Genomic DNA, 123,327 nt, shown 5'->3' with positions numbered 1-123,327 from the left:
GAAGCAGAGGCTCAGAGATAGTCCAAAGTCACCCAGTGAGCAGGTGTGGAGAAAACCTCGGGCAGTGCCTTCTCCACTGGACCTTGTATTGTCCATCCACAGCTTAGACCCAGCCCTGGCAGAGTTCCACCAAGTTGCTGAAAAGGGGAGCAGCTTGCTCAGCTCACTGGTGCCTTGGGGGAGACCCCAGTCTCCTGACACCCCAGTGCCCCAGTGAAGAAAGGAGGGTTCCGATTTTTGCCCCCACTGCTGAGTGACCACTGGGAAGCATAATGAGCACCATGAAGATTGGGCAATAGAGTGGTGGAGTGGTTATGGAGGTGACAGCTAGCAGCCATGGCTATGGCAACTTCTGATGGGTGACATTGCAGTGGGGTGCTGATGGTGTAAGATGAACATCAGGACCTGCAGCCACCCCACCACCACCAGAGGTAGACAGCTGTTCCCCATTTCTACCTGTATGCTGGATGCAGTAGGATTACCGTTTATTAAATGAACACATGGGAGAGGGACTGGTTTGGGGTCACAGGTAACAAGGCCACTTGGGATGGAATGAATTGTGGCATCTCAGGGGACCTCCTGATGTTCTAACAGGGGTAGTCCCAGGCACTAAGGTGAAGCCACATAGAAGGACAAAAATATATGGGGGAATGTGGAGTTTGGGGGAGGGACACAAGGAAGGGAGATCAGCAGGGTAGGAAGGGAGAAAGCCTGAAGGGACCTGGGAAGCAGATCCCTGTGGAATCACACTGGGTTCCTGGTGGGCTGGCCCTGTGTCCTTTCATATAAGGCTTCCCAAAGGAAAGTGGCACCAACAGCCTTGGCCCAGCAAGAAAGGCCTGGATTGCTCCAACCTCTTCCTGAATGTGACTATAAGGTTACACACAGACACACAGACACACACACACACACACACACACACACACACACACTCTCTCACACACACACACCCCAACAACAAGCTTCCCCACATGTGACTCCAAGCTCCCACATGTGTGACTCCAAGGTTCCACACATGTGAATGATGCTGCAATAAACATGAGTGCAAAAGTCTTTTTTATATCTTGCCTTCCATTAGTTGAAAGCATTTTAGAATGTCTCCCCCAGTGTGAATTTTCAAACGCTTTTTTTATATTGTTCATTAGAAGAATACAAACAGTATGGGAAAGACACAGACAGTAATTCTAACAGACACAGAATTAGGAGGAATGCGTTCACATTCGTTGAAAGCACTTTGAGGATGGGGCATCTTTCCCTTAGTATGAACAGATTCTGCATTTTTGCCACTTATTCCAAATTGCTTATTATTAGACAAAAAGCAGTGTTGCAAGAAAACTTGTAAAAGGAGTTCCAAATGCCTTAGTGATACGTTGAGAAGGTGGCACTGCCTTCCATTCGTAGATAGCATTGCTTTTTTTCCCCTTTATTGTTGTGCTGTCTGGGGGTACATTGTGGCATCTGCAAACATCCTTACAGTGTATCAATTATATCACACTTGAATTCACCCCTTCCACTGCGACTCTTTATCCCCTTCTCCCCGATTCATGGAAGAGTTTCAACAAGTATCATTTTTCCATTTACATGCCTGTGTACACATTTTTGCACCATATTCACTCTCCTACCCCCTTTCCCCACCACCTGCCCACTCTCACTGGTGCCAGCTCTCCTCCCTGGGCAGGACCTGTTCTGCCCTACTGGTCTCTGACTTTGCAGAAGAGTAAAGAGAAAAAAAAACCAACAACATGACATTTGGTAGTTTGAAACAGAGAGTTTCCTTGTGATATTGCAATGTATATATGTATTACAACCCCAATTGGTTCATCTCCTCTATTTTTCTTCATTCAACCCTAGTCCCTGTCTTATGGTGTTTTCATCTGATTTAAGAATTCTATATTCATTCTTCTATAGAGACTATATCACCCATATTCAAGTGCTTAGTTTCCTTCTTTTACCCTACCCTTCCTATGTGTGACTTCCCCTTAGCATGTCCAGTGTTTCAGCATATTGCTGAAACAATATTACATCTATATTATATTACATTATATCTATATTTCACATATGTTAGAGAACATGTGACTTTTGGCCTTCTGAGTCTGGCTAACTTCACTTAGATGCTGTTCTTCAGTTCCATCCGTTTACCCTCAATTGACAAAATTTCATTCTTGTTTGTGGCTGAGTAAAATTCCGTTGTGTGTAAGTACATTTCCTTAATCCATTCGTCAGTAGTGTTACATCTTGGCTGTTTCCATAGCTTAGCTATTGTGAATAGTGCTGCAATAAACATGGGTGTGCAAGTGTCTTTTTTTTAAGCTCACTCACATTTCTTTGGGTGTATTCCTGGGAGTGGTATTGCTGGGTTGTATGGAAAATCAATTTTTAGTTTCTTAAAGAGCCTCCATATTATTTTCCATAGTAGTTTTTCTATTTTGCGTTCTTACCAGCAGTGTATGAGGGTTCCTTTTTCCCCATATCCTCGCCATCATTTGTTGTTTTTTGTGTTCTTGATGGTAGCAATTCTAACAGGAGTGAGGTGGAATCTTAATGTGGTTTTTTTAAGAATAAATTTATTTATTTTCCATATCAAAGGAAGATCACAACTAATACAATGTTAGGTCAGGGAAATAATTATGCACCCCATGACTTCACTTTTCCTTCCTGAGACAGTGTTTAGTAAACAGTAGCCAATGTGAAGAAAACACTCAAATCGATAAAAGTGACCACTGTGACTTTTTTTTCTTACTGCTGTAGTCAAATATCAGACATGGTAGACTTAATCCTAACATGCCTTTGTCTACCACACATTCAGTTCTCTAACACACTTTGTCATGAAACTTTACCATCTTAAATCAGCTGTAAACTCCAAATAAATTGTGCTTGAGTATCTTGATTTTAACCTACAAGCTGCTGACCTTTCTTATCTATTCACCTCTGACCCTAAACCACTGAGAGCACTGCTTCACTTTATGGAAAAAATAGTACAATATCTTGGCTGGAATATGCCTACTGCCTCTTAACTTTTCAATTTACAAACCTTTCCTTGACATCCAGAGGTGCATAACCTACAGGCTGGTTTTGAGGTGATTTCTTAATGATATCTGACTTTATTGTATTATCTGAAGTATCACTTAGTTTTAAATTTTTTTTTAATTCATTTATTCACATGTGCATACATTGTTTTGGCCATTTCTCTCCCTTGCCCCCACCCCCTTCAACTCCCGCCCACCGCCTCGCTTCCAGGCAGAACCTGTTCTGCCCTTTTCTCCAATTTTGTTGAAGAGAACACATAAGCAATAATAAGAAAGACAAAGCATTTTTGCTAGTTGAGATAAGGATAGCTATACAGAGAGATTCCTAGCATTGCTTCCATGTGCAAGTGTGTTACAACCCGAATTATTTCATCTCTACCTGACTCTTTCACTAGTTCCTTATCCCTTAACCATATTGACCTCTGTCGCCTTAAGGTATCTGTATTAGTTCCTCTGCAGTTAGGACATCAAACACTTTCAAGTTTTGGGTTTTCTACCTGTCCCCATACGTCTCATATGTGTTCTCCCCTTGTCATGTGACCCATGTCCAACCACTTTGCTGTATTTGCCCTAGATCTAAAGTCTGCATATGAGGGATAACATATGATTTTTGGTCTTCCGAACCTCACTCAGAATGATGTTCTCCGGTTCCATCCATTTACTTGAGAATATTATTTCATTCTTCATGGTTGAGTAAAATTCCATTGTGTGTAAATACAACATTTTCTTAATCCAGTCGTCAGTAGTGGGGCATCTTGGCTGTTTCCATAGCTTGGCTATTGTAAATAGTGATGAAATGAACATGGGTGTGCAGGTGCCTCTGGAGTATCCTGAGTCCCATTCCTTTGGGTATATTCCCAGGAGTGGGATTGCTGGATCATATGGCAAATCTATGTTTAGATTTCTAAGAAGACTCCATATTGTTTTGCAGAGCGGTTGCACCAGCTTGCATTCCCACAGGCAGTGTAAGAGGGTTCCTTTTTCCCCACATCCTCACCAACACCTATTGTTCGTGGTGTTTTTGATGATGGTTATTCTAACAGGGCTGAGGTGGAATCTTAGTGTGGTTTTGATTTGCATTCCTTTATGGCTAGAGATGGTGAGCATTTTTTTCATGTGTTTTTTTTTGCCATTTGAATATCTTCTTTTGACAAGGTTCTGTTTAGTTCACTTGCCCATTTCTTTATGGGTTCATTGATTTTAGGATAGTTTAGTTTCTTAAATTCCCTGTATATTCTGGTTATCAGTCCTTTGTCTGATGTATAGCTGGCAAATATTTTCTCCCACTCTTTGAGTGGTCTCTTCAGTTTGCAGACCATGTCTTCTGTTGTGCAGAAGCTTTTTAATTTTATGTAGTACCATTTGTCCATCCTTTATCTTAGATGCTGTGCTGCTGGGGTTCTATTGAGGAAGTCCTTGTCTATACCTATTACTTCCAGGGTGTTTCCTGCTTTTTCCTGTACTAACATCAGAGTTTTGGTTCTAATATTAAGGTCCTTGACCATTTTGAGTTGATACAAGCATAGGGTGATAAATATGGATCTAGTTTCACCTTTTTGCAGATGGATAACCACTTTTCCCAACAACATTTGTTGAAGAAGCTGTCTTTTCTACATCGTATATTCTTGGTGCCTGTGTCAAAAATAAGGTGAGCATAGATGTGTGGATTCATATCCGGATCCTCTATTCTGTTCCACTGGTCTTCATGTCTGTTTTTGTGCCCATAACATGCTGTTTTTATTGCTATTGCTTTGTAATATAGTATGAAGTCTGGTATTGTGATACCTCCAGCATTGCTCTTTTTCCTGAGTATTGCCTTGACTATTTATGGTCTCTTTTGTTTCCAAATGAATTTTAGGGTAGATTTTTTAATCTCTGTGATGAAAGTCATTGAGATTTTGATGGGAATTGCATTAAACATGTAGATTACTTTTGGTAGTATAGCCATTTTTACTATGTTGATTCTAACAATCCATGACCTTGGGAGATCTTTGACCTTCTGTAGTCTTCCTGGACTGCTTTCTTCAGAGATTTGTAGTTCTCCTTGTAGACGTCATTCACATCCTTTGTTATGTTTACTCCTAGGTATTTGATTTTTTTGAGGCTATTGTAAATGGATTTGTTTTCATATATTCTTTCTCAGTTTTTTCATTATTGGTGTATAGGACAGCTAATGATTTTTGTAAGTTGATTTTGTATCCTGCCACCTTGCTGTAGCTGTTTATGGTGTTTAGCAGTTTTTGGGTAAAGTTTTTTGGGTGCTTAAGATATAGGATCATATCATCTGCAAATAGGTATATTTTGACAGTTCCTTTATCTATTTGTATTCCTTTTATTTCTTCTTCTTGCCTAATTGCTCTGGCTAGGAATTCCAGTATTATGTTGAATGGTTGTGGGTATAGTGGGCACCCTTGTCTCATTCCTGATTTTAAGGGAAATGGTTTCAGTTTTTCACCATTAAGTATGATGTTGGCTATAGGTTTGTCATATATATCCTTTACAATGTTGAGGTACATTCCTTATATTCCTGGTTTTTTTAGAGCTTTTATCATGAAGTGGTGTTGGATCTTGTTGAAGGCTTTTTCTGCATGTGTTGAGATGATCAGATGATTTTTGTCTTTGTTGTATTACATTTATAGATTTGTGTATGTTGAACCACTTCTGCATCCCTGGGATGAAGCCAATTTGGTTGTGGCGAATGATCTTTCTGATGTGTTGTTGGATTCAGTTTGCCATTATTTTATTGAGGATTTTTGTATTGATGTTCATTAAGGAGATGGATCTATAGTTCTCCTTTTTGGAGGCGTCTTTGTCTGCTTTTGGGTTGAGAGTAATACTGGCTTCATAAAATGAGTTAGGCAGTGTTACTTCCCTTTCTATTTCATGGAACAGTTTAAGGTGGGTTGGTATTCGTTCTTCCTCAAAGGTCTGATAGAATTCAGCAAAGAATCCATCAGGTCCTGGACTTTTCTTTTTTGGGAGACTGTATTTCTGCTTCGATTTTATTTTGTGTCATAGATGTATTCAGGTAATTAATGTCCATTTGGTTCAATTTTGGATGATCATAAGTATCTAGAAATCTATCCATTTCTTGAAGATTTTCAAATTTATTAAAATATGGGTTCTTAAAGTAGTTGCTGATGATTTCCTTGATGTTTTTTGTTATCTCATCTTTTGCATTTCTGATTTTACTGACTTGGGTTTTTTCTCTCCTCATTTTTCACAGGTTTGCCAGGGGTCTGTCAATCTTATTTAATTTTTTCAAAGAACCAACATTTTAAAAAATATTTTTATTATTCATATGTGCATACAAGGCTTGGGTCATTTCTTCCCCTTGCCCCCACCCCCTCCCTTACCACCCAGTCCGCCCTCTCCCTCTCCCCCCCACCCCCTCAATACCCAGCATAAACTATTTTGCCCTTATTTCTAATTTTGTTGAAGAGAGAGTATAAGCAATAATAGGAAGGAACAAGTGATCCTGGTTGAGATAAGATAGCTATACAGGGAGTCGACTCACATTAATTTCCTGTACTTGTGTGTTGCCTTCTATGTTAATTCTTTTTGATCTAACCTTTTCTCTAGTTCCTGGTCCCCTTTTCCTATTGGCCTCAGTTGCTTTTAAAGTATCTGCTTTAGTTTCTCTGCGTTAAGGGCAACAAATGCTAGCTAATACTTTATGTGTCTTACCTATCCAAGAAATTTACAATTCCTTGGTGAACATTCTTATTAAAGATTTTTTTATAAATTATATTTATTTATATTAGAATATACCTTAACTTTGAGTTTCCTTTATTGTGTTAACTTATTAAATATATGTTCTCCTTGTATTCGTTCTCTTGTTTCTTTGTCTTTAGGTTGCTTTTCCTTTTCTAGATTGTGATAGGGGCTTGTTATATACAATGTCTGTCATTGCTAATTGGATGCCTGAGTATTTATTCTAATTAATAATTATTCCATTAATAATATTCTCATATTTTTATAATATTTCTTTAAATTGATCTTTAAACTGTGGTACATGTAAACAAGTATTTGCTAATGTATAAGCATGAAGATAGTGGCATTGTTTTATAGTGTACTATTTCTGAGCAGAGTGAACCTACATTAAACCCTGTGGTCATAAAGAATTAAAAATGCAAATTAATTGCATCTGCACTGTTGTCAATCTCAATATATTTAAAAGTGAACTTGAAATCATGCAAGTATGTTGCTCAAGTAAGCTACATATGAACCATAAAGGAAATGAAAACCTTGTTGGAGAAGTGTTTCTAGCACGTAGTATTTAACATAAATCTGGACATTGTGGATGTAATATGATAACTGTGGCATCCTGAAATGTTCCCTATTCATTTGTATCTCTATTCTACATCATTCCATCCAACTTTCTCTGAGTTTCTGACAGATGGAACCATTTTCAGATTTTGTGATTATTACAAGAATTCATAGCATAAAAATCTAGTTGATATTTCTCCCACTCATTTAACATAATATTAGTGTGCATGTATCTCTGTACAAATTTATGACACTTTTCCAGTAGGTCTTTGTGTATTCATTGTAGACCTATTATGCTGGTTTGAGTTCATGTCATTATGAGCCATATATCTTTTTACATGTGGAATGTTGGTTTGTTTTCCTTGAAGGGGTTGGGGTACAAACTGAGGGTTTTGTACTTGCAAAGCAAGCACTCGCCACTTGGTCACAGCTCCAGTCCATTTTCATCTGGTTGTTTTTGCTATGGGGTCTCACACACTGTATGCTTGGGTTGGCTTTCAACTGTAATCCTATGATCTCAGCTTTCAAGAAGATAGGTGTATATGTGTGATCTACCAGGAACCAAGCCTGCCCTCTGAAGCTTTCAAAGAATTTCTTACAATATAGATAAACCTATCTCTTAAATCAAACAAAAATTTTCTGAATATTTGGTCTTTGTCAAGAATTTTGACAAGCCCTCAGAAAATAAACATGTGCAAGAACCATGTATTCACTGTGAGGTACAATTAGGGAGACATTTTTCTGTAACATTTCTCCCAAATTCCATGATAGAGATCAAACGTATTCAGAGTGGAGAGGTGCAAGGTGTTTTCTTGAGAAGGTAATGCATACAATTAATATAGCAATGAATCAAATATGCAAATCATGGTATATGGGCTGTGTTGTTTCAAAGGTCAATGTGATCCCTTGTGTCATTTCATTTGCCAATGGATGTAGGAAGTCCTTTCTTATGCAGTACACTTGCAGAGCTTTTCCCTCTGGAAGGAATATTGGAAACTATTTAGGATGGGTGTGAGTTTCTCCATAAGTCACAGACTTACCTGTCCCATTAGAAATCTCATTCTCAAGGCAAGGGATGCAATCAAAACAACAGGGAGCCTTTCCCTCCTGAGGGGATTTCCTGAATCCAGGACCACAACTCTCACTGCAAACAGAGTGAGGATTCTGAGGAAAATCAGATAGGTATTGGTGGTTGCTCAGACATTTCCATAGTATTTCAATAATTATAGTGTTTTACTGAATTGGATCATTAAGAAATATTGTCTCTACACAAGTCCTACAAATTGATTGCACATTATTAAATTCTGGCCATGATATGACACAATGGCTTATGTGTTAAAGGCTTGGTCACCAGCCCTGGTGCTTTCTAGAAAGCATGGATACTTTAAGCACTGATTGTAGTGGGAGGAAATTTGGTCATTAGAAGTACACAGTTAAAGGTGATATTGGTACCCCAGGGACAATCCCTGTCTGTTTTGTTCCTCTGTTGCCATGAGGTGTGTACTTGCTATGCTACCTGCTCCAACCATGATGCTGTGCCTTGCCAAAGACCTTAAAGGACCAGGCCAAGTTCAAGAATGAAACTTTCAAAACTGTTTGCTGAATAAACTGTTCTTCCTTAGATGATGATTTTCCCATGCATTTTGTCACAGTGAATGACAGCTGAGTTACAGCTATCGTGTGTATTTTAGGATTGCAAAATACGAACACAGAAACATGTTGGTAAACAAATGTGTTCCTTTCTCACCCATGATTGAATTAATAAGAAAAATCTCTAAGTTGTAAGTTATTAAATGAACATTGCTGGATCATGAATCAACATCAGGAATATTAAGTCTGAACAAGTATTGCTTACTGATGTGTGAAATTCAAAGCTTTATGATTTGATCCAACCCACCTCTAAAGTTCCCAAGTTTCACTCTATCAGATCCTCATTTAGAGATAATTGTTGACCACATAGACCATATAGGGAAAACTTTCCTACTTTCACCTTATGTCTAAGACCTTCTGGAAAATTCCAAAAGTTGAAAATGTCATACTCTGCCTCCAATTTCCTTTTCTCATCCAAAATCACTTGGTCTCCAGCACGGTTGTTAAACTGAATATTCTTCAGAAAGGGGTGCAGCTAAAAGAGATGCATCATCCTAAGATGAAGTGGATTCCATGGCTAAGACAGAAAATCTCAACTTGGAAAACCTCCTTATTGGCTTAATCCTGCTTCTTGACACAAGTACAACAATGACGTAGTACAAAGGAAAAGCTAGAGAACCAAAATATCATGATATCAAATTCTGGTCACAGATCAGAGGATCAAAATGACAGTTTCAACAGAAAACACCAATGTCACACTTAACTATAATGAGTGAATCTGGGAATTAGATAATTTTTAACTTCCTAGAAAAACCTAACAGGTATTTTCTCAATGAATATAGAGACTCAAATTGCAAATGGGTTCATTAACACCTAAACTGAAATTAAATCAAATCACTAATATAAAATACCTACTATTGTCTCTAGCAGGTCTTCAGTTCTCAAAGACTTCATTCTTTATTTCTTCTTATTTAAAAACTGTATGTGAGATACTGGCTTTATCATATTGAAAACATTTTCCATGTAGATTATTGAAGCCATTAAAAACAGAAAACATTGATGAGGAATTAAAACACATTTTTTGACATGTGGCACCCTGGTATTCAAGAACACATCTACCCAGGTCTAGGTATCTCCTATAAAGTGAAAACTGTATATTTTTTAATGTGCTGTCTGAGAAAGTATCATAAAATACTTAGTTTGTCTATGAAATCAGTTCACAAAGTGACGTTCCTGATGTCATGTACCTTCCAATGAAAAAGCCATTAACTGAGAAGGGAAAAATACCATCCACTTTCTTTTTCCCATTGTTTGCATTTGGATTTGATGAAGTAGCATCTCATGAAGGGTGTGGGTCACAGCACACACAGCATTGTAAATATTGTAACTCTCCTCACTCATGGCTGTTTCAAAAAAATTCCCAGGCAACCAGTCCAAGGAGGCATTGTGAGGACAGTTCTTTGAAGTTCCACACTGAGACTCAAAAAATGAGCAATTTAAAAACACTAAAAATAGACTAGCCAGGTAAAAGTCTTCTGGATATTTGGAAGTGTTAGCAGACTGGATGAAATTTCTGAAACCAGAAATGTCTCCGTGGTGGTGTGAAAAAATAAGATGTCCATGGATTGAGTCTAAAATGAGATATCTATTACTTCTTTTTACATAGCATTGAGAATTCATGACCCTAACTTTGCCTAACATTAAAGTCTCCCCTAAATTATACATTAAACCTTCCAGGAAATCACTGTCACCACAAATAATGATCACATTTGCTGATGATTTTATAATCTGGTGATGTTTTCACCAGGCATTTGGAAAAAAGGACACTATGGTGACTGGGATCATTTCCACAAAGGCTACACATATTCTGCACTTGTCCATCTCTTCTCTCATGTCTTAGAGAACCTGAAAACCTCTGTGGTCTTCTGAAATGAAGAGCCCCACCCAGGTCCATCTGAAATGAAGCATCAAGGAGACCATCCCAAGCACAAGAGATATTTCTTTGGGAGCCATCTGATAGAGAGATGTGAACTTGTCATGGTTACTCAGGATAGGATCAAACGGCCCAAAGGTAAGCCAAAGGGAGAAGGAAATTGGAAGCCACATGAAGAAGAGGACAGTCTAGAAGTACAATCTGAGGCCTGGTACATACTAAGCATGAAGAAAAGAGGTAGAAAGTAAGGCTTGGTCATTACACTTTATGAGAACTCTCTAGAACACCATAAGTCAGTTTCAGAAATCTAAGAAAGCCTCGTATCTGCTCCAATTTCTCCCATTTCGGCATTCCATACAAAAGGGAACATGGTGCTCCATAAATCTTTGACATTAAGAATGGAGAACTTCATAAAAACAAGTCTCATCCTTTTGTTCCTCCTGACACCTGTCACTTGCAGCAAAGAAGCCATGGTTTCATCTATCCCCATCCCACTCACATCCTTACCTCCAGAAATTTGTAGAGCTCCAGCAGTGTCCCAATCTGGGAAGATATTACTCATGAAGATCCTGTAAGTGCTGCTACAGACTTGCTCTCTCTTCTACAGGTGTAATTAGGAATAACTTTGTCACTTTCAGAAAGCCAAAGGAAGGAATTTGTCAATGTATTCCATTCAGTGTGTAGGACATTATAGATATCAAATCCCAGAGATATGTTCTGTAGAAGAAGGGGGTTCTTGTTGATCTCCTCAATGGCAAAATCCATGGCTAGTACAAACTGGTAGTTCTTTAAGGAAAGCCTGCATAGAAACCATTGTATTCTCCATTAGGAATAATAAGTACGTGATATGTTCAAATCCAAAGCAATGACTTCATTGCATTGATCTGTGTGTCTCTAAAGTTAATATGTCACATTATCAGTGCCTATTTGTATCCATTAAGAATATGGGTTCTTATTTTGGTTTAGGTGAGGTCATGAAAAATAATCTCCCACATATGAGATTTAAGTCCTTATATGGACAGGGAAAGAAAGGGAGAGGGCAAGGGGGAGAGAAAAAGGAAGGGGTGGAGACAGAGAGGTTTAGAGTAGGGGGAAAGGGAAGGGAAGAATGAGAAGACTGTAGAGGGACAAGAGAGGGGAGGAGGAGAAGGAGGGGGAAGGAAAGGTGAGGGGGAAGGGAGAAGGTAGGGGAGATAGCTTTGCCATCTCACTGCAAATTTTTGGTGCAAGTTATGCTTGGTTTTTCCTGTGCCACATGTGTGAAAATGTATATTTGTTGTTAAATGAACCCAGGATGTTACGTGACTATATGAAGTCACAATTTCTTAACAACTACCTCCTCCCTAGGAATACAAATTTTCTTTTTGCTTGCCTAACCACTATCTGAGGTCCTGTGACCATGAGACTTGAACATGGTCCATAATAACCTCAGCCCAGGTGACTAGTGTCTTCTTTACCACCACTTTTCCAAACTCAATCCCATAACATGGCCTAAGACAATGCTTATAGTGGGTAAGTCTGGATAGTAAGATTATAATTTTTATTCTTGAACTTGTTGCCAGTGTATTGACTTCAAATACTGGGTGATATAAATCACACTGCCCTCCAGTTCAGAGCTTCTAGAATACCTGTACTGCATTTGAAAGATATGTAGTGCCAGTATCTTGAACATTTGCTCGTCCATTCCACATCATCTGTGACTGGTGGCAGCAGTTTTGTGTATAAGTCCTCTTCAGCAATAGGAAGTTAATAGAAGAGTGAGCCTTGGTCTTAACTCAGGATTGTGTTTGTCTTGGTGAGTAAAGGATTTTGATGTACCATAGCCTGATCACTTTGGGGACCATAGGAATGACAGGAAAACTTGAAACTGCTCCAACCACAGTAGTTAGTTTTGGGAACCAACAGCATCACACAGTTTGTCTCCTTAGACTAGTGACTATGGATGAGGTATCTGGGCCTACTCTGTCCCCAGGGAGAGATTCAGATGTGTATAGTTCTCTCTCTTTGCACTCTGTTATATGGGTTTTCATTTCAAACACAGCAACAGATTATGTGTGACAAGTTTGATTTTGCTTTGTGTCTATTAATGATATAGTAGTAATATACCAGCAAATCACTCCCTACAAACCTTTCAGGGAAACAGTGTAAATGACAACAGACTCAGACAAAAAAAAATACCATATTCTTAGAATTTCTGGAAACAGGCCCAAATGAATCCAAAAAAGGAAGGAAGACTGAAGTAAATAAATACGTGATACTCAAAAGACCAAATGACATCCTATGTCAAAAAGTATCATGAACCTTTCAGGAAATTGTGACCTCACCTCGTTCTCCAAATGAGATAACAGTAGGGGATCAGGAACTATTGGGAAGGGGAGAAAACTGAGAGAATTAAAAGAGCTGTTTTAAGGAAACAAAGAGAAATGTTTCATTACTCTATGAAAAACTTAATAAAAACAAAGAAAGAATTAAAAAATATCAAACAGAATTTCTTGAGTTTTTAAATACTTTCAGCAAAATTAAAAAATATGACAGAAATGAAGAATAGCAAGACAGATCAACAAAAGAAAGACAAATGTTCTTATAGACAGGCTGTTTAAAATACACAATTGAAGAATAATAATGAAGAAGTTGACAATGGCTTATGGCTTCTTTGAAAAAGTATAAAAGACCAAATATTGGTACTATTGGAATTTAAGAAGCAGTTGAGAGAGCCAAAAATGTAGGAAGCTTATTCAATGAATAATAATATTAAAACTCCCCAACATAGAGAAAGACACAAATATCTAGGTACAGGAGGATCAAAATTAAGCATTCCCAGGTAAGCAAAACCAAGTTTCCCTGAAGCCATAGTATACTGAAACTCTCAACAGGTGAAAGATAAAGAGAAGATTCTCAAGCCTTAAAAAGATTAGTAACAAATAAATATAAGTTTAACCCTGCTGGCCTAAGATGGGAGTTCTCAGCAATATACATACAGTCAAGGAGGGCTGTTTCAGGTTCACAGAGAAGAAGAAGGAGGAGGAAGAGGAGAAGGAGAAGAAGAAGAAGTATAAGAAGAACAGCAAAAACAAAAACCTGTAACACAAAAATGATCTCCTATCAAAAAGAATTAACCTAGAAGGTAACGCACACGCACGGGAAATTAATGTGAGTCAACTCCCTGTATAGCTATCCTTATCTCAACCAGCAAAAACCCTTTTTTATCTTTTATTATTCATTTGTGCATACAAAGCTTGGTTCATTTCTCCCCCCTGCTCCAACCCCCTCCCTTACTACCCACTCCGCCCTCTCCCTCTCCCTCCCACCCCCTCAATACCCAGCAGAAACTATTTTGCCCTTATTTCTAATTTTGTTGTAGAGAGAGTATAAGCAATAATAGGAAGGAACAAGGGTTTTTGCTGGTTGAGATAAGGATAGCTATACAGGGCATTGACTCACATTGATTTCCTGTGCATGGGTGTTATCTTCTAGGTTAATTCTTTTTGATCTAACCTTTTCTCTAGTACCTGTTCCCCTTTTCCTATTGGCCTCAGTTGCTTTTAAGGTATCTGCTTTAGTTTCTCTGCATTCAGGGCAACAAATGCTAGCTAATTTTTTAGGTGTCTTACCTATCCTCACCCCTCCCTTGTGTGCTCTCGCTTTTATCATGTGCTCAAAGTCCAATTCCCTTGTTGTGTTTGCCCTTGATCTAATGTCCACATATGAGGGAGAACATACCATTTTGGGTCTTTTGGGCCAGGCTAACCTCACTCAGAATGATGTTCTCCAATTCCATCCATTTACCAGCGAATGATAACATTTCCTTCTTCTTCATGGCTGCATAAAATTCCATTGTGTATAAACGCCACATTTTCTTGATGTATTTGTCAGTAGTGGGGCATCTTGGTTGTTTCCATAACTTGGCTATTGTGAATAGAGCTGCAATAAACATGGGTGTGCAGGTGCCTCTGGAGTAACCTGCATCACAGTCTTTTGGGTATATCCCCAAGAGTGGTATTGCTGGATCAAATGGTAGATCGATGTCCAGCTTTTTAAGTAGCCTCCAAATTTTTTTCCACAGTGGTTGTACTAGTCTACATCCCCACCAACAGTGTAAGAGGGTTCCTTTTTCCCTGCATCCTCGCCAACACCTGTTGTTGATGGTGTTGCTGATGATGGCTATTCTAACAGGGGTGAGGTGGAATCTTAGTGTGGTTTTAATTTGCATTTCCTTTATTGCTAGAGATGGTGAGCATTGTTTCATGTGTTTTTTGGCCATTTGAATTTCTTCTTTTGAGAAAGTTCTGTTTAGTTCATGTGCCCATTTCTTATTGGTTCATTAGTTTTGGGGGAATTTAGTTTTTTAAGTTCCCTATATATTCTGGTTATCAGTCCTTTGTCTGATGTATAGTTGGCAAATATTTTCTCCCACTCTGTGGGTGTTCTCTTCAGTTTAGAGACCATTTCTTTCGAAGAACAGAAGCTTTTTAGCTTTATGAGGTCCCATTTATCTATGCTCTCTCTTAGTTGCTGTGCTGCTGGGGTTTCGTTGAGAAAGTTCTTACCTATACCTACTAACTCCAGAGTATTTCCTACACTTTCCTGTATAAACGTAAAAGTTTGGGGTCTGATATTAAGATCCTTGATCCATTTTGAGTTAATATTGGTATAGGGTGATATACATGGATCTAGTTTCAGTTTTTTACAGACTGCTAACCAGTTTTCCCAGCAGTTTTTGTTGAAGAGGCTGCTATTTCTCCATCGTATATTTTTAGCTCCTTTGTCAAATACAAGTTGGTTATAGTTGTGTGGCTTCATATCTGGGTCCTTTATTCTGCTCCACTGGTCTTCATGTCTGTTTTTGTGCCAGTACCATGCTGTTTTTATTGTTATTGCTTTGTAATATAGTTTGAAGTCAGGTATTGTGATACCTCCTGCATTGTTCTTTTGATTGAGTATTGCCTTGGATATTTGTGGCCTCTTTTGTTTCCATATAAATTTAAAAGTAGATTTTTCGATCTCTTTAATGAATGTCATTGGAATTTTGATGGGAATTACATTAAACATGTAGATTACTTTTGGGAGTATCGACATTTTTACTATGTTGATTCTACCAATCCATGAGCATGGGAGATCTCTCCACTTTCTATAGTCATCCTCAATCTCTTTCTTCAGAAGTGTATAATTTTTCTTGTAGAGGTCTTTCACATCTTTTGTTAGGTTTACACCTAGGTATTTGATTTTTTTGAGGCTATTGTAAATAGAATTGTTTTCATACATTCTTTTTGCATTTGCTCATTGTTAGTGTATAGAAATGCTAATGATTTTTCTATGTTGATTTTATATCCTGCTACCTTGCTATATCTATTGATGATGTCTAGAAGCTTCTGAGTAGAGTTTTTTGGGCCTTTAAGGTATAGGATCATGTCATCTGCAAATAGGAATATTTTGACAGTTTCTTTACCTATTTGTATTCCTTTTATTCCTTCTTCTTGCCTAATTGCTCTGGCTAGGAATTCCAGTACTATGTTGAATAGGAGTTGAGATAGTGGGCATCCTTGTCTGGTTCCTGATTTTAGAGGGAATGGTTTCAGTTTTTCTCCATTAAGTATAATGCTGGCTGTAGGTTTGTCATATATAGCTTTTATAATGTTGAGGAACTTTCCTTCTATTCCTAGTTTTCTTAGAGCTTTTATCATGAAATGATGTTGGATGTTATCAAAGGATTTTTGTGCATGGATTGAGATGATCAAGTGGTTTTTGTCTTTGCTTCTGTTAATGTGGTTTGTTACATTTATTGATTTTTTTATGCTGAACCACCACTGCATCCCTGGGATGAAGCCTACTTGGTCATGGTGAATAATCTTTTGGATGTGTTGCTGAATTCGGTTTGCCATTATTTTGTTGAGGATTTTTGCATCAATGTTCATTAAGGAGATTGGCCTATAGCTCTCCTTTTTGGAGGTGTCTTTGCCTAGTTTTGGGATAAGTGTAATACTGGCTTCATAAAATGTGTTTGGCTATTTTCCTTCACTTTCTATTTAGTGGAACAGTTTAAGGAGGGTTCGTATCAGTTCTTCTTTAAAGGTCTGATAGAATTCAGCAGAGAATCCATCAGGTCCTGGACTTTTCTTTTTGGGGAGCCTCTTGATTGCTGCTTCAATTTCATTTTGTGTTATAGGTCTATTCAGGTGATTAATTTCCTCTTGGTTCAGTTTTGGATGATCCTAAGTATCTAGAAATCTACCCATTTCTTTTAGATTTTCAAATTTATTTGAATATAGATTCTCAAAGTAGTCTCTGATGATTTCCTGGACTTCCCTTCCATGGGGTTTGTTGTTATCTCCCCTTTTGCATTCCTAATTCTACTAATTTGGGTTTTTTCTCTCCTCATTTTAGTCAGATTCAGCAAAAACCGTTGTTCCTTCCTATTATTGCTTATACTCTCTGTTCAACAAAATTAGAGATAAGGGCAAAATAGTTTCTGCTGGGTATCGAGGGGGTGGGGGGAAGGGGAGGCAGAGTGGGTGGTAAGAGAGGGGTGTGGGCAGGGGGCAGAAATAGCCTAAGCATTGTATGCATATATGAACAATAAATAAAAAATTTAATGAAGATTCTTACAATAATTGGTTTAATCTGAAAATTTCCTTTAATAAAACCTCATAATGTTTATAAAACAACAACAACAAAAAAAAAACCCAAAGAGCTCTCCTTTAGCCATGAAGGAAGAATAAAGATTTCCCTAGAGAAATAAATGTGACAGAATGTTCACACAAGACATGCTCTGCAAGAAATAACATGGGGAAATTTTCACATGGAAATATATATATATAGTGTATTGTGTATAAACACAAGTAAATATGCTTATATATATTCATCCATATACAAATCTAAAGAGGGTTTTTATTAAGACTTTCTGATACATTTATATGTATATTTATTGTGTTTAACCCTTGTATTTCTTATGAGTATCCAGTCTCTTTTTTTTTATTTCTATGTTTGTATCCTGATTATGTTAGTTTGTTTTCATTTAAAAGTACTCCAAAGAGCTTGCTTTTATCATCTGATATTTTCATAATGCCCATCTTGGTCACTAATTGAAATACTTCTGTAGACCAACAAAAGATAATGAACACAGAGTCAAAACATACACCACCAACAATTCTCTTAACTACAGAAAGGGACTATAAAAGAGGATGTAAAGGGGTCTGCATTAAACTGGGGAACAAATTATAACCTGGCTATAGGGAGATGGGATCAAACAGAATTAGTGGGGATGTGGATGGAATGTATTTTCTTATTTAGAGACACAGACTGAATGAATGGATACAAGACCCACTTTCCATATCAAAAAGATAGAAGAAACTATTTTGAAAGTTTTGAGTACAAGGAATGGGTATTGTGTTCACAATACTTCAACAGCACAACATAGCATAATGAGGCAAATGGCAGCAAAGAAACTGAATGTCGAGTTTTGTCAATGATAAATGCTCTTACAGATTCAAGGGACAAATGAAGTGAAAATATCAGTTTCACATAGGTGTGAAAACGTCAGTAACATGGATGAGAAATTCAGCAAAGACAGATCCTGACAAAAGAATGAAACTGAAATGTTGGAGAAGAAAAGCTCAATATAAAACAGCTGGAAGCATCATCAATCTAAAACCAACTCCCAGAGACTAATGACTCAATGAAGAAATGGGCAAGTGACCTGAGGTGAAATTTTTTTTAAAAAAAGAAACAGAAATGGCCAAAAACAGATGAAGAAGATCCCACTGTCCCTGGCTATAAAGGAAATGCAAATCAAACCACATTATGAATTCACCTCACTCCTCTTAGAATGGCTATCATCAAGAATGCAAAACAACAACTGTTGGTGAGGATGGGCATGTGAAGAGGAATTGTAAACTGTTCCTTGGTTGTACTAAATTAGTACAACCATGTGGAAAGCAGTGTGGAGGTAACTCAATAAACTAATAGAAGAACTGTCATAAGAACCTGCAATAGCACTCTTGGGCATAGACTCAGATAACTGTATATCAGGATACAATAAACACACTTGCACACCATTGTTTAATTCAGTATTATTCACAATGGCCAAGCTAAGGACACAGCTCCAATTCTCTACAGCTGATGAAAACTTTAAGAAAATGTGATATTTATACACCATGGATATTTTTCAGTAATACAGAACAATAAAACATTTTCATTTGCAGGTAAAAGGATGGAACTGGAGACCATGAAGTTATGCAATGTAAGCCATGTTCAGAAAGACACAAGTCACATATTTTCTCTAACCTGTGGAAGGTAGGTCCAAATACAAATACTGGCAAGCAGTATGTATATTCAATCTACACATAGCATCATTCAAATGTGGGATGGTTGGAAGACACTAGGGAAGAGGGAAAGGGAAGAGAATGATAGGGAGTGAATAATATTGAAATATTTTCCATCTGTGTAGGAAAAAGACACAATAAAACGCACTCTGAACACTGCTGAACAATGAAGTGTGATTGATAAAAGACAAGGAAAAGTAATAAAGGGGGTTAAACGGAGTCAATTATGACATATTTAGAGGCAGAATACCAAGGCAAGGCCCCCTGTACAATCAAAAGACCCTTAGACAGTGAAGGTCAGGAATGTAAACATGTTGTTAAGGGAAGGGTAACAGTGGGAGGTGGAGGGAAAGATGAAAAAAGTAATGGAGGTTGAAGATGGCTGTTGTGTATTCTGTACATGTATGAATATGGAAGAATGAAACCTGATGAAGTCAATTTAACAAGGGGGACAGGAGAGAGAAAGAAGGGAGCGGATGAACCAAACTGGGGAACAGTGCACCCATATATGGAAATGTCACATTGAAACCCCACATACAGCTCTTAAATAATAGTAAAATATAAAAAAAGAAATAGGTTGAATTTCAAACAAAATTATGATTTTATTATATTCATATACCCATAAATAAAAAAAAATTGTCATGCTCACTAGCCAAGATTGCAGAAGATACTCACAGGAATCCCACTCACAAATGAAGAAGAAATGGCCAAAATCAATAGAGTCAGGGAAAGACTAAATCCCATGAGAAGAATATACAATGAAATGAGAATGAAGGAAGAATCACACAGGGTGAATTTCATAAAGTACAAAACTCCAAGCAGTGTAAGTGGGCAAGGAAATAGACATGAAGTAGTGAAGTGGACTGTAAAATAAATTATACATTTATACATTATATATTTATACAGTATAAATAATCAAATAAAAAAGAAGTACCTTTACAAGACAAATAAGATTCATAATCCCTTATTCATACTTATCCTCCCCATAAAACAGAGAGAAGAATCTAGTAAATAAAGTGAAAGGTGAAAAAGTAGATATTAGAATTTTGGATACCACCAAAATCTAGAGGATCAATAGGGGATATTTTGAAAAGTGTATTAAAATAAATTGGAAAATTTGACCAAATGGATAAATTTCTAGGCATGTAAGACCAAACTAATAGAAAGAATAGGATCTAAAAAACCCAAATGGATTTATATTGTGCAAAGATAGAAAGCATTAACATGACTTCCCAACAAAATAGCACACAGGACTGGATTAATTTACTGCTAAATTCTCCCAAAACTTAAGACAAGAAATAACACCAATGCTTCTGAAACTCTAGTGCAAATTAAAAGGGAAAGAATGAATCCTGAATACATCCTACCTCCAGTATTAGCCTGATAACAAAAGGAGAAAAAGACAAACAAAAAAGGAAATAATACAAAAATATCCTTGAAAGATAAACACAAAAATTGTCAAAAAATTACAAATAGTAATCAACAAAAGTTCAAGAAGCAAAACTAGCAAAGCTACATCAAAACTGCCTTGAAACTATAGGACATAGTCACAGTGACAAAAACAGCATGCAGTAGAATGAAGACCATAATTTACATAACACCAGAATTTAATATCCTTCTGGAATTTCTTAGTTTATTTTATATACAATAAAGAGGTAGAGAAAGAATGAAAAGTAAGAATCAGGTGGCACTATTTTGCAGAAGATGAGCGTGTTCACCTGGAAATTCAAATGAATACATGAAGAAGTCACACAATCAATGTAGTGGTACCATACCCAAACAAAGAGAAAATGTGCAATTGCCAATTACTCAAAGAAGAAACAATCACATAAAGCATGAGGGGGAAATAGGTATACTGTGGCAATAGACATAAATACAATATAACTGGCTCCTCAGACCAACTGGAAAAACTTACCCAGGAACAACAAACAGTTTTTTTTTTTAAATTATAGATTTCAATGGATATGAACAACTTCTACTAATGGAACTTGTTCAAAGGAAAAGTTGCTCAAAGTTGTGAAATTGTCCATCTACATAAGTGATTCATAGATTCATGGTAATGTCTTCAAAATTAATGCTATTCCAAAAACCTACCACAAATGCTTTTGTAAGTTTCATCTTAAAATGTCTTGGAATTTTTGAAGATAAGTAATGTTTAGTGTAACATAAATTGTATGAAATATTTATATGTACTGAAACATAACATGGTACCCATTAAATATGTATAGTTTACTTTTAATGCATCAATTACACAATAACATCAAGAAAATATGTAAAAGATGAAAAATCTGACATTATTCAAAGTAGTAGCAAAACAGTCACAAAAAGTTCACAAAATTCACTGAAATCCTGGCAGCCCAAGCAATCTTGAACAAAAGATGAACCCTGAGAATGCACTACCAGATTCCATGAAGAAAAATTATTGGGATAAAACTGCATGACAGCCAGGCGGCAGTGGCTCAGGCCTGTGATCCTAGCTACTCAGGAGACAGAAATCACTAGCACACAGTTTGAATCCAGCTCTGGCAAACAGTTCATGAGACCCTATCTCGAAAAAACACAGCACACAAAATAAAGGGCCAGTGGAGTCACTGAAACTTTAGGCCCTGAGCTCAAATAATAGTATGACAAAAAACAAACAAACTCAACAGGTTATTTGCATAATTGCAGACACACATAGCAATGGAAGATTGAAATGCACTCAATTACCCCATGCATTTCCAATCAACTGGTTCACAAGTATGTGGCAAAAACATATCTTGAATAAACAGAATTTTATTTAATCAGTGCTGTGGGGAAAACTAAATACTTAAAACTTGACCCCCATCTCTCACCCAATGCAAAAAAACACAAAATTGAATCCTCATACTTCAACACCATAAAGTCAGAAACCCTTAGAAAAGAATATGAGAAAACCTTTCAAGACAAGGGAATAGGCAATAAAGTTCAGGAAAAAAATAAAAACATGGAAATCCAAAGAAAATTAAACAAAAAGGATCTTATTAAATAGAGAAGTTACTTCAGAGCAAAGGAAATAATCATACCGAGAAGAGACAATCTACAGAATGAGGAATCCTTTTCTATAAACTTTCATCTAAAAGGTAACTCATATCCAGAATATATCACAAACTCGGTTAGTATCCCCCAAACAATTCATTTTAAAGGCAATGATCAGTTCAAATTATCTGTAAAGAAGACATATATTTGTGCAAGAATTTAGTACAGACTAATTCAGCTTGATCTCAGGGAATTCAAAATCACTACCACGGTGAGATTCAAATTCTCCTCTTTTAGAATAGCTAATAGCGCCAGTATAACAAGGTATAAAGTTATATTTGCCAATATATTGTGTTTAGACTTGACTACAACCTCCCTCCCCCACACAAAACACCATAGCAGTAGTCCATGTATCAATGCAACACCTTCATAGAATAAAATATCCCTTACTCTATTCAACTAGTAACACACATAACATTTCTCTTCTCTAAATTTAAGAGATTCAGACTAGACTCCTAGAAAACAGATTTCAAATATTTCTAATTTTAAAGTAGCTAAGGACTAGTATAAGCAAAACGAACCAGAGCCAAGTGTGTGACAAAGGCATCAGTAACAATATTCAAATATGAGTAAGCCTGGGAAAAAATTAGATACTAACAAAGATAAGCAGACAAACATCTAGGCACGTAATAAGAGCAATGTTTTGATACCTTCCACAGCAGGGAAGAAACTCAAATTCCTATCCCATCATCCCTGCTCCCAAATGTGTACAGATACCTAAGGTAACACTCACTACAACAGCACCTGAAAAGAGATGCAAGGAATCACTGCTTCCAACCATGTTTTCACTGCTAATAGGGCTGTAAATACATTGCTAGAATTCCATGGAATTCTGTCTTCACAATTTATTAGTTAGACCTTCTGCTGCAGACCAGGCATTTGTTCATAGCAAAAACCTGAGCACAGATATGTATCTAAGTGAAGCAGTAATACATTGGAGGGGAAAAATCTCACAGGGCTTATCATTTATTTCTGGCTACGCTTGCATTTCCAGATTTGACACGGCATCCCAGGAACAAGCATCTTATTTGAAACAGTAACTGAATGTCTACAGTCATAAGTGTTTTCATGACCATGGGCACAAATACAGAACTTCTCAGTAGAGACGTTATTAGATACATTTGTGAGTAAAGAAATCTTATCACAGTGTTGATCAACAAGAAAGGGAACTCTGTTCTAGTGTCTCAGTACAGAACACATGCAATTGACTTGGATTGCATTTCTAAGGATCATCTCTTGGTGCTAGCTTTCAGCCCAGGCTGGAGGAGTCCCAGTGATGGTGGAGCAAATGCATAGAATTCAGCCTTGTTACAGAAAAGAGAAAAAGAAAAAAAGAATATATTTGCTCCTGTTGAAAGAAAAGTACACCATAACCACAAAATAAGTTAGGGATGTTTCTGGGAAGGTAAGGTAAGAAGGGCCATGTTAGGGTTATTATCAGCAATGCTCTATGCATTCACAGATCACTTGGGCAGTATTCTTTCAGAAATCAAATGGAAGAATGTAACAAAAACCATAACTTAATTTGTAGAAAGTCTTGGCATGGCTGGATCACTGTTTGTATTATTTTGACAAAAGAATAAAGCAGGAAAAACCATGCAATCAGTACATCTCCATCTTTGTATACACTGGGTTTAGGGCTGGGAAAGCAGTCTGGATCACTAAATGAACTGAGATGAAGGGAAAGCTGGAGGGAAAGGAAAAAAAATCAAGGGGAACATGTCTAGAAATGTACAATTCTGGGTGGAGGCTGAGCCAACAGTTTCAGGCAGGTACATATGGTTGCTATGTACCTCTGTATATATGTTTTTATGTCAACTGGAATGTCCATTCTAATTTTCAAAATTCTTTCAGCCCAGTGTTTTCCATTCCCATGGAGGAATCTGGAGCAATTTCTGTCGTGGTCTCTGCATCTGAGGTCCTGCATCTATGAGATAAACACGAGCTGGAAAATAAGTTTGAGTATCGTCCGTTCCACCCCAGGTGCTATGGTTTCATCCAAGCCCACAGATGGTAAGACCCCAGGGATGAATTAAACTTTCTTAGAGTTGTTCTGAAGTATGTGTCTAAGAACAATTTTCAGGAAAGCTATTTGGGATGTGGAAAATGAATTACATCATTGGATGCTATGTAAGTTGGTAGGCAAATTGGTAATAGAGGGCTCAGCCCAGTCAGGGCTTAACCAAAGCCAATGGGGCATCACTTCCTCCAATTCAAGTACACAGGAGAGACAGCTGCACACACCCAAGCTTCATACATTCCCCTAATATTCCTTGTATTACTTAGGCAGGTCTCCACATACCTATTGCATTTTAGGGACATTCACAGATACATGTGTTTCACAATAATCAACCAATAATCAAGTTGACAATTGAAATTACAAATCAGTCATGCAAGGTAGATTCAGAAATCAAGTTGTGTATTTGCATTCTGAGCTATGACTTTCTTCACTATTGATGTCTTCTTTTATCTATGCTGAATTAATCATCTTCTGTTGTTCTGAAGAAAGTGACAATTCTACCCAGGATCAAGCAGAGAGGAAATGGAGCCACTCAATTGATGCTAGTATGCCAAAATTATAAACAATCTTCAGGATTATTGTGATCATCTCCCAGACATAGCATCTTTTAAAAGAATTTTATGCTTGCTCATTTGACTTTTGCTTACAATCAAAATCTACCTAGTCATGTATTTCTCAATAAACAAGCCAATGAGTGACTTTCTCTGTCCGTTACACTTTCAGTCCCTGAGTGTATGTTTATGAATATAGTCTCATGTCATAGCTCTCAGTTGTAATGAGACCAACACTTTCAGGAATAAATTATACACAAATTGCAATATATGATGGAAAGAAAAACTGTTTTTACCATAAAATATAATAACATATTGTACCTATTCTGGTCAAGATCTGTGGGATGGGGAAGTTTCCTTGGAATAGAAAATATGAGCTAACAACTTGAGAAGAATAAAGCAATTGATTGAACTCTGTGTAATGAATGTCGTGATAAAGATCTTGGTGTGCACAGAAAATGAAAATAAGATAAATCATTCTAACGTACAATGGACGTAAAGTGAGACTTAAAAGAATGATGAGACATAAGTTCTCTTAGTTCCCTATAGGATCAGTTACTTTTATGCACAGGGTAATAGGGAATGACAGAAATCTTTACCAAGAGATTGGTATGTTCCAATTTATATTTCAGAAAGAGTAGTTTGCCACTCATATTTAGAATGGATGTGAGATATGCAACAGTATTATTCTAGAACTCACAAAAGATGTTGATGGAGACATTCTGGAGAGACATTATGGTGGTTTGAGCTAAGTACAGAGATGCAGTCATGATGAATTCATAAGAATTTGGTTTAAGCAATTAAAGTCTGGGATGACATTTTCAGAGATGTGTCATGTATGATACTCCAATGACTGTAGTTTAAAATCAAACTGTTAGGTGTGTAGGTAATTACTAGAGGACTGACTGAAGAATTCCATTTTGAATTATAAAGAAATGATGAGAAGAGGCAAACACTAGTTACTATGATTTGGTCATTACAAAATGCATGCCTGTATCACACTAGCCCACTCATTTTAGAAAACCAGTGTTACACTCATTCTAATACCCAATAAAAATGTGACTAAAAAGGGAATTACAGACCAACATCTTTAATGAATACAGATGCAAAGATTCTCAGCAAAATACTAATGAAGAGAATGCAGCAACACATCACAAAGATACAGACCATGACCAAATGGGTTTAATTTGGATACAAGAATTGTTCAACATATGTAAATCTCTATATAAGATATAGCATATAAACAGAAGCAAGGACAATGCCCACATGACCTTATCCACAGATGTATTAAAAGGCTTTGGCTATCATCAGCAACACCACCAACAACAGGTGTTGGTGAGGATGCAGGGAAAAAGGAACCCTCTTACACTGTTGGTGGGGATGTAGACTAGTACAACCACTCTGGAAAAAAATTTGGAGGCTACTTAAAAAGCTAGACATCGATCTACCATTTGATCCAGCAGTACCACTCTTGGGGATATACCCAAAAGACTGTGCCACAGGTTACTCCAGAGGCACCTGCACACCCATGTTTATTGTGGCACTATTCACAATAGCCAAGTTATGGAAACAGCCAAGATGCCCCACCACTGATGAATGGATTAAGAAAATGTGGTATCTATACACAATGGAATTTTATGCAGCCATGAAGAAGAATGAAATGTTATCATTCACTGCTAAATGGATGGAATTGGAGAACATCTTTCTGAGTGAGGTTAGCCTGGCCCAAAAGACCCAAAATGGTATGTTCTCCCTCATATGTGGACATTAGATCAAGGGCAAACACAACAAGGGGATTGAACTTTGAGCACATGATAAAAGCGAGAGCACACAAGGGAGGGGTGAGGATAGGTAAGACACCTAAAAAATTAGCTAGCATTTGTTGCCCTTAACGCAGAGAAACTAAGGCAGATACCTTAAAAGCAACTGAGGCCAATAGGAAAAGGGGAACAGGTACTAGAGAAAAGGTTAGATCAAAAAGAATTAACCTAGAAGATAACACCCATGCACAGGAAATCAATGTGAGTCAATGCCCTGTATAGCTATCCTTATCTCAACCAGCAAAAACCCTTGTTCCTTCCTGTTGTTGCTTATACTCTCTCTACAACAAAATTAGAAATAAGGGCAAAATAGTTTCTGCTGGGTATTGAGGGGGTGGGAGGGAGAGGGCGGAGTGGGTAGTAAGGGAGGGGGTGGGGGCAGGGGGAGAAATGAACCAAGTCTTGTATGCACATATGAATAATAAGAGAAAAAGAAAAAAATAAATAAAAGGCTTTGGCAAAATTCAACATCTTTTCATCATAAAATCTCTGAAGAAACTAGGAGTGAAAGGAATATTTCCCAACATAATAAGGACTATACATGACAAACATATAGCTGACATTTTACTAAATGAAGAAAAACTGAAACCATTCTTGCTAAAGTCAAGATTGAGACAGGGATTCTCACTTTCTCCACTCCTATTCAATACAGTTTTGGAATTCCTCACCAGAACAATAAGACAACAGCAAGAAATAAAAGGGATTCAAATAGGGAAAGTAGAATTCAAGTTATCCCTATTTGCAGATGACATGATACTCTCCCTAAAGATCCTCAAAATTCTACCCAAAATATTTGAAATCCTAAACTTTTTTGGCAAAGTGGCAAGATGTAAAATTAACATACAGAAATCAGTAGTCTTTCTATACACTGACAATAAACACACAGAGAAACAAAATCAGGTCAAACATCCCATTTACAATAGCCTCAAAACCAATAAACTACACTGGATAAATTTAACAAAGGAAATTAAAAATGACTATAGTTCAACATAAAACTATGAGGTTGTGTGGGTAACTAATAGAAGGCTGACCAAAGAATCCAATTGTGAAGAAGAAAGAAATGAAAAGATGCAAAAACTAATTACTCTGATTGGTCATTAAACATTGAATGCTTGTATCACTTTTTTGTACCATCTGAATATGCACAATCCTTGAGAGTCAATACAGAGACAAATACAAATTCAAGAAAGGAAAATTGTAATCACATGCAATGACAAGTCTTCCTAGAAGAACTGTCCAAAACAATCAGGCTTCAGGTGTGGGACCAGATGGTAGACTAGAACCATCTTTTGTTTTTACTGTCTGAATGACAAGAATCAGATAACTAAGGGCAGGCTTTAATCTGAATAGAGAAAGGAATAACAAACACTGGGCATCAGAAAAGAGAAATTGGGGAGATGGAAACCACAAAGAAACAGAAAGGAGAAGAAAAAAGCAATGCAGTGCCATGCAGTGCAACCACAGCCTCAGGTGGGGATGGAAGATGAAGATGCATTCACAAGGGAAGTCAAACTGCTACACTTCCCACAAGTCTAGACCCCAAGGTAGCATTTGGCAATTCTACCCGCCCTTTAAGTCAGAACCCTAGTGTAGCATTTGGTGAGACTATGATCGTCCAGGGTGAAGCCTTGGCAACGAAGTACATTTATCACTTCCCTTGTCTTGGAGGACTATGGAAAGATGTCCTCTGGAGAGGGACCTATTGAGATTGAGCTACAGTGGAGGCATAAAATCAAGGAGGAATCAATGCTCAGTGAGTTTTGGGAATCCCTGACATCATGTTTAGGTGGGCGATGGTCATGGGTATTGGGCATTGAGAGTGAGAGGGTCTGGTGTGAACCACTGGAGAAGGTACAGTACCAGAGAGCTTTGTGAACAAAAAACATGGTGGTTAGACATTTTTCCACCTCTAGAAAGGTGTGAATCCCATAACGTGAGGTTCAGGGTGGAAACAATTCACTGAGTATGCTTTGGCTGACTTAATCATGTCATTCATGATGGGCATTTTGGATCTGTGTTCCTTCTAGGTGGAACAGAAAGCCTCAAGCCTATGTGCCCCAAACCACATCATACCCATGGCCTCCAAACGGAAGTGAATTTCTGGGCAGGGAATGAAAGTTCACAGAGTCTTTCTGGAAATCAATGCAGTCCCACGTTTGTTGCGAGGTGGTGCTGAAAGCCCCAAATTCTTCCCAATCACATGATTTCCACATCCTCCTTACCCTGTATGAAGATGAACTCCTGGATATGAATGGAAGCACAAGTACAAGTACATTTGCTTGACTCCTCAGGTATACGTCTGCATGTAGACCACTCAGTATTCTATAAAATTCTATGACTCAGTTGGTGGACATTCTTTGGTTTAGTGACTTTTTGACCTGGATCACAAATTGGGAACCTTGTGAAGCAAGTAACATCCTATTCAACTGTGAGCTTATAATTCTTCCTGAGGCTAACAGTGGCTCCAAGTACACAAAGAGGGGAAACTGCTCTACTGAAATCAGTCCATAAGCAGACAAAGTGCCCTTTTACTTGAGACGCCATGTGGTTTAGCTCAATCTGACTCCTGTCAGGCCCAGTGCTCTGAGCACTTGGGCAAATGCTTGGCTACTGAGCCATGCCATAGCCCAGTGTTGAGAAATACAACCTCAATCTTGCCACTACACTCTCCTGCCTGAACACTGAGAATAGTTCAACTGAAGACTACAGGTGATGAAAATTTTCAAACAATTGGTTGTTCTCTCATTCAAACTCTAATGCAGAAACTTAGGAAATATGAGAAATAAATAGACCACTTGACTTATCTTAAACTGAGTATCTACAAAGTAACAAACACTACCAATAGTGAAGAAGAGGAAATCTGAGTCAAAGAATGTTTTTAATTTAATTTTTAACTTTTCCATTTTTCTGGGTGTATATACATTGTGGCATTTATAAATGTTCTTATAACATATCAAACATATCATACTTGAATTCACATTGTGGTTTATCCACCCTTCCTGGAATAGATTCAACAAGTATCTTTTTTCCATTTACATACATGTATACAAAATATTTGCAACATATCCACCATCCCATGTGCTTTCCCTAATCACTCCCTCTTCCCACTAGTACCAAACTGCCAGGTAGGTCATGTTCCACCTTCCTGTTCTTCAACTTTGTAAATGACATTTATGTTTGGAAAGGCAGCTACACAGGGAGTTTCCTTGTGACTTTCCACATATATATATATTAAAACCTGAATTTGTTCATGTCCTCTGTTTTTCTTATTTCAACTTTAGCCACCTTCTTATGGTAGCTTCAACAAGCTTAGAAATTCTATACTCATTCTTTTTTGTTTTTTTTTTTGGTGGCTCTGGGGTTTTAACTCAGGGCCTCACACTTCCTAGGCAGATGCTCTACCACTTGAGCCACTCTGCAACTTATAGTCATTCTTTTACAGAGAGTACATCAACCATATTCACCTTCTGAATTTCCATCTTTTATCCTCCCTTCACCTGCACAAAGAAGAGTGAAGATGAAGAAATTTCAGACAAGGAATTTATCAAATGATTATAAGAATGATCAATGAAGTGAAAGAGGGCATGAATAAATGCACAAAAAATAACATGACAAAGCAAATAAAGACTGATCAGAAATAAAGAATTCAATGAAGACCATAAAAGATAAATTCTAGTAAAGTCACAGAAATACTGATAGAAATCAAATTACAATTCTCTGAATAAAAGGCCATGAAGAGGGGAATTCCAAGATGGCGGCTAGAGGTAGGAAGCAGAAAGCGACCCTCCTATAGTGAAATCTTGGAGAGACTCTGGAGACAAACTTTGCAGGCATAATCACCGAGAAAAGGCATAACTTTGACTCCTCCACATCTCCAGCCGGTGCAGAGAATCTCCACTTCATGTTAAACGGAGAACCGAGGAGGGCCCCCGGGGCCGCAGTGGCCGGCGCCCATACGGCTTGGGAAGACGCGGACCAGGTGAGCTTCACGGTACCACGGTAGCCCCACAGACAAGCCTGGGCCAGAGCAGCATAGCCCCCTGGACAGACTGACCTCCACCCGGGAAAAAAAGAGAAACTGAGTACTAAGCAATAAGAACAGTTAAGACACGCTGGAAAGAGGGTGGGGCGCCCTGAGTGCTGAAGATTGGGGCAAGGGACTCCTTCCCGGGACTGTAAATAAACAAGCCGGGTGGGCCGGAGAGGCTCTAGTGGGAGCAGGGCGCGCCCAGCAACCAGGAGCAGGGAAGCTTGTGAGAGGAGGGAAGACCCACTTCCCACGTGAACTGTAAATAAACACGCAGGCCTGACAACGCGGGGCAGTGGCACCTTTCCCAGTGCTTGGAAAGGGGAAAGCCTGTAGCAGAGGCCCCCCGCACAGGAGAACTCTGAGCAAACAAAGCCTGTGGGACCAGGTGAGTGCTAGCTCACCCCAGAGATCTGCATAAATAACGCCGCAAGCTACAGGCTGAGAGCAGCAGGAAGGCGAGCCACAGTTGCAGATACCACTCTCAGAACTGCCTCCAGACGCTTTTTTTTCTTTTTCTCCCTATCTTTGATGAGAGAACAACCGAATTACACCTGCAAGCTGAAAAACTTACTGAAACTGTATTGCATTTGAACTGGGGACACTTGGTGGGGCTTTTTTTTTTTCTTCTGTATGTGTGTGAGTGTAGTTTTGTTCTACTTTATGCATCCCCTTTGATGAGACAACTACAGAACAACATCTGAGGCACCAACTCCAGGACTGGAGATTGAGACGGACATCCAAATTATTAAGACTGAAATTGCATTGCATATAAACTTGGAAGTTTTTTGGTTTTTTTTTTTTTAATATTCTATTTTCCATTTTATTTTAATTCATTTTTATAAATAGATATTACTTTCATATACTTATTTTTTATTTTTTTTATCTTTGATTTTCAATCCTCTCTCTGTCTCTCTATTGTCTGTTCAGCTTACTGTCGATTAGAACACTAACACTCCCTGTTTATACCTTTGAAACTCTCTTGTCTGATACCTTGTTCTGCTTTCTCCCTCTTGTCTGTATATTTGTTTTCCCCTTTTCTTTAACTTCTTGCTTTCCATCTCAGCTCACTCTTCCATTCTCAATATTACCATTGTTATTATTTCAAGCTAGAAAATACTTAATTACACACAGTACAGGGACAATAACAACACCAAGGACAATGATGGGAAGACAGAAAAAACAAGGAAACCAGTTTCCCCACAGCAAAAAATTAGTACAGGAACCAGGGGGGAATGAAGAGAACAGAAACTCAGATCCAGACTCCAACAAAATGAAGATAAACTATGCCAAAGGACCCAATGAAGCACACAAGAATAATTTAAAAGAAGACATACTACAAGTACTCAATGAGAATTTTATAGAGATGATACTGGATAGGGTCAACCAAAATATACAGGAGACACTCAAGAAATACCAGGACAATAAAAATAGAGAATTTGAAAAAGCAAAAGAAGAAATAAAGGAAACCATAGAAGCACTGTATAAACACCAAAGTGAAAGAGAGAACACAATGAATAAATGGATAAATGAACTCAGGACAAAAATAGACAACAATAAAGAAGAAAACAGCCAGGATATGGAAAACCTCAGAAAAAAGAACGAAACAGAACTGCAAAACAAAACGGAAGGCCAATCCAGCAGAATAGAAAAAACAGAAGACAGAATCTCAGAACTTGAAGATGAAATGGTAATTAAAGGAAAAACTGAAGAACTATTAATTAAACAACTCAAGACCTGTGAAAAGAAAATGCAAGAACTCACTGACTCCATCAAAAGACCAAACTTGAGAATCATGGGCATCGAAGAAGGAGAAGAGGTGCAAGCGAAGGGAATGCGTAATATATTCAACAAAATAATAACGGAAAATTTCCCAAATCTAGAGAAAGATGTTCCCATACACATGCAAGAGGCCTCCAGGACACCAAACAGACCAGATCAAAATAGAACTACTCCACGACATATCATCATTAAAACAACAAGTTCAGAAACTAAGGAAAGAATATTGAAGGCTGTAAGAGAGAAAAAACAAGTAACATACAAAGGTAAACCCATCAAAATCACAGCAGACTTCTCAACAGAAACATTAAAAGCAAGAAGAGCGTGGGGTGAGATCTTCCAGGCACTGAATGAAAATAACTTCAAGCCCAGGATACTCTACCCAGCAAAGCTATCATTCAAAATAGATGGAGCAATAAAAGTCTTCCATGATAAGCAGAAACTAAAACAATATGTGACCACAAAGCCACCATTACAAAAGATTCTGCAAGGGATCCTGCACACAGAAAGTGACACCCAACTTAACCATGAAAAGCCAGGCAGCACCAAACCACAGGACAAGAAAAAGCAAGACAGTAGAGAGTAACATCAAGTTAGGTACACACAATCAAACCTTCAAACAACTAAGATAACTAAATGGCAGGAATCACCACATACCTATCAGTACTAACACTTAATGTTAATGGACTTAATTCACCCATCAAAAGACACCGTTTGACAAAATGGACTAAAAAAGAAGATCCAACAATTTGTGGCTTACAGGAGACTCATCTCACCAACAGAAATAAGCATATGCTTAGGATGAAAGGCTGGAAGAAGATTTACCAAGCCAATGGCCCCCGAAAACAAGCAGGAGTAGCAATACTTATCTCTGACAAAGTAGACTTCAAACCTACATTGATCAAACGAGATAAAGAAGGACATTCCATACTAATAAAAGGGGAAATAGACCAAAAGGAAATAATAATCATCAATCTTTACGCACCCAATGTCAACGTACCCAATTTCATCAAACATACTCTGAAAGACCTAAAAGCATATATAAACGCCAACACAGTGGTTGTGGGAGACTTTAACACTCCATTATCATCAATAGATAGGTCATCCAAACAAAAACTCAATAAAGAAATCCAAGATCTAAAATATGCAATAGATCAAGTGGACCTAGTAGATGTCTACAGAACATTTCATCCAACCTCTACACAATATACATTCTTCTCAGCAGCCCATGGAACCTTCTCCAAAATAGATCATATCCTAGGGCACAAAGCAAGCCTCAGCAAATATAAGAAAATAGAAATAATATCATGCATACTATCTGACCACAATGCAGTAAAAGTAGAACTCAACAAGAAAAGTAAAGACAAAAAACATGCAAACAGCTGGAAACTAAATAACTCATTACTTAATGAAGAATGGATCATTGATGCAATAAAAGAGGAAATGAAAAAGTTCCTAGAAGTCAATGAAAATGAAAATACAACCTACAGGAACCTATGGGACACAGCTAAGGCAGTCTTGAGAGGAAAGTTTATAGCCATGAGTGCATATATTAAAAAGATTGAAAGATCCCAAATCAATGACCTAATGATACATCTCAAACTCCTAGAAAAACAAGAACAAGCAAATCCCAAAACAAATACAAGGAGAGAAATAATAAAAATAAGAGCTGAAATCAACGAAATAGAAACCAAAAAAACCATACAAAGAATTAATGAATCAAAAAGTTGGTTCTTTGAAAAAATAAACAAGATCGACAGACCCCTGGCAAACCTGACTAAAATGAGGAGAAAAAAACCCAAATTAGTAGAATTAGGAATGCAAATGGGAGATAACAACAAACACCATGGAAGTCCAGGAAATCATCAGAGACTACTTTGAGAACCTATATTCAAATAAATTTGAAAATCTAAAAGAAATGGACAGATTTCTAGATACATATGATCATCCAAAACTGAACCAAGAGGAAATTAATCACCTGAATAGACCTATAACACAAAATGAAATTGAAGCAGCAATCAAGAGGCTCCCCAAAAAGAAAAGTCCAGGACCTGATGGATTCTCTGCTGAATTCTATCAGACCTTTAAAGAAGAACTGATACCAACCCTCCTTAAACTGTTCCACGAAATAGAAAGGGAAGGAAAACTGCCAAACACATTTTATGAAGCCATTATTACACTGATCCCAAAACCAGGCAAAGACACCTCCAAAAAGGAGAACTATAGGCCAATCTCCTTAATGAACATTGATGCAAAAATCCTCAATAAAATAATGGCAAATCGAATTCAGCAACACATCAAAAAGATTATTCACCACAACCAGGTAGGCTTCATCCCAGGGATGCAGGGGTGGTTCAACATACGAAAATCAATAAACGTAATAAACCACATTAACAGAAGCAAAGACAAAAACCACTTGATCATCTCAATAGATGCAGAAAAATCCTTTGATAAGATCCAACATCATTTCATGATAAAAGCTAAAAGAAAAGTAGGAATAGAAGGAAAGTTCCTCAACATTATAAAAGCTATATATGACAAACCTACAGCCAGCATTATACTTAATGGAGAAAAATTAAAACCATTCCCTCTAAAATCAGGAACCACACAAGGATGCCCACTATCTCCACTCCTATTCAACATAGTACTGGAATTCCTAGCCAGAGCAATTAGGCAAGAAGAAGGAATAAAAGGAATACAAATAGGTAAAGAAACTGTCAAAATATCCCTATTTGCAGACGACATGATCCTATACCTTAAAGACCCAAAAAACTCTACTCAGAAGCTTCTAGACATCATCAATACCTATAGCAAGGTAGCAGGATATAAAATCAACATAGAAAAATCATTAGCATTTCTATACACTAACAATGAGCAAATGCAAAAAGAATGTATGAAAACAATTCCATTTACAATAGCCTCAAACAAAATCAAATACCTAGGTTTAAACCTAACAAAAGATGTGAAAGACCTCTACAAGGAAAACTATACACTTCTGAAGAAAGAGATTGAGGAAGACTATAGAAAGTGGAGAGATCTCCCATGCTCATGGATTGGTAGAATCAACATAGTAAAAATGTCGATACTCCCAAAAGTAATCTACATGTCTAATTCAATTCCCATCAAAATCCCAATGACATTCATCAAAGAGATTGAAAAATCTACTGTTAAATTTATATGGAAATACATAAATTTTTATTGAGTATAGCCAAGGCAATACTAATAAAAAGAACAATGCTGGAAGTATCACAATACCAGACTTCAAACTGTATTACAAAGCAATAACAATAAAAACAATAAAAACAGCATACCTGTCATATGAAGACCAGTGGAACAGAATAGAAGATGGAAGTTATGGCCAGGGGTACGGTCTGCAGGGAACCAATATTCCTGGCAGAGCCCTCATTTCCTGCTGGAAAAATTTTTTTGGTCTGAGTATAAAAACTAACCCTAGTACTCATCAATTACTGAGTGTTTGAGGAGTTGAGGCATGCCAAAGGAGCTTTGGCAAAGGAGCTTTCCTCACATTGTTGCATCTAACCTTAGCAGGTAGGGTCATTATCACCTCTGGCAGCAGGGACAGCATCTCAGAGGGATGTAAATAACATGCCAAAGTTCCTGGATCATGGAGGCCAGAGCAGGATTTGAATACATGTCTCTCGGTAGCAGAGGTTGTGATCTCTGGCCTTGCCAATTTCTTTCCCTCCTCATGAAGAATCAGGAAGGAGGACATGAGGCCAGGATAGCTCCTGAGGCAGCAGGACTGTGGGGAGGCTGGGCCAAATGGAAGAATGGGCCCACCCTGCACAATGGACACGTGCACTTGCCCACTTCCTAGGGGTGAGAGGTCAGCTCTCGGAGGCAAGGGAGAGCCTAGATAAGCCACTGACTGTCATGAACTTGGGGAACATGAAATCGGGTCATTGGGGGTGGGGCTGTAGGAGCTATTGAACCTAAATTGCATCACTCACCCCACCACCTAGTCTTGCTGAAGGACCCCCAATAACATCATCTGGCCCTCCTGCCCTTGAGCAAGAAGGAGGGAGCATTTGATATTTAAAAATATTTCATAAAACAAAGTAAATCCACAGACCCATTACAAAATGGAGAAAGGGAAGCTGCTCATGGCACAGGCCTACAGGGAGTGAGGCCCCCACCCTTCACAGCTAGGGTCCTGGTAGGCTTTCTCACAGATGCTGGGTCAAATAGCCCTGAGCAGGTGTTCAGACTGATGTCAGTGAGGTCTCTCAGGCCCCTGATCTCCTGCGACCTTCCAGGCCGTGGTGCTCCTCTCTTGCTGGGCCAGGTTTCAGATACTAGAGACAGCAGGAACTAAAGAATAATAGGTGCAGGCCATCAACACCCATGGAGGGGGAATTCTCCCCACATGAAGGAGTGTCCATCAGCAGTGATCTTGGTTCTCATCTGAGGCTGTGCCTGGTCCTTCTGGACCACTCAGGTGGGTCAAACCTCCTGATGGCTTGTCTTCGGCCATTGTCTGTCTCAGTGGGGGGTTGCCAGAGGCCCATGATGTCATGCATTTGTCAATAAAGGTACTCTTCCCACTGGAGTCTTTGTTGGCTGGTAGGTATGTGTGTGGGTGTGTCATGTAACATTGATCAGGTGTAGAGACCACATAGAAAATTTCAGCCATCTTGAGAATGACCACGGGACTTCTGAGGCAGGGAAGCCTATCTCTGTTCTTGGTAGCCCCACAAAACACCTAGGATAAAAAGGGAACTCCCCAGAGACTTTCCTCCCATACAGGGTTTCTTCATCCAAACAGGACCAGGCTCCCTGCTCTGCATGAAAGTAAGCAAGGTTGGGGAAGTCCCTGGGCTGTGGTTAGAGAGACTCAAATCCTGTCCCATGCTCCTATCCATGACTGGGTTACCAGCAAGACCATATAATATAATGAAAAGCCCAAGTGGACCCAGCTAAACACATCGTAGCTCCTGAATCAGTCTTTTAAAAAATTTTTATTCATATGTGCATACAATGTTTGGGTTATTTCTCCACCCTTCTCACCACCCCCTCATTACTCTCCCACCCCTTCCATTAACCCCCAAACCCTTGCTGCAAGGCAGAAACTATTTTGCCCCTATCTCTAATTTTGTTGAAGAGAGAGTTTAAGCAGTAATAGGAAGGACCAAGTGTTTTTGCTAGTTGACTTGCATTGCTTTCCTGTACATGTGTGTTACCTTCTAAGTTAATTGTTCTCAAACTAACCTGTTCTCTAGTTCCTGGTCCCCTTCTCCTATTGGCCTCAATCACTTTAAAGTATCTGCATTAGTTTCTCTGCATTGAGGGCAACAAATGCTACCTAGCTTTTTGGGTGTCTTAACTATCCTCACACCTCCCTTTTGTGCACTCGCTTTATCATGTGATCAAAGTCCAATCCCCTTATTATGTTTGCCCTTGATCTAATGTCTGCATATGAGGGAGAACATGAAATTTTTGGTCTTTTGGGCCAGGCTAACTTCACTCGCAATGATGTTCTCCAATTCCATCCATTTACCTGTGAAGGAAAACATTTTGTTCTTCTTCATGGTTGCATACAATTCCATTGTGTATAAACGCCACATTTTCTTGATGTATTTGTCAGTAGTGGGGCATCTTGGTTGTTTCCATAACTTGGCTATTGTGAATGGAGCTGCAATAAACATGTGTGTGCAGGTGCCTCTGGAGTAACCTGCGTCACATTCTTTTGGGTATATCCCCAAGAGTGGTATTGCTGGATTATATGGTAGATCTACGTTTAGATTTTTAAGAACCTGCCAAATTATTTTCCAGCGTGGTTGTACTAGTTTACATTACCACCAGCATTGTAAGAGGGTTCCTTTTTCCCTGCATCCTTGCAAACACCTGTTATTAGTGGTATTGCTAATGCTGGCTATTCTAACAAGGGTGAGGTGGAACCTTAGTGTGGTTTTAATTTGCAATTCCTTTATGGCTAGAGATGGTGAGCATTTTTTCGTGTGTTTTTTTGGCCATTTGAATTTCTTTTTTTGAGAAAGTTCTGTTTAGTCCACTGACCCATTACTTTATTGGTTCATGAATTTTTGGAGAATTTAGTTTTTAGTTTCCTTATATATTCTGGTTATCACTCCTCTGTCTGATTTGTAGCAGGCAAATATTTTCTCCCACTCTGTGGGTGTTCTCTTCAGTTTAGAGACCACTTCTTTTGTTGAGCTGAAGCTTTTTGGTTTTATGAAGTCCCATTTATCTATGCTCTCTCTTAGTTGCTCTGCTGCTTGGGTTCCATTGAGAAAGTCCTTGCTTATACTTATTAATTACAAAGTATTTCCTACTTTTTTCTGTATCAACTTTAGAGTTTGGGGTCTGATATTAAGATTCTTGATCCATTTTGAGTTAATATTGTTGTAGGGTGATAAACATGGATCTAGTTTCAGTTGTTTGCAGACTGTTAACCAGTTTTCCCAGCAGTTTTTGATGAAGAGGCTGTCTTTTCTCCATCGTATATTTTTAGCACCTTTGTCAAAGACAAGTTGGTTATAGTTGTGTGACTTCATATCCAGGTCCTCTATTCTGTTCCACTGGTCTTCATATTGGTTTTTGTGACAGATATGATTTTTATTGTTATTGCTGTGTAATACAGTTTGAAGTTGGGTATTGTGAAACTTCCAGCATTGTTCTTTTTACTAGTATTGCCTTGGCTATACTCAATAAAAAATTTATGTATTTCCATATAAATTTAACCATAGATTTTTCAATCTCTTTGATGAATGTCATTGGGATTTTGATAGGAATTGAATTAGACACGTAGATTACTTTCGGGAGTATAGATATTTTTACTACGTTGATTCTACCAATCCATGAGCATGGGAGATTTCAGCACTATCTATAGTCTTCCTCAATCTCTTTTTTCAGAAGTTTATAGTTTTCCTTGTTGAGGTCGTTCACATCCTTTGTTAGGTTTACACCTAGGTATTTGATATTTTTTGAGGCTATTGTAAATGGAATTGTTTTCATACATTCTTTCTCAGTTTTTACATTATTAGTGTACAGAAATGCTAATGAGTTTTCTATGTTGATTTTATATCCTGCTACTGTGCTATAGCTGTTGATGGTGTCTAGGAGCTTTTGAGTAGAGTTTTTTGGGTCTTAAAGGTATAGGATCATATTGTCTGCAAATAGGGATATTTTGACAGTTTCTTTACCTATTTGTATTCCTTTTATTCCTTCTTCTTGCCTAATTGCTCTGGCTAGGAATTCCAGTACCATGTTGAATAGGAGTGGAGATAGTAGGCATCCTTGTCTCATTCCTGATTTTAGAAGGAATGGTTTCATTTGTTCACTGTTAAGTATAATGCTGGCTGTAGGTTTGTCATATATAGCTTTTATAATGTTGAGGAACTTTCCTTCTATTCCTACTTTTCTTTTAGCTTTTATCATGAAATGATGTTGGATCTTATCAAAGGCTTTTTGTGCATCTATTGAGATGATCAAGTGGTTTTTGTCTTTGCTTCTGTTAATGTGGTTTATTATGTTTATTGATTTTCATATGTTGAGCTACCCCTGCATTCCTGGAATGAAGCCTACTTGGTCAAGGTGAATGATATTTTTGATGTGTTGTTGAATTCGGTTTGTCATTATTTTATTGAGGATTTTTGCTTCAATGTTCGTTAAGGAGATTGGACTATAGTTCTCCTTTTTGGAGGTGTCTTTGCCTGGTTTGGGGATAAGTGTAATACTGGCTTCATAAAATGTGTTAGGCAGTTTTCCTTCCCTTTCTATTTAGTGGAACAGTTTAAGGAGGGTTGGTATCAGTTCTTCTTTAAAGATCTGATAGAATTCAGCAGAGAATCCATCAGGTCTTCGACTTTTCTTTTTCAGGAGACTCTTGATTGTAGTTTCAATTTCATTTTGTGTTATAGATCTATTCAGGTTATTAATGTCTTCTTGGTTCAGTTTTGGATGATCAGAAATATCTAGAAATCTGTCCATTTCTTTAAGATTTTTGAATTTATTTGAATATAGCTTCTCAAAGTAGTCTCTGATGATTTCCTGGACTTCCATGGTGTTTGTTGTTAACTCCCCTTTTGCATTCCTGATTTTACTAATTTGGGTTTTTTCTCCACTCCTTTTGACCAGGATTGCCAGTGGTCTCTCAATCTTTTTTATTTTTTCAAATAATGAACTTTTTGTTTTATTAATTCTTTGTATGGTTTTTTTGGTTTCTATTTCATTGATTTCAGCTCTTCTTTTTATTATTTATGTCCTTCTATTTGCTTTGGAATTTGCTTGTTCTTGTTTTTCTAGGAGTTTGAGATGTATCATTAGGTCATTGATTTGGGATCTTTCAGTCTTTTTAATATATGCACTCATGGCTAAAATCTTTTCTCTCAGGACTGCCTTTGCTGTGTCTCATAGGTTCTGTTGTGTTGTATTTTCATTTTCATTGACTTCCAGGAACTTTTAAATTTCCTCTTTTATTTCATCAATGACCCATTGTTTATTAAGCAATGGGTTATTCAGTTTCCAGCTGTTTGCATGTTTTTTGTCTTTATTTTTGTTGTTGAGTTCTAGTTTTAAATTGCACTGTGATCAGATAGAATGCATGGTATAATTTCTGTTTACTTATATTTTCTGAGGCTTGCTTTGTGCCCTAGGATATGATCTATTTTGGAGAAGGTTCTGTGGGCTGCTGAGAAGAATGTATATTGTGTAGAAGTTGGATGAATTGTTCTGTAGACATCAACTTGGTCCATTTGGTCTATGGTATATTTTAGTTCTTGGATTTCTTTAGTGATTTTTTTGTTTTGATGACCTATCCACTGATGATAATGGGGTATTAATGTCTCCCACGAATTAATATATGCTTTTAGGTCCTTCAGTGTATGTTTGATGAAATTGGGTGCATTGACATTGGGTACATATAGGTTGAGGATTGTTATTTCCTTTTGGTCTATTTCCCCTTTTATTAGTATGGAATGTCCTTCTTTATCTTGTTTGATCAATGTAGGTTTGAAGTCTACTTTGTGAGAGATGAGTATTGCTACTCCTGCCTGTTTTGGGGGGCAACTGGCTTGGTAAATCTTCTTCCAGTCTTTCATCCTAAGCCTATGCTTATTTCTGTTGGTGAGATGGGTCTCCTGTAAGCAACAAATTGTTGGGTCTTCCTTTTTAATCCAGTTGGTCAAACAGTGCCTTTTGATGGGGTAACTAAGTCCATTAACATTAAGTGTTAATACTGAGAGGTATGTGGTGATTCCTGTCATTTAGTTGCCTTAGTTGTTTAAAGGTTTGATTGTGTGTACCTAAGTTGAATTTACTCTCTACTTTCTCACTTTTTCTTTTCCCATTTTTGGTGCTGACTGCCCATTCATGGTTCTGTTGGGTTTCACTTTCTGTGTGCAGAATCCCTTGAAGAATATTTTATAGTGGTGGCCTTGTGGTCACAAATTGTTTTAGTTTCTGCTTCTCATGGAAGACTTTTATTGCTCCATCTATTTTGAATGATTGTTTTGCTGGGTAGAGTATCTTAGGGTTGAAGTTATTTTCATTCAGTGCCCAGAAAACCTCACCCCAAGCTCTTCTTGCTTTTAAATTTTCTGTTGAGAAGTCTCCTCCGATTTTGATAGGTTTACCTTTGAATGTTATTTGTTTTTTTCTCTCTTACAGCCTTCAATATTCTTTCTCGAGTCTCTGCACTTGTTGTTTTAATGATAATATGATGTGGGGTGCTCTATTTTGGTCAGGTCTGTTTGATGTTTTGGAGGCCTCTTGCACCTGTATGGGCATAGATTTCTCTAGATTTGGGAAATTTTCTGTTATTATTTTGTTGAATATATTACTCATTCCCTTTGCTTGCACCTCTTCTTCTTCTTTAATGTCCATGATTCTCAGGTTTGGTCTTTTGATGGAGACAGTAAGTTCTTGCATTTTCTTTTCACAGGTCTTGAGTTGTTTAACTAATAGTTTTTTGGTTTTCCTTTAATTACCATATCATCTTTAGTTTCTGAGATTCTGTCTTTTGCTTGTTCTCTTCTGCTGGATTGGCCTTCCATTTGGTTTTGCATTTGTGTTTCATTCTTTTTTCTGAGGTTTTCCATATCCTGAGTCCCATCCTCTCTAATATTGTCTATTTTCGTCCGGAGTTCATTTATCTCTTTATTTATTGTGTTCTGTGTTTCACCTTGGTGTTTATAGAACCACTGTATAAACACAGTGATTCTATAGTTTCTTTTATTTGTTTTTGGGCTTTCTCAAATTCTCTATTTTTGTTGTCTGGAATTTCTTGAGTGTCTCTTGTACATTTTGGTTGAACATATCCAGTATCATCTCTATAAAATTTTCATTGATTACTTGCAGGATTTCTTCTTTGAGGTTGTTCCTTTTGGCTTCATTGGGTTCTTTGGCATAGTTTATCTGCATTTTATTGGTGTCTTGATCTGGGTATCTGCTTTCTTCTTTTCCCTCTGGTTCCTGTACTAATTTATTCCTGGGGGAGTGGGGAATTAGTTTCCCCCTTTTTCCATCTTCCCATCATTGTCCTTGCTATTGTTAATGTCCCTATATCGTGTGTAATTAAGTATTTTCTAGCTTGTAATAATAACAATGGTGATATCTCAAATGGGAGGGTAAGAGGAGAGGGAAAGCAAAGGATGTAAAGATAAAGGCAAAAACAAACAAACAAACAACAAACCAATGCCAACGAAATAAACAGGGAGAGATAGTGTACTAATCAACATGAAGCTAAACAGGCAGTAGAGACACAGAGAGAGGATTTAAAAAAATCCCCAAATATAAGTGCAATAGAGTTTCAGTCTTAATAATTTTGTTGTTAGTCCCTCAGCCTACAATCCTAGAGATGGTGTCTCAGAAGTAGTTCTGTTGTTATCTCATCAAAGGGTGAAAAACAAAAAACAAAAAACAAAACAAAAAAAAACCCAAACCTAACCAAAACAAAATATCCCAAGTTCAAGTGCAATACAGTTTCAGTTAGACCTTCAGCATGCAGTTCTAGTTCAGTCTTTGCCTCATCAAAGGAAGACAGAAAAAAAAAAAAGAAAAAGGGTCTGCAGGTAGTTCTGTGAATGTCTATCTGAGGCTTCGGCTCACCTGCTCGCTACTGTCAGCCAGATGTTTCTTGAAACTTTATTGATTGCCAGTCTCAGGAATGAGCTTATCACTCACCTAGTCCCACAGGCTTTGTTTATTTAGATTTCTCTTACGTGCAACAGCCACTGTTACAAAGTTTCCCCTCTCCAAGCACACTGGCGTAGTTGGTGCTACACCTGCATTCTCTGGCCCGCTTGTTTATTTACAGTTCTGTGAGGGATTGCCCCTGCCCCCATCTTCAGTGCTCAGGGCTCCCCACCCTCCTTGCTATGTGTCCCTCTTGGTGTTGTTATTGTTTATTCAGTTTGGTTTTTGTCTCATTTTTCCCTGGGTCTGGGTCAGTCTGTCCAGGGGGTTATGCTGACCTGGCCCAGGGTTGTTTGTGGGAGTACTGTGTGCCACTTATCTCACCTAGTGGTCAGCTTCTCTCGAGCCAGTAGGAGCTGGCATCTGGTGGTGCAGGAGCCTCCTGGTTTCTCCATTTAATGTGGAGTGGGGATGCTATGGACAGGTGGGGGAATTGGAGTTTTGCCTCTTCTTGGTTGTTTATCCCGCAAAGTGTTTCTCCAGCATCTCTCCAAGATTTTACTTTAAGAAGCACAATTTCTGCTTCCTCCCTCTAGTCATCATCTTGGAATCTCTATCCTGAATGAGTCTTGAATTGGTAGGAAGAAAGTTCATGCTTTGTGCCCCAGTTTTCGCTGAGTTCCAGGCCTCGGCCTGCAGCTCAAGTCCAGTAGAGAATGCGGATGTTAGTTTTACCATGGTGGGAAGGAGATTGTATATAGCACCTTTTGTCCATAGACCCTAACTAGGAAAAGGAAGGAGAGGAAGTTGAGGAGGAGGATGAGGAAGAAGACAAGGTAGGGGAGGAAGGGGGGCATGGAAGAGGAGAAGAAGAGGAGAAAATGAGGAGACACAGACAAAGGAGGGAGGAAGTGAGATTTCTCCTGCTTGTATTTGCTGACGAATATGTCACTCCATCCCTAAACAAGTTCCTGTCCCCAGAACCTGTCTGGCATGAAGCTCTCCTCTAGGCATATGCTTCTGAGACTGGTTGGCATGATTCAGTCAGCACTGGGGAGACCTTGGGTGGGGCATGTGCCTGAGTCAAATCATGTCAGGGACAGCAAGGCAACTATCCCTGGCAGGCAATTCTCATTCATTCAGACAAAAGCATAGTCTGTCCCTTATTTCTTTTCCCAGAGCAGGAGTTAAGAAAGAATTTTCCCTCCCTCTCTCTATCCCTTCCTTTGTCTCCCTCTCCCCTTCCTTCCCTCTATTTCTCTTCTCTCCTCTCACCCATGCACCCTCCCTTCTTCCTTCATTTATTTATGAGCACCTTCATTGAGCTCAATAGATTCACGGGAAAACTTAAAAACAAATCTGGCAAGAATCTCTGGTCACATGGAGCTGAAAGTTCCATAGCAGACATCAGAACAGGAAAAGTGTCCCAGAGGTATTAAAGCCATGTATGCAAGACTGTCATATGTGCTGGGTAGGAACAGCAGGGGAGTGTGTGCTGGGGTACCAGACCTCAATGGGACCATGGGCAGGGTTCACCAGGCATGGGGTTTTGTGCACCCCATAGGAAATTCTGGGCACATCCTCTGAACTACAGACACTGGCCTGGGGCTCTGGAGTCACTTTCTGTGGGTCTTTGCTGCCATGATTACTTTGATCTTATGGTTCTTTATGGTTCTTCAGGGAGTCAAAGGTGAGAATTGCCATTCAGTGTTTAGTACTGAGAAGAAGAATGCACAGTGCTCATTCTAGGCCTATACGTACATATTTAAGATGTGAGTAACACTTTTCTAAGTGTAACTTTGTATCTAGGTATAGAATGTAGCACGTTGTTCCATTTTAAGAACAAACTCTGAGTATAGTAGATCTTGATTGTACCTTCAAGCATTTTCTTTTTAGAAGCACATATTTCTTGAGCACACTGTGCACAAACGTGCCATAACTGAAAGTCCTACAGAACTCTTGTATCAAAAGGAGCCTTGTTAACAAAGTATAAAATGTGGCACAATGTCCCATTATAAGGTGGCACTCTGTTCTTGACAGATCTCAAATGTAACTTCTAGCATTTTACTCTTAAAAGAGGTTATATTTTATTGTTCACTGCAGGCATATATGCTGTCATTCAAAGAACTATGTAAATGATTTTCTAAATGCACCTTACGTAATAGGTTTAGAATGTGGCAAAATTTTCCATTCTAATAAAGAACTCTGCCACTGATGCATCTTCCAAGGGACATGGAGGTTTTGCTATCTTGGAGTAATGAATCATGTGTCCTCATGTTTGGCCTATAGTCATAATAATGGAAGGCTATTCTAAAAGCAGCTCAGTAACAAAGTTTATAATATTGGAGAATGTTCCACTCTGTGAATGAACTCTGTATGCTAGGTCTTGATTGTAACTACAAGTGTTTTCCTTTTAGAAACACATATAACTTACAGCTCATTACATTTAGTATGTAATAGAAAGGACTATGTAACTGCTACTGTGAAAGCAGTTGGTAAATAAGATTTAACGTTCAATTCTAAGAAACATGCTATGGTGGATAGACATTGATTGTACTTTCACACATTTTCCTTTAATTTTCACATATTTCTTATAGTCCCTTTTACACATATGCACTCTTATTGAAAGGAATACGTAACTGCCGCTCTAAAAGAAGCTTAGTAACAGAGTTTAAAGGTGTCACAATCTTCCATTATTAGAGGAGCTCTCTCCTAAGTTTATGACTGCACCTTCCAACATGTCCCTTTTAGAAGGACACCTTCCTTGTTGTTCAGCTATAGGCCTGTATGGTGGAATTGAAGGTAGTGTGTAGTGCTCTTTTGAAAGCAGTATAGTAGAATGGTGTAGAATGTACCTCACATAATTATAAAAGGAACTCTGTAACTGATGTGGTAAATCCAGGTTAGAAAAAAGGTTTATACAAATAAGTGGCACACAGTGCTCCTTCAGCCATTCCTGGGATAAACCAGCATAGCCCCCTGAAGGACTGACACCCACCAGGCAAAAATAAAACCAAGAAACAACTGAATCATAAACAAGGAACTGAAAAGGACACACAGTGGAGGGGGAGAGGTGTTCTGAGTGCACTGGAGAAGGGGGAATGAGCAAGGAGTTGCTCTCTATGTGAACTTTTAGTAAACAAAGTCTGCAATAGTATTCAGCAGGCAAGCCCCTCCACCAGAGAAGGGAGGAGAAGGCAAGGAGATGCTTTCCATGAGAACTGTCAGTAAATAAAACCTGCAAAAGTAGATGGCTGACAGTAGGCAGTAGGTGAGCCACTGCCTGAAATAGGGCAGATAGCGGTTCACAAAGCTGTCTCCTGACCCAACCACCTGGTGAGACAATAGAGTTACTGCTTAAATACCAACACCTGAACTGAATGCTGAAGGAGTAACACCAGAAATACCAAGACTGAAACTTCACTGTTCCTGAACATGGGATTTTTTTTACTTTTCCTTTTTTCTCTTTCTAAGTGCTTGCTTACTTCACTGTTGCTTAGTACACCATCTCTCCCTGTTGATTTCTTTGATTCTCTACTTTTTTCCTTTTCTTTCTTTTTCTTCTTTCTCTTTCTATCTTGATCTCCTTACTTTAATATTGTAAGCTAGATAATACTAAATTACACACACACAAGGACAGAAAGAATACGAAGGGGAATGATGGGAAGATGAAAAAGGGATGGATACCCAGTTTCAGACTCCACAAGAACACCCTGAAAGAAGAAATCCTGCAAGAAAACACTGAGAATTTTATGGAGATGTTACCAGACAATGTGAACCAAAATGTACAGGAGGCACTCAAGAAATTCCAAGACAAAAATAATAAACACTATGAGAAGACACAAAAACAAATAAGTGAACTCATAGGAGCCCTAAATAAATACCAAAGTGAAACAGAGAACACCATAAGTAGAGAGATAAGTGAATTAAGGATGAAAATAGACAATATTAAACAGGATATGACCTATGATATGAAAAACCTCAGAAAAAAATGAAAAAGAAATACAAGACACAATGGAAGGCAACTCCAGCAGACTAGAACAAGGAGAAGACAGAATCTCAGAACATGAAGATGAAATGGAAATTAAAGGAAAAACTGAAGAACTATTACAAAAACAACTCAAAACCTGTGAAAGAAATATGCAAGACTCACTCACTCCATCAAAACATCAAACCTGAGAATCATGGGCATTGAAGAAGGTGAAGAAGTGCAAGCAAAAGGAATTTGTAAAATATTCAACAAAGTAATAACAGAAAATTTCCCAAATCTAGAGAAAAGTATGCCCATTCAGGTACAAGAAGCCTCCAGGACACCAAAGAGACTTGACCCAAAAATAACTACCCCATGACATTTATCATTAAAACAACAAGCACAGAGAATAGAGAATGAATATTGCAGTCTGTAAGAGAAAAAAATAACATATAAAGGTAAACCCATCAAAATCGCAGCAGATTTCTCATCAGAAATATTAAAAGCAAGAAGATCATACAGTGAGGCATTCTGGGCACTGAAAGAAAACACCTTCAACCTTAGGATACTCTAGCCAGCAAAACTATCATTAAAATAGGTGGAGCAATAAAAAACTTCCATGATAAGCAGAAGCTAAAACAATATATGACCACAAAGCCACCACTACAAAATATTCTTAAAGAATACTGCACAGAAAATATGAAAGCATACAAAACCATAAAAGAACAGGCAGTACCAAATGAGAGAAGAAGAAAAATCAAGAAAGTAGAGAATAACATTGATACAGCTGCACACAATCCAACCCTTAAACAACAAAAACAACTAAATGACAGGAATCACCACATACCTATCAATACTAACACCGAATGTTAATGGACTTAATTCCCCCATTAAGACACCATTTCACAAACTGGATAAAAAAGGAAGATCCAACAATCTGTTACTTACAGAAGACCCATGTCATCAACAGAAACAAGCATTGGCTTAGGGTGAAAGGCTGGAAGAAGCTTTACCAAGCCAATGCCCATCCTCCCCAAAACAGGCAGGAGTAGCAATGCTTACCTTGGGCAAAGTAGACTTCAAACCTACATTTGTCAAAAGAGATAAAGAAGGACATCCTATACTAATAAAATGGGAAAAACCAAAAGGAAGTAATAAATATCAACCTATATGCACTCAATGTCAGTGCACCCAATTTCATCATACACACTGTGAAGGACCTAACAAAATATATAAACTCCAACACAGTGGTAGTGGAGACTTTAATACCCATGGTCACCAATACATAGGTCATCCAAACAAAAAATCAATAAAGAAATTCTAGAACTAAATTACACCATAGATAAAATGGACCTAGCCAATGTCTACAGAATATTTCATCCAACTTCTGCACAATATACATTCTTCTCAGCAGCTTTGGGAACTTTCTCCAAAATTGATCATATCTTAGGGCACAAAACAAACCTCAGCAAATAAAAGGAAAATGAAAAAATCCCATGCATTCTATCTCATCATAATGCATTATAACTAGAACTCAACAACAAAAACAACAGTAAAAACATGCAAACAGTTGGAAGCTGAACAACACATTTCTCTATGATCAATAGGTCATTGATGAAATAAAAGAGGCAATTAAAAGGTTCCTGAAAGTTAATGAAAATGAAAACATGGCCTTCCAGAACCTATGGGACACAGCAAAGGCAGTCCTAAGAGGAAAGTTTATAGTCACAAGTGCATATATTAAAAGGACAGAAAGATCTCAAATCAATGACCTAATGTTACATCTCAATCTCCTAGAAAAACAAGAATATACAAAACCCAAAAAAACAGAAGGAGAGAAATAATAAACTTAAGAGCTGAAATAAATGAAATAGAAACAAACAAACAAACAAGTACACAGACTCAATGAAACAAAAAGTTTATTCTCTGATTAAATAAACAAGATTGACAGACCCCTGGCAAACCTGACTAAAATGAGGAGAGAAAAAACCCAAATCAGTAAAATCAGGAATGCAAAAGGGGAGATAACAACAAACACCACGGAAATCCAGGAAATCATCAGAAAACACTTTGAGAACCTACATTCTAATAAATTTTAAAATCTTAAAGAAATGGAAAGATTTCTAGATACTTATGATCATCCAAACTTGAACCAAGAGGACATTAATCACCTAAATAGGTCTATAGCACAAAATGAAATTGAAGCAGCAATAAAGAGTATCCCAAAAAAGAAAAGTCCAGGAACTGATGGAGTCACTGCTGAATTCTTTCAGTCCTTTAAAGAAGAACTAATACCAATCCTCTTTAAACTGTTCCCCAAAATAGAATGGGAAAGAAAACTGCCTAACTCATTCTATGAGACCAGTGTGACACTCATCCCAAAACCAGACAAAGACACGTCCAAAAAGGATAACTATAAGCCAATCTCCTTAATGAATATCAACACAACAATCATCAATAAAATAATGGCAAACCGAATTCAACAACACATCAGAAAGAGCATTCACCATGACCAAGACGGCTTTATCCCAGGAATGCAGGGGTGGATCAACATATTCAAATCTGTAACTGTAATACAGCACATTAATACAAGCAAAGACAAAAACCACTTGATCATCTCAATACATGCAGAAAAATCCTTCGACAAGATCCAACACCACTTCATGATAAATGCTCAAGAGAACTTGGAACAGACGGAAAGTACTTCAACATTGTAAAGGCTATATATGACAAACCTATAGTCAACATTATACTTAATGGTGAAAAACTGAAACCATTTCCCATAAAATCAGGAACAAGGCAAGGGTGCCCACTATCCCCACTCCTATTCAACATAGTTCTGGAATCCCTAGCCAGATCAATGAGGCAAGAAGAAGAAATAAAAGGAATACAAATAGGTAAAGGAACTGTCAAAATATCCCTCTTTGCAGACAATATGATCTTATTCCTTAAAGACGTAAAAAACTCTACCCAAAAATTCCTAGACACCATAAACAGCTACAGCAAGGTGGCAGGATACAAAATCAACTTACAGAAATCATTAGCTGTCCTATACACCAATAATGAACAAACTGAGAGAAAATACATGGAAACAATTCCATTTATAACAGCCTCAAAAAAAATCATACACCTAGGAGTAAACTTAACAAAGGATGTGAATAACCCCTACAAGGAGAACTACAACTCCCTGAAGAAAGAGATCAAGGAAGACTACAGAAAGTGGAGAGATCTCCCATGCTCATGGATTGTTAGAATCAACATAGTAAAAATGGCTATACTCCCAAAAGTAATCTACATGTTTAATTCAATTCCCATCAAAATCCCAATGACATTCCTCACAGAGATTGAGAAATCTACCCTAAAAGTCATTTGGAAACACGAGAGACCACAAATAGCCAAGGCAATACTCAATAAAAGAGCAATGCTGGAGGTATCACAATACCAGACTTCATAGTATATTACAAAGCAATAGCAATAAAAACAGCATGGTATTGGCACAAAAACAGACATGAAGACCAGTGGAACAGAATAGTTGACCTGGATATGAGTCCACACACCTATGCCCATCTTAATTTTGACAAAGGTGCTAAAATGACACAATGGAGAAACGACTGCCTCTTCAACAAATGTTGTTGGGAAAAGTGGTTATCTGTCTGCAAAAAACTGCAGCTAGATCCATGTTTATCACTCTGTACTTATATCAACTCAAAATGGATCAAGGACTTAATATCAGACTCAAATTTCTAAAGTTGATACAGGAAAAAGCAGGAAACACTCTGGAACTAATAAGTATAGGTCCTCAATAGGACCCCAGTAGCTCAGCAATTAAGAGAAAGAATGGACAAATGGGACTTCATAAAATTAAAAAGCTTCTGCACAACAGAAGACATGGTCTCTAAACTGAAGAGACCACCCACAGAGTGGGAGAAAATATTTTCCAGCTATACATCAGACAAAGGACTGATAACCAGAGTATACAGGGAACACAAGAAACTAAACTCTCCCAAAATTAATGAACCAATAAAGAAATGAGCAAGTGAACTAAACAGAACTTTATCAAAAGAAGAAATTCAAATGGCAAAAAAACACATGAAAAAATGCTCACCATCTCTAGGTATAAAGGAAACGCAAATCAAAACCACACTAACATTCCACCTACCCCTGTTAGAATAGTCATCATGAAAAACACCACTAATAACAGGTGTTAGTGAGGACATGGGGTATAATGGACCCTCATCCACTGCTGGTGGGAATGCAAACGAGTGTAACCACTCTCAAAAAAACATTTGGAGGCTTCTTAAATATCTAAACATAGATCTGCCATATGAACCAGCAATCCGACTCTGGGGATATACCCAGAGGAATGTGACACAGTTTACTCCAGAGGCACCTGCACACCCATGTTTATTGCAGTGCTATTCACAGTAGCCAAGTTTTGGAAACAGCCAAGATGCCCCACTACAGACAAACAGATTAAGAAAATGTGGTATTTATACACAATGGAATTTTACTCAGTCATGAAGAAAAATGAAATATTATCATTTGCAGGTAAATGGATGGAACTGGAGAACATCATTCTGAGTGAGGTTAGCCAGGCTCAGAAGACCAAAAATTGTGTATTCTTCTTCACATGCTGACTTTAGATCTAGGGCAAATACAGCAATGTGGTCGGACTTGGGTCACATGGTAAGGGGAGAGCACTACAGGAAGTATTGGAATAGCTAAAAATCCCAAAACATGATAGTATTTGATGTTCCCACTGAAGAGATACTAATACAGAAATCTTAAAGTGACAGAGGTCATTAAGAGAAGGGGATCAGTAACCAATGTAAAGATCTGTTAGAGATGAATCAACTTGGGATTTAACACATTTGTACATGGAATCAACACTCATAATCTCTCTGTATAGCTATCCTTCTCTCAACTAGCAAAAACGTTTTACCTTTCTTATTATTGCTTACACTTTCTCTTCAACAAAATTAGAGATCAGGGCAGAACAGATTCTGCCTGGAAGCGAGTGGCAGGGGGAGAGTAAGGAGGTGGGAGTAGTGGGGAGAAATGGCCCAAACAATGTATGCACATATGAATAAATGAGTGAGAAAAAAGAAAAAAGTTTAGAATTTGCCACAATTTCCCACTCTGAGAAACAACTTTTCGATTGATAGATGTTAAATATAAGATTCTAGCATTTTCCTTTTAGAAGAACAAATCCTTTATTGTTCAGTACAGGTTTCTATGCTGTTATTCAAAGAACTATGCAACTATTTTTCTTGAGCCATCCAATAACAATATTTGAATGTGGCAGAACACTCCATGTTATGGAAGAACTCTGTGGTTGATATTTCTTGATTGCAACTTGAATCATTTTTGTTTTAGAGGCAGAGCGTGCCTGTCTTTCCAGATATTCGAAGAAGCGCAGATGGGTAGACTGAGGTTCAGGCAGCTCAGCGATAAAGCCAATGTAAAATTCAAAGTGTATGGCACCGGAGGGGCAAACACCAGGCCTGGTGTTCAACTGCCAATGCTGCAAAAACAAACCAATAAACCAATGAAATATACTCAGAGAATGCAAAGCAGAGTGATCTACATATGGAACATCATACATTTAAGAAATTAGTCATCGTAAATATACATAGTATGTACTCTCTTTTTCACAAACATTACAGCAACAGAGTATTTGTGACAAACTTGATTTAACGTTACTGTATTACTGAAACAGCAAAAGCATACAGCAATGAACTCCCTGCAAATCTTTCCAGGCCTCCATCTAGTGATAAAATAGTGGAAGTAAGTATAGGCTCAGACAAAATATACAAAATGCTTAGAGTTTCTGGAAACACAGGCACAAGGAAAGCCAGCAATGGAAGACTGGAGTAAATACCTAAAACATGAAAGTATTATGAACTTTCAGGAAACTAGCACCTCACCTAGAAATCCAAACAAGGTGCCTATAACTGACCAGGAAGTATTTGGAAGGGTAGAAAATTCAGAGTTAAAACAATTGTTTTAAGCAAAAACAATGAACTGGAAGAAAGCACAGTAATTTTTCAGTACCATACAGAGAAATACAAAGAATAAATTTAAAAGATCAACAATAATTGTGAACTGAAAAATACACGCAGCAAAATTGTATGAGCTCACTGATCATTTCTTGTCATTTCTTTATAGTTCAAAATTGAATTCTTTGGTCAGCACACCAAATAGTTTGATGTTAAACTACAGTCATTGGACAATCATTCTTGACATGTCTCTGAAAATGTCATCGTAGACTTTAATTGTTTACACCAGATTCTTATGAATTCATCATGACTGCATCTCTGTACTTAGCTCAAACCAACATCATGTCTCTACAGAATGTCTCCATCAACATCTTTTGTGAAATCTGTAAAAATACTGTTGTTATTTCTCGCGTCCATTCTAAATATGAATGGTAAACTACTTTTTCTGAAATTTAATTGGAATAGATCAATTTTCTGATAAAGCTTTCTGTCATTCCCTATTATTCTGTGCATAACAGTAACTGTTCCTATAGGAGTTCAAAAAACTAAGTCTCATCCTTCTTTCAAGTCTCATTTCACTTCCACTGTACTTCAGACTGACTTATCTTATTTTCATTTTCGATGCACACCAAGACCTTTATCACCACATTCATTACACAAAGTTCAATCAATTGCTTTACTCTTCTCAACATATTAGCTCACTGTCATATTTTCTATTCAGGGGAAACTCGCACTGTCCTACAGATCTTGATCAGAATAGGTTCAATATGTTATTATATTTTAGGGCCACACTACTTTCTCTTTCCATGATATTTTGCAAATTGAAATAATAGTTCGTGTATAATTTCTTACTGAAAGTGTCGGTCTCATTTCAACTGAGAGTCATGACATGAGACTATATTCACAAACATACACTCAGGGACTGAAAGTGTAATTGAGACAAAAAGTCACTCTTTGGCTTGTTGTTTGTTGAGCAAATACATGACTAAGTGCATTTTGATTGCAAGCAAAAGTCAAAATAGCAAGCATCAAATTCTTGATAAGATGCTATGTCTGGGAGATGATCACAATAATCCTAAAGATTGTTTATAATTTTGGCATACTAGAATCAATTGGGTGGCTCCATTTCCTCTACGCTTGATCCTGGGTAGGATTGTCACTTTCTTCAGAACAACAGAAGATGATTAACTCAGCATAGACAAATGAAGACGTCAGGAGTGAAGAAAGTCATAGCTCAGAATGCATATTTACAACTTGATTTTTGCATCTACCTTGTGCTATTGATTTGGAATTTACTATGTCAACCTGATTATTGGTGGATTATTGTGAAACACATGTGTCTGTGGATGTCTCTGCACATGTAATAGGTATGTGGAGACCTGCCTAAGTAATACAAGGAATATTAGGGGAATGCATGAACCTTGGGTGTGTGAAACTGTCTCTCCTCTGTACTTGAATTGGAGGATGTGATGCCCCGTTGACTTTCGTTAAGCCCTGACTGGGCAGAAACATTTATTACTGATTCACCTTGCACCTTCCATGGCATCCAATGATGTAATTCATTTTCCACATCTCAAATAGCTTTTCTGCACATCTTTTTTAGATGCATACTTCAGAACAACTCTAAGAAAGGTTAATTCATCCCTGGGGCCTTACCATCTGTGGGCTTGGATGAAATTGTAGCACCTGGGTTGGAAAGGAGGATCCTCAGACGTATTTTCCAACTCATGTTTATCTCAAGGATGCAGGAGCTCAGATGCAGAGACCAAGGCACAGATATTTCCAGATTCCTCCATGGGAATGGAAGACACTGGGCTGAAAGAAATTGAGGAATTAGAATGGACTTTCCAGGTGACATAAACACGTATATACAGAGGCACATAGAAAACAAATATACCTGCCTGACACTGTAGTCTAAGCCTCTACTCAGAATTGTACATTTCTAGACATGGTCCCCTTGATTTTTCTTTTCCTTCTCCTCCAGCTTCCCCTCCATCTCAGTTCATTTACTAATCGAGACTGCTTTCCTGACTTTAAATCCAGTATATACAAAGATGGAGATGTAGTGATTGCAGGGTTTTTCCCACTTTATTCTTTTGTCAAAGATGACAGAAACAATGATCCTGTCTTGAAAGGAGTTTCTGCAAAGTAAGTAATGACTTTATGTTACATTTTCGTATTTGATTTCTGGATGAATACTGCCCAAGTGATTTGTGAATGCATAGAGCAATGTTGATAATAACCCCTACATGGCCCTTCCTCCCCTACCTTCCAGAAACATCCCTAATTTATTTTGTGGTTTATGGTGTACTTTTCTTTCAACAGGAACAAATATATTCTTTTTTTTCTTTTTCTTTTTCCCTAATAAGGCTGAAATCTATGCATTTGCTTCACCATCTCTGGGACTCCTTCAGCCTGGGCTGAAAGCTACCTCAAGAGATCATCGTTAGAAAAGGAATCCAAGTCAATTGCATGTGTTCTGTAGTGAGAGACTAGAACAAGTTCCCTTTCTTGTAGCTCATGGTGTGATAAGATTTCTTTATTCACAAATGTATCTAGTAATGTCCCTACAGAGAAGTTCTGTACTTGTGCCCATGGTCATGAAAACTCTTATGACTATAGACATCCAGTTACTGTTTCAAATATGATGTGTGTCATGCTGGGATTCTGTGTCAAATCTGGAAATGCAAGCATAGCCAGAAATAAATGATAAACCCTGTGAGGTTTTTCCCCTCCAATTTATTACTGCTTCACATAGACACAAATCTGTGCTCAGGTTTTGGATATGAACAAATGACAGGTCTGCAGCTGAAGGTCTAATTAATAAATTGTTAAGGCAGAATTCCATGGAATTCTAGTAATGTATTTACAGCCCTATTAGCAGTGAAAACTTGATTGGAAGCAGTGATTCCTTGCACCAGTTTTCAAGTGCTGTTGTAGTGAGTGTTACCTGTGGTATCTACACACATTTGGGAACAGGGATGATGGGGCAGGAATTTGAGTTCCTTCCCTGCTGTGGAAGGTATCAGAACATCGCTCTTATTGCGTACCTAGATGTTAGTCTGCTTATCTTTGTTAGTATTCAAATTTTTGCCAGGCATACTTTTTCTCCCACAATTTTATAAATCATATTTGAATATAGTTACATCACACATTTGATGTTTTGCTTGTAGTAGTCCTCTGCTATTTTAAAATTAGAAAAATTTGAAATCTGTATCCTAGGAATCTGGTGTGATTCTCCTAGACTTAGAGAAGAGAAATGTTAAGTGTGTTACTAGTTGAGTAGACTAAGGAATATCTTATTCCATGAAGGTGTTGCATTGATACATGGACTACTACAATTGTGCTTTTGCTGTGGGGGTGGGAGGTAGTAGTCAAGTTATATTGGGTATTATAACTTTATAACTTTTTGTATGGTAGCTTGTAGCTCTTCTAACTGAGGGGAATTTGTATCTCATCGTGGTAATGATTTTAAATTCCCTGAGAGCAAGCTAAATTAGTCTGCACTAAATTCCTTGCACAAATATATGTCTTCTTTACAGATAATTCGAACTGTTCATTGCCTTTAAAATGAACTATTTGGGGGATTCTAACCAAGTTCATGACATACTCTCGATATGAGTTTCCTTTTAAATGAAAGATTGCGGAAAATGATTCCTCATTCTGTAGGTGTCTCTTCTCTCTGTGATTTTTTCCTTTGTTCTGAAGTAACTTCTCCACTTAATATGATCCTTTTTAATTTTCTTTGGATTTATGTGTTTTAAATTTTTTCCTGACATTTGTTGTCTAATCCCTTGTCTTGAAAGGTTTCCTTATTTTTTTTCTAATGGTTTCTTACTTTATGGTGTTGAACTATAGGGATTCAATTTTGTGTGTATTTTTGTATTAGGTGAGGAATGGGGTCCAGTTTCAAGTATTTAGTTTTCCCCACAGCACTGATTAAGTATACTGTCATTTCTTCAAGTATGTGTCATTTTGCCACATATTTGTGAACCAGTTGATTGTAAATGCATGGGATAGTTGAGGCATTTCAATCTTCCATTGGTGTGTGTGTTTGCAATTATGCAAATAACCTGGTGTTTTTCCATACTATTACTTGAACACAGGGCCTACAGTTTCAGTGACTCCACAGCTCTTTCTTTTGTTTATGTGTTTTTTCAAGATAGGGTCTCATGAACTGCTTTGCAGAGCTGAGTCAAATTGAGTACTAATGATTTCGGCCTCCTGAGTAGCTAGGAACACAGGCCTGAGGCACTGCCGCCTGGCTGTCATGCAGTTTTATCCCAATAATTTTACATTAATTCATGGAATCTGGTAGTGCATTCTCAGGGTTCATCTTTTGTTCAAGATTGCTTGGGCTGCCAGGAATTCAGTGAATTTTGTGAAATTTTTGTGATTGTTTTCCTACTACTTTGAATAATGTCAGATTTTTCACCTTTTACATATTTTCGTGATGATATTGTATAACTGATGCATAAAAAGTAAATTATACATATTTAACGGGTAACCTGTTATGTTTCAGTACATATAAATATTTCATATAATTTATGTTAGATTAAACATTATTTATCTTCAAAAAATTCCAACACTTCTTTAAGATGAAACTTACAAAAGCATTTGTGGTAAGTTTTTGTAATATCATTAGTTTTGAAGACATTACCATGAATCTATAAATCACTTATGTAGATGGACATTTTCACATCTTTGAGCAACTTTTCCTTTGAACAAGTTTCATTAATAAAACTTGTTCATAAACATTGAAATCTATAATTTTTAAAAAATAATTTGCTGTTCCTGGGTAAGGTTTTCTAGTTGGTTAGGAGCCAGTTATATTGTACTTATGTCTATTGCTACAGTATTCCTACTTCATTCTCAGGCTTTATGTGATTGCTTCTTCTTTGAGTAATTGGCAATTGCATATTTTCTCTTTGTTTGGCTATGGTACCTCTGTATTAATTGTGAAACCTCTACATATATTCATTTGAATTTCCAGGTGAACACACTCATTTTCTGAAAAATAATCTGACCTACTTCTTACTTTTCATTCTTTCTTTACTACTAGTTTATTGTATGTACAATAGACTAAGAAATTCTAGAAGGATATTAAATTCTGGTGTTATGTTAATGATAGTCTTTATTCTACTGCATGCTGTCTTTTGACACTATGACTGTACTATATTTTTGAGTCAGTTTTAATGTAGCATTGCTAGTTTTGCTTCTCAAATGTTTTGTTGATTACTATTTGTAATTTTTGGACAATTTTTGTGTCTATGTTTCAAGGATATTTTTGTATTATTTCCTTTTTTGTTTTGTTTTTGTCCTTTTTTGGCTTTGTTATCAGGTTAATACTGTATTGGTAGGATGTATTCAGGACATTTTTTCCTTTTCAATTTACAAGATAGTTTGAGAACCATTGGTGTTCTTTCTTTTTTTTAAGTTCTGGGAGAATTTAGCAGTGAATCAATCTAGTCCAGGGTGTTACTTTGTTGGGAAGTTCTGTTAACATGTCATATCATTGCACAATATAAATCTGTTTGGGTTTTTTAGATTCTATTCTTTCAATTAGTTTGGTCTTACATGCCTAGAAATTTATCCATTTTGTCAAATTTTCAAATTCATTTTAATACACCTTTCAAAATATCCCTTATTGATCCTCTGGATTTCAGTGGTATCCAAAATTCTAATATCCACTTTTTCACATTTCATTTTATTTACTAGATTCTTCTCTCTCTTTTATGGGGGTGATAAGTATGAGTAAGGGATTGTCAATCTTGTTTATCTTGTAAAGTTCCAATTTTTTTCATTGAATATTTATATTGTTATTTTATATTCCACTTCATTACTTTCACATCTCTTTAGTTCCCATTATTCAACTTGGAGTTTTGTACTTTATGAAATTCACCATCTGTGATTCTTCCTTAATTCTCATTTGATTGTTTATTCTTCAAATGGGATTTAGTCTTTCCCTGACTCTATTGACTTTGACCATATTTCTTCTTCATCTGTGTGTGGGATTCCTGTATCTTCTGCAATATTGGCTTAGTGAACATGACAGATTTCTTTATTTATGTCTACGTGAATACAATAAAATCATAATGTTATTTGAAATTCAAGACATTTCTTTTCTACATTTTATCATTATTTAATAGGTGTACAAGGGGTCTCAATGTGACATTAACATATATGTGTACAATGTACCCCAGTTTGGTTCATCCTCTCCCTTATTCTGTTCCTTGTCCCTCTTCTTAAATTGACTTCATCAGTTTCATTATTCCGTATTCATACATGTGCAGAATACACATCAGCCATCTTCAACCTTCTTTACCTTTTTCATCTTTCCCTCCACCTCCCACTGTTACCCTTCCCTTAACAACATGTTTTCATTCCTGACCTTCACTGTCTAAGGGTCTTTTGATTGTAGAAGGGGGCTTGACTTGGTATTATGTCTCGAAGCATATCATAATTTAATCAGTCTAGCCTCCTTATTACTTTTCCTTGTCCTTTATCCATTACCCTTTATTGTTCAGCAGTTTTCAGAGTGTGTTTCATTGTGTCTTTTTCCTACACAGATGCAAAATATTTTAATATTATTCACACTCTATCATTCTCTTCTCCTTTCCCTCCTCCCTAGTGTCTTCTTACACTCCCACATTTGAATGATGCTATATGTATATTGAATATACATACTGCTTGCTAGTATTTGTATTTGGACCTATGTTCCACCTGTTAGAGAAAACATGTGACCTGTATCTTTCTGAATGTGGCTTACTTTGCATAACATTATGCTCTCCAGTTCCATCCATTTACCTGCACAAAAAATGTTTTATTCTTCTGTATGACTGAAAAATATCCATGCTGTATAAATACCACATTTTCTTAATCTTTTCCTCAGTTGTAGAGAACTGGAGTTTTTTCCATAGCTTGGCCATTGTGAATAATACTGCATTAAACATGGGTGTGCCAGTGTGTTTATTGTATCCTGATATACAGTCATTTGAATATATGCCCAAGAGTGGTATTGCTGGATCTTATGATAGTTCTCTTATTAGTTTATTGAGTTACCTCCACACTGCTTTCCTCATGGTTGTACTAATTTAGTAAACAAAGGAACAATTTGCAGTTCCGTTTCACATTCGCATCCTCACCAACATTTGTTGTTTTGTGTTCTTGATGATAGCCATTCTAAGAGGAGTGAGGCAAATTCTTTTTTATTATTCATATGTGCACACAATGTTTGGGTCATTTCTCCCCTCTTCCCCCACCCCCTCTTACCCCCCCAGGCCCACTCCATCTACCCCCCCCCCGATACCCGGCAGAAACTATTTTGCCCTTATCTCTAATTTTGTTGAAGAGAGAGTATAAGCAATAATAGGGAGGAACAAGGGTTTTTGCTAGTTGAGGTAAGGATAGCTATACAGGGAGTTGATTCACATCCAATTCCTGTGCAAGTGTGTTACCTTCTAAGTTAATTCTTCTTGAACTAACCTTTTCTCTAGTTCCTGATCCCCTTCTTCTATTGGCCTCAGTTGCTTTAAAGTATCTGCTTTAGTTTCTCTGCATTCAGGGCAACAAATGCTAGCTAGATTTTAGGTGTCTTACCTGTCCTCATACCTCCCTTGTGTGCTCTTGCTTTATCATGTGATCAAAGTCCAATCCCCTTGTTGTGTTTGCCCTTGAACTAATGTCCGCATATGAGGGTGAACATACAATTTTTGGTCTTTTGGGCCAGGCTAACCTCACTCAGAATGATGTTTTCCAATTCCCTCCATTTACCAGCGAATGATAACATTTCGTTCTTCATGGGTGCACAAAAATCCATTGTGTATAAATACCACATTTTCTTAATCCATTCTTCAGTACTGGGACATCTTGGCTGTTTCCATAACCTGGCTATTGTGAATAGTGCTGCAATAAACATGGGTGTGCAGGTGCCTATGGAGTAACCTGTGTCACAGTCTTTTGGGTATATCCCCAAGAGTACTCTTGCCGGATCATATGGTAGATCAATGTTTAGCTTTTTAAGTAGCCTCCAAATTTTTTTCCAGAGTGGTTGTACTAGATTATATTCCCACCAGCAGTGTAAGAGGGTTCCTTTTTCACCAACGCTTGGTGTTAATGGGGTTGCTAATCATGGCCATTTTAACAGAGGTGAGGTGGAATCTTAGTGTGGTTTTAATTTGCATTTCCTTTATTGCTAGAGATGGTGAGCATTTTTTCATGTGTTTTTTAGCCATTTGAATTTCTTCTTTTGAGAAAGTTCTGTTTAGTTCACGTGCCCATTTCTTTATTGGTTCATTAATTTTGGGAGAATTTAGTTTTTTAAGTTCCCTATATATTCTGGTTATCAGTCCTTTTCTGATGTGTAGGTGGCCAATATTTTCTCCCACTCTGTGGGTGTTCTCTTAAGTTGAGAGACCATTTCTTTTGTTGAGCACAAGTTTTTTGGTTTTATGAAGTCCCAATTATCTCTGCTATCTCTTAATTCTTGCGCTGCTGGGGTTCCATTGAGAAAATTCTTACCTATAACTACTAATTCCAGAGTATTTTCTACCCTTTCCTGTATCAACTTTAGAGTTTGGGGTCTTATATTAAGATCCTTGATCTATTTTGAGTTAATATTGGTATATGGTGATATATATGGAAATAGTTTGTTTTTTGCAGACTGCTAACCAGTTTTCCCAGCAGTTTTTGTTGAAGAGACCGTCGTTTCTCCATCATATATTTTTAGCACTTTTGTCAAAGTTAAGTTGGTTATAGTTGTGTGGCTTCATATCTGGGGGCTCTATTCTTTTCCACTGGTCTTCATGTCTGTTTTTGTGCCAGTACCATGCTGTTTTTATTGCTATTGCTTTGTTGTTGTTTTTTTTCATTTTTCTTTTATTATTCATATGTGCATACAAGGCTTGGTTCATTTCTCCCCCCAGCCCCCACCCCCTCCTTTACCATCCACTCCCCCCCTCCCTCTCCCCCCCCAATACCCAGCAGAAACTATTTTGCCCTTATCTCTAATTTTGTTGTAGAGAGAGTATAAGCAATAACAGGAAGGAACAAGGGTTTTTGCTGGTTGAGATAAGGATAGCTATACAGGGCATTGACTCACATTGATTTCCTGTGCATGGGTGTTACCTTCTAGGTTAATTCTTTTTGATCTAACCTTTTCTCTAGTACCTGTTCCCCTTTTCCTATTGGCCTCAGTTGCTTTAAGGTATATGCTTTAGTTTCTCTGCATTAAGGGCAACAAATACTAGCTAGTTTTTTAGGTGTCTTACCTATCCTCACCCCTCCCTTGTGTGCTCTCGCTTTTATCATGTGCTCATAGTCCAATCCCCTTGTTGTGTTTGCCCTTGATCTAATGTCCACATATGAGGGAGAACATATGATTTTTGGTTTTTTGAGCCAGGCTAACCTCACTCAGAATGATGTTCTCCAATTCCATCCATTTACCAGTGAATGATAACATTTCGTTCTTCATGGCTGCATAAAATTCCATTGTGTATAGATAACACATTTTCTTAATCCATTCGTCAGTGTGGGGCATCTTGGCTGTTTCCATAACTTGGCTATTGTGAATAGTGCTGCAATAAACATGGATGTGCAGGTGCCCTCTGGAGTAACAGTGTTTTGGGTATATCCCCAAGAGTGGTATTGCTGGATCAAATGGTAGATCGATGTCCAGCTTTTTAAGTAGCCTCCAAATTTTTTCCAGAGTGGTTGTACTAGTCTACATTCCCACCAACAGTGTAAGAGTGTTCCTTTTTCCCCGCATCCTCGCCAACACCTGTTGTTGGTGGTGTTGCTGATGATGGCTATTCTAACAGGGGTGAGGTGGAATCTTAGTGTGGTTTTAATTTGCATTTGCTTTATTGCTAGAGATGGTGAGCATTGTTTCATGTGTTTTCTGGCCATTTAAATTTCTTCTTTTGAGAAAGTTCTGTTTAGTTCACGTACCCATTCCTTTATTGGTTCATTAGTTTTGGGAGAATTTAGTTTTTTAAGTTCCCTGTATATTCTGGTTATCAGTCCTTTGTCTGATGTATCGTTGGCAAATATTTTCTCCGATTGTGTGGGTGTTCTCTTCAGTTTAGAGACCATTTCTTTTGATGAACAGAAGCTTTTTAGTTTTATGAGGTCCCATTTATCTATGCTATCTCTTAGTTGCTGTGCTACTGGGGTTTCATTGAGAAAGTTCTTACCTATACCTACTAACTCCAGAGTATTTCCTACTCTTTCTTGTATCAACTTAAGAGTTTGGGGTCTGATATTAAGATCCTTGATCCATTTTGAATTAATCTTGGTATAGGGTGATATACATGGATCTAGTTTCAGTTTTTTGCAGACTGCTAACCAGTTTTCCCAGCAGTTTTTGTTGAAGAGGCTGCTATTTCTCCATCATATATTTTTAGCACCTTTGTCAAAGATAAGTTGCTTATAGTTGTGTGGCTTCATATCTGAATCCTCTATTGTGTTCCACTGGTCTTCATGTCTGTTTTTGTGCCAGTACCATGCTGTTTTTATTGTTATTGCTTTGTAATATAGTTTGAAGTCAGGTATTGTGATACCTCCTGCATTGTTCTTTTGACTGAGTATTGCCTTGGCTATTCATGGCCTCTTGTGTTTCCATGTAAATTTAACAGTAGATTTTTCAATCTCTTTAATGAATGTCATTGGAATTTTGATGGGAATTGCATTAAACATGTAGATTACTTTGGGGAGTATCGACATTTTTACTATGTTGATTCTACCAATCCATGAGCATGGGAGATCTCTCCACTTTCTATAGTCTTCCTCAATCTCTTTCTTCAGAAGTGTATGGTTTTCCTTGTAGAGGTCTTTCACATCTTTTGTTAGGTTTAAACCTAGGTATTTGATTTTTTTTGAGGCTATTGTAAATGGAATTGTTTTCATACATTCTTTTTGCATTTGCTCATTGTTAGTGTATAGAAATACTGATTTTTCTATGTTGATTTTATATCCTGCTACCTTGCTACAGCTATTGATGATGTCTAGAAGCTTCTGAGTAGAGTTTTTTTGGGTCTTTAAGGTATAGGATCATGTCGTCTGCAAATAGGGATATTTTGACAGTTTCTTTACCTATTTGTATTCCTTTTATTCCTTCTTCTTGCCTAATTGCTCTGGCTAGGAATTCCAGTACTATGTTGAATAGGAGTGGAGATAGTGGGCATCCTTGTCTGGTTCCTGATTTTAGAGGGAATGGTTTTAATTTTTCTCCATTAAGTATAATGCTGGCTGTAGGTTTGTCATATATAGCTTTTATAATGTTGAGGAACTTTCCTTCTATTCCTACTTTTCTTTTAGCTTTTATCATGAAATGATGTTGGATCTTATCAAAGGCTTTTTCTGCATCTATTGAGATGATCAAGTGGTTTTTGTCTTTGCTTCTGTTAACGTGGTTTATTACATTTATTGATTTTCATATGTTGAACCACCCCTGCATCCCTGGGAAGAAGCCTACTTGGTCGTGGTGAATAATCTTTTTGATGTGTTGCTGAATTCGGTTTGCCATTATTTTATTGAGGATTTTTGCATCAATGTTCATTAAGGAGATTGGCCTATAGTTCTCCTTTTTGGAGGTGTCTGCCTGGTTTTGAGATAAGTGTAATACTGGCTTCATAAAATGTGTTTGGCAGTTTTCCTTCCCTTTCTATTTCCTGGAACGGTTTAAGGAGGGTTGGTATCAGTTCTTCTTTAAAGGTCTGATAGAATTCAGCAGAGAATCCATCAGGTCCTGGACTTTTCTTTTTGTGAAGACTCTTGATTGCTGCTTTAATTTCATTTTGTGTTATAGGTCTATTCAGGTGATTAATTTCCTCTTGGTTCAGTTTTGGATGATCATATGTATCTAGAAATCTGTCCATTTCTTTTAGATTTTCAAATTTATTTGAATACAGGTTCTCAAAGTAGTCTCTGATGATTTCCTGGACTTCCATGGTGTTTGTTGTTATCTCCTCTTTTGCATTCCTGATCCTACTAATTTGGGTTTTTTCTCTCCTCATTTTAGTCAGGTTTGCCAGGGTCTATCGATCTTGTTTATTTTTTCAAAGAACCAACTTTTTGTTTCATTAATTCTTTGTATGGTTTTTTTGGTTTCTATTTCATTGATTTCAGCTCTTATTTTTATTATTTTTCTCCTTCTATTTGTTTTGGGATTTGCTTGTTCTTGTTTTTCTAGGAGTTTGAGATGTATCATTAGGTCATTGATTTGGGATCTTTCAATCTTTTTAATATATGCACTCATGGCTATAAACTTTCCTCTCAAGACTGCCTTAGCTGTGTCCCATAGGTTCCGGTAGGTTGTGTTTTCATTTTCATTGACTTCCAGGAACTTTTTCATTTCCTCTTTTATTGCATCGATGATCCACTCTTCATTAAGTAATGAGTTATTTAGTTTCCAGCTGTTTGCATGTTTTTTGTCTTTACTTTTCTTGTTGAGTTCTACTTTTACTGCATTGTGGTCAGATAGTATGCATGGTATTATTTCTATTTTCTTATATTTGCTGAGGCTTGCTTTGTGCCCTAGGATATGATCTATTTTGGAGAAGGTTCCATGGGCTGCTGAGAAGAATGTATATTGTGTAGAGGTTGGATGAAATGTTCTGTAGACATCTACTAGGTCCACTTGATCTATTGCACATTTTAGATCTTGGATTTCTTTATTGAGTTTTTGTTTGGATGACCTATCTATTGATGATAATGGAGTGTTAAAGTCTCCCACAACCACTGTTTTGCCGTTTATATATGTTTTTATGTCTTTCAGGATATGTTTGATGAAATTGGGTGTGTTGACATTGGGTGCGTATTGATTGATGATTATTATTTCCTTTTGGTCTATTTCCCCTTTTATTAGTATGGAATGTCCTTCTTTATCTCGTTTGATCAATGTAGGTTTGAAGTCTACTTTGTCAGAGATAAGTATTGCTACTCCTGCTTGTTTTCGGGGACCATTGGCTTGGTAAATCTTCTTCCAGCCTTTCATCCTAAGCATATGCTTATTTCTGTCGGTGAGATGATTCTCCTGTAAGCAACAAATTGTTGGATCTTCTTTTTTAATCCATTTTGTCAAACGGTGTCTTTTGATGGGTGAATTAAGTCCATTAACATTAAGTGTTAGTACTGATAGGTATGTGGTGATTCCTGCCATTTAGTTGTCTTAGTTGTTTGAAGGTTTGATTGTGTGTACCAAACTTCATGTTACTCTCTAATGTCTTGCTTTTTCTTATCCTGTGGTTTGGTGCTGCCTGCCTTTTCATGGTAAAGTTGGGTGTCACTTTCTGTGTGCAGGATCCCTTGCAGAATCTTTTGTAATGGTGGCTTTGTGGTCACATGTTGTTTTAGTTTCTGCTTATCATGGAAGACTTTTATTGCTCCATCTATTTTGAATGATAGCTTTGCTGGGTAGAGTATCCAGGGGTTGAAGTTATTTTCATTCAGTGCCCAAAGATCTCACCCCATGCTCTTCTTGCTTTTAATGTTTCTGTTGAGAAGTCTGCTGTGATTTTGATGGGTTTACCTGTGTATGTTACTTGTTTTTTCTCTCTTACAGCCTTCAATATTCTTTTCTTAGTTTCTGAACTTGTTGTTTTAGTGATGATATGTCGTGGAGTAGTTCTATTTTGATCTGGTCTGTTTGGTGTCCTGGAGGCCTCTTGCATTTGTATGGGAATATCTTTCTCTAGATTTGGGAAATTTTCTGTTATTATTTTGTTGAATATATTACGCATTCCCTTCGCTTGCACCTCTTCTCCTTCTTCGATGCCCATGATTCTCAAGTTTGGTCTTTTGATGGAGTCAGTGAGTTCTTGCATTTTCTTTTCACAGGTCTTGAGTTGTTTAATTAATAGTTCTTCAGTTTTTCCCTTAATTACCATTTCATCTTCAAGTTCTGAGATTCTGTCTTCTGTTTGTTCTATTCTGCTGGATTGGCCTTCCGTTTTGTTTTGCAGTTCTGTTTCGTTCTTTTTTCTGAGGTTTTCCATATCCTGGCAGTTTTCTTCTTTATTGTTGTCTATTTTTGTCCTGAGTTCATTTATCCATTTATTCATTGTGTTCTCTCTTTCACTTTGGTGTTTATACAGTGCTTCTATGGTTTCCTTTATTTCTTCTTTTGCTTTTTCAAATTCTCTATTTTTATTGTCTTGGAATTTCTTGAGTGTCTCCTGTACATTTTGGTTGACCCTATCCAGTATCATCTCTATAAAATTCTCATTGAGTACTTGTAGTATGTCTTCTTTTAAATTATTCTTGTGTGCTTCATTGGGTCCTTTGGCATAGTTTATCTTCATTTTGTTGGAGTCTGGATCTGAGTTTCTGTTCTCTTCATTCCCCTCTGGTTCCTGTACTAATTTTTTTGCTGTGGGGAAACTGGTTTCCCTGTTTTTTCTGTCTTCCCATCATTGTCTTTGGTGTTGTTACTGTTCCTGTACTGTGTGTAATTAAGTATTTTCTAGCTTGTAATAATAACAATGGTAATATTTAGAATGGAAGAGTGAGCTGAGATGGAAAGCAAGAAGTTAAAGAAAAGGGGAAAACAAATATACAGACAAGAGGGAGAAAGCAGAACAAGGTATCAGACAAGAGAGTTTCAAAGGTATAAACAGGGAGTGTTAGTGTACTAATCGACAGTAAGCTGAACAGACATTAGAACGACAGAGAGAGGATTGAAAATCAAAGATAAAAAAATAAAAAATAAGTAAATGAAAGTAATATCTATATATAAAAATGAATTAAAATAAAATTGAAAATAGAAAATTAAAAAAAAAAACCAAAATAACTTCCAAGTTTATATGCAATGCAGTTTCAGTCTTAATAATTTGGGTGTCCGTCTCAATCTCCAGTCCTGGAGTTGGTGCCTCAGATGTTGTTCTGTAGTTGTCTCATCAAAGGGGATGCATAAAGTAGAACAAAACTACACACTCACACACACACACACACACACACACACACAAAAGCCCCACCAAGTGTCCCCAGTTCAAATGCAATACACTTTCAGTAAGTTTTTCGGCTTACAGGTGTAATTCGGTTGTTCTCTCATCAAAGGTAGGGAGAAAAAGGAAAAAAAGCGTCTGGAGACAGCTCTGAGAGTGGTATCTGCAACTGTGGTTTGCCTGCCTGCTGCTCTCAGCCTGTAGCTGGCGGCGTTATTTATGCAGATCTCTGAGGTGAACTAGCACTCACCTGGTCCCACAGGCTTTGTTTGCTCAGAGTTCTCCTGTGCGGGAGCCTCTGCTACAGGCTTTCCCCTTTCCAAGCACTGGGAAAGGTGACACTGCCCCCGCGTTGTCAGGCCTGCGTATTTATTTACAGTTCATGTGGGAGGTGGCTCTTCCCCCCTCTCCTCTGAAGTTTTCCTCCCACTGCCACTTTCAGAAGCTTTCCTGCTCCTGCTTACTGGGCGGTGCTGCTGCTCCTGCCAGCTGCCATATTTGTTTACAGTTCACGTGGGAAGTGGGTCTTCCCTCCTCTCACAAGCATCCCCGCTTCTGGTTGCTGGGCACGTGCCCCACTCCCACCAGAGGCTCTCTGGCCCACCTGGCTTGTTTATTTACAGTCCCGGGAAGGATTCCCTTCCCCCAGTTTTCAGCACTCAGGGTGCCCCACCCTCTTTCCAGTGTGTCTTAACTGTTCTTATTGCTTATTACTCAGTTTCTCTTTTTTTTTTCCTGGGTGGAGGTCAGTCTGTCCACGGGGCTATGCTGCTCTGGCCCAGGCTTGTCTTTGTGGCTACCACGGTACCGTGAAGCTCACCTGGTCCGCGTCTTCCCAAGCCGTATGGGTGCTGGCCACTGGCGGCCCCGGGGGCCCTCCTCGTTTCTCCATTTAACGTGAAGTGGAGATTCTCTGCACCGGCTCGAGATGTGGAGGCGTCAAAGTTATGCCTTTTCTCGGTGATTATGCCTGCAAAGTGTGTCTCCAGCGTCTCTCCAAGATTTCACTATAGGAGGGTCGCTTTCTGCTTCCTACCTCTAGCCGCCATCTTGGAATCCTCTCCTATTGCTTTGTAATATAGTTTGAAGTCGGGTATTGTGATACCTCCAGCATTGTTCTTTTCACTATTGCCTTGGCTATTTGTGGCCTCTTATGTTTCCATATAAATTTACCGGTAGATTTTTCAATCTCTTTAATGAATGTCATAGGAGTTTTGATGGGAATTGCATTAAACATGTAGGTTACTTTGGGGAGTATAGACATTTTTACTATGTTGATTCTACCAATCTATGAACATGGGTGATCTCTCCACTTTCTATAATTTTCCTCAATCTCTTTCTTCAGAAGTTTACAGGTTTCCTTGTAGAGTTCGACCACATCCTTTGTTAGGTTTACACTTAGGTATTTGATTTTTTTGAAGCTATTGTAAAAGGAATTGTTTTCATACATTCTTTCTCAGTTTTTTCATTATACATTATTAGTGTATAGAAAGGCTAATGATTTTTCTAAGTTGATTTTATATCCTGCTACCTTGCTATAGTTATTGATGGTGTCTAGGAGCTTTTGAGGAGAGTTTTTTTGGGTCTTTAAGGTACAGGATCATGTCATCTGCATATAGGGATATTTTGACCATTTCTTTATCTATTTGTATTCCTTTTATTATTTCTTCTTGCCTAATTGCTCTGGCTTGGAATTCCAGTACTATGTTGAACAGAAGTGGAGATAGTGGGCATGCTTGTCTCGTTCCTGATTTTAGAGGGAATGGTTTCAGTTTTTCTGCATTAAGTATAATGCTGACTTCAAGTTTGTCATATATAGCTTTTATAGTGGTGAGGTACTTCCCTTCTATTCCTAGTTTTCCTAGAGCTTTTATCATGAAATGGTGTTGAATCTTATCAAAGCCTGTTTCTGCATCTATTGAGATGATCAAGTGGTTTTTGTCTTTGCTTCTGTTAATGTGGTTTATTATGTTTTTGATTTTTGTATGCTGAACCACCCCTGCATTCCTGAGATGAAGCCTACTTGGTCATGGTGAAAGATCTTTTTGATGTGTTGAATTCGGTTTGCCATTATTTTATTGAGGATTTTTGCATCAAAGTTCGTTAAGGAGATTGGCTTACATTTCTCCATTTTGGAGGTGTCTTTGCCTGGTTTTGGGATAAGTGTAATACTGGCTTCATAAAATGTGTTAGGCAGTTTTCCTTCCCCTTCTATTTTATGGAACAGTTTAAGGAGGGTTTGTATCAGTTCTTCTTTAAAGGTCTGATAGAATTCAGCAGAGAATGCATCAGGTGCTGGACTTTTCTTCTTGGGGAGCCTCTTGATTGCTGCTTCAATTTCATTTTGTGTTATTGATCTCTTTAGGTGATTAATATCCTCTTGGTTCAGTTTTGGACAATCATATGTATCCAGAAATTTGCCCATTTCTTTAAGATTTTCAAATTTATTTGTATATAGTTTCTCAAAGTAGTCTCTGATGTTTTCCTGGATTTCCATGGTGTTTGTTGTTAACTCCCCTTTTACATTCCTGATTGTACTAATTTGGGTTTTTTCTCTCCTCATTTGAGTCACGTTTGCCAGGGGTCTGTTGATCTTGTTTATTTTTTCAAAGAACCAATTTTTTGTTTTATTAATCCTTTGTATGGTTGTTTTGGTTTCTATTTCATTGATTTCAGCTCTTTTTTTATTATTTGTGTCCTTCTATTTGTTTTGGGATTTGCTTGTTTTTGATTTCTAGGAGTTTGAGATGTATCATTAGGTCATTTATTTGGGATCTTTCAGTCTTTTTAATATATGCACTGATGGCTATAAACTTTCCTCTCAGGACAGCCTTTGCTGTGTCTCATAGGTCCCTGTAGGTTGGGTTTTCATTTTCATTGACTTCCAGGAATTTTTTAACTTCCTCTTTTATTTCAACAATGACCCATTGTTCATTAAGTAATGAGTAATTCAGTTTCCAGCTGTTTGCATGATTTTCTTTAATATTGTTTTGAGTTCTAGTTTTATTGCATTATGATCAGATAGTATGTATGGTATATTATGTATTTTCTTATATTTTCAGAGGCTTTCTTGGTGCCCTAGCATATGATCTATTTTGGAGAAGGTTCCATGGGATGCTGAGAAGAATGTATATTGTGTAGAAGTTGGATGAAGTGTTCTGTAGACATCAAGTAGGTCCATTTGATCTTTGTATATTTTAGATCTAAGATTTCCTTATTGAGTTTTTGTTTGGGTGACCTATCTTTTGATAATGGGGTGTTAAAGTCTCCCATGATCACAGTATTGTAGCTAATACATGCTTTTTGGTCCTTCAGGGTATGTTTGATGAAATTGTGTGCGTTGACATTGGGTACATATAGATTGATAATTGTTATTTTCTTTTGGTTTATTTCCCCTTTTATTAGTATGGAATGTCCTTCTCTATCTCGTTTGATCACTGTAGGTTTGAAGTCTACTTTGTCAGAGGTAAGTATTGCTACTCTTGCCTGCTTTCAGGGACCATTGTCTTGGTAAATCTTCTTCCAGGCTTTCATAGTAATTCTTTGCTTATTTCTGTCAGTGGGATGGGTCTCCTGTAAGCAACAAATTATTGGGTCTTACTCTTTAATGAATTTCATCAAATGGTGCCTTTTGATGGGTGAATTAAGTCCATTAACATTAAGTGTTAGTACTGATAGGTATGTGGTGATTCCTGTCATTTAGTTGTCTTAGTTGTTTGAAGGTTTGATTGTGTGTACCTAAGTTGAGGTTACTCTCTACTCTCTTGCTCTTTCTTCTCCTGTGGTTTGGGACTGCCTTAGTTGTCATGGTTTTGTTTGCTTTCTGTTTCTGTGTGCAAATCCCTTGAAGAATCTTTTGTAGTGGTGGCTTTGTGGTCACATACTGTTTTAGTTTCTGCTTATTGTGGAAGACTTTTATTGCTTCATCTATTTTGAGTGATAGTTTTGCTGGGTAGAGTATCCTGGGGTTGAAGTTATTTTCATTCAGTGCCTGGAAGACCACACCCTAAGCTCTTCTTGCTTTTAATGTTTCTGTTGAGAAGTCTGCTTTGTTTTTGATGCATTTACCTTTGCATGTTATTTGTTTTTTCTCTCTTACAGCCTTCAATATTCTTTCTCTAGTTTCTGTAGTTGTTGTTTTAATAATGATATGCCGTGGGGTAGTTCTATTTTGATCTGGTCTGTTTGGTGTTCTGGAGGCCTCTTGCATCTCTATGGGACTAGATTTCTGTAGATTTGGGAAATTTTCAGTTATTATTTTGTTGAATGTATAATGCATGTCGTTTGCTTGCACCTCTTCTCCTTCTTTGATGGCCAGGATTTTCAGGTTTGTTCTTTTGATGGAGTCAGTGAGTTCTTGCATTTTCTTTTCACAGGCCTTGAGTTGTTTAACTAATAGTTCTTTGGCTTTTCCTTTAATTGCCATTTCATCTTTGACTTCTGAGATTCTGTCTTCTGTTTGTTGTATTCTGCTGGATTAGCCTTTCACTTTGTTTTGCAATTCTGTTTTGTTCTTTTTTCTGAGGCTTTCCATATCCCGAGTCACTTCTTCTTTAATGTCTATTTTTCTCCTGAGTTCATTTATCTCTTTATTAATCATGTTCTTTGTTTCACTTTGGTGTTTATACAGTGCTTATATGGTTTCCTTTATTTCTTCTTGTTTTTTCTCAAATTCTCTATTTTTGTTATCTTGGAATTTCTTGAGTGTCACCTGTACATTTTGGTTGACCATATCCAGTATCATCTCTATAAAATTCTCATTGATTACCTATAGTATTTCTTATTTTAGATTGTTCTTGTGGGCTTCATTGGGTTCTTTGGCATAGTTTATCTTCATTTTGTTGGAGTCTGGATCTGAGTATCTGTTTTCTTCATTTCCCTCTGGTTCCTGTACTAATTTTTTGCTGTTGGGAAGGTGTTTTCCCTGTTTTTTCTGTCTTCCTGTCATGGCCCTTGTGTTGTTATTGTGCCTGTACTGTATGCAATTAAGTATTTTCTAGCTTGTAATAATAACAATGGTGATATTTAGAATGGAAGAGTGAGAGGAGATGGAAAGCAAATAAGTTAAACAAAAGGGAAAAACACATAAATAAAAAAGTAGAAAAAAATCAAAACCAACAAACAACAAAAAAAAGTTTCAAAGATATAAACAGGGAGAGGTAGTGTACTAATCAAAAGTAAGTTGAACAGGCATTAGAGCAACAGAGAGAGGATTGAAAAAAAATCTCCAAGTTCAAATGCAATGAAGTTTCAGTCTTAATAATTTTGGTGTTTGTCCCTCAGCCTCGAATCCTGGAGATGGTGTCTCAGAAGTAGTTCTGTCATTGTCTCATCAAAGGCAACAAAACAAAACAAAACAAAACAACAAAAAACAAATAAAAACCCCACAAAGTGTCCCAAGTTCAAAAGCAATACAGTTTCAGTAAATTTTTCAGCATGCAGGTGTAGTTTCATTGTTGTCTCATCAAAGGAAGAGAGAAAAAAAAGACTCTGGAGACAGTTCTGTGAATGCCTATGTGAGGCTGTGGCTGCCCTGCCCGCAGCTGTCTGCCTGCTTTTGCTGGAGGTGTTATTTATGCAGATCTCAGGAGTGAGCTTAACACTCACCTTGCCCCTCAGGCTTTGTTTACTTAGCATTCTCCTGGCATGACCACCACTGCTACAAGCTTTCTCCTTTCCAAACACACTGGGGGAGGTGACACTGCACCAGGTTTCTCAGGCAGGAAGTGGGTCTTCCCCCCTCTCCTGTGGAGCTTTCCTCCCACTCCCACTTTTACAAGCTTTCCCACCCCTAGTTGCTTGGTGTGTGCCACTGCTCCTGCCTTCTCCAGCTGGCTTGTTGTGAGGGATTTCCCCTCCCCCCTCTTCAGCACTCAGGGCACCCCACTGTCTTTGGTACGTGTCTTTTTTTGTTGTTATTGCTTATTATTCAATTTTTTTCTCTTTTTTCCCTGCTTGGGGGTTGGTCTGTCCAGGGGGCTATGCTGATCTGGCTCAGGATTGTCTGTGGGAGTATCGAGTGCCACTTAGCTCACCTTGTGGTCTGCATCTTCCCAAGCCATGTGGGTTCTGGCGTCTGGCCATGGCATAGGAGCCCTCCTGGTTTCTCCATTTAACGTGAAGTGCAGATACTCTGTGCAGGCTGGAGGTGTGGAGGAGTCCAAGTTTTGCCTCTTCTCAGTGGTTTTTCCTGTAAGGTGTATTTCCAGCATCTCTCCAACATTTTACTTTAGGTAGCATGCTTTTTGCTTCCTCCCTGTAGCCTCCATCTTGGAATCCTTCTGACGCAAATTCTTAACGTGCTTTGATTTGCATTTCTGTTATAGCCAGGAGCACTGAGATCTTCTTCATGTGTTTTTGACCACTTCTGTTTGTTTTTTGAAAAAATTTCAGCTTAGATCACTTGCCCATTTCTTCATTGAGTCATTAGTCTCTGGGGGTTGGTTTTAGATTGGTGATGCTTTCCAAATATTTTCTATTGCAACATTTCAGTTTCATTCTTTTGTCAGAATCTCTTTGCTGAATTTCTCATCCACATTACTGACATTTTCACACCTATGTGAAATTGATATTTTTACTTCATTTGCCCCTTTGAGTTTTTAAGAGCATTTATCATTGACAAAACTGGACATTTGGTTTCTTTGCTGCCATTTGCCTCATTATACTATGTTGTGCTATTGAAGTATTGTGAACACAATATCCATTCTTTGTACTTAAATCTTTCAAAGTATTTTCTTCTGTCTTTTTGAAATTGAAAGTGCATAATTATAATTTATGGGTCTCAACCTGTGAAATAGCATCTCAGAGCTCTTTGGACAGATGTAACTGTGACCTTGCTGTTCTTAAATGACTGGTGCAGTTCATCAGTGAATCCATTATGTCTTTGGTTTTTCTTTGAAGAGGCTTTCTATTTTCATTCCATCTTTGTTATTCATCTGTCCAAGATCTCTATGCCTTTCTGACTCAGTTCTAGTAATATGCATGTCCCTAATTTGTTTCCATTTCTTCTAGACTCTCAATGTTTTGGCATAAAGTTCCGTATGATTGTTATTGATCTATTCTCTTTTTTGTGGTTTTTTTCACTGCTGTTATTTAGTTCATTGCATGTCCATTTCTTAACATTCTGTTTTTCTTTTTTCATATATTCATATGTGCATACATTGTTTGGGCCATTTCTCCTCCCTTTCCCCCCTCCCTCCATCTTCCCTCCACCTCCCTTGCTTTCAGGCAGAACCTGTTCTGCCCTTTTCTCCAATTTTGTCGAAGAAAAGACATAAGCAATAATAAGAAAGACACTGCATTTTTGTTAGTTGAGATAAGAATAGCTATACAGACAGATTCCTAGCATTGCTTCCATGCACAAGTGTATTATATTACCACTTGAACTGATTCATCTCTACCTGACCTCTTCACTACTTCCTGGTCACCTTCCCATAATGGCCTCTGTTGCTTTAAGGTTATGTATTAGTTCCTCTGCAGTGGGAGCATCAAACACTTTCAAGTTTTTGGGTTTTCCTACCTATCCTCATTCCTCCTGTATGTGCTCTCCCTTTAGGGTGTGATACAAATTCAACATTACTGCCTTTTCCCTAGATCTAAGCCCACATAAAGGGAGAACATGTGATTTTTGGTCTTCTGGACCTGGGCTAACCTCGCTAAGAATGATGTTCTCCAGTTCCATCCATTTACTTGCGAATGATAAGATTTCAGTTTTCTTAATGGCTGAGTAAAGTTCCATTGTGAATAAATACCACATTTTCTTAATGCATTTATCAGTACTGGGGTATCTTGGCTGTTGCCATAACTTGGCTATAGTGAATAGTGCAGCAATAAACATGGATATGCAGCTGCCTCTGGAGTAACTTGAGTCACATTCCTGTGTGTATATCCCTAGGAGTGAGGTTGCTGGATCATATGGCAGATCCATATTTGTTTTTTTAACTATTCTCTATGTCATTTTCCAGAGTGGTTGTAATAGCTTGTATTCCCATCTTTAGGGTACGAGTGTTATTTTTTCCCCACATCCTCACTAACACCTCTTTTGCACTTCTGGTTTTACTGCTTTGGGTTTTTTCTTCCCTCATTTTAGTCAGGTTTGCCAGGGGTCTGCCAATCTTGTTTACTTTTTCAAGGAACCAGCTTTTCTCTCATTTCTTTGTGGTTTTTGTTTGTTTGTTTGTTTCTATTTCATTAATTTCAGCCCTTATTTTTATTATTTCTCTACTTCTGCTTGTTTTGGGTTTTGCATGTTCTTGTTTTTCTAGGAGTTTGATATGTAGCATTAGGTCATTGATGTTAGATCTTTCTGTCCTTTTAATATATGCCCTCATGGCTATAAACTTTCCTCTTAGGACTGCCTTTGCTGTGTCCCATAGGTTCTGGCAGGTCATGTTTTCATTTTCATTAACTTCCAGGAGCCTTTTAATTTCCTCTGTTATTTCATCAATGACCCATTGATCATAGAGCAATGTGTTGTTCAGCTTCCAATTGTTTGTATGCTTTCTACTGTTGTTTTTGTTGTTGAGTTCTAATTTTAATGCTTTGTGGTCAGATATAACGCATGGGATTATTTCTATTTTCTTATATTTGCTGAGGCTTGCTTTGTGCCCTAAGATATGATCAATTTTTGGAAAAAGTTCCACGAGCTGCTGAGAAGAACGTATATTATGTGGAAGTTGGATGAAATATCCTATAGACATCAGCTAAGTCCATTTGAACTATGGTATGATTTATTTCTAGAATTTATTTATTGATTTTCTGTTTGGATGACCTATCTATTGGTGATAGGGGTGTTAAAGTCTCCCATTACCACTGTGTTGGAGTCTATATATGCTTTTAGGTCCTTCAGGGTATGTTTGATGAAATTGGGTGCACTAATATTGGTGCATATAGGTTGATAATTGTTATTTCCTTTTGGTTTATTTCCCCTTTTATTAGTATAGCGTGTCCTTCTTTATTTTGTTTGATCAATGTAAGTTTGAAGTCTACTTTTTCTGAGATAAGTATTGCTACCCCCGCCTGTGTTTGGGGACCATTGGCTTGGTAAATCTTCTTCCAGCCTCTCACTCTGAGCCAGTGCTTATTTCTGTCAATGAGGTGGGTCTCCTGAAGGCAGCAGATTGTTGGATCTTCCTTTTTAATCCAGTTTGCCAAACAGTGTCTTTTAATGGGGGAATTAAGTCCATTAACATTCATTGCTAGCATTGATAGGTATATAGTGACTTCTGTCATTTATTTGTTTTTGTTGTTTAAGGGTTTGATTGTGTGCAGCTGAATCAATTTTACTCTCTGATTCCTTGTCATTTCTTCTCCTGTGGTCTGGTACTGCCTGTCCTCTCATGGCTTTGTTTGCTTTCATTTTCTGTGTGCTGAATTCCTTGAAGAATCTTTTGTAGTGGTGGCTTGGTGGTCATATATTGTTTTAGTTTCTGCTTATCATGGAAGACTTTTATTGCTCCATCTATTTTGAATGATAGTTTTGCTGGGTAGAGTATCCTAGGGTTGGAGTTATTTTCATTCAGTGACCAGAATGCCTCATTCCGTGCTCTTTTGTTTTTCAGGTTTCCATTGAGAAATGTGATGTGATTTTAATGGGTTTATCTTTGCATGTTATCTGTTTTGTCTCTCTTACAGCCGTCAATATTCTTTCTCTATTCTCTGTGCTTGTTGTTTTAATGATAAGATGTTGTGGGGTATTTCTATTTTGGTCATGTCTGTTTGGTGTCCTGGAGGCTTCCTGTACCTTAATGAGTATAGTTTTCTCTTAATTTGGGAAATTTTCTGTTACGATTTTATTTAATATATTACAAATTCCTTTTGCTTACACCTCTTCTCCTTCTTCAATGCCCATGATTCTCAAGTTTGGTCTTTTGATGGAATTGGTGAGTTCTTGCATAATCCTTTCAGAGGCGTTAAGTTGTCTGAGTAATAGTTCTTCAATTTTTACTTTAATTTCCATTTCATCTTCAAGTTCTGAGATTCTGTCTTCTGCTGTTCTAGTCTGCTGGAGTTGCTTTCCATTTTGTTTTGTATTTCTGTTTCATTTTTTTTTCCTGAGGTTTTATTACCATGGGTCACTTCCTCTTTAATATTGATAATTTTTGTTCTTAATTCATTTATCTCTCTATTTATGGTGTTGTCTGTTTCACTTTGGTATTTATTTAGGGCTCCTATGACTTCATTTATTCTTTTTTGTGTCTGCTCATATTCTTTATTTTTGTTGTCTTGGAATTTCTTGAGTGCCTCCTGTACGTTTTGTTTGACCTTATTTAGTATCATATCCATGAAACTCTCAGTGATTACTTCCAGGATTTCTTCTTTCAGAATGTTCTTGTGGGCTTCGTTGGGTTCCTTGGGATAGTTTATCTTTGATTTGTTGGAATCTGGAACTGGGTATCCGTTTTCTTCATTTCCCTCTGAATCCTGTATTATTTTATTTTGGGAGCCAGAAAGGTTTCCATGCCTTTTTTGTCTTCCCAACACTCCACTTGGTGTTGTTTCTGTCCCTGGTCTGTGTGTAATTTAGTATTGGCTTACTTACAATAGTAGACCTAACAAAACAAAGAAAGAAAGAAAAAAAGGAAAGAAAAACAAAAAGAGAGTACCCAAGAAATCAACTGGGAGAGGTGGTGGACATGCAAACAGGGAAGAAAACAAACATACAAACACATAAATAAAATTCCAGGTTCAGGAACAATAGAATTTCAGTCTTAGTAATTCTGGTGTTACTCTTTCTGCATCCAGTCCTGGTGCTGGTATGTAAGCAGAAGCTCTGTCTAAGTTTCATCAGGTGGTTAGGAAGACTCACCAGATTTTTTCCCCTCTCTTTCAGTGGCAGCTGCTTAGTTACCTCCACCCTCAGTGAAGTGTGGCTTGTCCTCAGATTCCAGAGATCAGCTCTGTGGCCCACTAGCCATCCTGATTTGGAGTTGATATTTCACTGTGTTTGTTTACTGGGGGCATGTTTCTTTGCTTCACACCTTTTCTGTGGGGCAAGGTCAGAGATCCATCAGCCAGCTCTCTGCTGTCAGCATGTTAAGCTGATTTGCTGACTGGTTTTCAATTTTGAAACATAGTTTGACTTTGGATGTTACTCACTGGCTCAGGAGATGAGATTTGTGGATAGCTATCTCCTCTATTTCAGGCAGCAGCTTATCACCTGCCCACTCTTGGACCTTCTGCCTTTCCAGTCTTTATTTACTGAACGTTCACATGGAGATCACCTCCTTGCCCTTCCTCCCTTCTCCTATGTGCTCAGAGCACCCTATCCCCTCTGCTGTGTGTTCCTTTTCAGATCCTTGTTTATTATTCTCTTTTTTTTATTCTGGGGCAGAGTTCAGTCTGTCCAGGGGGCTATGCTGGTTTATCCCAAGGGTAGCTGTGGGAATATGATGTGCCGCTTATTTTCTCACCTGTTGTTTTGTGTCTCCCAAGCAGGTTTGGTGCAGGCATCTGAGGTGCAGGAGCCCTCCTGTTTTCTCATTATAATGTGTTGTAAAGAAGCTTCGTACAGGCTGGGGGTCCAGGGTGTCAGAATTTGGATTCTTCTTGGTCAAATACCTTTAAATAATAGCAAATTAACATAAAAAGTATACAAACATAGAAATAAACAAAAATGAGACACAGGATAGTCACAAGAAATATAGGGGTAAAATACAATAAATATACATATAAATGTATCAGAATGTCATAAGGAAAACATTCCATATATATATATGAATATACATAAGTATATTTATATGTGTGGATACACAATACACAATAAATACAGTGTGTATATGTATATATATATTTCAATGTGAAAATTTCCCTATGGTATTTCTTATATAATGTCAGTGTTGATACATTCTGTCATATTTGTTTCCCTAAGGAAATCCTTATTCTTCCTTCATTGCAAATGGAGAGCTCTTTGTCTTACAGGTTTTTGTTTTTTCTGCTGTTCTTATTGTTGTTGTTGTTGTTGTTGTTGTTCTTCTTCTTCTTCTTCTTCTTCTTCTTCTTCTTCTTCTTCTTCTTCTTCTTTTTCTTCTTCTTCTTCTTCTTCTTCTTCTTCTTCTTCTTCTTCTTCTTCTTCTTCCTCTTCTTCTTCTTCATCTTCTTCTTCAATGTTGTGAAACTCAACTAGCACTGCTGCTTCTATGTTTGTGCTGAAAACCCATCTCAGGGCAGCAGTGTTAAACTTACATTTATTTGTTAGTATTCTTTTCAAGGCTTGAGAATCTTCTCTTTATCTTTCACCTGTGAGAGCTTCAGTATACTATGGCTTCAGGCAGACTTGGTTTTGCTTACTTGTGAATGGTTAATTTTGATCCTCCTGTACCTAGATATTTGAATCTTTCTCTATGTTGGGGAGTTTTAACATTATAATTTATTTGAATAATCTTCCTACATTTTTGGGATTCTCAACTGGTTCTTGAATTGCAATAGTGCAAATATTTGGTCTTTTATACTTTTTCAAAGAAGCGATAAGCCTTCATCAACTTCTTCATTATTGTTCTCCTTCAACTGTGTATTTTAAACAGCGTGTCTCTAAGAACATTCATCTTTCTGTTGTTGATCTACCTTGCTATTGTTCTCTTCTATCAAAATTTTTGATTTTACTGAATGTATTTCTCAGATCAAGAATTCTGTTTAATATTTTTATTCTCTCTTTATTTTTATTAAGTTTTTCAGTAGACTAATGAAATATTTCTCTTTGTTTTATCCCAGTTCATGTATTTGTTTCCTTAAAGTGGCTCGTTTATTTATCTAACTTTTCTCCCCTACCAAATCTTCCTGATTATATATTGTTGTCTCATCTGGAGAATGAGGTGAGGTCATAATTTCCTGAAAGGTTCGTGATGCTTTCTGACATGGGATATCATTTGGGCTTTCAAGTATCACATATTTATTTTCTTAAGTCTTCCTTACTTTTCTGGCTCCATTTGGGCCTGTGTTTCCAGAAATTCTAAGAATTTGGTATTTTTGCCTGAGCCTGTTGTCATTTACACTATTTCTCTGGAAAGGTTTGCAGGGAATAATTTGGTGATATATTATTATTGTATCATTAATGAACACAAAGAAAAATCGAGTTTGTCACACATAATCTGTTGCTGTATTGAAAATGAAAACCTCAACAATGGAGTGCATAGAGAAGTACTATGAACATATGAACCTCTCCCTGGGGATAGGGTAGGCCCAGATACCTCATCCACAGTTACTAGTCTAAGGTTGTAAACTGTGTGATGCTGCCTGTTTCTAAAGCTAATCACTGTGCTTTGACCAGTTCCAAGTTTCGCTGTCATTCCTATGGCCACCAAAGTGATCAGGCTGTGTCACATAAAAATCCTTTACTCACCAAGACTCACACATCCTGAATTAAAACAAGGCCCACTCTTCTCTTCACTTCCTATTGCTGAAGTTGACTTAGACCCAAAACTGCTGCCACCACCCACAGATGATGTGAAAGGGAATAGTAAATGTACAAGATCTGGGCACTACATTTCTTCCAGATGCAGTACAGGTATTCTAGAAGCTCTACACTGCAGGGCTGTGTGATTTATATCAGCCCAGTGTTTGAAATCAACACACTAAGAATGAGTTCAAGAATCAAAATTATAATCTTAATATCTGGACTTACCCACTATAAACATTGTCTCACACCACATTATGGAGACTGAGTTTGGAATAGTGGTTGTAAAGAAGACCACTGGCTACCTGGGCTGATGTTCATGGGTATGTTCAAGTCTCAAGGTCACAAGGACCTCAGATAGTGGTTAGGCAAGCAAAAACAAAATTTGTATTCCCAGGGAGTAGGTGAATGTTAAGAAGTTGTGATTTCTTATAATCACATAATAGATTGGGTCAATTTAACAACAAATATACACTTTCACACATGTGCCACAGGAAAAACAAAGCATAAAGTACCACAAGTTTGCACTGAGATAACAAAGCATCTCCCCTTCATTCTCCCTCACTCTCCCTTCCCTCTCCCTCTCCATCTTTGATCTCCCTGTCCCTCTACAGCCCTTTCACTCTTGCTTTCCCCTTCCTCCTCTCCCTACACTTCTCTGTCTCAACCCACTTTGTTTCTCTCCCCCTCTGACTCTCCCTTCCTTTCCTTTCCATACAAGGATTTGAGTCTCATTTATGGAAGATTATTTTTTATGACCTCACCTAAACTTAAATAAATACCTATATTCTTATTGAATGCACATAGACACAGACTATGTGACATATTATTTTAGAGACACATGTATTCAATGCACAGAAGTCATTGCTTTGGATTTGAACATCTCACATATTTATTATTCCTAATGGAGAATACAATGGTCTCTATTTAGGCTTTCCTTAAGGAACTACCAGTTTGTACTTGCCATGGATTTTGCCATTGAGGAGATCAACAAGAACCCCCTTCTTCTACACAACATGTCTCTGGGATTTGATATTTATAATGTCCTACACACTGAATGGAGAACCTTAGAGCCACCCTTCCTTTGGCTTTTTCTGTCTGACAAAGTTATTCCTAATTACAACTGTAGAAGAGAGAGCAAGTCTGTAGCAGCACTTACAGGACCTTCATGGATAATATCTGCCCATACTGGTACACTGCTGCAGCTCTACAAAATTCCACAGGTAAGGGTGTGGGTGGGTTGGGAACAGATGAAACCATGGCTTCTTTGGTGCAATTGACAGGTGTCAGGAAGAACAAAAGGAGGAGACTTGTTTCTATGAAGCTCATTCTTAATGTCAAAGAGTTTGTGGAAGACCCATGTTCCCTTGGTTTGGAACACAGAAGACGGAGAAATTGAAGCAGACACTGGGCTTTCTTAGATTTCTGAGACTTATGTATGGTTTTCCAGAGAGTTCTCATAAAATGTAATGAGACTTACTTTCTACCTCTTTTCCTCAGGCTTAGTATGTACCAGGCCTCAGATTGTACTTGTTGACTGTCCTCTTCTTCATTTGGCTTCCAATTTCCTTCTCCCTTTAGCTTACCTTTGGGCCTTTTGATCCTATCCTGAGTGACCATGACAAGTTCACATCTCTCTATCAGATGGCTCCAAAAGAAACATCTCTGGTCCTTGGCATGGTCTCCTTGCTGCTTCATTTCAGATGGACCTGGGTGGGGCTCTTCATTTCAGAAGACCACAGAGGTTTACAGATCCTCTCAGACCTGAGAGAAGAGATGGATAAGCACAGAATCTGTGTAGCCTTTGTGGAAATGATCCCAGTCTCCACAGTGTCATTTTTCCCAAAAATCTGGTCAAAACATCACCAGATTATAAAATCATCAGCAAATGTGATTATCCTTTATGGTGACAGTGATTTCCTCGAAGTTTTAATGAATACTTTGCAGGAGATTTTAATGACAGGCAAAGTCTGGGTCCTGAATTCTCAATGGGATTTAATAAGAAGTCATAGACATCTCATTTTAGACTCATTCCATGGACAACTCAGTTTTTCACACCACCATGGAGACATTTCTGGTTTCAGAAATTTCATCCAATCAGCTAACCCTTCCAAATATCCAGAAGACTTTTACCTGGCTAGTCTATTTTTAGTGTTTTTAGGATGCTCATTTTCTGAGTCTCACTGTGGAACTTATAATAAATGTCCACACAATGCCTCCTTGACCTGGTTGCCTGGGAATCTTTTTGAAACAGCCATGAGTGAAGAGAGTCACAATATTTACAACGCTGTGTATGCTGTGGCTCACACCCTTCATGAGATGCTACTTCATCAAATCCAAATGCAAACAGTGGGAAAAGGAAAGTGGATGGAGTTTTCCCCTTCTCAGGTAATGGCTTTTTCAATGGGAGGTACATGACATCTGATTTCAGACAAGCTAAGTAGTTTGTGGTACATTTCAGACAGCACAGTAGAAAACATACATTTTTCACTTCCAGGAGATAACTAGACCTGGGAAGATGTGTACTTGAGTACCAGGGTGCCATGTGTCAAAAAGAAATGTGTTTTAGTTCCATATCAATGCTTTCTGTTTTAAATGGCTTCAACAACCTACATGGAAAATGTTTTCAATATGATAAAGCCAGCATCTCACAAACACTTTCTTAAATAACAAGAAAGAGAATGAGATCGTCAAGTACCTAAGACCTACTAGAGGCTGTTGTGGGTACTTTATATCATTGATTTGATTTATTTCCAGTTTAGGGGTTATTGAACCCATTTGATATTTGAATCTCTAGAGTCATTCATAAAATACATACAACTAGGTTTTCTCATAAAGTTAAAAATGATCGAATTCCCCAGATTCACTCATTATAGTTAAGTGTGACATTGGTGTTTTGTGTTGAAACTGTAATTTTGATCCTCTGATGTGTGTCCAGCATTTGATATCATGATATTTTAGTTCTCTAGCTTTTCCTTTGTGTTCATTATGAACACAATTAGGAACTTTGCTCAGTTCAGATTTTCTGTCTTAACCATGAAATCCACTTCACCTTAGGATGATGCATCTCTTTTAGCTGCACCCCTTTCTGAAGAGCATTCAGTTTAACAACTCTGCTGGAGACCAAGTGATTTTGGATGAGAAAAGGAAATTGGAGGCAGAGTATGACATTCTCAACTTTTGGAATTTTCCAGGAGGTCTTAGACATAAGGTGAAAGTAGGAAAGTTTTCCCCATATGGTCTATATGGTCAACAATTATCTCTACATGAGGATCTGATAGAGTGGAACTCAGGAACTTTAGAGGTGGGTTGGATCAAATCATAAAGCTTTGAATTTCACACATCAGTAAGCAATACTTGTTCAGACTTAATATTCCTGATGTTGATTCATGATCCAGGAATGTTCATTTAGTGACTTCCAATTAAGAGATTTTTCTTATTAATTCAATCAGTGCTGAGAAAGGAACATATTTGTTTACCAACATGTTTCTGTGTTCATATTTTGCAATCCTAAAATACACACAATATCTGTTTTACTTGGCTGTCCTCACTGTGACCAAATGAATGAGAAAATCAATTTCTAGGGATAAAGGGTTTATTCAGCTAACAGTTGTGAAAGTCTCCATCTTGAACTTGGCCTGGTCCTTTAAGGTCTATGGCAAGGCAGAGCATTATGGTTGGAGCAGGTAGCATAGCAAGTACACACCTCATGGCAACAGAGGAACCAAGAGAGAAAAAGGATTGGCCCTGGGGTACCAAAATCACCTTTAACTGTATACTTGTAATGGCCAAATTTCCTCCCACTAGAATCAATGCTTAAAGCATCAATACTTTCTAAAAAAGCAGCAGTCCTAGGGACCAAGACTTTTACACATAAGCCATTGTGTCATTGGCCAGAATCCAATAAAGTACAATGAATTTGTAGGATTTTTGTAGAGAAAATTACTATTTCTTATTGATACAATTCAACAAAACACTGCAATTATTGAAATACTATGGAAATGTCTGAGCAACCACCAATACCTATCTGATTTTCCTCAGAATCCTCACTCTGTTTGCAGCCAGAGTTGTAGTCCTGGATTCAGGAATTCCCCTCAGCAGGGAAAGGCTCCCTGTTGCTTTGATTGCATCCCTTGCCCTGAGAATCAGATTTCTAATGGGACAGGTAAGTCTGTGACTTATCAAGAAACTCCCAAACATCCTAAAGAGTTTCCCATATTCCTTGAAGAGGGAAATGCATAGGCAAGATCTTCCTACATCCATTGGCAAGTGAAATGACACAAAGGATCACATTGACCTTTGAAACAACACAGCCCATATACCATGATTTGCATATTTGATTCTTCACTGTATTAATTGTATTCATTACCTTCTCAAGAGAACATTTCCACCATTTCTCTCTATGCAATTCTCATCTCTGTCATGGAATTTGGGAGAAATATTATGGAAAAATATCTTCCTATTTGTATCTCACAGTGAATACATGGTTCTTGCACATGTATATTTTCTGAGTGCTTGTCAAAATGCTTGACAAAGACCAAGTGTTCAGAAAATTTTCGTTTGGTTTAAGGGATAGGTTTATGTATATTGTAAGACATTTTTTAAAGCTTCAGCTGGCAGACCTGGGTGCTGGTGGATTACACCTATAATCCTAGCTTCTTGAGAGCTGAGATCAGAGGATTACAGTTCAAGACCGGCCCAAGCAAACAGTGTGAGAGACCCCATAGCAAAAAAAACCAGATGAAAATGGACTGGAGCTGTGACCATGTGGTGGAGTGCTTGCTTTGCAAGTACAAAATCCTCAGTTTCAACCCCAGCCCCTCCAAGGAAAACAAACCAACATTCCATAAGTAAAAAGACATACAACTCATAATGACATGAACTCAAACCAACGTAATAGGTCTGCAATGAATACACAAAGACCTACTGCAAAAGTGTCATAAATTTGTACAGAGATACATGCACACTAATATTATGTTACATGATTGGGGGAAATGTCAAGTAGATTTTTATGCTATGAATTCTTGTAATAATCACAAAACCTGAAGATGTTTTCATCTAACAGAAACCCAGAGAAAGTTGGATGGAATGATGTAGAATAGAGATACAAATGGATATTGAACATTTCAGGATGCCACAGTTAGCATATTACATTTACAATGTCCAGATTTATGTTAAATAATACATGCTAGAAACACTTCTACATCACAGGTTTTCATTTCCTTTATGATTCATATGTACCTTAGTAAAGCAGCATAGTTTCATGATTTCAATTTCACTTTTAAATATATTGAGATTGACAAAACAGTGCAGACGCAATTAATTTGCATTTTTAATTCTTTATGACCACAGGGTTTAATGTAGCTTCACTCTGCTCAGATAAAGAACTCTCTATAAACAATGCCACTATCTTCAAGGTTACATATTAACAAATACTTGTTTACACATATCACAGTTTAAAGAACGCTTTAAATAAAGATTATAAAAAATGAGAACATGAAAATATTATGAATGGACTTGAGGGATTGGAATAAATACTCAGGCATAAAATCAGGAATGCCAGGCATTGTTTATAACAAGCACCTATCATAATACTGAAAAAGAAAAGCAACCTAAAGACAAAGAAACAACAGAACAAATACAACAAGAAAATACATTTAGTAAATTAACACAACTAAGGAAAATCAAAGTTAAGGGATATTCTAATATAAATAAATGTGATAAAAATATCTTAATAAGACTGTTCACCAGGAAAGAAAAACTTTGTAACAGGACATCATTTGTGAAATTCTGCAGCCCAAGACAATACTTTCAGTAACAGAAATGAGCAGAGTTTATGAATTGACTTATTAATTGATTAATTGATTGATTAATGGCTCCATGCTCTAAACTCGAAAATTTGGTTTTGTTAGGCAAATGCTCTAACACTTGAACTATACTCCCAGTCTTTTTTTGCTTCAGTTAATTTGTAGATAGATACATGCTTTTTGCCTGGCAGTGTGATCAGCCTAAACTGGGAACACAGGTGCCAACATCACTCCAAGCTTATTTGTTGACATGGGATCTGAGTTTTCCCCCAGGCTGGCCTTGAAATGCAATCCACCCTGTCTTTACCTCCTAAGTAGCTTGGATTTCAGCCATGGTCCCGTGCACCAAGCATAAAGATTTTTTCAGAAACAGACTCTTGACATTAACAAAACATGTGTAGAATAATGTCAAATAGACTGTAATTAGTGCAGGTCTAAAGAGGATTATGAAAGGACAAGCTCATAATAGAAAGACATTAGTACCCTACAAATAAATGTATTGATTCAGTGCAAATGTACTCTAACCTAGAACACGCATATGGAGAAAATTACATTGAGTTGCAGGATGTTGAGACTTTTTCACCCAGTTAAAAAGTGTTATTGATCACCTCTATTTTCTGGAAATTATTAATTATTTATGTCAAAATAAAAGGGAATATAATTTGAAATAAACTTGGGGTGGTTGTGAATAAAACATGATATAATTTATAGAGGTTTTATTTGATGAGCTGGAAATAACTTTAGTGTTATTTCAGAGTTAGAAAATGGTGTCAGGAATATGCCGAATAAGTCAAGGAAGTTAAAGTGACATTGTTTGTGCTACCATAATAAAAAAGGGAAGTGTTTGATTGGAATTATTTGCAGTGTAAAATTCATTTTTAACTAAAGCAACAAAAGAGGAAAAGTTTGCACATTGTGCTGAAGGGGAGGGGTGTCAACTGAACCTTGACTAATGGTAACCTGCACTCCTCACCAGACATGGATCTGTGTGTGAAGTGTCCAGTTCATCAATATGCCTAATGGTAACCTGCACTCCTCACCAGACATGGATCTGTGTGTGAAGTGTCCAGTTCATCAATATGCCAACCGAGACAAAAACCACTGCCTCCAAAAATCTGTGACCTTTCTGGGTTATGAAGATCCCTTGGGTTTGGCTCTGGCCTGCATGGCTGTGATCTTCTCTGTACTCACAGCTGCTGTTCTTGGAGTCTTCATGAAACACCGAGACACTCCCATTGTCAAGGCCAATAACAGGGCTCTCACCTACATCCTACTCATCTCCCTCACCTTCTGTTTTCTCTGTTCCTTGCTCTTCATTGGCCGTCCTACCATGGCCACCTGCATCCTCCAGCAGACCACATTTGGAATTGTGTTCACAGTGGTTACTTCCACTGTCATGGCCAAAACTCTCACTGTGATTCTGGCATTCAATGTCACATCTCCAGGGAAAAAGATGAGGTGGCTGTTGGTATCAAGGACACCTAACTACCTTATTCCCATCTGCACACTGATCCAACAGACTCCCTGTGGAATCTGGCTTGGAACCTCTCCACCCTTCATTGACACAGACACAAACTTGGAACACGGCCACATCATCATCGTGTGTAACAAGGTATCAGTTGTGGCCTTTTACTGCATCCTGGGATACCTAATTTTCCTGGCTTTTGGGAGCTTCACTGTGGCTTTCCTAGCAAGGAATCTTCCTGACACATTCAATGAAGCCAAGTTCCTGACGTTCAGCATGCTGGTGTTCTGTAGTGTCTGGATCACCTTCCTCCCTGTCTACCACAGCACCAAGGGAAGGGTCATGGTGGCCGTGGAGGTCTTCTCCATCTTGGCCTCCAGTGCAGGGATCTTAGGCTTCATCTTTGGTCCCAAGTGCTACATTATTTTGTTAAGGCCAGAGAGGAACACTCTACATGGCTTCAGGAATAAAACCCATTCTATGTACAACGAGGCTTCTGAAGGTTAAATTCGTGTGTATAATAAACAAAAATCAAAAATAAAACTAAACCATCGTAGCAGTTAGATATGAGATTAAAACTTGTGGTTTACTTCAGTGTACTGAAAACTCATGCTACTTCTTCTATCATGATTAGAATTTCTATATGTTGCATTTCTCATCTTCAACATTTAATTGCATTGTGATGTTGTTATTCACTTTGTGTCATTGATTCTGCAATCAACCCTGAAAATATTACTGGCTTATACTTCTAATCTCTACAATGATGTTTTCTGCCTGTTGGTATTTACAGTTACTTTCCTCAATTTTCAGATTATATGAAATTCAGTGTCCCTCTGTTTTAGATTCCTTTGGTATATTTCATTGATTTTTTTGGCAATAGTGAAAAATTCCAGGCAATTCCTCTACCATGTGAGCAAAACCACCATCCCTTTTTTGCATTTCTTATTTTTGAGATAGAGTATTTCTTTTGGCTTGGGCTGGCCTGGTCCTCCACCCTCCCATTTAATGAGTCTCTGCATAGTGAGGAAACAAGTTCCCTCTGCCTCTAAAGGAAAATGCTTCAGGTTCCAATGAAAGTGGCAACCTCAGCATTCTTCCTTAATGACACAGTGCCTCATTCAATAAATTGATGTTAGCTTGATATAGCATATTAGCTCTAATTCAGCAATGCTGAATTAGTTCTGTGAACTCAGCATTGAGGCATATACTTAGCAAAAAGAAATATGGTCTTCTACAGGGGAAATGCAGTAAAGACCCTCTGGTTTGGAAGGTTAGCTCAACTGGAAATTGGTCACTGAGAGTCCCGAGTTCCTATATTCTTCTAGGGATACTGGAGCAGTGGCCACAATTCTTCCTTATTACAGTTTTTATTTTCCAATGGGTGGTGTTTGTCATGGTTCTGCAGGTAAGCTTTCTTTCCCACTGTGGAGTTGGGGGCCGGACCCAGTGTTTTGAGCACTGCAGTTGAATATGATTCCTGAGCTACAACCCCCAGTACAGTGATGACAAAACACACCCCAATACATTCATGTCTAGTCTCCCTAAATTTGTGAATACTTCAAGTGAAAGTACACAGTAGACTAGTTTCCTCCAGCTAAAAACTTGGCTTCAGGTGTCAAAGCCAGTACTCTTGACCACAATTGTCGTTTGGGGCATATGTCAATCACATTCTCCAGATATGGAGCCAAAAGAGTGTGCATTCAAACTCACACACATACACAGAATGAATAGTTATGGAGGTAAAGAAGTCCCAAATATATCTACCATCAACAAGTTAGAAACCCAGGTGAGCAAATCGTATAAAATCCAGTCCAAAAACTCACTAAGGAGCCCAAACCACGAGTTGACAAGTCTCTTCAAGGCAATAGCAGGATAAAGACAATGCTGTAACTAATACAGTCAGGCAAGAACTACATGTTACTTAGTGCTTTAGTTCTACTCTGGCCTTGAACTGCTTATACAAAGCCCACTCCTATTAAAAGGGCCAAGTATTTTTCTCATTTAGTACTTTGAAATATTCACATCACTCAGAAACAGCCACACTTAGAATAGTGCTTGATCAACTATCTGAGTACTCATTGGCCTATGCGCATGTCACATAAAATTAACCATCCATCATGAAGCCCTTTGTTGTGTTTGTCTATGAAAAAAAACTCTTGCCAAACTCAGATTGCTGAAGAACTGGAGGCAGGTGCTGTGCTCACCTTTCACCAATGAGGAAAACGTGCAGTATCACTGGCTCATTTCATAAAGTCATCAACTAGAGGGAGACATATGCACTTATTTCTCTTTCAGAACACACTGACCCATTCATTAGATTCACTAACCCCTGCCTGAAAACGTGTTTAATTTGCTCTCTACACTGCACCAGTTTTAGTTAATTAATTGCAAAATGAATGTTGTAGATGTCATAAGACTTTATCAACAACATTAGATAAATAAATCCTGCTGGAGTAACATTAATTGAAAATCTGATGAAATTCTTATATAATCCATAAAGCAGCTCTGAGAGAAAGGTGAATCAGAAACCTATGGCATGCTTGGATTGCTGATGCAGGCTGGGCCAGTGAGGAGGGGCCATTGTCTGAACCTACATCAGTCTTGAATGCCATTGTCTCTCCTCCCCCACATTCCACCTCAGTCACTGCCTGTCAGGGGTGGGAATTTGCTAGTCTCCTTGCCAAGGTGCTGTCCCACACATGTCACCACTTCACTGCAGTGTCTATTACTCTACATCTGGCCACACTGGGCACAGGATGGACATGAGTATACACAGGGACATTCACAGCTAAGCAGGGGAGACAGAGCTAGGAGAGTGCCTTTTGGGTCCAAGGCTGGGCTAGGGACACTGACAGTCCCTTCATAACACCTGGCTGGTGTACAGGGGTAATTACATTGTACCATCTTCTTGTGGATCTTTTGAACATGCCAAGGTAGGCTTAGAAACAAGGATATAGGTGAGAACCTCTAAATGCTGTCACACTTATTCCCTCCATGCTGTTCCCACTATACTGTGCACAACCATTCAAACACTTTTCCTTCTGACTAAACAGACTGCAGTGTCTGGTCACTGACTATGCTGGGACCTGCAGGAGTTGCTGAATGTGGGCCAAGAAGTTATATTCAAGTCCAGAATCCAAGTCTCCAGATGCTCTGCCTTCAGTGTGGACCCTATGGGATTCTCAGTTTGTGAGCAGGCTGTGGAGAAAACTGAAGCAAGGTCCTGCCTGAGCCTACGTCTGCCCTGGTGCTTATCTGTGCAGGAGGGTGATGAAAGGGTCCTCTGAGTTAGAGAGTTGGGTTACATTCCTGTGTCTTGGGGACAAGAAAGACTATAGCTGGTTCAAGTCCAGAGCTATTGGATAAGGGAACCAGAAGGGAAGTCATTGTGGAAGTGTTCTCACCCTGTCATATATACTCAACCTCACATGCATGAACACACATGTATGCACACAGATGCATGTATGTTCACCATTGTGGGCTTACTCAGTCAAATACACTCATACACACACACTTAGGACAAATATACTCAATACACACACTCGTGCATGTGCGCACTTGTGCATACACACACAACACTCATATGCACATGTACACACACTCTTGCACATGCTCACATGAGTACTCGAGACAGGAGCCAAGTGGTATGTGAGAAGGAAGGTCAAATGTGTTGCTTCTCTGGGGCACAGGAGTGAAGTATACACAAAAGCAGAACTGCACATAGAGGTGGAGGTGTGCTTAGGGTGACTGGGGGATGCAGGCAAAGATAACCAAGGAAGAAGTGAGAATGTGTCTGGGGAGTGTACAATGAGTAGGTCAAGATGGGGTGAAGGAGAGGCTCATTTCCACAGATAAGCCATGCTAATTACTCACATTCATCTCCTGGACAACTCCAGCAAGCCCAGGAATGGGCGCTCAGGATGTCTACGGTAGTGAGAGTTCTCGCTAGCCCAGACAGAAACCTGCAGGGGACTATGGAACTCCTTGTGGATTGGGGTGTCCCTCAGGACCCTTTTCATGAGGGTTTGTGTGGACAAGAGCAGCTTCAAACAAAGGGGAAAAAAGCACAAGGGCCCAGCTGGAGATCCACACCCTTCACAGTCCCTGATAGCAACAGAACCCTTACTCCCCCAACAAAGATTGAAAATGCCAGATATCCTCCTGAGGAGAGGTAAGCTAAAATCTCCTACTCTGCATATGGTATGATAATCCCTATTTCCCCAGGCACACAGAAACTGCACACTTCACAATGCATCTCCCTGCAGGACATTCCCATCTCTCCCTACCAAGAGCTAGAATCCCAGCTCCTCCACTGAGTGGCAATCTGCTACTCGCTGGTGCTAGGAGGCCTGGCCCCCACAGTGCACTGAGACCTGACATTCCCTACGGCACTGTAGAAGAGCCCCTTTGTCCCCATCCAAGAGCAGGAACTCAAACCCATCAATGATGTGAGAAAAGACGTAATTTGCAACACAACAAAAACCCTGCAATGGGTAATAAATCCAGCATGCCCTTCTCTGGGGAACACTACTGAAGCTCCAAGAGACAAAAACTCACAACCATACTACAGGGGCACAAGGAATTAAAATCCTAACCAAAACCAACTCCAGATGTGCAAATCTCAATGCAGAATGAAATAGCAAGACAACCACTCTCCATAAAAAAGGCTAGTTCCACCTGCGTAGAAGAAGAGCTATCAAAAAATAATTTCAAAAAAATAGCTAAACTGGTTAATGACACCAAAGGAAGAATACAAAAGTAAGCATTTGACCTCCAAGAGAACATGAGAAACCAATTAAATGAGCACTAAGAGTCTCTAAAAAACAGATGACTTTAATTAAGAAGATTATCCAGGATATGGAAGAGAAAAATCAACAAAGATAAGGATACCCTTAAAATTAATCAATACTAAATAAAAAATTCAATAACCCAAACAAAAATCATAACTGGAAGCTTGGAGAACAGAGTAGAGAAAGTTGTAAATACAGTATAAGGAACAGAAGACAAAGTAGAGAATTTAGACCAAACAGAAAAAGAATGCTATGAAAATATGAATGGGAGATGCAAGATATCTGGGACACCATGAAAAGACAAAACCTACAAATCATGGGTATAGAAGAAGGAGAAGAGGATAAAAACTGACGGCCTTGACAATGTATTCAATAGATTAATAGTCAAAAACTTCCCTAACCTCTAGAAAGAGAGAGTCCCCCAAGTGCAGGATGTTTATAGAATATCAACCCATCATAACCAAAAAAGAAAGACACACAGACTGATTATAATCAAAATTGTCAACACATAGAACAAAGAAAGAATTCTGAAAACTGCAAAAGAGAAAAGACAAGTCACATATGCAGGCAAACCCATTAGAATAACAGCAGATTTCTAAACTCAAACTCTAAATAGAAGAAGGTCATGAAAAGACTTAACTCAGATGTAGAAAGAAAGGAACTGTCATCCTAGACTTTCTACCCAGCATAACTATCCTTCCTCATTGAAGGAGAAACTGAAACCTTTGTCAACAAGGAAAAACTAAATGAATTTGCAACTACCAAGCCAGCCTTACAGAAGATACTTAAAGGACTTTTCCATATAGAAGTTGAAAATAGAGTGAGGCAAGTAGACTCAAGAAAGAATAAACACTTTTGAGCAAGCAGACCAATACACAAGGACTAGGTAAAACTAAACAACAAGTGAACAAAAATGACTGGAAACAACAGGCACTTCTCAATACTAACACTGAATGTAAATGGCATCAATGCCCCAATCAAAAGACACAGAACAGCAAATTGGATGAAGAAACAACACCTAAGCTTACAAGAGACTCGTTTATCTGAAAAAAAACACTGGCTTAGAGTCAAAGGGTGGAAGAAAGTTTTCCAAGCAAATGGACCCCAGAAACAAGCAGATATGAGTAGCTCTACTCATATCTGACAAAGTCAACTTCAAACTAAAATCAGTCAGGAGATACAATGAAGGTCACTTCATATTAATGAAAGTAACAATTCATCAAGAGGAAATATTGTATACAACAAACACTGGGGCACCCATCTATATTAAAAAACTCCAACGGCCCTCTGAGCACAGACAGACACTAACACAGTGATAGTGGGGGACCTGATTATCCCACAGTCACCAACAGATTGGTCATCCAGACAAAAGATAAAGAATCTCTAGAACTACTTCACACATTAGACCAAATAAACATGGTTGATATCCACCAAGTACTTCACCCAACAACTAGGCAATACACACTCTTTTCTGCAGCTTGGAACTTTCTCCAAGTTGTGTCCATATTTTAGGACACAAGGCAAGTCTCATCAAATTCAAGAAAATCAAAACAACCTTCTGCATCATATCAGATCACAACAGAATAAAACTAAAACTCAACAATGAAAGAGTCCCCAGGAAATACTCAAACACATGGAAACTGAAAAACATGCTGCTAAAAAACCAATGGGTGATTGAAATCATAACAGAAGAATTCAAAACATTTCTAGAATCCAAAGAAAATGAAATACAACCTACCAGAATCTGTGGGTCAGAGCAAAGGCCATGGTAAAGGGAAAGTTTATAGCTCTATGGGCCTACATTAAAAAAACAGCAACCTCTCAAAGAAAGAATCGAATGCTGCACCTTAAGCTCCTCTGAAAAAAACAAAGCAAATCCAAAACCAGTAGACAGAGAAATTTAACAAAAAGCAGGGCTGAGACTAATGAAATTGAAACCAAACAAACTATACAAAGAAACAATGAAATAGAAAGCTGATTCTTTGACAAGATTAACAAGATCAACAACCCCTTAGCCAACAAGACAAAACAGAGAAAGGAAAACACCAAAATAAACAAAATCAGAGATTAAAATGGGGACAAAACCACAAATGTCAATGAACAAAATCCAGAAAATAATTACAGGTACTTTTAAAATGTATAGTCATGCAAACTGGAAAATCAATACCAAATCCATAAAGTCTTATATGCATGCAACCAATGAAATTGAACCCAGAAGATATTAACCACCTAAACAGTCCTATTGCATGTAATAAAATTGAAATAGTAATAAAGAGTGTATCTATTAATAAGAGCCTAATAATAAGAGCTAAATAAATAAATAAGAGCTAACAGAAGGCGCAAGCCAGAAGGATTGGTTCCCTGTGCTGGCAGTAACTGCTGTACCACACTCCCAGAAGCCTGTGCCAGCAAGCAGGCCCCAGGAGTCCTGCTGACCACAAGCTTTGTTCTTTCATGCTTACATCACCTGCTGTGATACCTGGACAATGGCACCTGGTAATTCAGACCTCAAATTCCGACTGCCCACAGGCTTTGATTGTCCATACCTGCAGCAGCTGCTGAGGTTCGTGATAAACCATGCCAGAAAGCAGTTTCCTAGGCTTACACTACCCAAATGCTTGGTTCCCCCTTGCTTGCAGTGCTGCTGAACTGCCCTCCAGGAGACCACACACACAGCAAGCAGTATCCAGGGTTCCCGCTTACCAAATGCTTGCTTCCGCTGTGCATGTACCAGATGCTGTGGCTCCTGGTAGCCCACACCTACAAGCATGCCCCAGGGCTCTGCTGCCCACAGGCTTAAGTCCCTGTGCCTGCAGCAACAGCCATAGCTCATGTAGTCCACACCAGCAAGCAGGCACCACAGCTCACTCTGTCCACAGGCTTTTTTCTCCCATGACTGTAGCAGCTCCTGTGGCTCCTGGAAGCCAGCATGTGGCAAATGGACACTAGAACTCCTGATGTCCACTGGATTGGGTCCCTCGTGCCTGAAGCTGCTGCCATGACTCCTGGTAGCCTATGCTGTCAAGCAATTTGCAAGCCCCCTGCTGGCTGAAGGCTTAGTTCCTTGGGCCTGCAGCACCTCACATGGCTCCTGGAATCCCTCAACACAACACAAGTAGATCCCTGAGCTTCTGCTGCATTGTGGACACCAGAGGAATGAAGCCTGCAGTTTGCTATCCCACAGGCACCCTCAACTTGCTACAAAGTGCCAGGAGCCTACTAGCACACAGAAAAGTCAAACCCACACTCCACACTATTCTGCTTGTGCTGGGTGGCTTCTCTCCCTACAGAGCACTGAGGCACAATCTAATCACTAAGCTCCCCCATAGGTGAGGCCCTGCTACCCTGCTATGGAGCAAGAATCCAGCTCTTCCACTGACTGGTAATCTGTTATTCTGTAGGTGCCAGGTGACCTGCCTCCCTATGGCACAAAAAGGCCCATACTTCTCACTGTGCCCAACCATTGGAAAACCACCACTTATCAATTAAAGTCCAAAATGGTAGATTCCCCATGGAAGGGAAGGAAAGCTGTAGCCTACTACTCAGTGAGTGGTACTAGAAAGTCTGCATCCTGAGGTGCACAGAGTCCCAGGGCTCCCACAGTGCCCAATAGCTTGATAGCTCCTGCCTCACTTCAGCAGAGTCCCATCTCTCATTTCCATTAGCTGGAATCACAGCTTCTCCACTGATTGGCAATACACTACACTGCAGGCGCTAGGAGGCTTGCCTCCCACAGTCCACAGAGAACCAGGACTCCACACTGTAACTGGAAGAGAGTCTCCTCACCTCCATCAAAGAGCAGAAACAACAGCAATTTCACTGAGAGGAAAAAAGCTAATCTGCACCACAGTAAGAACAGCACAAGAAGGAGTATTTCCAGCATACTGCTCTCTGAGGAAAACTGCTAGAGCTCTTGGAAAAAAATCCTCAAAAACCAACTCCAGGGGCACCATGGAATAGGACCATAACCTAAAACAACTTGAGATGCAAAATTCTCAACCCAGAATGGAAACCCAAGAAAACCCTCTATCTCAATGGCCAACTCCACCACTAAGGATGTAAACACCTGCATAGGGGACAGATATCAAATAATGAATTCCAAAAATATATAAAAATGATTAATGGCCTCAAAAAAGAAACACAAAAGTTTATTATTTGACATCAAAGAGGATGTGAATATACAAATGAGCTCAAAGATAACAGAAACAAACAGGTGAATGAAATTGAGAAGACTTTCCAGGATATGAAAGAGGAAATCAATAAAGATAAGGAAAACCTGAAAAATAATTCAAAATAAACAAATCAAAATTCCAAATAACAATCTCAACCGAAAGCTTGACAAACATAATGGAACAAATTGAAAAGACAGTTTCAGGAACAGAAGACAAAGTTCTGGAATTAGACCCACAGAAAAAGATGAAAGATGAAGATGAGTGTTAGAAGGCTAAAAATATAAATGGAACATGAAATATATCTGGGATATCATGAAAAGACATATTCTATGAATCATTCTATGTTGAAGTAGGAGAGCAGTTACAAACTAAAGGCATCAACAACCTGTTCCATAGAGTAATAGCTGAAACATTCCCTGACCTCGAGAAAGAGAGGACCACCAAGACGCAAAAAGCCTACAAAACACCAAACCATCAGAAACAAAAAGAAACACCCCCAGACACATCATAATCAAAACACTCAGCACATAGAACAAAAAAGAATTCTGAAAGCTCCCAAAGAAAAAAGACAAGTCACATGTAGGGATAAACCCATTTGAATAACAGCAGATTTCTCAACTCAAACTCTAAATACAGGAAGGTCATTGGAAGATATAATTCAGGCCCTGAAAAAAACCAACTGTCAAACTAGAATAATCTACCCACTAAAACTATCCGTACTAATTGAAGTAGAATTTAAAACCTTCACAACAAGGAAACACTAAAGGACTTTGCAGTCACCAAACCAGCACTACAGATGATACTTAAAGGACTTTTACATAGAGAAGAAGAAACTAGAGTGTGACAAGAAAACTCAAGAAAGCATAAACCCTTTAGGGCAAGCAGACTAACAAACAAGGAATAGGTGAAACTTAACAACAGGGGAATAAAAATAGCTGGAAACAACAGGCACCTCTCAATATTAACACTGAATGTAAATGGCCTGAATGCCTCCATCAAAATACATAGAATAGCAAACTGGGTTAAAAAATGCAAGACCCAACCACAAGGTTGCTTACAAGAAATTCATCTCACTGAAAAAATAAACAGTGGCTTACAGTCAAAGGGAGGAAAAAGTTTTCCAAGCAAATGGACCCCATAAACAGGCAGGAGTAGCCATACTCATATCTGAGAAACTAGACTGACTAAAATCAACCAGAAGAGACAATGTAGGTCACTTCATTTTAAATAAAGGAACAATTTATCAAGAGGATGTATCAATCCTTAACATATATGTACCAAACACAAGGGCACCCATCTACATTAAAAAACCTTTAATGGCCCTAATAGCACGGATAGACACTCACAATGTGATAGAGGGAGACTTGAATACTCCACTATTACCCATGGATAGGTCATCCAGACAAAAGCTTAGCAAAGAAACTTCATAGATAACTTTAGACCAAATAGACATGGTTGATATCTAGGAGTATTTCACCCAACCACCAGGCAATCCACATTGTTTTCTGCAGCTCATAGAACTTTCTCCAAAATAGATGATATTTTAGGACACAAAGCAAGACTCGACACATTCAAGAAAATCAGAATAACCCCCTGTATTATATCAAATCACAATGAATAGAACTAGATACAACAACAAAAGAAATGCCAGAAAAATTTCTGAACAGCACACTACTGAAAAGCCAATTGTTGACTGAAGTAATAAGGGAAGAAATAAAAGTTTCCTAGATTCCAATGAAAGTGAAAATGCACTCATAATCTGTTGGACACAGAAAAGTTCATGCCACAGAGAAAGCTTATAGCTATACATGCTTACATTTATAAAACACAGAGCTCTCAAATAAAAACCTTAATGATGCACCTTGACCTCCTAGAAAAGTAAGAAAAGAACAAACCCAAAACCAGCAGACAGAGAGGAATAATGAACATCAGGGGTGAGAATCTATGAGATGGAAACCAAACAAACTGTACAAAGAACCAATTAACCAAAATCGGTTCTTTGGAAAGATAAACAAGATCAACAAATGCGTAGCCAACATGAAAAATGGAGGGTGGAAGACAACCAAATTAATAAAATCAGAAGTGAAAAAGGGGACATATCCATAATGCTAATGATATCAGCAGAATCATTGCAAAGTACTTTGAAAACTTCTATTCAATAAACAGGAAAATCTAGATAAAATGGATAAATTGCTAGATGCATATAACCAACAAAAATTGAACCAAGAAGATATTAAACACCTAAATAGTCCTATTACATGCAATGAAATTGAACAGTTATTGATTCTCCCTACAAAGAAGAGCCAAGTGCATGATGCAGGGCGGGTGAGAAAGAGACAAGGGACAGCTGTATCTCCCCAGATGGCTCTGGCAGGAGATGACATATCCAAGCTCATTGATCTCATGCATAGGAGATGTCATGCATGGCCAATAGACATACTTATCTCTGCAGCGGTGGCTATGTCCCCTTCAACCACATTCATGGTGGGCTCACCCTACAACAAAAGCCACATGGTCAACACCATGGATGGACACTGGGCAACACTCCTTCCTCAGAGCTAAGGACAGGCAGGACTGGGCACAGGTGCCAAGAATGGGTGAATTTTGCTGTGTATAAAAAGTGTAACAAAGGCCTGCATAGGAGTCTAGGGTTAGTTTTAGGGACTTAATTCTGCTTCTGGCCTATGGGAACTCAGTGAGTTCCTCTAGGAAATTGCTTAACCAAAATGGCTCCCAGGACTCTATTCTCCTGTCTTTAAAATGGGACCACTAATGCCAGCTTCACAATATAACATCCACTGGGCAGCTCCTACTGTGTGACCTTGAGCAGTTTACTCTACCTCTCTGCTGGTCTGTTTCCTCATCTCTAATATGTGAGTGATACTGGTATTTATCTCATCATTATTGGGAAGATTAAGTAAATGAATCCTATCATGATCTTAGACTAGATCCTGGATCTCAGAGGTGCTGTCAAAATGATTCTTGTTGTTATTCATCACTTCACAGAAGGAGAGGCTGGGAAGTGTAAATGTGTGGTGGATGACTGCCATCTTCATTGTGCAGCACATAGGAGGAGATCCGCAGAGCTCCACTCTCTCTGGTCCCTCCCCTGGATTAAAGCTTGGGCATGAAGTGGTTGTGGTCTCCTCATCCTGGACACCAGAACTAAGACTCATAACCCATGTGTCTGAGAAGGATAATGAAGGCCTCTAAGCCTCTGAACTCTTGGAGGTTCAGAGAAAGGAAAGGACTTTCTGGGTCACACAGCAGGTTAATCTGGAAGACCAGGTTGCACCCCACATTAACCTTGGTCCTCAGGCACATAGCATTATACAAATAACTCCCCTCAAGCAGAACCCTGGCTCCCACCTCCCACTTTGCACCTGCAAACCATCCTGTGGGTGTTGTGAAGATGCAAATTGCATCATGGAATTGCCATGACAACCAACTCCCTCCATATGACAAAAACAAGCACTGGATCTCCAGGTGATGTCCACATCACCTCACTCACAGCTCACTCTCCTGTGATCACTACCTGGTGTGTCCCTGCCTCAGGTCCTTTGCACATTCTCTTCCCTCTACCTGACTGTGAGAGGAAGAAGAAGCCAGGCCTTCCCAGCCAGGTGCAGGATGCCCCCTTTCCAAAGGTGATTCTCAGAGAAGGATGGAGGGTTGAGGGTGATATTTGGTGACCTGGACACAGTGTACTCAATTTTTAAATGTTCCAGTCATTTCAGGAGCTCTTTGTTTCAGATTTCAATTTGATTTCCATCAGTATTTCTATATAATTACTTTAAATTTATCTTTTGTGTTCTGCACTGACTTTTTTAGTATTGTTGGGTCTTTATTTGTGTTGTCTTGTTATTTATTTTTGCATTTGTTCATTCCCTCTTTCACTTCATTAATCATTCTTATAACCATTGGATAAATTCCTTGTCTGTGATTTCTTCCTCTTCACTCTTCTTTGTGCATGTGAAGGGAGGGTAAAAGATGGAAGTTCAGAAGGTGAATATGGTTGATATACTGTCCATACAAAATGAGTATAGAATTTTTATGCTTGCTGAAGCCACCATTCAATGGTGACTAGAGAAAAAATCAGAAAAACAAAGGACATGAACCAATTCAGTTTATAATACATACATATGTGGAGAGTCACAAGGAAAGTCCCTTTGCAAACATAAATTTCATTTTATCTCATTTACAAAATTGAAGGACAAGAGGGTGGAAAATGACCTTGTTGGGAGTTTGGTACTAGTGGGTGGGAGAGGGTTTAGGGAAAGGCATGGGAGAGTGAATAGAGTACAAACAGTATGTACACATGTATGGAAATTGACAAATGAGACTTGTCAATCTATTACCAGAATGTGGGGGACAGGGCTTGGAAAACACAATGATGAAGGATGTGAATTCAGCTATGATAAATTTGACATATTGTAATAACAATTGTAAACAAACAATGTACACCAAACCCAGAACAACAGAAAAATAAAAAATAAAATTAAAAACATTCTCTGTCTCAGATTTCCACTTCAGACTATTCATAGTATTTGTTACTTTGCAGATACGGAGTTTAGGATGAGTCTAGTGGTCTCTTTTTCTTTTTTTTTCATATTTCCTGAGTTTCTGCATTAGAATTTGCACCAGAAGCCAGCCCGTTGTCGGGAAGTTTTCATCACCTGTAGTCTTCAGTTGAACTATTCTCAGAGTTCAGGCATGAGAGCATAGTGGCAAGATTGAGGCTCTATTTCACAACAGTGGTCTATGGCCTGGCTCAGTACCCAAGAGTTTTCCCATGTGCTCAGAACACTGGGCCTGACAGGAGTCAGACTGAGCTAAGCCACCAAGAGTCTCTAGCAAAAGGGTCACTTGTCTGCTATGGACTGCTTTCAGTAGAGAAGTTTCCCCTGTTTGTGTATTTGGAGCCACTGTTAGCCACTGGGAGCTTTACAAACTCTCATGTGAGTAGGATCTTCCTTGCTTCACAAGGTCGCACTTTGTGACGAGGGACGAAGTGTGACTAAACCTATGAGTGCCCACCAAATGAGTAACACAAGTTGACAGAACACTAAGTTGTCTACATGCAGAGGTGTACCTGAGGAGCCAAACCAGCATACTTGCTGGTTTCAGTGCTTCATCCATGTGCAGGAGTTCACTTCCTTGTTAGGATAAGGAAGACATGGAAATCATGTGATTGGGAAATTTGGGGGGTTTTCAGCACACCTAGCAACAAACAATGGATTGAATGGATTTCCATAAAGACTCTATGTACTTTCATTCCCTGCCCAGAAATTCACTTCCATTTTGAGGCCATGGATATCATGTGATTTCAGGGATCTGGGCTTGGGGCTTTCTGTTCCACCAGAAGCAAAATGCAGATCCAGGATGCCCATTCTGAATGACACAGTTAAGTCAGTCAAACAGACTCAGCGAATTGATTCCCCCTGACCCTCACGTTATGGGATTCACATGCTTCCAGAAGTGGAAGAATGTCTAACCACCATGCTTTTTGTTCACAAAGCTCTCTGCTACTTGACCTTCTCTAATGGTTCACACACACCCTCTCACTCTCAATACCTAACATTCATGACCCTCTCCCACCCAAACATCATGTCAGCGATTCCCAAAACTCACTGAGTGTTGATTCCTCCCTGTTTTCACACCCCCACAGTAGCTAAATCTCAATAGGTCCTCGTTCCAGATGGCATATTTCCATAGCCCTCCAAGACAAAGAAGTGACAAATGTATTTCTTTGCAAAGGCTGGCCTTCACCCTGGACAGTCTTAGTCTCACCAAATGTTACACAACGGTTCAGACTTAAAGGAAGTGCAGGTAGAATTTCCAAATCTACCTTGGGGTTCAGAAGTGTACCAATCTGGCTTCCCTTGTGAATGCATCTTCATCTTCCATCCACACCTAAGGTTGTGGGTGCATCGCATGGCTCTGCATTGCTTTTTTCTTCTCCTTTCTCTTTCTGGTTTCCATCTCCCCAGTTTCTTCTTTTCTGATGCCCATTGTTTGTTATTTCTTTCTCTATTTAGTTTAAAGCCTGTCCTTACTTATTTGAGTCTTGTCATTCAGGCAGTGAAAAGAAAACATGGTTCTAGTCTACCATCTTGCCCCACACCTAACGTCTCATTGTTTTGGACAGTTCTTCTAGGAAGTTTTGTGATTATATATGCAATTTTCCTTTTTTAAATTTGTATATGTCTCTATATTGACTCTCAAGGATTGTGTGTATTTACAAGGTACAAAAAAGTGATACATGCATACAATGCTTAATGACCAAATCAGAGTAATCAGTATTTGCATCTTTTCATCATTTCTTTCTTCTTCATAATTGGGTCCTTTGGTCAGACTTTTATTAGTTACCCACACAACCTCATCATTTTATGTTGAACTATAGTCATTGGGAATCACTGTTTAAGCATGACCTGTTAAATTCACGTGCTCTTTTCTTCATTGAGTTGTTGATTCTTTGGAGGTTGTGTTTTTTGGGTTCCCTGTAGATTCTAGGCCTTTATCAGATGAAGTTGGTAAAGATTTTCTCCCATTCTGTGTCCTGTCTCTTTTGCCTAGTGGTGGTTTCTTTTGCTGTGCAGAAGCTCTTTAGTTTGATGCAGTCCCATTTGTTGGTTCTTTCTCTTCGATACTGAGCCTTTTCAGTTGTACTTAGAATGCCATTCCCTATATCTGTATGTTCCAATGTATTTCCTACCACTTTCTGGAGTTCTTCAAAGTTTTAGTCCTTATATTATGGTCTTGGATCCACATTAAGTTGATTTTGGTACAGGTAAAATGATAGGGATGTAGTTTCAGTCTTTTATTTGTGGATATCCAGTTTTTACAGCAACATTTGATGAAGAGGCTGTCTACTACCTAGAGTGTTTTGGTATCCATTGTTGAAGATCGGTAAGCTCTAGATGCATGGGTTTATCTCTGGGTTATCTATTCTAATCCATTGGTCTTCTGTGTGTTTTGTGAGAATACCATGCTGTTTTTAATGTTAATGTTATGTGATGAGGTGTTTTGCATTTCCATATGTTTTTCAGGATTGATTTTTCTATTTCTTTGAAGAATGTCATTGAAATTTGAAACTATTGCCTTGAAGATGTAGATTGTTTTCAGTAGTATGTCATTCTTACAACTTTGATTCTAATCCATGAGCATGTAAGGTCTTTCCTTCTGATGTTGTCTTCAATTTCTCTCTGCAGTGGTTTATAGTTTTCATTTAAAAGTTTTTCTGTTTCTTTTGCTATATTTATTCAAAAGTACTTTATTGTTTTTGAGGCTTTTTTAAATGGGATTTTTGACCTGATTTTTTTTCTTAATGTGTCCATTGTCAGTACATAGAAAGGCTACCGATTTCTGTATGCTAATTTTGCATCCTCCTACCTTGCCAAAAGTGTTTATGATTTCTAACAGTTTTTGGTAGAATTTTGAGGGTCTTTATGGAGAGTATCATGCCATCGGCAAATAAGGATAGCTGGAATTAAACTTCCCTATTTGAATCCATTTTATATCTTGCTTTTGTCTTATTGTTCTGGCTAGGAATTCCAAACATATATTGAATAGGAGTGGAGAAAGTAGGCATCCTGTCTCATTCTTTAATTTAGTAGGAATGGTTTCATTTTTCTCCATTTAATATAATGTCAGCTATAGGTTGTCATATACAGCCCTTATAATGTTGAGAAACATTCCTTCTAGTCCTAGTTTCTGCAGAGGTTTTATCATGAAAAGCTCTTGAATTTTATGAAAGGATTTTTCTATATGTATTGATAGGGTCATGTGGAATTTGACTTGCTTCTGTTTATATGCTTTATTACATCTATAGATTTACATGTGTTGAACAATTCTTGTATCCCTGGAATGAGAGCAATTTTGTCATGATCTGTGATCTTTGTGATGTGTTGCTGAATTCTCTCCACCTGTATTTTGCTAAGAATCTTTGCATCTGTAGTCATTAAAGATATTGGTCTATAATTCCATTTTTTGTCATATATTACAGGGTATCTGAATGAGTGCGATACTAGCTTCCTAGAATGAGTGAGCTAGGGTGATACAGGCGTACATTTTGTAACGACCAAATCAGAGTAATTAGTGTTTGCATCTTCTCATCATTTCTTTGTTCTTCAAAATTGAGTTCTTCAGTTAGTCTTCTAGGAATTACCCCCACACCTAAATGTTGATGTTCAACTGCAGTCATTGGAGAATCATTCTTGACATATCTCTGAAAATGTCATAGCAGACTTTAATTGCTTACACCAGATTCTTATGAATTCATCATGACTGCATCTCTGTACTTAGCCCAGGTCACCATCATGTCTCTCCAGAATATCTCCATCAACATCTTTTGTGAATTTTGTAATAATACTGTTGCATATATCCCTTCCATTCTAAATATGAATGATAAATGACACTTTCTGAAATATAATTGGAATAGATCAATCTCTTGGTAAAAATTTCTGTCATTCCCTATTTCTCTGTGCATACACGTAGCTGTTCCTATGGGCAATTAAGAGAACTTATGTCTCATCCTTCTTTGAAGTCTCATTTCACTTCCAATATACTTCATACTAATTTATCTTCTTTTCATTTTCTATGCACACCAAGATCTTTATCACCACATACATTACAAAGAGTTCAATCAATTGCTTTACTCTTCTCAACTTGTTAGTTCACTGCTATATTTTCTATTCCAGGGAAATTCCCCCATTACACTGATCTTGATCAGAATAGGTAAAATCTTCTATTCTAAGTTAGGGCAAATATTTTCTCTTTCCCTGATATATTGCAATTTGAAATAATAGTGCATATGTATAATTTCTTACTAAATGTGTCTGTCTGATTTTAATTGAGAATCATGACCTGGGACTATATTTGCAAACATATGTTCAGGGACTAAAAGTGTAATTGAGACAAAATGTCACTCTTTGGCTTGTTGTTTGTTGAGCAAATACATGACTAAGTGCATTTTGATTACAAGTAAAATTCAAATGAGCAAGCATAAAATTCTTGCGATTTTATGCAGGATTGTGACTTTCTTCAGAACAACAGAAGATGATTAACTCAGCATAGACAAAAGAAGACATCAATAGTGAAGAAAGTCACAGCTCAGAATGGAAATATACAAGTTGACTTCTGCATCTATCTTGCACTAATGATTTGGAATTACAAACGTCAACCTGATTATTGGTGAATTATTGTGAAACATGTGTCTCTGTTGATGTTTCTGCACATGCAATAAGTATGTGGAGACCTGCCTAAGTAATGCTAGGAATATTAGCGGGTTGACATGGACCTTGGGTGTGTGAAGCTCTCTCTCCTGTGTACTTGAATTGGAGGATGTGATGCCCCATTGTCTTTGGTTAATCCCTGACTGCACTGGGCCCTTTATTACCAATTCACCTTGGTCCTTACATGGCATCCAATGATGTAATTCATTTTCCACATCCCAAATAGCTTCATTGCAAATTATTTTTTGACATATAGTTCAGAACAACTCTAAGAAAGGTTAATTCATCTCTGGGGCCTGAACATCTGTGGGCTTGGATGAAATCATAGAACCTGGGTTGGAAAGGAGGATCCTCAGACTTATTTTCCAAGTCATGTTTATCTCATGGATGCAGGACCTCAGATGCAGAGGCCAGGGCAGAAATTGTTCCAGATTCCTCCAGGGGAGTGGGAGACACTGGGCTGAAAGAAATTGGGAATGAACATTCCAGTTGACATAAACACATATATACAGAGGCACATAGGAAACATATATACCTGCCTGACACTGTAGGCTCAGCCTCCACCCAGAATTGTACATTTCTAGACATGTTCCCCTTGATTTTTATTTTCCTTCTCCTCCAGCTTCCCTTCTATCTCAGTGCATTTAGTAATCCAGACTGCTTTCCCAGCCCTAAACCCAGTATATACAAAGGTGGAGATGTACTGATTGCAGGGTTTTTCCCACTTTATTCTTTTGTTATTGAGGACACAAGCAGTGATCCTGCCCAGCAAGGAATTTCTACAAAGTAAGTTATGGCTTTATGTTACATTTTTGTATTTGATTTCTGGATGAATAGTGCCATAGACCAATGCTGCTAATAACCCCTATGTGGCCCTTCCTTCCCTACCTTCCCAGAAACATCCCAAAGTTATTTTGTGGTTGTGGTGTATTTTTCTTTCAACAGGAGCAAGTATATTCTTTTTTTCTTTTTCTGTTTTCCATAACAAGGCTGAAACCTATGCATTTGCTCCACCATCAGTCGGAGTCCTCCAGTGAGTCCGAGTCAAAGCTAACACTAAGACATAATCATAAGAAACACAGTCCAAGTGAAGGGCATATAGTGTGTATTGAGAGACTAGAACAAAGTTTCATTTCTTGTAGCTCAATAGAGTTATAAGATGTCTTTTCTCACAAATGTATCTAATAATGTCTCTACAGAGAAGTTCTGTACTTGTGCCCATGGTCATGAAAACACTTATAACTGTAGACATCAAGTTACTATTTCAAATAAGATGTGTGTCATGCTGGGATGCTGTGTCAAATCTGGAAATGCAAGCATAGCCAGAAATAAATGATAAGCCCTGTGAGATTTCTCCTCTCCAATTTATTTCTTCTGCACTTGGACACATATCTCTGCTCAGGGTTTGGTATGAACAAATGCCATGTCTGCAGCAGAAGGTCTAATTAATACATTGTTAAGGCAGAATTCCATGGAATTCTAGAAGTGTATTTATAGCCCTATTAGCAGTGAAAATATGATTGGAAGCAGTGATTCCTTGCATCTCTTTTCAAGTGCTGTTTGTTGAGTGTTACATGTGGTATCTGCACTCATTTGGGAGCAGGGATGATCGGGTAGGAATATGAGTTTCTTCCGTGCTCTGGAAGGTATCAGTACACAGCTCTTATTGCATGCCTAGATGTTTGTCTGCTTATCTTTGTTAGTCTCCAAATTTTTCCCAGGCATACTTATTTTTCCCACAATTTTACAAAACATTTGAATATTGTTACTGATGAATTTACCACACATTTGACTCTGGTTCGTGTTGCTTATAGTAGTCCTTTGCTACTTTAAAATTGGAAAAAATCTGTTTTCTAGGAGTCTGGTCTCAATCTTCTAAACTTAGAGAAGAGAAATGTTATGTGTGTTAGTAGTTGAATAGAGTAAGGAATATTTTATTCTTTGAAGGTGTTGCATTGATACATGGACTACTGCAATTGTGTTTTTGCTGTGGGGTAAGGAGGTTGTAGTCAAGTCCAAACTCAACATATTGTCAAATATAACTGTGTAACTTTTAGACTGTAGCTCTTAGCTATTCTAAATGAGGAGAATTTATATCACATTATGGTATGATTTTAAATTCCCTGAGAGCAAACTAAATTAATCTGTACTAAATTCCTTGCACAAATATATGTCTTTTTTACAGATAAGAAAAAAGATTCTTGCCTTCAAATGAATTATTTGGGGGATTCTAAGCAAGTTCGTGATGTATTCTGGGTATGAATTTCCATTCAGATGAAAGTTTGCAGAACATGATCCCTCATTCTGTAGGTTGTCTCTTCTCTATGCGATTGTTTCCTTTGATCTGAAGAAACTTCTCCATTCAATACGATGCTTTTTGTTTAACTTGTTTTGAATTTCTTCGTTCTTAATTTTTTCTGAAATTTGCTGTCTATTCCCTTGCTTGAAAGGTTTCCTTATGTTTTTTTCCTATGGTTTCTTACTTCATGGTGTTAAACTATAGGTTTTTAGTTTTGTGTTTATTTTTGTATTCGGTGAGGGATGGGGGTCCACTTTCAAGCATTTAGTTTTCCCCACAGAACTTATTAAATAAAATGTCAATTTTTCAAGGTATGCTTTTGCCACCTACTTGTGAATCAGTTGATTGGAAATGCATGGGGTAATTCAGGGTGTTTCAATCTTCCATTGGTGTGTGTGTCTGCAATTATGCAAATAACCTTTTGGTTTTTTGAGGTTTTTGCCCTACTATGGTTTGAATTCAGGGCCTACAGTTTCAGTGACTCCGCCAGCCCTTTAATTTGTGTGATGTGTTTTTTCAAGATAGGGTCTCAGGAACTGTTTATCAGGGCTGGATTCAAACTGAGTGCTAATAATTTCTGTCTCCTTAGTAGCTAGGATCACAGGCTTGAGCCACTGCTGCCTGGCTGTCAATTTGTTTTATCCCAATAATTTTACATGACTGCATAGATTCAGGTAGTATATTCTCAGCGTTCATCTTTTGTTCACGATTGCTTGGGCTGCCAGAGAATTCAGTGAACTTTGTGAACTTTTTGTGATTGTTTTGCTACTACTTTGAATAACATTATAGTTTCCATTTTTATATATTTTCTTGACATAATTGTGTAACTGATGCATAAAAAGTAAATTATACATTTAATGGGTACCATGTTATATATTTCAGTAAATACAAATATTTCATACAATTTTTATTAGATTAAACATTACTTATCTTGAAAAAAATTCCAACACTTCTTTACGATGAAACTTACAAAAAGGAAGCTTTGTACAGGCTGGGGGTTCAGGGTGTCAGAATTTAGATTCTTCTTGGTCGAATACTTTTAGATAATAGCAAATTAACATAAAAATTATACAAACATAGAAATAAACAAAAAATGAGAGACTGGATACTCATAAGAAATATAGGGGTAAAATACAATAAATATACATATAAATGTATCAGAATGTCATAAGGAAAACCCTTCTTTATATATATATATATATGAATATGCATAAGTATATTTATATGTGTGGATACACAATACACAATAAATACAGTGTGTATATGTATATATATATTTCCATGTGAAAATTTCCCCATGTTATTTCTTATATAATGTCAGTGTTGATACATTCTGTCATATTTGTTTCCCTAGGGAAATCCTTATTCTTCCTTCATTGCAAATGGAGAGCTCTTTGTCTTACAGGTTTTTGTTTTTGCTGCTGTTCTTATGTTCTTATTGTTGTTGTTGTTGTTGTTGTTCTTCTTCTTCTTCTTCTTCTTCTTCTTCTTCTTCTTCTTCTTCTTCTTCTTCTTCTTCTTCTTCTCCTTCTACTTCTTCTTCTTCATCTTCTTCTTCTTCAATGTTGTGAAACTCAACTAACACTGCTGCTTCTATGTTTGTGCTGAAAACCCATCTCAGGGCAGCAGAGTTAAACTTACATTTATTTGTTAGTATTCTTTTCAAGGCTTGAGAATGTTCTCTTTATCTTTCACCTGTGAGAGCTTCATTATACTATGGCTTCAGGCAGACTTGGTTTTGCTTACTTGTGAATGGTTAATTTTGATCCTCCTGTACTTAGATATTTGTATCTTTCTCTATGTTGGGGAGTTTTAACATTATAATTTATTTGAATAATCTTCCTACATTTTTGGGATTCTCAACTGGTTCTTGAATTGCAATAGTGCAAATATTTGGTCTTTTATACTTTTTCAAAGAAGCGATAAGCCTTCGTCAACTTCTTCATTATTGTTCTCCTTCAACTGTATTTTAAATAGCATGTCTCTAAGAACATTCATCTTTCTTTTGTTAATCTACCTTTCTATTGTTCTCTTCTGTCACATTTTTTGATTTTGCTGAATGTATTTATCAGCTCAAGAAATTCTGTTTAATATTTTGTTATTCTCTCTTTGTTTTTATTAAGTTTTTCAGTAGAGTAATGAAATATTTCTCTTTGTTTTATTCCAGTTCATGTATTTCTTTCCTTAAAATGGCTCATTTAATTATCTGACTTTTCTCCCCTACCAAATAGTTCCTGATTATATACTGTTGTCTCATCTGGAGAATGAGGTGAGCTCATAGTTTCCTGAAAGGTTCAGGACGCTTTCTGACACGGGGTATCATTTGGGCTTTCAAGTATCACGTATTTATTTACTTCAGTCTGCCTTCCTTTTCTGGCTTCATTTGGGCCTGTGTTTCCAGAAATTCTAGGAATTTTGTATTTTTTGTCTGAGCCTGTTGTCATTTACACTATTTCTCTGGAAAGTTTTGCAGGGAATGATTTGGTGATATATTATTATTGTATCATTAATGGACACAAAGTAAAATCCAATTTGTCACACATAATCTGTTCCTGTATTGAAAATGAAAACCTCAACAATGGAGTGCATAGAGAAGTACTATAAACTTATGAACCTCTCCCTGGGGATAGGGTAGGCCCAGATACCTCATCCACAGTTACTAGTCTAAGGTTGTAAACTGTGTGATGATGCCTGTTTCTGAAACTAATCACTGTGGTTTGACCGGTTCCAAGTTTTGCTGTCATTCCTGTGGCCACCAAAGTGATCAGGCTGTGTCACATAAAAATCCTTTACTCACCAAGACTAACACAATCCTGCATTAAAACAAGGCCTACTCTTCTCTTCACTTCCTATTGCTGATGGTGACTTAGACCAAAAACTGCTGCCACCAGCCACAGATGATGTGAAAGGGAGTAGTAAATGTGCAAGATCTGGGCACTACATTTGTTCCAAATGCAGTACAGGTATTCTAGAAGCTCTGCACTGAAGGGCTGTGTGATTTATATCACCCCAGTGTTTGAAATCAACACACTAAGAATGAGTTCAAGAATCAAAATTATAATCTTACTATGTGGACTTACCCACTATAAACATTGTCTCACACCACATTATGGAGACTGAGTTTGGAGTAGTGGTTGTAAAGAAGACCACTGGCCACCTGGGCTGATGTTTATGGATATGTTCATGTCTCAAGATCACAAGGATCTAAAATAGTGGTTAGGCAAGCAAAAACAAAATTTGTATTCCCAGGGAGTAAGTGAATGTTAAGAAATTGAGATTCCTTATAATCACATAACAGATTGGGTCAATATAACAACAAATATACACTTTCACACATGTGGCATAAGAAAAATAAAGCATAAGTTACCACAAATTTGCACTGAGATAGCAAAGCATCTCCCCTTCCTTATCCCTCACTCTCCCTTCCCTCTCCCTCTCCATCTTTTCAGATCCTCTCAGACATGAGAGAAGAGATGGACAAGCACAGAATCTGTGTAGCTTTTGTGGAAATGATCCCAGTCTCCACAGTGTCCTTTTTCCCAAAAATCTGGTCAAAATTTGACCAGATTATAAAATCATCAGCAAATGTGATTATCCTTTATGGTGACAGTGATTTCTGGAAGTTTTAATAAACACTTTGTGGGAAACTATAATGACAGGCAATGTCTGGATCCTGAGTTCTCAATGGGATGGAATAAGAAGTAATAGACATCTCATTTTAGACTCATTGCATGGACAACTCATTTTTTCACACCACCATGGAGATATTTCTGGTTTCAGAAATTTCATCCAGTCAGCTAACCCTTCCAAATATCCAGAAGACTTTTACCTGGCTAGTCTATTTTTAATGTTTTTAAATTTCTCGTTTTCTGAATCTCAGTGTGGAATTTCTAAGAACTGTCCACACAATGCCTCCTTGGACTGGTTGCCTGGGAATCTTTTTGAAACAGCCATGAGTGAAAAGAGTTACCATATTTACAATGCTGTGTATGCTGTGGCCCACACCCTTCATGAGATGCTACTTCATCAAATCCAAATGCAAACAGTGGGAAAAGGAAAGTGGATGGAGTTTTCCCCTTCTCAGGTAATGGCTTTTTCAATGGGAGGTACATGACATCTGATTTCAGACAAGCTAAGTAGTTTGTGGTACATTTCAGACAGCACAGTAGAAAACATACATTTTTCACTTCCAGGAGATAACTAGACCTGGGAAGATGTGTACTTGAGTACCAGGGTGCCATGTGTCAAAAAGAAATGTGTTTTAGTTCCATATCAATGCTTTCTGTTTTAAATGGCTTCAACAACCTACATGGAAAATGTTTTCAATATGATAAAGCCAGCATCTCACAAACACTTTCTTAAATAACAAGAAAGAGAATGAGATCGTCAAGTACCTAAGACCTACTAGAGGCTGTTGTGGGTACTTTATATCATTGATTTGATTTATTTCCAGTTTAGGGGTTATTGAACCCATTTGATATTTGAATCTCTAGAGTCATTCATAAAATACATACAACTAGGTTTTCTCATGAAGTTAAAAATGATCGAATTCCCCAGATTCACTCATTATAGTTAAGTGTGACATTGGTGCTTTGTGTTGAAACTGTAATTTTGATCCTCTGATGTGTGTCCAGCATTTGATATCATGATATTTTAGTTCTCTAGCTTTTCCTTTGTACTACATCATTGCTGTAATGCGTTACAAAGACAATTCAGAACTTTGCTCTGTTCAGATTTTCTGTCTTAACCATAAAATCCACTTCACCTTAGGATGATGCATCTCTTTTAGCTGCACCCCTTTCTGAAGAGCATGCAGTTTAACAACCCTGCTGGAGACCAAGAAATTTTGGATGAGAAAAAGAAATTGGAGGCAGAATATGACATTCTCAACTTTTGGAATTTTCCAGAAGGTCTTAGACATAAGGTGAAAGTAGGAAAGTTTTCCCCATATTGTCTACATGGTCAACAATTATCTCTACGTGAGGATCTGATAGAGTGGAATTCAGGAACTTTAGAGGCGGGTTGGATCAAATCATAAAGCTTTGAATTTCACACATCAGTAAGCAATACTAGTTCAGATTTAATATTCCTGATGTTGATTCATGATCCAAGAATGTTCATTTAATAACTTCCAATTTAGATATTTTTCTTATTCATTCAATCATGGGTGAGAAAGGAACCATTTATTTACCAACATGTTTCTGTGTTCATATTTTGCATTCCTAAAATACTCACAATATCTGAGTTACTTGGCTGTCACTCACTGTGACAAAATGAATGAGAAAATCAACTAGGGATAAAGGGTTTATTCAGATAACAGTTGTGAAAGTCTCCACCTTGAACTTGGCCTGGTCCTTTAAGGTCTATGGCATGGCAGAGCATTATGGTTGGAGCAGGTAGCATAGCAAACACACCTCATTAGTACCTTACAAATAAATGTTTTGATTCAGTTCAAATGTACTCTAAACTAGAACATGCATGTGTTGAAAATTACAATGATTTGCAGGATGTTGAGACTTCTTCACCCAGTTAAAAAGTGTTATTGATCACCTCTATTTTCTGTAAATTATTAATTACCTATGTCATAATAAAAGGGAACATAATTCTAAATAAACATGGGATGGTTGTGAATAAAACATGATATAATTTATAGAGGTTTTATTTGTGAGCTAGGAATAACTTTAGTATTTTTTGAGAGTTAGAAAATGGTGTCATGAATATGCCAGATAAGTCAAGGAAGTTAAAGTGACATTGTTTCTGAAACCATAACAAAAACGGGAAGTGTTTGATTGGAATTATTTGCACTGTAGAATTCATTTTTATGTAAAGCAACAAAAGCGGAAAAGTTTGCACATTGTGCTGAAGGGGAGGGGTGTCACCTGAACCTTGACTAATGTTAACTGTACACCTCACCAGACATGGATCAGTGTGTGAAGTGTCCAGATCATCAATATGCCAATCAAGACAAAAACCACTGCCTCCAAAAATCTGTGTCCTTTCTGGGTTATGAAGATCCCTTGGGTTTGGCTCTGGCCTGCATGGCTGTGATCTTCTCGGTACTCACAGCTGCTGTTCTTGGAGTCTTCATGAAACACCGAGACACTCCCATTGTCAAGGCCAATAACAGGGCTCTCACCTACATCCTGCTCATCTTCCTCACCTTCTGTTTTCTCTGTTCCTTGCTCTTCATTGGCCATCCTACCATGGCCACCTGCATCCTCCAGCAGACCACATTTGGAATTGTGTTCACAGTGGTTGCTTCCACTGTCATGGCCAAAACTCTCCCTGCGATTCTGGCATTCAATGTCACCTCTCCAGGGAAAAGGATGAGGTGGCTGTTGGTATCAAGGACACCTAACTACCTTATTCCCATCTGCACACTGATCCAACAGACTCCCTGTGGAATCTGGCTTGGAACCTCTCCACCCTTCATTGACACAGACACAAACTTGGAACACGGCCACATCATCATCGTGTGTAACAAGGTATCAGTTGTGGCCTTTTACTGCATCCTTGGATACCTAATTTTCCTGGGTTTCAGGAGCTTCACTGTGGCTTTCCTAGCAAGGAACCTTCCTGACGCATTCAATGAAGCCAAGTTCCTGACGCTGGGCATACTGGTGTTCTGTAGTGTCTGGATCACCTTCCTCCCTGTCTACCACAGCACCAAGGGAAGGGTCATGGTGGCCGTGGAAGTCTTCTCTATCTTGGCCTCCAGTGCAGGGATCTTAGGCTTCATCTTTGGTCCCAGGTGCTACATTATTTTGTTAAGGCCAGAGAGGAACACTCTACATGGCTTCAGGAATAAAACTCATTCTATGTACAATGATGCTTCTGAAGGTTAAATTCATGTGTATAATAAACAAAAATCAAAAATAAAACTAAACCATTCTAGCAGTTAGATATGAGATTAAAACTTGTGGTTTACTTCAGTGTACTGAAAACTCATGCTACTTCTTCTATCAGGATTAGAATTTCTATACGTTGTATTTCTCATTTTCAACATTTGATTGCATTGTGATTTAGTTATTCACTTTGTCTCAATGATTCTGCAATCAACTCTGCAAATATTACTGGCTTATACTTCTAATCTCCACAATGCTGTTTTTTGCCTTTTTGGCATTTATACTTACTTTCCTCACTTTTCAGATTATATGAAATTCAGTGTCTCTCTGTTTTAGATTCTTTTGATATATTTCATTGATTTTTTGGCAATAGTGAAAAGTTCCAGACAATTCCTCTACCATGTGAGCAAAACCACCATCCCTCTTTGCATTTGTTATTTTTGAGATAGAGTATTTCTTTTTCCTTGGGCTGGCCTGGTCCTCCACCCTCCTATTTAGTGTGTCTCTGTGTAGTGAGGAAACAAGCACCCTCTACCTCTAAAGGAAAATGCTTCAGGTTCCAATGAAAGTGGCAACTTCAGCATTGTTCCATAATGACACAGTGCCTCATTCAATAAATTGATGTTAGCTTGATATAGCATATCAATTAGTTCTGTGAATTCAGCATTGAGGCATATAACTGGGCAAAAAGAAATATGATCTTCTAAAGGGGAAATACAGTAAAGACCCCTGGTTTGGAAGGTTAGCTCAACTGGAAATTGGTCACTGAGAGCCCCGAGTTCCTATAATCTTCTAGGGATACTGGAGCAGTGGCAATGATTCTTCTTTATTAAGGTTTGCTATTTTCTCATGGGTGGTGTTTGTCATGCTTCTGCAGCTAAGCTTTCTTTCTCACTGTAGAGTTGGGGGCTGGACCCAGTGTTTTGAGCACTGTAGTTGAATATGATTCATGAGCTACAACCCCCAGTACAGTGATGACAAAACACACCCCAATACATTCATGTCTAGTCTCCCTAAATTTGTGAATACCTCAAGTGAAAGTACACAGAAGACTAGTTTGCTCCAGCTAAAAACTTGGCTTCAGGTGTCAAAGGCAGTACTCTTGACAACAATTGTCACTTGGGGCATGTGTCAATCACATTCTCCAGATATGGAGCCACAAGCATGTGCATTCAAACACACACACACACACACACACACACACACACACAACACACACACACACACAGAGAATGAATAGTTATGGAGGTAAAGAAGTCCCAAGTGTACCTACCTTCAACAACTTAGAAACTTAGGTGAGCACATGGTATAAAATCCAGTCCAAAAACTCACTGAAGAGCAAAAACCAAGAGTTGACAAGTCTTTTCAAGGCAATAGCAGGATAAAGACAATGTTGTAACTAATACAGTCAGGCAAGAACTGCATGTTACTTGGTGGTTTAGTTCTACTCAGGCCTTGAACTGCTTAGACAAAGCACACTCCTATTAAAAGGGCCAAGTGCTTTTCTCATGTAGTACTTTGAAATATTCACATCACTCAGAAACAGCCACACTTAGAATAGTGCTTGATCAACTATCTGAGTACTCAATGGCCCATGCACATGTCACATAAAATTAACCATCCATCATGAAGCACTTTGTTGTGTTTGTCTTTGAATAAAAATTCTTGCCAACCTAAGATTGCTGAAGAACTGGAGGCAGGTGTTGAGATCACCTTTCACCAATGAGGACGTGCAGTGTCACTGGCTCATTTCATGAAATCATCAACTAGAGGGATACATGTGCTCTTATATCTCTTTTAGAACACACTGGCCCATTCATTAGATTCACTAACCACTGCCTGAAAAAGTGTTTAATTTGCTCTCTAAACTGCACCAGTTTTAGTTAATTAATTGCAAAATGAATTTTGTAGGTGTCATAAGTCTTTATCAACAACATTAGTTAAATAAATCCTGCTGGAGTAACATTAATTAAAAATCTGATGAAATTCTTATATAATCCATAAAGCAGCTCTGAGAGAAAGGTGAATCAGAAACCTATGGCATGCTTGGATTGCTGATGCAGGCTGGGCCAGTGAGGAGGGGCCACTGTCTGAACCTACATCAGTCTTGAATGCCATTGTCTCTCCTCCCCCACATTCCACCTCAGTCACTGCCTGTCAGGGGTGGGAATTTGAAGTCTCCTTGCCACGGTCCTGTCCCACACATGTCACCACTTCACTGCAGTGTCTATTACTCTACATCTGGCCACACTGGGCACAGGATGTGGACATGAGTATACAAAGAGACATTCACAGCTAAGCAGGGGAGACAGAGCTAGGAGAGTGCCTTTTGGGTCCAAGGCTGGGCTGGGGACACTGACAGTCCCTTCATAGCACCTGGCTGCTGTACAGGGCTAATCAGGTTGTACCATCTTCTTGTGGACTTCTACCAACTTCTTGTGGACTTCTACCAAGCCCAGGAAGCCCAGGAATGGGAGCTCAGGATGTCTACGGTAGTGAGAGTTCTCGCTAGCCCAGACAGAAACCTGCAGGGGACTATGGAACTCCTTGTGGATTGGGGTGTCCCTCAGGACCCTTTTCATGAGGGTTTGTGTGGACAAGAGCAGCTTCAAACAAAGGGGAAAAAAGCACAAGGGCCCAGCTGTGTGATATCACAGGCAGACTCCAGGGAAATTTGCCCATGTCCACAGTCTCATCTTGTAGAAGGAGCTTAAAAGTGTGGGTCTGGCATCTACACAGCACACACATCCAGAAAGTCTGTTTCTAATCTGTGGCCTTGAGAAAGTTGCTTGATGTCACTGTGCCTCTGTTTCCTCACCTCTAATATGTAAGTGATAATAATACCTATCTCATCGTTATGAGGCAGGTCAAATAGAATAATTCTACTATGAGCTTTGGCTACAGACTGGCTCGCATGGTGCTGTCAAAATGTTTCCTATGGTTATTCATCACTGCCAGTAGCAGGAGAGGCTGTGAAGCTTAAATGCATGATGGATGAAGGCCACCTGCATTATGTCAGCACATAAAGGTGCTAACAAAGCTCCAATCCTATGCACCCCTATCCTGAAGTAAGGCTTTGGCACAATGGGAGTGTGGCCACCTCATCATGGACACTAGAACCAAGGCTCATGACCCTTGCTTCTGAGAAAATCCATGGAAAACAACTGTCTAGGCTGCTGAGCTCTGGGCATTTCAGTGAAGGGAAGGGGCTTTCTGGGTGACACAGCAGGTTAATCTGTGACAGGAGGTATCACCTTACATTAACCATGAGCCCCAAGCCACATAGCAGTAATACAAATCCCTGTTGTCCAAATGGATCCTGGCACCCCACACACACCCACCTTCCACATGTCAGCCAGCCATTGGGGTATTCTAAATATGCAAATGGTTTCATGGAGTTGCCCAACATTCCCTCCATGTTACAAAAAAGTAACTGCAGCCCCCAGATAAGGCCCAGTCCACATCACGCTATTTAAACCTCACTCACCTGTGCTCACTCCAGCTGTGCCCCTGCATCAGGTCATTTGCACTCTCTATTACTTATCTGAACTGATGAGAGAAAGAACAAATCCAGGACTTCCCAGTCAGGCTCAGGATGCCCCCTCTCCACAGATGATTCTTAGAGAAAAATCCAAGGCCAAGGGGTACATTAGGTGACCCATATATTGGTGGAACTGAAATTTCAAGTGTTCCATTCCTACTTTTTTTCCTTTACCTTCAGCTAACGCTTCTAATGCATCTAAATTTCTTCAATCCCTCACATTCTGTAATCAACATTATTCATTGAAGGGGAGAAACTTTAAATTGAATTTCTTAGTTGATTTGTTGTATTTGTGTTTCCAGAATTTCAATTTGATTTCTGACAGGATGGCTATAACCATTGAACCTTTACAATTCAAGCACTGCATTGACTTCCTTATTTCATTTGGGTCTTTATTTGTGTTCTCTTGTCATTCAGTCATGTATTCATTCTTTCCTTCTTTAACTTTTTTTTTAAAAAATCACTCTTATAACCATTTTAAAAAAACCTTTTGTCTAAGATATCTCCTTCATTATTGTTAGTGTTTCTTTGGACATACTGAGTTTAGGATGAGTCATGTAGCCTTATTTGTTTTATATACTTGGGTTTCTGCATTAAGTTTTGTACATAGAAGCCATGCTATTTCTGGGAAATTTATAACACCTGTAGTCTTCATGGAAGTATTCTCGATGTTTACACAGGACAACATAGTGGTAAGATTGAGACTCATTTTCTCAACATTTGTAGCCATGAATTTGCCCATCTGCTCAGAACATTGAGCCTGACAGTACTCACATTGAGCTAAACCACTTAGAATGTCTAATAAAATGGTTACCTGACTTCTTCTAGACTGCTTTCACTATAGAAGCTCTCTCTCTTTGGAGTCACTGTTAGCCAGAAGGAGCTTAACCACCTGTCAGTTGAGTAAGATTTTACTTGCTTCACAATGCCCACAACTTGTGTCTGGGAATAGCAAGGGTTTATGCTGATCAGTGGCCCCAAATACATTATAGACAGGGATAGTACACCGAATTACATACATGCAGAGATTATCTTAGGAACCAGGAAATCTACTTGCTGGTTTCAGTGCTTCCATCCATGTCCAAGAATTCACCTTTTTCTTGGGGTGAGTCTATGTACATAATGTGATTTGCAAAAGTGCAGGGCATTCAGCACTAGTGACCAACAAACTGTATGGTGAGGATTTCCATAGAAAGCATATATAATTCATGCCCTGCTCAGAAATTCACTTCCCTTCCACAGGTGGTAGAATGTCTGACCACCATACTTTCTGTTCACACAACTATCTGCTGCTTCAACTTCTCTAAGGGTTGACACCAGACCCTCCCACTCTGCATGTTCCACTCTCATGACCATCTCCCACTCAAACCTGATGGCAGGGATGTTCCAGTGTATTTCCTACTAGTTTGTGGAGTTGCTTCAAAGTTGCTTCCTGACATATTATGGTCTTTGATCCACTGGAGTTGTTTTTGGTACAGGTTGAGAGACAGAGATCTAGTTTCAGCCTTCTGTATGTGAAATCCAGACTTAATTGCAGCATTTGTTGAAGAAGGTGTCTTTAACCCATTATGTGTTTTGGGCTCCTATGTCAATTCAAGTGCACTGGCCTTGCTGCACCACAGGTGCCCTCAACTTGCTACACATTGCTAGGAGCCTGCCACCACACACAGAAGTGCACAAACAGGCTCTAGTCTTTGCTATTTGCAGGCACCAGGAGGCTTCTCTCCCCCACAGAGCATGGAGATCCACTCCCCTCACTGTCCCTGATAGCAACAGAGCCCTTACTCCCCCAACAAAGATTGAAAATGCCAGATATCCTACTGAGGAGAGGTAAGCTAAAATCTTCTACTCTGCATGTTTTACAATAATGCCTGTTTCCCCAGGCACACAGAAACCAAGCACTTCACACTTTATCTCTGTGCAGGAGATTCCCATCTCTCCCTACCAAGAGCTAGAATCCCAGTTCCTCCACTGAGTGGCAATCTTCTACTCTGCTGATGCAAGGAGGCCTGGCCCCCACAGTGCACTGACACCCAAAAGTCCCCACTGCACTGCAGGAGAGCCCCTCTGTCCCCATCGAAGAACAGGAACTCAAACCCCTCAATGAGGTGAGAAAAGAGGTAATTTGAAACACAACAAAAACCTTGCAATGAGTAACAAATCCAGCATTCCCTGTTCAGAATGAAATAGCAAGACAACCACTCTCCATAAAAAGGCCAGTTCCACCAATAATAATCCAAACTCCTCCATAGAAGAAGAGCTATCAAAAAATAATTTCAAAAAAATAGTGAAACTCGTTAATGACATCAAAGGAAGAATACAAAAGTAAGCATTTGACCTCAAAGAGAACATGAGAAACCAATTAAAGGAGCACCAAGAGTCTCCAAACCAGATGACTTTGAGAAGATTACCCAGGATATGGAAGAGAAAATCAATAAAGATAAGGATACCCTTAAAATTAATCAATACCAAATAAAAAATTCAATATCCAGAACAAGAATCATAACTGGAAGCTTGGAGAACAGAGCGGAGAAAGTTGTACATAGAGAAAAACAGGTGAATGAAATTGAGAAGACTTTCCAGGATATGAAAGAGGAAATCAATAAAGATAAGGAAAACCTGAAAAATAATTCAAAATAAACAATGCAAAATTCCAAATAACAATCTCAACCAAAAGCTTGACAAACAGAATGGCACAAATTGAAAAGACAGTATCAGGAACAGAAGACAAAGTACTGGAATTAGACCCACAGAAAAAGATGAATCATGAAGACTAGTGTTAGAAGGCTAAAAATATAAATGGAACATAAAATATATCTGGGATATCATTAAAAGACATACTCTATGAATCATTCTATGTAGAAGAAGGAGAGCAGTTACAAACTAGAGGCATCAGCAACCTGTTCCATAGAGTAATAGCTGAAACATTCCCTGACCTTGAGAAAGAATCACCAAGAGGTAAAAAGCATACAAAACACCAAACCATCAAAAACAAAAAGAAACACCCCCAGACACTTCATAATCAAAACACTCAGCACACAGAACAAAGAAAGAATTCAGAAAGCTGCCAAAGAAAAAAGACAAGTCACATGTAGAGACAAACCCATTTGAATAACAGCAGACTTCTCAACTCAAACTTTAAATGCAGGAAGGTCATTGGAAGACATAATTCAGGCCCTGAAAAAAAGCAACTGTCAAGCTAGCATAATCTATCCACTAAAACTATCTGTACTAATTGAAGTAGAATTTAAAACTTTCACAAAAAGGAAACACTAAAGGATTTTGTGATCACCAAGCCAGCACTACAGAAGACACTTAAAGGACTTTTACATAGAGAAGAAGAAACTAGAGTGTGACAGGAAAACTCAAGAA

General features: G+C 38.2%; 1 protein-coding gene and 2 pseudogenes across 1 annotated transcript; 2 read left to right on the top strand and 1 right to left on the bottom strand.

The window, feature by feature from the left end:
- Window positions 1-10,124: 10,124 nt before the first annotated feature.
- LOC141424254 (vomeronasal type-2 receptor 116-like) lies at window positions 10,125-81,336 on the bottom strand (annotated as a pseudogene).
- Window positions 81,337-82,741: 1,405 nt separating this feature from the next.
- Window positions 82,742-93,024, top strand: LOC141424253 (vomeronasal type-2 receptor 116-like). Its single transcript, XM_074077815.1, has 7 exons — window positions 82,742-83,026; window positions 83,385-84,191; window positions 84,880-85,107; window positions 85,845-85,968; window positions 88,654-89,557; window positions 92,855-92,886; window positions 92,972-93,024. The coding sequence occupies exons 1-7, from the start codon at window positions 82,769-82,771 to the stop codon at window positions 93,022-93,024; spliced, it is 2,406 nt and encodes an 801-aa protein (XP_073933916.1). The 5' UTR covers window positions 82,742-82,768.
- A 3,327-nt stretch (window positions 93,025-96,351) lies between these two features.
- LOC109677101 (vomeronasal type-2 receptor 116-like) lies at window positions 96,352-116,414 on the top strand (annotated as a pseudogene).
- Window positions 116,415-123,327: the final 6,913 nt, after the last annotated feature.

The sequence above is a fragment of the Castor canadensis genome, chromosome 6 (assembly GCF_047511655.1).
Source record: "Castor canadensis chromosome 6, mCasCan1.hap1v2, whole genome shotgun sequence".
Taxonomy (NCBI): Eukaryota; Metazoa; Chordata; class Mammalia; order Rodentia; family Castoridae; genus Castor; species Castor canadensis.
The sequence above is the reverse complement of the archived record's forward strand: the minus strand, read 5'-3'. Positions and strand labels throughout refer to the sequence as shown.

What these genes read in the sequence shown, in the direction of transcription:
- LOC141424253 (XM_074077815.1), top strand. Translation starts at nt 82,769, where the DNA reads ATGGATTTTGCCATTGAGGAGATCAACAAGAACCCCCTTCTTCTACAC. An exon ending in AGCTCTACAAAATTCCACAG is followed by an intron (nt 83,027 to 83,384) that starts GTAAGGGTGTGG and finishes TTCTCCCTTTAG; the next exon opens with CTTACCTTTGGGCCTTTTGA. An exon ending in GGAACTCAGGAACTTTAGAG is followed by an intron (nt 85,108 to 85,844) that starts GTGGGTTGGATC and finishes GATTTTCCTCAG; the next exon opens with AATCCTCACTCTGTTTGCAG.